Below are 144,179 nucleotides of genomic sequence, written 5' to 3'. Positions count from 1 at the left end.
GCCGCCTCATCACTGCCTATCAATGCCACCTATCAGTGCCCATCAGTGCTGCCTCATCAGTGCCTATCAGTGCCCATCCGTGTCGCCTCATCAGTGCCTATCAGTGCCACCTATCAGTGCCCATCAGTGCTGCCTCATCAGTGCCTCCTGATCAGTGCCCAACAGTGCCGTCTCATCAGTGTCATCTATCAGTGTCCATCAGTGTCACCTATCAGTGCCCATCAGTGCCACCTATCAGTGCTCATCAGTGCTGCCTCATCAGTGCCCATCAGTGCCACCCATAAGTGCCACCTCATCATTGCCCATCAGTAAAAAAAAAAATCAAAATTTTCAGTCTCTTTTTTTGTTTGTTTAGCAAAAAATAAAAAACCCAGCTGTGATTAAATACCAACAAAAGAAAGTTCTATTTATGTGAAAAAAATGATAAAAATTCCATATGGTTACAGAGTTGCATGACCGCGCAATTGTCATTCAAAGTGTGACAGCGCTGAAAGCTAAACATTGTCCTGGGCAGGAAGGGGGTGACAGCGCCGGTAGGTAAGTGGTAATATGTTGATGAGGGGGGAGGAACTAGCGAAGGCAGAATAGAAGCAGATTAAACTTCAGCTAGTGTCATGACAGGTTCTCTTTAATCAGCAAGGAATTCCATGTATCATCTATGGTAGTACATAACCTTTAATAATGGATGATGTTTCTCACCTCACAAGGGTGTTAGAATGGCCAAGGGGGGGGGGCGCTCTCCATTCTCAGAGGCCCTTCCTGTGTCTTCGGGGGGCGGGGGGGGGGGTTGGATTTTTTTCTATCTCTTTAATCATCCTGAGGAGCTAATCAGGGTAAGTGGATCCAAGGCGAGCTTTAAAAATAAAGAGCCCGGGGTCAGCAGAAAGAGCTGAAATTCTGTCAGAGCTGTCAGCCAGAAAACATCTCGCACTTTTTAAAATAACAGCAGCTGAACCGGCCAAACCTGCTGGTGATGATGATAATTATACCGTAATACGGGCCGAGCGACACCGACGGGGGCTCACCGCCCGGGATCCGCAACAGGTTCATGGGGGCTCCAACGAATTCACCATTATACATCATCAAATCAATGAAGAATAACATCAAACATCAAACATTTCATCCACAGAGATACCTTATCATCATTGATATACTGTATACTGATGATTGGTGTGTCATAAATACACTATATTGCCAAAAGTATTGGGACACCTGCCTTTACACACACATGAACTTTAATGGCATCCCAGTCTTATGCCCTGTACACACTATAGGATTTTCTGACAACAAATGTTGGATGTGAGCTTGTTGTCAGAAGGTCCAACCGTGTGTACGCTCCATAGAACATTTGTTGTCGGAAATTCCACCAACAAACGTTTGAGAGCGGGTTCTCAAATTTTCCGACAACAAAACTTGTCGGAAATTCTGAGCATGTGTACATAAGTGCGACGCACAAAAGTCCACGCATGCTCAGAATCAAGCAGAAGAGCCGCAATGGCTATTGTACGTGTTGTGCGTCACTGCGTTCTTGACGTTCGGAATTTCCGACAACATTTGTGTGACCGTGTGTATGCAAGACAAGTTTGAGCCAACATCCTTCGGAAAAAAATCCACAGTTTTGTTGTCGGAAAATCCTATCGTGTGTACAGGGCATAAGTCCGTAGGGTTCAATATTGAGTCGGCCCACCCTTTGCAGCTATACGAGCTTTAACTCTTCTGGGAAGGCCATCCACAAGGTTTAGGAGTGTGTCTATGGGAATGTTTGACCATTCTTCCAGAAGAGCATTCGTGAGGTCAGGCACTCATGTTGGACGAGAAGGTCTGGCTCGCCGTCTCCGCTCTAATTTATCCCAAAGGTGTTCTATCAGGTTGTGCAGGCCAGTCAAGTTCCTCTCCCCCAAACTCGCTCATCCATTTCTTTATGGACCTTGCTTTGTACACTGGTGCGCAGTCACGTTGGAACAGGAAGGGGCCATCCCCAAACTATTCCCACAAAGTTTGGAGCGTGAAGTTGTCCAAAATGTCTCGGTATGCTGACGCCTTAAGCGTTCCCTTCACTGGAACTAAGGGTTCCAAACTCGCTCGTCCATGTCTTTATGGACCTTGCTTTGTACACTGGTGTGCAGTCATGTTGGAACAGGAAGGGGCCATCCCCAAACTGTTCCCACAAAGTTGGGAGCATAAAGTTGTCCAAAATGTCTTGGTATGCTGACGTCTTAAGAGTTCCCTTCACTGGAACTTGGTGGCCACCCGCTCCTGATCACCCAGCTATTTACAGCCTGTATTAAGGATGCTGGCTGCCGCCTGCAGTAAGTTACCGCAGGCTTTAACTACTATAATACCGCATGACTTCATAAAATAACTCATATGGTATTTTAGTTTTTTAGTGAATGTCAAAAAACATTTTGAAAAAATGCTGTGCGGTATCTTTTCACATACTCGGATGCAGTAAAATACCACATTTAATGAATACAAATTTAAGGTGGACCTGTGCTGTTGGCCAAACATCCACTGGATGACATCGAAGGAGGAACAGATAGTATAAAAATGTAGACGCATACCTTCAAGAAAATCTTCAAATCTCCATTGCAACCACGTGACCAAAGTCACGGCACTGGTCACATGCCCTCTCCTGCAGGAGAGCAGCCATCAGGCTGGCTAACTAGTCAGCCCAAATTGCACCTACACATAATTAGAAGAATCCAAAAATGTATGTCATATTGTTGATTCAATCATCGGTGGGCAAGAACTGTAGACCCACCACCACATCCTCTAATGCCCCCTCAGCTGACACCATGTGACCACTGCCTCGGCATGTGACCGTCACTTGAGTAGTTAAAAATTCCCCGACTCTGATATCAGAAAATTGCAAGAATTTTAAATAAGTCTTTGTAGAATGCAAATGTTGTCTCTATATTCATGACAATCCAAAGATGTGTTCTCTTTGTCACTCAATCATTGGTGGACACGGCCACTGTAGACCCATAACACGGTAATACCAAGAGCTGCAAAGACCACAAAGCCGCCAGCCGCACCAACAGATTAGACATTGTTGGAGTAACTGGTGACATTTTTTGTCTTTGTGGCCATCTATACAACCTACAACAGTAGACAGTCAGCAGACATACAACAGGTCTACAACAGTAGTCAGTCAGCGGACGTACAACAGGTCTACAATAGTAGACAGTCAGCGGACATACAACAGGTCTACAACAGTAGACATTCAGCAGACGTACAACAGGTCTAGAACAGTAGACAGTCAGCGGACGTACAACAGGTCTAGAACAGTAGACAGTCAGCGGACATACAACAGGTCTACAACAGTAGACAGTCAGCGGACATACAACAGGTCTACAACAGTAGACATTCAGCGGACGTACAACAGGTCTACAAGGGTGGACCGTCAGCGGACATACAACAGGTCTACAACAATAGACAATCATCAGATGTACAACAGGTCTACAACAGTAGACAGTCAGCAGATGTACAACAGGTCTACAACAATAGACAATCATCAGATGTACAACAGGTCTACAACAGTAGACAGTCAGTAGACATACAGCAGGTCTACAATAGGAGACAGTCAGCAGGCGTACAACAGGTCTACAACAGTAGACAGTCAGTGGACGTACAACAGGTCTACAACAGTAGACAGTCAGTGGACGTACAACAGGTCTACAACGGTAGACAGTCAGCGGACGTACATCGGGTCTACAACAGTAGACAGTCAGTGGACGTACAACAGGTTTACAACGGTAGACAGTCAGCGGACGTACATCGGGTCTACAACAGTAGGCCGTCAGCAGACGTACAACAGGTCTACAACAGTAGACAGTCAGCGGACGTACAACAGGTCTACAACAGTAGACAGTCAGCGAACGTACAACAGGTCTACAATGGTAGACAGTCAGTGGACGTACAACAGGTCTACAAAAGTAGACAGTCAGTGGACGTACAACAGGTCTACAACAGTAGACAGTCAGCGGACGTACTACAGGTCTACAACAGTAGACATTCAGCGGACATACAACAGGTCTACAACAGTAGGCAGTCAGCAGATGTACAACAGGTCTACAACAGTAGACAGTCAGCAGACGTAAAACAGGTCTACAACAGTAGACAGTCAGCAGACGTACAACAGGTCTACAACAGTAGACAGTCAGCAGACGTACAACAGGTCTACAACAGCAGGCAGTCAGCAGACGTACAACAGGTCTACAACAGTAGACAGTCAGCGGATGTACAACAAGTCTACAACAGTAGACAGTCAGCGGACGTACAACAGGTCTACAACAGTAGACAGTCAGCGGACATACAACAGGTCTACAAGAGAAGACAGTCAGTGGACGTACAACAGGTCTACAACAGTAGACAGTCAGCAAACGTACAACAGGTCTACAACGGTAGACAGTCAGCGGACGTACAACAGGTCTACAACAGTAGACAGTCAGCGGACATATAACAGGTCTACAACAGTAGACAGTCAGCGGACGTACAACAGGTCTACAACAGTAGGCAGTCAGCAGACGTACAACAGGTCTACAACAGTAGACAGTCAGTGGATGTACAACAGGTCTACAACGGTAGACAGTCAGGGGACGTACAACAGGTCTACAACAGTAGACATTCAGTGGACGTACAACAACAGGTCTACAACAGTAGACAGTCAGCGGACGTACAACAGGTCTACAACAGTAGACAGTCAGTGGACGTACAACAGGTCTACAAGAGTAGACAGTCAGCGGACGTAAACAGGTCTACAACAGTAGACATTCAGCGGACATACAACAGGTCTACAACAGTAGGCAGTCAGCAGATGTACAACAGGTCTACAACAGTAGACAGTCAGCAGACATACAACAGGTCTACAACAGTAGACAGTCAGCAGACGTACAACAGGTCTACAACAGTAGACAGTCAGCAGACGTACAACAGGTCTACAACAGTAGGCAGTCAGCAGACGTACAACAGGTCTACAACAGTAGGCAGTCAGCAGACGTACAACAGGTCTACAACAGTAGACAGTCAGCGGATGTACAACAGGTCTACAACAGTAGACAGTCAGCGGACGTACAACAGGTCTACAACAGTAGACAGTCAGCGGACATACAACAGGTATACAAGAGTAGACAGTCAGTGGACGTACAACAGGTCTACAACAGTAGACAGTCAGCAAACGTACAACAGGTCTACAACGGTAGACAGTCAGTGGACGTACAACAGGTCTACAACAGTAGACAGTCAGCGGACATATAACAGGTCTACAACCGTAGACAGTCAGTGGACATACAACAGGTCTACAACAGTACACAGTCATTGGACATACAACAGGTCTACAACAGTAGACAGTCAGCAGACGTACAACAGGTCTACAACGGTAGACAGTCAGCAGACGTACAACAGGTCTACAACGGTAGAAAGTCAGCGGACGTACATCGGGTCTACAACAGTAGGCAGTCAGCAGACGTACAACAGGTCTACAACAGTAGACAGTCAGCGGACGTACAACAGGTCTACAACGGTAGAAGTCAGCGGACGTACAACAGGTCTACAACGGTAGACAGTCAGCGGATGTACAACAGGTCTACAACGGTAGACAGTCAGCGGACGTACAACAGGTCTACAATGGTAGACAGTCAGTGGACGTACAACAGGTCTACAACGGTAGACAGTCAGCAGACGTACAACAGGTCTACAATAGTAGACAATCATCAGACCTACAACAGGTCTACAACAGTAGAAAGTCAGTGGACATACAGCAGGTCTACAATAGTAGACACTCAGCAGGCGTACAACAGGTCTACCACAGTAGACAGTCAGTGGACGTACAACAGGTCTACAACGGTAGACAGTTAGCGGACGTACAACAGGTCTACAATAGTAGACAGTCAGAGGACGTACAACAGGTCTACAACAATAGACAGTCAGCGGACATACAACAGGTCTACAACAGTAGACAGTCAGTGGACGTACAACAGGTCTACAACGGTAGACAGTCAGCGGACGTACATTGGGTCTACAACAGTAGACAGTCAGCGGACGTACAACAGATCTACAACAGTAGACAGTCAGCAGACATACAACAGGTCTACAACAGTAGACAGTCAGCGGACATACAACAGGTCTACAATGGTAGACAGTCAGCGGACATACAACAGGTCTACAATGGTAGACAGTCAGCGGAAGTACAACAGGTCTACAACGGTAGACAGTCAGCGGACGTACAACAGGTCTACAACAGTAGACAGTCAGCGGACGTACAACAGGTCTACAACAGTAGACAGTCAGTGGACGTACAACAGGTCTCCAACAGTAGACAGTCAGCAAATGTACAACAGGTCTACAACGGTAGACAGTCAGCGGACGTACAACAGGTCTACAACAGTAGACAGTCAGAGGACATACAATGGGTCTACAATGGTAGACAGTCAGTGGACATACAACAGGTCTACAACAGTAGACAGTCAGTGGACGTACAACAGGTCTACAACAGTAGACAGTCAGCAGACGTACAATGGGTCTACAACGGTAGACAGTCAGCGGACGTACAACAGGTCTACAACAGTAGACAGTCAGCAGACATACAACAGGTCTACAACAGTAGACAGTCAGCGGACATACAACAGGTCTACAATGGTAGACAGTCAGTGGAAGTACAACAGGTCTACAACGGTAGACAGTCAGCGGACGTACAACAGGTCTACAACAGTAGACAGTCAGCGGACATATAACAGGTCTACAACAGTAGACAGTCAGCGGACGTACAACAGGTCTACAACAGTAGGCAGTCAGCAGACGTACAACAGGTCTACAACAGTAGACAGTCAGTGGATGTACAACAGGTCTACAATGGTAGACAGTCAGGGGACGTACAACAGGTCTACAACAGTAGACATTCAGTGGACGTACAACAACAGGTCTACAACAGTAGACAGTCAGCGGACGTACAACAGGTCTACAACAGTAGACAGTCAGTGGACGTACAACAGGTCTACAACAGTAGACAGTCAGCGGACGTACAACAGGTCTACAACAGTAGACATTCAGCGGACATACAACAGGTCTACAACAGTAGGCAGTCAGCAGATGTACAACAGGTCTACAACAGTAGACAGTCAGCAGACGTACAACAGGTCTACAACAGTAGACAGTCAGCAGACGTACAACAGGTCTACAACAGTAGACAGTCAGCAGACGTACAACAGGTCTACAACAGTAGGCAGTCAGCAGACGTACAACAGGTCTACAACAGTAGACAGTCAGCGGATGTACAACAGGTCTACAACAGTAGACAGTCAGCGGACGTACAACAGGTCTACAACAGTAGACAGTCAGCGGACATACAACAGGTATACAAGAGCAGACAGTCAGTGGACGTACAACAGGTCTACAACAGTAGACAGTCAGCAAATGTACAACAGGTCTACAATGGTAGACAGTCAGCGGACGTACAACAGGTCTACAACAGTAGACAGTCAGCGGACATATAACAGGTCTACAACAGTAGACAGTCAGTGGACATACAACAGGTCTACAACAGTACACAGTCATTGGACCTACAACAGGTCTACAACAGTAGACAGTCAGCAGACGTACAACAGGTCTACAACGGTAGACAGTCAGCGGACGTACATCGGGTCTACAACAGTAGGCAGTCAGCAGACGTACAACAGGTCTACAACAGTAGACAGTCAGCGGACGTACAACAGGTCTACAACAGTAGACAGTCAGCGGACGTACAACAGGTCTACAACGGTAGAAGTCAGCAGACGTACAACAGGTCTACAACGGTAGACAGTCAGCGGACGTACAACAGGTCTACAACGGTAGACAGTCAGCGGACGTACAACAGGTCTACAATGGTAGACAGTCAGTGGACGTACAACAGGTCTACAACAGTAGACAGTCAGCAGACGTACAACAGGTCTACAACAATAGACAATCATCAGACCTACAACAGGTCTACAACAGTAGAAAGTCAGTGGACATACAGCAGGTCTACAATAGTAGACACTCAGCAGGCGTACAACAGGTCTACCACAGTAGACAGTCAGTGGACGTACAACAGGTCTACAACGGTAGACAGTCAGCGGACGTACAACAGGTCTACAATAGTAGACAGTCAGAGGACGTACAACAGGTCTACAACAATAGACAGTCAGCGGACGTACAACAGGTCTACAACAGTAGACAGTCAGTGGACGTACAACAGGTCTACAATGGTAGACAGTCAGCGGACGTACATTGGGTCTACAACAGTAGACAGTCAGCGAACGTACAACAGATCTACAACAGTAGACAGTCAGCAGACATACAACAGGTCTACAACAGTAGACAGTCAGCGGACATACAACAGGTCTACAATGGTAGACAGTCAACGGACATACAACAGGTCTACAATGGTAGACAGTCAGCGGAAGTACAACAGGTCTACAACGGTAGACAGTCAGCGGACGTACAACAGGTCTACAACAGTAGACAGTCAGCGGACGTACAACAGGTCTACAACAGTAGACAGTCAGTGGACGTACAACAGGTCTCCAACAGTAGACAGTCAGCAAATGTACAACAGGTCTACAACGGTAGACAGTCAGCGGACGTACAACAGGTCTACAACAGTAGACAGTCAGAGGACATACAATGGGTCTACAATGGTAGACAGTCAGTGGACATACAACAGGTCTACAACAGTAGACAGTCAGTGGACGTACAACAGGTCTACAACAGTAGACAGTCAGCAGACGTACAATGGGTCTACAACGGTAGACAGTCAGCGGACATACAACAGGTCTACAACAGTAGACAGTCAGCAGACATACAACAGGTCTACAACAGTAGACAGTCAGCGGACATACAACAGGTCTACAATGGTAGACAGTCAGCGGAAGTACAACAGGTCTACAACGGTAGACAGTCAGCGGACGTACAACAGGTCTACAACAGTAGACAGTCAGCGGACATATAACAGGTCTACAACAGTAGACAGTCAGCGGACGTACAACAGGTCTACAACAGTAGGCAGTCAGCAGACGTACAACAGGTCTACAACAGTAGACAGTCAGTGGATGTACAACAGGTCTACAACGGTAGACAGTCAGGGGACGTACAACAGGTCTACAACAGTAGACATTCAGTGGACGTACAACAACAGGTCTACAACAGTAGACAGTCAGCGGACGTACAACAGGTCTACAACAGTAGACAGTCAGTGGACGTACAACAGGTCTACAACAGTAGACAGTCAGCGGACGTACAACAGGTCTACAACAGTAGACATTCAGCGGACATACAACAGGTCTACAACAGTAGGCAGTCAGCAGATGTACAACAGGTCTACAACAGTAGACAGTCAGCAGACGTACAACAGGTCTACAACAGTAGACAGTCAGCAGACGTACAACAGGTCTACAACAGTAGACAGTCAGCAGACGTACAACAGGTCTACAACAGTAGGCAGTCAGCAGACGTACAACAGGTCTACAACAGTAGACAGTCAGCGGATGTACAACAGGTCTACAACAGTAGACAGTCAGCGGACGTACAACAGGTCTACAACAGTAGACAGTCAGCGGACATACAACAGGTATACAAGAGCAGACAGTCAGTGGACGTACAACAGGTCTACAACAGTAGACAGTCAGCAAACGTACAACAGGTCTACAACGGTAGACAGTCAGCGGACGTACAACAGGTCTACAACGGTAGACAGTCAGCGGACGTACAACAGGTCTACAACAGTAGACAGTCAGCGGACATATAACAGGTCTACAACAGTAGACAGTCAGCGGACATACAACAGGTCTACAACAGTACACAGTCATTGGACGTACAACAGGTCTACAACAGTAGACAGTCAGCAGACGTACAACAGGTCTACAACGGTAGACAGTCAGCGGACGTACATCGGGTCTACAACAGTAGGCAGTCAGCAGACGTACAACAGGTCTACAACAGTAGACAGTCAGCGGACGTACAACAGGTCTACAACGGTAGAAGTCAGCGGACGTACAACAGGTCTACAACGGTAGACAGTCAGCGGATGTACAACAGGTCTACAACGGTAGACAGTCAGCGGACGTACAACAGGTCTACAATGGTAGACAGTCAGTGGACGTACAACAGGTCTACAACGGTAGACAGTCAGCAGACGTACAACAGGTCTACAATAGTAGACAATCATCAGACCTACAACAGGTCTACAACAGTAGAAAGTCAGTGGACATACAGCAGGTCTACAATAGTAGACACTCAGCAGGCGTACAACAGGTCTACCACAGTAGACAGTCAGTGGACGTACAACAGGTCTACAACGGTAGACAGTTAGCGGACGTACAACAGGTCTACAATAGTAGACAGTCAGAGGACGTACAACAGGTCTACAACAATAGACAGTCAGCGGACATACAACAGGTCTACAACAGTAGACAGTCAGTGGACGTACAACAGGTCTACAACGGTAGACAGTCAGCGGACGTACATTGGGTCTACAACAGTAGACAGTCAGCGGACGTACAACAGATCTACAACAGTAGACAGTCAGCAGACATACAACAGGTCTACAACAGTAGACAGTCAGCGGACATACAACAGGTCTACAATGGTAGACAGTCGGCGGACATACAACAGGTCTACAATGGTAGACAGTCAGCGGAAGTACAACAGGTCTACAACGGTAGACAGTCAGCGGACGTACAACAGGTCTACAACAGTAGACAGTCAGCGGACGTACAACAGGTCTACAACAGTAGACAGTCAGTGGACGTACAACAGGTCTCCAACAGTAGACAGTCAGCAAATGTACAACAGGTCTACAACGGTAGACAGTCAGCGGACGTACAACAGGTCTACAACAGTAGACAGTCAGAGGACATACAATGGGTCTACAATGGTAGACAGTCAGTGGACATACAACAGGTCTACAACAGTAGACAGTCAGTGGACGTACAACAGGTCTACAACAGTAGACAGTCAGCAGACGTACAATGGGTCTACAACGGTAGACAGTCAGCGGACGTACAACAGGTCTACAACAGTAGACAGTCAGCAGACATACAACAGGTCTACAACAGTAGACAGTCAGCGGACATACAACAGGTCTACAATGGTAGACAGTCAGTGGAAGTACAACAGGTCTACAACGGTAGACAGTCAGCGGACGTACAACAGGTCTACAACAGTAGACAGTCAGCGGACATATAACAGGTCTACAACAGTAGACAGTCAGCGGACGTACAACAGGTCTACAACAGTAGGCAGTCAGCAGACGTACAACAGGTCTACAACAGTAGACAGTCAGTGGATGTACAACAGGTCTACAATGGTAGACAGTCAGGGGACGTACAACAGGTCTACAACAGTAGACATTCAGTGGACGTACAACAACAGGTCTACAACAGTAGACAGTCAGCGGACGTACAACAGGTCTACAACAGTAGACAGTCAGTGGACGTACAACAGGTCTACAACAGTAGACAGTCAGCGGACGTACAACAGGTCTACAACAGTAGACATTCAGCGGACATACAACAGGTCTACAACAGTAGGCAGTCAGCAGATGTACAACAGGTCTACAACAGTAGACAGTCAGCAGACGTACAACAGGTCTACAACAGTAGACAGTCAGCAGACGTACAACAGGTCTACAACAGTAGACAGTCAGCAGACGTACAACAGGTCTACAACAGTAGGCAGTCAGCAGACGTACAACAGGTCTACAACAGTAGACAGTCAGCGGATGTACAACAGGTCTACAACAGTAGACAGTCAGCGGACGTACAACAGGTCTACAACAGTAGACAGTCAGCGGACATACAACAGGTATACAAGAGCAGACAGTCAGTGGACGTACAACAGGTCTACAACAGTAGACAGTCAGCAAATGTACAACAGGTCTACAATGGTAGACAGTCAGCGGACGTACAACAGGTCTACAACAGTAGACAGTCAGCGGACATATAACAGGTCTACAACAGTAGACAGTCAGTGGACATACAACAGGTCTACAACAGTACACAGTCATTGGACCTACAACAGGTCTACAACAGTAGACAGTCAGCAGACGTACAACAGGTCTACAACGGTAGACAGTCAGCGGACGTACATCGGGTCTACAACAGTAGGCAGTCAGCAGACGTACAACAGGTCTACAACAGTAGACAGTCAGCGGACGTACAACAGGTCTACAACAGTAGACAGTCAGCGGACGTACAACAGGTCTACAACGGTAGAAGTCAGCAGACGTACAACAGGTCTACAACGGTAGACAGTCAGCGGACGTACAACAGGTCTACAACGGTAGACAGTCAGCGGACGTACAACAGGTCTACAATGGTAGACAGTCAGTGGACGTACAACAGGTCTACAACAGTAGACAGTCAGCAGACGTACAACAGGTCTACAACAATAGACAATCATCAGACCTACAACAGGTCTACAACAGTAGAAAGTCAGTGGACATACAGCAGGTCTACAATAGTAGACACTCAGCAGGCGTACAACAGGTCTACCACAGTAGACAGTCAGTGGACGTACAACAGGTCTACAACGGTAGACAGTCAGCGGACGTACAACAGGTCTACAATAGTAGACAGTCAGAGGACGTACAACAGGTCTACAACAATAGACAGTCAGCGGACGTACAACAGGTCTACAACAGTAGACAGTCAGTGGACGTACAACAGGTCTACAATGGTAGACAGTCAGCGGACGTACATTGGGTCTACAACAGTAGACAGTCAGCGAACGTACAACAGATCTACAACAGTAGACAGTCAGCAGACATACAACAGGTCTACAACAGTAGACAGTCAGCGGACATACAACAGGTCTACAATGGTAGACAGTCAACGGACATACAACAGGTCTACAATGGTAGACAGTCAGCGGAAGTACAACAGGTCTACAACGGTAGACAGTCAGCGGACGTACAACAGGTCTACAACAGTAGACAGTCAGCGGACGTACAACAGGTCTACAACAGTAGACAGTCAGTGGACGTACAACAGGTCTCCAACAGTAGACAGTCAGCAAATGTACAACAGGTCTACAACGGTAGACAGTCAGCGGACGTACAACAGGTCTACAACAGTAGACAGTCAGAGGACATACAATGGGTCTACAATGGTAGACAGTCAGTGGACATACAACAGGTCTACAACAGTAGACAGTCAGTGGACGTACAACAGGTCTACAACAGTAGACAGTCAGCAGACGTACAATGGGTCTACAACGGTAGACAGTCAGCGGACATACAACAGGTCTACAACAGTAGACAGTCAGCAGACATACAACAGGTCTACAACAGTAGACAGTCAGCGGACATACAACAGGTCTACAATGGTAGACAGTCAGCGGAAGTACAACAGGTCTACAACGGTAGACAGTCAGCGGACGTACAACAGGTCTACAACAGTAGACAGTCAGCGGACATATAACAGGTCTACAACAGTAGACAGTCAGCGGACGTACAACAGGTCTACAACAGTAGGCAGTCAGCAGACGTACAACAGGTCTACAACAGTAGACAGTCAGTGGATGTACAACAGGTCTACAACGGTAGACAGTCAGGGGACGTACAACAGGTCTACAACAGTAGACATTCAGTGGACGTACAACAACAGGTCTACAACAGTAGACAGTCAGCGGACGTACAACAGGTCTACAACAGTAGACAGTCAGTGGACGTACAACAGGTCTACAACAGTAGACAGTCAGCGGACGTACAACAGGTCTACAACAGTAGACATTCAGCGGACATACAACAGGTCTACAACAGTAGGCAGTCAGCAGATGTACAACAGGTCTACAACAGTAGACAGTCAGCAGACGTACAACAGGTCTACAACAGTAGACAGTCAGCAGACGTACAACAGGTCTACAACAGTAGACAGTCAGCAGACGTACAACAGGTCTACAACAGTAGGCAGTCAGCAGACGTACAACAGGTCTACAACAGTAGACAGTCAGCGGATGTACAACAGGTCTACAACAGTAGACAGTCAGCGGACGTACAACAGGTCTACAACAGTAGACAGTCAGCGGACATACAACAGGTATACAAGAGCAGACAGTCAGTGGACGTACAACAGGTCTACAACAGTAGACAGTCAGCAAACGTACAACAGGTCTACAACGGTAGACAGTCAGCGGACGTACAACAGGTCTACAACGGTAGACAGTCAGCGGACGTACAACAGGTCTACAACAGTAGACAGTCAGCGGACATATAACAGGTCTACAACAGTAGACAGTCAGCGGACATACAACAGGTCTACAACAGTACACAGTCATTGGACGTACAACAGGTCTACAACAGTAGACAGTCAGCAGACGTACAACAGGTCTACAACGGTAGACAGTCAGCGGACGTACATCGGGTCTACAACAGTAGGCAGTCAGCAGACGTACAACAGGTCTACAACAGTAGACAGTCAGCGGACGTACAACAGGTCTACAACGGTAGAAGTCAGCGGACGTACAACAGGTCTACAACGGTAGACAGTCAGCGGACGTACAACTGGTCTACAACGGTAGACAGTCAGCGGACGTACAACAGGTCTACAATGGTAGACAGTCAGTGGACGTACAACAGGTCTACAACAGTAGACAGTCAGCAGACGTACAACAGGTCTACAACAATAGACAATCATCAGACCTACAACAGGTCTACAACAGTAGAAAGTCAGTGGACATACAGCAGGTCTACAATAGTAGACAGTCAGCAGGCATATAACAGGTCTACAACAGTAGACAGTCAGTGGACGTACAACAGGTCTACAACGGTAGACAGTCAGCGGACGTACAACAGGTCTACAATAGTAGACAGTCAGAGGACGTACAACAGGTCTACAACAATAGACAGTCAGCGGACGTACAACAGGCCTACAACAGTAGACAGTCAGTGGACGTACAACAGGTCTACAACGGTAGACAGTCAGCGGACGTACATTGGGTCTACAACAGTAGACAGTCAGCGGACGTACAACAGATCTACAACAGTAGACAGTCAGCAGACATACAACAGGTCTACAACAGTAGACAGTCAGCGGACATACAACAGGTCTACAATGGTAGACAGTCAGCGGAAGTACAACAGGTCTACAACGGTAGACAGTCAGCGGACGTACAACAGGTCTACAACAGTAGACAGTCAGCGGACGTACAACAGGTCTACAACAGTAGACAGTCAGTGGACGTACAACAGGTCTACAACAGTAGACAGTCAGCAAACGTACAACAGGTCTACAACGGTAGACAGTCAGCGGACGTACAACAGGTCTACAACAGTAGACAGTCAGAAGACATACAATGGGTCTACAATGGTAGACAGTCAGTGGACATACAACAGGTCTACAACAGTAGACAGTCAGTGGACGTACAACAGGTCTACAACAGTAGACAGTCAGCAGACGTACAATGGGTCTACAACGGTAGACAGTCAGCGGACATACAACAGGTCTACAACAGTAGACAGTCAGCGGAAGTACAACGGGTCTACAACGGTAGACAGTCAGTGGAAGTACAACAGGTCTACAACAGTAGACAGTCAGTGGACATACAACAGGTCCACAACAGTAGACAATAAGTGGACGTACAACGGGTCTACAACGGTAGACAGTCAGTGGACGTACAACAGGTCTACAACAGTAGACAGTCAGTGGACGTACATTGGGTCTACAACAGTAGACAATCAGTGGACGTACAACAGGTCTAAAACAGTAGACAGTCAGCGGACGTACAACAGGTCTACAACAGTAGACAGTCAGCGGACATACAACAGGTCTACAAGAGTAGACAGTCAGTGGACTTACAACTGGTCTACAACAGTAGACAGTCAGCAGACGTACAACAAGTCTACAACGGTAGACAGTCAGCGGACGTACAACAGGTCCACAACAGTAGACAGTCAGTGGACGAACAACAGGTCTACAATGGTAGACAGTCAGCGGACATACATCAGGTCTACAACAGTAGACAGTCAGCGGACATACAACAGGTCTACAACAGTAGACAGTCAGCGGACATACATCAGGTCTACAACAGTAGACAGTCAGCGGACGTACAACAGGTCTACAACAGTAGACAGTCAGCGGACGTACAACAGGTCTACAACAGCAGACAGTCAGCGGACATACAACAGGTCTACAAGAGTAGACAGTCAGTGGACGTACAACAGGTGTACAACAGTAGACAGTCAGCAGACGTACAACAGGTCTACAACGGTAGACAGTCAGCGGACGTACAACAGGTCTACAACAGTAGACAGTCAGCGGACGTACAACAGGTCTACAACAGTAGACAGTCAGCGGACGTACAACAGGTCTACAACAGTAGACAGTCAGCAGACGTACAACAGGTCTACAACAGTAGACATTCAGCAGACGTACTACAGGTCTACAACGGTAGACAGTCAGTGGACGTACAACAGGTCTACAACAGTAGACAGTCAGCGGAAGTACAACAGGTCTACAACGGTAGACAGTCAGCGGACGTACAACAGGTCTACAATGGTAGACAGTCAGTGGACGTACAACGGGTCTACAACGGTAGACAGTCAGTGGACGTACATCGGGTCTACAACAGTAGACAGTCAGCGGACGTACAACAGGTCTACAACAGTAGACAGTCAGCGGAAGTACAACAGGTCTACAACAGTAGACAGTCAGCAGACATATAACAGGTCTACAAGAGTAGACAGTCAGACGTACAACAGGTCTACAACAGTAGACAGTCAGCAGACGTACAACAGGTCTACAACGGTAGACAGTCAGCGGACATACAACAGGTCTACAACAGTAGACAGTCAGTGGACGAACGATGGGTCTACAATGGTAGACAGTCAGCGGAAGTACAACAGGTCTACAACGGTAGACAGTCAGCGGACGTACAACAGGTCTACAACAGTAGACAGTCAGCGGACATATAACAGGTCTACAACAGTAGACAGTCAGCGGACGTACAACAGGTCTACAACAGTAGACAGTCAGTGGATGTACAACAGGTCTACAACGGTAGACAGTCAGGGGACGTACAACAGGTCTACAACAGTAGACATTCAGTGGACGTACAACAACAGGTCTACAACAGTAGACAGTCAGCGGACGTACAACAGGTCTACAACAGTAGACAGTCAGTGGACGTGCAACAGGTCTACAAGAGTAGACAGTCAGCGGACGTAAACAGGTCTACAACAGTAGACATTCAGCGGACATACAACAGGTCTACAACAGTAGACAGTCAGCGGTCGTATAACAGGTCTACAACAGTAGACAGTCAGTGGACATACAACAGGTCTACAACGGTAGACAGTCAGGGGACGTACAACAGGTCTACAACAGTAGACAGTCAGTGGACATACAACAGGTCTACAGTGGTAGACAGTCAGTGGATGTACATCGGGTCTACAACAGTAGACAGTCAGCAGACGTACAACAGGTCTACAACAGTAGACATTCAGCGGACGTACAACAGGTCTACAACAGTAGACAGTCAGCAGACGTACAACAGGTCTACAACAGTAGACAGTCAGTGGACGTACAACAGGTCTACAACGGTAGATAGTCAGCAGACGTACAACAGGTCTACAATGGTGGACAGTCAGCGGACGTACAACAGGTCTACAACAGTAGACATTCAGTGGACATACAACAGGTCTACAACAGTAGGCAGTCAGCAGATGTACAACAGGTCTACAACTGTAGACAGTCAGCAGACGTACAACAGGTCTACAACAGTAGGCAGTCAGCAGACGTACAACAGGTCTACAACAGTAGACAGTCAGTGGATGTACAACAGGTCTACAGAAGTAGACAGTCAGCTGACATACAACAGGTCTACAGTAGCCTTATGCGTTGATGATCGCATCACCAATGAGGCACAATTTTTGAGATTTGGATTTGCAGTCTACAAAAAAATCTGATGCATTTCTACAATTTTTCACTTCTAAAGGGATGGTCACATGTCCGATGCCAAGGCAGTGGTCACATAGGGATGGCAGAAGGGGCTTTATAGGGGCCCTTTTTGTGGAGTTCTTGGTTGGTTGCCGTATAGTTAGGATCGATGATCTGGGGTGTAACTCGCTTGGTATTCCGTGTGGGTGAGTATCAATATGTAGAGATTCCTCTCTTACGAAGCTGTGGATTAATGGGACCACTTGAACCTGCCAGGCCCTGTTCTTCAGCAGTGTAATTTGCAGCACGGATGGGAATGGAGGGGTGGGGGAGTGGGGGGGTTGGGGGTTTAGAAGGGTTGGAGGAGGTCTGGCCATTGCTGACTTGAAGGAAAACAAAAATAAACTTTTGGAAGAGGCTGCGGTGAGCTGAGGAGGAGGATTACATTACCCCTCACGGCTTATATCACCCTGCGGTTAAATATAGAGCACCAGTCTCGGCGTGCAGAATTTTGCAGAGATCTGGGAGTCGGCAGGGAAAGAGATCTCACCTAGGCTTGAGAGCGCCAGCGTGGAATCTCAGCACTGCCAGGCATCTGCTTGGCCTGCGATGGAATTTTTAGGTGTATGTGGGTTCTGTTGTTATCCCTTCAGAAGCTCAGCGCCTGATGGGGCCCTGGAAGATGGAAAACAAAATTTCAAGCAGCCCGAACGCAACCGCCAAGGGCGGATATAAAAGCTATGGGAGAAGAGGGAGGGGCCTGGCGCAAAACTTCATTGGGCACTGGGGGAACAAACGTGGACATGCTCCCCCCAAGAAGTCTTTCCATAATCTAAATATATACAAAAAAAAAAATATATATATATATAAAATATAATATACAAAATATATATTTTTTAATAATTATAAATAAATAAAATAATATATAAAAAATAAATATAAAATAATAATATAAACTTGATAGGGTACTGGGGGACAAATGTGGATATGCCCCCTCCAAGAAGTCTTTCCATAATCTAAACATATACAAAAAATATATATATAAATAATAAAATCAATATATAAAAAATATATATAAAATAATATAATTATTATTATTTTAATAATTATACATAACTAAAATAATATATTAAAAAATCTATATAAAATAATATAAATAATATATGATAATAATTATTAATTTAATTATTATGTATAAATAAAACAATATATAAAAATATAAAAAAAAATACTATAAGGCCTTGTATACAGCGGCAGTCTCAGCCGTGCCTCGCTTTTCAGAGGGTGGTAGCGCAGCGAGTTCCAGACGTTCAAAAGTTGATACTGCTGTCAACAAAATGCCTTTTTTGGCTCTTTATTCTTTTTTTTTTTTGCTGAAAATAGATTTTGTGTGTAATTACTATACCGCAAACCATAAGCCAAGTGATTGGCTTATGGTTGTGGCGTGCTCCAGTTTATAGTGCCAAACTCAAAATACTGAGTTAAATTTGGTTCGGGCGAAAAGCAAAAATATTGCATCACGGCATGTGCACAATCCCCTCGGGCTGCATGTTTAAGCTGGCCATACACTAGTAGATTTTTGAACGAACGTTAGAATAAACATTTTCATGAAAATTCTCACAAAAAAAAAAAAAAAAAAGAAGAAAGTTTTCAGTACAGTCGAAGACTTGACGTATGTCATTTGAAAGTACCTTGAAATTTATTTTGCTTTTCACATTACATTTTTTGGAATAAATGGAACAAAAAAGACCACATACACTTTCAGAAATGATTTATTTGAGAAGAATCTTCCATACTGGAATGACAACAAATAAAGTGATAAAAAAAATAAATAAATTAATGCAACAGTGTAAAAAAATGTGTAAAAAATAAAAGAAATTAATAATTAAAAAAAAAAATGAAAGTGCCCCTGAACCCCCCCCCCCGGTCGCGCCCAAAGGCGAACATATGCAGCTCGCACGCAAGCAAACAGTGATTGTCCCACACACGTGAGGTGTCACGGCGACTGTCAGGACATGGCTTTTAAAGTGTTGCCTATGGATAGTAAGATATATGTTGCACTGTTGCAATTTTAAAGTGTGACATGTTTGTCATCTATTTATTTGGCGTAACATCATCATTTATATTGTATATTATATTATTATATTATTATTATTTTATTATATTTTGTATTAAGTTTTTTTTGCATTCAAATTCAAAAAAGTGTATTTTTTCCCATAAAAATTGAGTTTGAAAAACCGCTGACCGTGACATTAAAAATTGCAACACCCACCAATTTATTCTCTAAGGCCTCTGCTTTAAAATATATATAATGTGTGGGGGTTCTAACAAGTTTTCTAGCAAAAAAAAAAATATATATATATATTTTTTTTTTACATGTACACAAACGTGTCAGAAAAAGGGCTGGAGCTGAAGTGTGGCACTCCCATACAATTAGCAAATGTGCCCGCCAAACTGTATATCCCCGGAGCAGCATGCAGTTATGCATTTTTCAAAAAGGTTGGGGACGCATTTCTTGCAGGTAGGGCAGCCCCCCTGAAATGAATGGGCTGCCCTATATGCAACGTGGGGAAGCATGCCATAATATAAACCAAGGCTTAGATGGGCGGTTGGGGGCAGTAAAACCATGTTTTTATTGCCCCCACCCCCACCCCCCTTGAGACACATGAGGCCTATAAAAAAAAATTATTTGAAAAATAAAAAATATAATTATATATATATATATATATATATATATATATATATATATATATATATATATATATATATATAAATTAAAAATAGAATTAAACAGAATATCTATCTATCTATCTATCTATCTATACAGTATCTCACAGAAGTAAGTACACCCCTCACATTTTTGTAAATATTTTATTCTATCTTTTCATGTGACAACACTGAAGAAATGACACTTGTCTACAATGTAAAGTAGTGAGTGTACAGCTTGTATAACAGTGTAAATTTGCTGTCCCCTCAAAATAACTCAACACACAGCCATTAATGTCTAAACCACCTGGCAACAAAAGTGAGTACACCCCTAAGTGAAAATGTCCAAATTGGGCCCAAAGTGTCAATATTTTGTGTGGCCACCATTATTTTCCAGCACTGCCTTAACTCTCTTGGGCTCGGAGTTCACCAGAGCTTCACTGGTTGCCACTGGAGTCCTCTTCTACTCCTCCATGACGACATCACGGAGCTGGTGGATGTTAGAGACCTTGTGCTCCTCCACCTTCCCTTTGAGGATGTCCCACAGATGCTCAATAAGGTTTAGGTCTGGAGACATACTTGGCCAGTCCATCACCTTTACCCTCAGCTTCTTTAGCAAGGCAGTGGTTGTCTTGGAGGTGTGCAATAGAATGGAATTTTTCCAAACAAAGCTGGTATTATGCAGTGGTCTAGAGAGGAGGCCAGTTATTCAAGGTTCTGAAGATGTAAAGGTGTTCAAGACCGACCACACTGATAAAGCACACAATGGTCTATGACCCTTCAGGCACAGTTCCAGAGATAATTGTAATCCATGAACATGATATGAAGAAGTGAAAGTCCTATATCCAAGAAAGTAAATTGTACTTATCAGATCCGATCATTGGTAAATCTCCTATGGTTGGTGGAGAGGACCTGTAACCTGCCCAAAGTTATCACATACATTTAATTTTCACCACTTCAATACCAGGCACTTAGACACCTTCCTGCCCAGGCCAATTTTCAGCTTTCAGCGCTGTCGCAATTTGAATGAAAATTGCGCGGTCATATTATTATAATAATAATAATAATTATTATTATTATTATTATTATTTGCAAGGGGGGGCGGTTTTAAAAAAAATAGCAATTTTTACACGTGTGCGAAAAGTAAAAAAAAATTGCCCTGGTAGACAAGTGGTTAAGCTCCGCCCACCCAATAATTTAGTCATAGGGAACGCGCAGAGACAGAATCATATAAGGATGGAAGTGATAAAAGGCTGACGTTGTTTTAAAAAAGGAACTTGAGTTCTAAATAAAAAGCGTGAACACTTAGGAAGCGTCCATGGCTCTTTTTTTAAAATTCTGGCTTGGGAAGACAGAGCGTCATTCTAAGGGGGATCGGGATTTGGGATGGCGAAGCTCTGACCCGAGGTGAGGCTGCCACCCGATCATCCTGTGGTAGCAGAAGACTCTCTTGACATTACTCTGGGAAAGCTGACTCTTTGCTGGGACTCAAACAGCTGCTCCTCGACTGTCAACTTTCAAGAGCCTGTCCTGAAAAAAAAAAAACAGTTCTGGGTCCGGCGAAAGCAGCGGGCTGCACGCGGACGGCCAGGGCATATGTAGAGGATGCAGAAAATGGAGCTGACACATTGGAAGGGATGTATCAAATTGTGTGGCATCTCTTAATTAATGATGTGTGAGGTGCTGACTTGCAAGCTTCAGCATTTTCCGCAGGTGCTGCAATCTCTGGATGCTGGCGCGGCCGGTTGGGCCGATTCGATTCGCCGCTGGCCTGCGGAGGTGACGAAAGATCAGCGACTCTTCCGTCTTCGTCAGGGGAAGTAAGAAAAAAAAGCCAAAAGGGTTAATTCACCAGGCAAGAGTTATGTTAAAGAGTATCTAAAGCCAAAAACTTGAAGCGTGAAATTCATGCTTGCATCCTGTAGAAATGCCCGCTGAAATGTACACGCCAACACATGCTGCCACAACCAGTACCAGGACAGGCTCGCCCAGGGCAAAGATGCAGAACTGCACCCCCATCCAGTGACGGCTTGTGCTCAAAATTTTTTGGGGGGGGGGTGCAAAAATGTTGTGAAAAAAAGTCATCAATTGCAGCCACTGTGCCATCAAATGCTGCCACTGTGCCATCAAATGCTGCCACTGTGCCATCAAACGCTGCCGCTGTGCCCATCAAATGCTGCCCCTGTGCTATCAATCACTGCCACTGTGCCCTCATACGCTGCCACTGTGCCCTCAAATGCTGCCACCATGCCCTCAAATGCTGCCACTGTGCCCATCAAACGCTGCCACTGTGCCCATCAAATGCTGCCACTGTGCCCGGCACTTACCCTGTCTTGGTGGGGCAGCGGGTGACAGCGACGAGCAGGGTCCTTCATGGGGGTCCTTCGTGCGTCTCCTGCTGTCCTCATCTCCCGTCCCCCCCTCCTGATAGGCGTCCAATAGCGGCGCCTGTCGTTTCAGCCAATCAGGTGACAGGTAACAGACCCCAGAACCTGATTGGCGAAGAGGCGGTTTAGTGTTAGGAAAGCTAATATTCATTCGCTTTTCTAACACAGCTGAGTGACCTGTGAGCGCCCAGCATGGCGTTCGCTTGTCACTTTTTTTATATCTATTAATGCCTACGGCTCTAATCAGGTGCTTCAAAAACACCCCCTGCCACTGTAATTCAGGCGCCCTGCGCCCGAAAAGGGGCCAGGCACCTGAATAGGGGGTGGCAGCGGCAGCCATAGATAGATTTATGCAATGCATGAACCTTTCTATTGGTGCTAGAGGGGGTGGCGCCCGTGCGCCCTTAATGTACGGGCCGCCACTGCCCCCATCCCAAGCTGCTAATGCATGAAGTAGATGGGCATACTGCCCTACATGCTGTGCCCCCACTTGAGGGCGTCGTGCCCAGGGCAGCTTCCCCTCTTGCCCCCTTCCCTTTGTTCCATTCCTGGCCACAATGAATGCATGGAGGTAGCCGTGAACTTGTTACTAGGGATGAGCTTCGAGTTCGAGTCGAACGTAAGTTGGACTCGAAACATCGGCCGTTTGATCGTTTGTCGAATTACAAACATTATGGGCCATTCGCGCCAAATTCGAGTGGCGCGTCACGACCCATAATTCACTGCGGCATGGCAGTGCATTGCTGGCTGATGATTGGCCAAGCATGCACTATGACCCGCATGCTTTGGCCAATTACAGCGAGGTAAGAACGGAGAGCCATAATTGGCCAAAGGCAGGGTGGCTTTGGCCAATTATGCCTCAGGGGATTTAGTACACACCCCACACTATATAAGGCCGCCTGGAAGTTGGCCTTGTGTAGTGTCATTTCATTTGAGTTAGATCAAGAGCAGGCAGACGAGTCAGTTAGCTGCAGTCAGTGTATTGTGTATATATATATGCATCCCAGTATTCAGTTTAGCTAGATCCGTTCCTCTTATTCTCTTCCTAATATACTCTTACAGGCAGGCAGCTGCAGTATTTTCAGTCAGTGTACTGTATCCTGTGCACAGTGTGCAGCTACAGCTAACTGCAGACAATTCCTGTTGTTTTCTTCCTATTAATACTACAGGCAGGCAGGCGATTCAGCTAGCTGCAGTATAATCAGTATATATATACATCCCAGCTTTGTGCAGCTACATCTCACTGCATGCCATTCTTTGTGTACCTATTCCAATATATCAAAGACAGTATGTCTGGAAGGCCAACAAGGAGAGGCAGACAGTCACAGGCCAATAAAAGAGGGCAAGCAGGCTCTGTGTCTAGAGGCAACAGTGCTGGTCGTGGACACAGTGCATCCTCATCAGCACGTGGCCGTGGGGCACATTTGTCCTTTTTCTCGACAGCTGGCCTTGTTGAACCACAACATGCCGAAGAGTTGGTAGAGTGGATGACCAAGCCATCCTCATCCTCTTCATCCTCTGTCACCCAGGCTACCTTGGCTGCCAATGCAGGTGCCAAAGCAGCCTATTCCTTGGACTCAAGGTCATCATCAGTTACTCCTTCCCTAGACCCACCGGATTAGTCCCCCAAAATTGTTCGACCACAGTGTTGGGTACATGCTGCAGGAGGATGCGCAGCGTTTTGAAGGCTCCAATGATGGTACCCAGCTTTAGGAAGGCAGTAACGTGAGCCCAGAGAGAGGGGTTGCCCAATAAGGACAACAAACTGGCAGTCATGTTCCCCTAGCTGCAGCATACTGCCAGGTTTGCTCCAGTGAGGAGGAGGGAGGGGATAATGAGGTCACTGACTCTACGTGGGTGCCTGATAGGAGAGAGGAGGAGGAGGCAGAGCAGGAGGAGGAGGCACATCTCCAACGAGGCAGGATGCCCTCCAGGAGCCAGCTTAAGGGCAGCCAATCGACTGCATCACACTGCAGAGCTCCGCAAGTGCAGGGCGCTGGTGACTCCACGCGTTATTCCAAAAGTTCTTTGGTGTGGGCCTTTTTTGAGACGGTTGCAGCAGATTGCACCGTTGCTATTTGCAACATATGTCTGAAGCATTTCAAGCGTGGACTAGACAACAAGCGCTTGGGCACCACATGCTTAATCAGACATATGTCGAGCTCCCATGCAGCCCGTTGGCAACACTACCTGAAAGACCCACATCAAAGAACAAGGCGGACCTCTCCTTGCTCTTCCTCATCAGCTGGGATCTCCAACCCCACTATACCTTCAGTCCTCTCAGAAACCTGCACTGAGAGGAATGAAGGTGTAGAATTAGGTGTGCCACTGCCAAGTACTTGCGGGCAATCTGCCATTGGTACACCAGCGTCCGATTCTAGCAGGCAGATTTCCCTACCCCAGTTGCTCCATCGGCGAAAGAAGTTTGCTCCCAGCCATCCACATGCCCAGCAGTTGAATGCTAGCTTGGCTAAATTGCTAGCACTACAACTGCTGCCTTTTCAGTTGGTAGACTCTGCCCCCTTCCGTGAGTTTGTGGAACGTGCGGTACCTCAGTGGCAGGTTCCCAAACACCACTTTTTTTTCACGGAAGGCGATTCCGGCTCTCTACCGGCATGTGGAAGGCAATGTCCATGCCTCGCTGGACAGGGTGGTCAGCGGTAAGGTGCATATTACCGCTGACTCATGGTCCAGCAGGCATGGACAGGGACGTTACCTATCTTTCACTGCGCACTGGCTGACTCTGTTGGCAGCTGGGAAGGATACAGGACAAGGTGCAGTAGTGTTGGAGATTGTTCCGCCACCACGCCTCCAAAATTCTACTAGTGGTGATTCTGCCACACCTCTCTCCTCCACCCCCTCCTCTTCTTCTTCCTCCATGGCCTCTTCCTGTGCTGATTTGTCCTCGGAACCAGCGGTGCTCCGTAGGTCGTTCAAGGGCAGGCAAAAAGATGCCAAGCGGTGCTTGAGCTGGTGTGCTTGGGGGACAGGAGCCACACTGGGGCAGATATTATGTCAGATACCTTAGTGAACAAACAGCATCATGAAGGCCAAGGAACACACCAGACAGATCAGGGATGAAATTGTGGAGAAATTTAAAGCAGGGTTAGGTTATAAAAAAATATCCCAAGCTTTGAACATCTCACGGAGCACTGTTCAGTCCATCATCTGAAAATGGAAAGAGTATGGCACAACTGCAAACCTACCAAGACATGGCCGTCCACCTAAACGGACAGGCCGGGCAAGGAGAGCATTCATCAGAGAAGCAGCCAAGAGGCCCATGGTAACTCTGGAGGAGCTGCAGAGATCCACAGCTCAGGTGGGAGAATCTGTCCACAGGACAACTATTAGTCGTGCAATCCATGTCAAAAACCATGAATCAGACAGAGACAGAAGTACAGTTAAATCACACTTGTTTAATAATAATAAAAAAGGTAAACGGTGTAAACGTAGCCAAAACAGACTTTTTCAAGGTTAGTGACTAACCTTGAAAAAGTCACGTGTCGGGTGACGCAACGTGTAGGAGGAGTCAGTAACGTAAAGTATTGAGGCTGGTCAGCAGCTCGTTACGAGTGGTGTGAGGACCCAGTGAAGTGCTGCTATTTTAAAGCAATCGTTTATTGCGCAATGATGTCTCTTCTTTTTATTTTATATATTCGCGATATTCTGAGAACATTCATCTGGAAGCCCCTCATATTATACAGCAATATTGGGGAAATTTGTGAACAGATCTATCTTTGGCACATATGAGATTCTGCTTAATAATATACATTAGTAATTAGATACATTAGTGTAATGCATACTTTCTACAATTAAGAACGGCTATCAACACACAGCTTCAAGTTGGAATTTTTTCATATCATATGAGAGAATTCTTTGTATAGTATTAATATTGGATGATATATATAGCAATTATATTTATTCGATATCACAGGCGGCAGCCTGTGATTTACTTACTCTGTGGAGCATAATAATACAGCTCAGTGGTTATTGTGTTTCTGACCTGACCAGGCTTATATCTATTTTTAATTATCTTATTATCACTTGGAGGGATTGATTTATTCACTAACTGTTTACGGATTGACTGGAAGGTTAATATCAGCGCAACACATTATTTTATTTGTTAAGACATGAAAATTGCTGTTCGCAGACGCTCTCCATCCAATCTGACAGAGCTTGAGATATTCTACAAAGAAGAATGGGCAAAAATGTCCCTCTCTAGATGTTCAAAGCTGGTAGAGACATCCCCAAAAAAGACTTGCAGCTGTAATTGCAGAGAAAGGAGGTTCTACAATTATTGACTCAGGGGGGCGCTACACAAATGCCCCCCACACTTTTCACTTATTTATTTGCAAAAATTTAGAAAATCATTTATCATTTTCCTTCCACTTCACAATGATGTGCCACTTTGTGTTGGTCTATCACAAAAAATCCCAATAAAATACATTTAGGTTTTGGTTGTAACATGACAAAATGTGTAAAATTTCAAGGGGTATGAATACTTTTTCAAGGCACTGTATTATGCAACTCCATTGTTTTATTTATGGGAAAAAATGGGTACAATATTGTGCTCGCCTGCGCTTAAATGCGCAAATATTGTGAGACATAAAAAAAAAAAAAAAAATTACAACTGACGCCATTTTGTTCTACGGGGCCTCTGCTTTTAGAAACAAAAGAAATATGACTGTTTGGAGCATTTTAAGCAATTTCCTAGCAAAAAAATTAAGAAAACCGGAAGGAAATCAATAATAAAAATTGTCCCGAAGTGAACTTTAACATTTGTGCAAAAAAGTTAAAGAAATCGCTGTGGTTGGAAGTGGTTAAATGGCTCCTGAGGGTTATAGAAGCTTTTCCTGGATTGGTCTTATGCCAAAAAAAAGGCAATTTATTAACCTCAATATTTTGTTATCACAGTGAAAACAGATGGTGGAAAAAAAAAAGGAAGCAAAATAAAATAAAAAAAAAAATAAAATAACAATAATTATAATAATAGAAAATAATAATAGAAAAATAAAATGAAAGGCAACAGTAAACAAACAACACATAAAAAGCAACCAAAAAAAAAAATGAAAACGAAAACAAAACACATATACAAAGAACACTACATGAAATAAACAAAAATAATGTAAACTAATGTAAAAAAAAAACGACATGTGATGCGTGGAAACACCCGCATGCTCTGGCGCATGCAGTAGTGAGAAGCAAGACCTAATGGCCCTACCATGTGTTTGCTAAGAAGCCGGGAAAGCACTCGAGTTTGTGTGCGTTCCCAGTGCACTATAGTGTGAACGTTGCCTAAAGAAAGGAGTAGATTTTTTTTTTTTTTAATTTCCAAGGAAAATTCACAGATCAATTGACTTCATTGGATATAATGTATCAATCCCATTTGCTGGTGTAAATTTTCTCAGCGTGTAATATATTTAGGCGTTTGCCGTTGACTCGATTTGTTGCACATTTGCAGGGCAAATCTCTCCCACAAAGAAATTTTACAAAAATATCAGCCGTGAAACACGTCAGCAATAAAAGAGCTCTCGGCATGCAGTGGATTACATGCATGCCATGGCTCTCTAAGTGTCTGGATTTACATTCCTGTACAATAGTAAAGTCACTCCAAGCTCAGCCATTTGGATACATATCATCCACAGCTCCTGACCTCACATAGCGTTGGAGGACTACATCAGCTATCATTTACCACTGCTGATTACTCTGTAATGGATGTACAACTGTAAAATAAAGTGAAATCAACCTCTACATTGTTAATCCTTCCTTGCGATATTGGGACATTTTTGTTATGAGTTGATATTCCACCCCCTCAAAAAAATTGTAATGACTTCCTTTTAAGCAACAGATACCTCTTCTGCTGGGGTTGAAGTTTTAGCTCCTCCCCTGAGGACCTCCCCTGAGGAAGTCACAGCTGTGCAGATCCAGTTGTAATGGATGTACAACTATAAAATAAAGTGAAATCAACCTCTGCATTGTTAATCCTTGCTTGCGATATTGGGACATTTTTGTTAAAAAATGATATTCGACCCCCCAAAAAATTGTAATGACTTCCTTTTAAGCAACAGACAGATACATCTTCTGCAGGGGTTGAAGTTTTAGCTCCTCCCCTGAGGACTCCCCCCAGAGGACTGAGGACTCCCCCTGAGGAAGTCACAGCTGCGCAGATCCAGTTGTAATGGATGTATAACTGTAAAATAAAGTGAAATCAACCTCTGCATTGTTAATCCTTCCTTGCGATATTGGGACATTTTTGTTATGAGCTGATATTCCACCCCCGCAAAAAAATTGTAATGACTTCCTTTTAAGCAACAGATACAGCTTCTGCAGGGGTTGAAGTTTTAGCTCCTCCCCTTAGGACTCCCCCTGAGGACTGAGGACTCCCCCTGAGGAAGTCACAGCTGTTCAGATCCAGTTGTAATGGATGTACAACTGTAAAATAAAGTAAAATCAACCTCTGGATTGTTAATTCTTGCTTGCGATATTGGGACATTTTTGTTAAAAAATGATATTCGACCCCCCAAAAAATTGTAATGACTTCCTTTTAAGCAACAGATACATCTTCTGCAGGGGGTTGAAGTTTTAGCTCCTCCCCTGGGGACTGAGGACTCCCCCTGAGAAAGTCACAGCTGCGCAGATACAGGAAAGAGGCTTATGAGGCTTTGCAGGTTCACCCTGCTCCAGTATGAGCTATCCAACCAACCAGTGTAACATAGGAGGCATGAACACATAGATTGTGAGGGTGTCAGATCCCTGCTGGCTTTGTATATTAGCTTGCCATAAAAGGAGGTCAGATTGGGTGTCATGGATATGTGGTCCCTGGTTTGTCTTTTCTTTTAATTTTGGCGCACACACACCTGCCGGTTAAAACCAGATAGTATAAAACTGTTGTGTTGTAGTTTTATTATATAACCATTTTATATATAATTAAAGGTGTTTAAAAAAAAAAACAGTTTTATTGGGATTACAAAGCTTTGTCATATAAACCAAACACCGTCCCAGCATCACCGATGTGACAAGTGACGCCTCGCAGCCCCGTGCGCTCCCCTGACCCCTCTGAGCTCAGCACAATCTGACTAATAAACAACTCCCACCCTGATACGCTGACCCACCAGAACCTCCCGGGTCACATTACCCACCCACTGATTAAATTCCTGTGCTGGAGACCAATGTGTGCGTTTTAATTTATGGTTTCTCCTGGGAATGAAATCATTAACTGTACGGCGATCGAACGCAGCCAGAACCGGATATGTACAGAGAACACCGAACCATCATTCGCTGTGCCAGAGGAGCTTACACTCTAATGTCCCCCCCACAGTCACACACTATTATTATTATATATTTATATAACTCTGACATATAACGCAGTGCTGTACAGAGAACACTGAGCCAGTCACATCAGTCTCTGTACCAGAGGAGCTTACACTCTAATGTCCCCCCACAGTCACACACTATTATTATTATTATACTATTCTATATCTCTGGCATATACCGCAGTGTATATGCCACAACTAACAGTGTACCAGAGGAGCTTACACTCTGATGTCCCCCCATCGTCACACTAGTATTATTATTATTCATTTACATAGCTCTGACATATACCATAGTGTTGTATAGAGAACACTGAGCCAGTCATATCAATTTCTGTACCAGAAGAGCTTACACTCTAATGTCCCCCCACAGACACACTATTATTATTATACATTTATATAGCCCTGACATACACCACAGCGCTGTACAGGGAGCACTGAGCCAGTCACATCAATCTCTGTACCAGAGGAGCTTACACTCTAATGCCCCCCCACAGTCACACTAGTATTATTATACATTTATATAGCTCTGACATATACCACAGTGCTGTACAGAGAACACTGAGCCAGTCACATCAGTCTCTGCACCAGAGAAGCTTACACTCTAATGTCCCCCCACAGTCACAGTATTATTATTATTATACAATTATATAGCTCTGACATATACCATAGCGCTGTACAGAGAACACTGAGCCAGTCACATCAGTCTCTGTACCAGAGGAGCTTACACTCTAATGTCCTCCCACAGTCACACTAGTATTATTATTATACATTTATATAGCTCTGACATATACCATAGTGTTGTACAGAGAACACTGAGCCAGTCATATCAATGTCTGTACCAGAAGAGCTTACACTCTAATGTCCCCCCACAGTCACACACTATTATTATACATTTATATAGCTCTGACATATACCGCAGTGCTGTACAGAGAACACTGAGCCAGTCACATTAGTCCCTGCACCAGAGGAGCTTCTAATGTCTCCCCGTAGTCTCACACTATTATTATTTTACATTTCTATAACATATACCACAGTGCTGTACAGAGAACACTAATTCATTCGCCAGAGGAGCTTACACTCTAATGCCCCCACCACACAGTCACACACTATTATTATTATTATACTATTATATATCTCTGGCATATACCACAGTGCTTTACAGAGAACACTGACAGTGCACCAGAGGAGCTTACACTCTAATGTCACACCACAGTCACACACTATTATTATTATACATTTATATAGCTCTGACATACACCACAGCGCTGTACAGGGAGCACTATGCCAGTCACATCAGTCTCTGCGCCAGAGGAGCTTACACTCTAATGTCCCCCCACAGTCACACGCTATTATTATTATACATTTCTATAACATATACCGCAGTGCTGTACAGAGAACACTAATTCATTCGCCAGAGGAGCTTACACTCTAATGTCCCCCCACAGTCACACATTATTATTATTATAGCTCTGATTTGGGAGGGTAGTAGATCACATGGATGATGCCCATATAATTAGAGAGGGTAACAAACTCCATGCATGCTTCACAGACCCCATTCTTTTATGGAAGCCCATATGTATCAATATACTCAATCAATTGATCATTTAGTGCTAATAATTGATCAAACTAAATGAATAAAAAAATCACAAATCAAAGACATTTCATTTGACCGATGTAAGTTATTGATTGATTGATTTGATGAGCTCTCAATTGATTTTACTCGCTAGGCTGTGGTGGAACCTCGTTGGCCATCGCGATCGATTGAACGAATAACTGTCAGAGAACTGGTCATAATATTGATTGATCGAATAATGGTTCTTTAATAAATCTATGAGTTGTATTTTCAATCGATCACAAAGTGGGGAGATTTACTAAAACTGGAGAGTGCAGAATCTGGCGGAGTCTCTGCGTGGTAGCCAATCAGCTCCTAACTTCAGCTTGTTCATTGGTTTCTATGGAGGACTGCACCAGATATTGCACTCGCCAGTTTTAGTAAATACCCCCCAAAATCTGGAACAATATAGTGTGTGTTGGGTTGTCTCATTGACGTTAGCCCCAGCACAGACCCCCCCCTCTGATCTCAGCCTGATCTGTTCTGATGCCCCCCCCCCCGGTGGAGTTTAGCTGACGGGGTAACCTAAGCTGGGTGGTTGTGGTGTCCTGCGGGCCTCGCCCACGCCCTGTCCCCACTCTCCTCCCAGAATCTTTCCCTACTCCTCTCCATCAATCTCTAATTACCCAGCATCCGCACAAGTACTTCTTATCTTACTCCAGACTCATCTCAACTTATATTTAGACCCTCCGCGCTGTCTCCCTTCTTAATATGGTGATTGTAAAAAAAAAAAAAAAAAATTGTAATTCAGCAGCTTGACCGGGGAAGTGGCGAGAATTCACTGCGGAGTCGAGAGAGGATTCACCTGTTATAGAGGGAAGAATTCAAATATTCCAAGACAACCATGGAATGGATACAATCCAAGTGTAACATGATATCACTAAACATATACAACCAGAGTGTAATATTATAACACAAAGGATACAATCAATACATAACATTATAACACAACAGATACAATCAATACGTAACATTATAACGCAAAGGATACAATCAATATGTAAATTTATAACACAACAGATACAATCCAAGTTCAACATTATATCACTAAACATATACAATCAGAGTCTAATATTATAACACAACAGATACAATCAATACGTAACATTATAACGCAAAGGATACAATCAATATGTAAAATGATAACACAACAGATACAATCAATACATATTAATCAATATGTAAAATTAAAACACGACAGATACAATCAATACATAACATTATAACGTAAAGGATACAATCAATATGTAAAATTATAACACAACAAATACAATCAATACGTAAAATTAAAACACAAAGGATACAATCAATATGTAACATTATAACACAACAGATACAATCCAAGTGTAACATGATATCACTAAACATATACAATGAGAGTGTAATATTAAAACACAACAGATACAATCAATACATAACATTATAACACAACAGATACAATCAATACATAACATTATAACACAAAGGATACAATCAATATGTAAAATTATAACACAACAGATACAATCAAAGTGTAACATATCACTGAACATATACAATCAGAGTGTAATATAATAACACAACAGATACAATTGATATACACTATATTACCAAAAGTATTGGGACGCCTGCCTTTACACGCACATGAACTTTAATGACATCCCAGTCTTAGTCCATAGGGTTCAATATTGAGTTGGCCCACCCTTTGCAGCCATAACAACTTCATCTCTTCTGGGAAGGCTGTCCACAAGGTTTAGGAGTGTGTCTATGGGAATGTTTGACCATTCTTCCAGAAGCGCATTTGTGAGGTCAGGCACTGATGTTGGACAAGAAGGCCTGGCTTGTAGTCCCAAAGGTGCTCTATCGGGTTGAGGTCAGGACTCTATGCAGGCCAGGCAAGTTCCTCCACCCCAAACTCGCTCATCCATGTCTTTATGGACCTTGATTTGTGCACTGGTCCAAATCATTTGGTGGAGGGGGGATTACGGTGTGGAATTGTTTTTCAGGGGTTGGGCTTGGCCCCTTAGTTCCAGTGAAGGGAACTCTTAAGGCGTCAGTATACCAAGACATTTTGGACAATTTCATGATCCCAACTTTGTAGAAACAGTTTGGGGATGGCCCCTTCCTGTTCCAACATGACTGAGCACCAGTGCAAAAAGCAAGGTCCATAAAGACATGGATGAGCGAGTTTGGGGTGGAGGAACTTGACTGGCTGCACCCCAACCTGATAGAACACCTTTGGGATGAATTAGAGTGCAGACTGCGGGCTGGGCCTTCTTGTCCAACATCAATGCATGACCTCACATATACGCTTCTGGAAGAATGGTCAAACATTTTCATAGACACACTCCTAAACCTTGTGGAAGCCTTCCCAGAAGAGTTGAAGCTGTTATAGCTGCAAAGGTTGGGCCAACTCAATATTGAACCCTACGGACTAAGAGTGGGATGTCATTAAAGTTCATGTGCGTGTAAAGGCAGGTGTCCCAATACTTTTGGTAATATAGTGTATGTAATATTGGAATGCCATGGATACAACCTCAATTTAACATTATACAACAACAGATACAATCAAAATCTAATATTGTAACACAACAGATATAATCAATATATGTGGAGAGCGGTGATGTCACTCCTGTATAATATACAGTGCCTTGAAAAAGTATTCATACCCCTTGAAATTTTCCACATGTTGTCATGTTACAACCAAATACATAAATGTATTTTATTGGGATTGTATGTGATAGACCAACACAAAGTGGCACATAATTGTGAAGTGGAAGGAAAATGATAAATGGTTTTCAACATTTTTTACAAATAAATATGTGAAAAGTGTGGCGTACATTTGTATTCAGCCCCCTTTACTCTGATACCCCCAGCTAAAATCTAGTAGAACCAATTGCCTTCAGAAGTCACCTAATTAGTAAATAGAGTCCACCTGTGTGTCATTTAATCACAGTATAAATACAGCTGTTCTGTGACTCCCTCAGAGGTTTGTTAGAGAACCTTAGTGAACAAACGGCATCATGAAGGCCAAGGAACACACCAGACAGGTCAGGGATAAAGTTGTGGAGAAGTATAAAGCAGGGTTAGGTTATAAAAAAAATATCCCAAGCTTTGAACATCTCACAGAGCACTGTTCAATCCATCATCCGAAAATGGAAAGAGTATGGAACTGCAAACCTACCAAGACATGGCCGTCCACCTAAACTGACCGGCCGGGCAAGGAGAGCATTCATCAGAGAAGAGCCAAGAGGCCCATGGTAACTCTGGAGGAGCTGCAGAGATCCACAGCTCAGGTGGGAGAATCTGTCCACAGGACAACTATTAGTCGTGTTCTCCACAAATCTGACCTTTATGGAAGAGTGACAAGAAGAAAGTCATTGGTGAAAGAAATCCATAAGAAGTCCTGTTTGCAGTTTGTGAGAAGCCATGTGGAGGACACAGCAAACATGTGGAAGAAGGTGCTCTGGTCAGATGAGACCAAAATGGAACTTTTTGGCCTAAAAGCAAAACGCTATGTGTGGTGGAAAACTAACACTGCACATCACCCTGAATACACCATCCCCACCGTGAAACATGGTGGTGGCAGCATCATGTGGTGGGGATACTTTTCTTCAGCAGGGACAGGGAAGCTGGTCAGAGTTGATGGGAAGATGGATGGAGCCAAATACAGGGCAATCTTAGAAGAAAACCTGTTAGAGTCTGCAAAAGACTTGAGACTGGGGAGGAGGTTCACCTTCCAGCAGGACAACGACCCGAAACATACAGCCAGAGCTACAATGGAATGGTTTACATCAAAGCATATTCATGTGTTATAATGGCCCAGTCACAGTCCAGACCTAAATCACATTGAGAATCTGTGGCAAGACTTGAAAATTGCTGTTCACAGACGTTCTCCATCCAATCTGACAGAGCTTGAGATATTCTACAAAGAAGAATGGGCAAAAATGTCCCTCTCTAGATGTGCAAAGCTGGTAGAGACATCCCCAAAAAGACTTGTAGCTGTAATTGCAGTGAAAGGCGGTTCTACAAAGTATTGACTCCGGGGGGCGCCATACAAATGTACCCCACACTTTTCATTTATTTGAAAAAAAAAATGTTGAAAAACATTTATCGTTTTCCTTCCACTTCACAATTATGTGCCACTTTGTGTTGGTCCATCACATAAAATCCCAATAAAATACGTTTACGTTCTTGGTTGTAACATGACAAAACATGGAAAATTTCAAGGGGTATGAATACTTTTTCAAAGCACTGTATCTTATATCTGCAGAGCGGTGATGTCATAGGGGAATCGGGATGGTCACATAAGTCAGTCTTGGCGACACCCAGATTTCCCAGGTAAAGACGTTGGGCGGTGGGATATAAGGACAGACGATGGAGGAAGCAGCTTCCAGCGGATGTGAGGTGGTAAATCTGGAATAGTATGAAAACATTTTTGGAATAAGCAGAACCCGACACCTCAAACTGTTGAGTCAGACAGCATTGAAAGAGATCTGGGCTGCAAAGCTGACCAACTGGTCCGGTTTCAGAATTCTATTTCTAAAGCTAGCCACAGACAATGCAATTATACCTCTGGTGTGCACATTTCTCTGGTTGGAATATACTAAACACATGTCATGCAAAATATCGGTTAGAATAACGGTAATACATTTTTTTTAAATGATTACAACCCAACCTACACACACACAAAAATTCTGATTGGGAAAACCCATCGACTGCCATACAGATTGGTACAATTGCAACACATAGGGTTAGCACTAGAAACAGGGTTAGAACTGGGGGGTATAGTTAGGTCAGTGTTTCCCCCTACCACAAAATCCATACCAACTCCTCTAACACCACGACCACCAGGGAACTTATGCATTGCTTGAGGTCATACTCAGAAGCAAGTATGGGTTGGACTAGGGTTAGGACCAAAGTTAGGCTTAGAGTTAGAACTGGGGGTAGGATTAGAGTTTGGGTTAGGTTGGCTCTAAGGCTGAAGCTAGGACTAAAGATAGGACTAGTGTTAGAACTGGGGGTGGGGTTAGGACTAGAGATAGAACTAGGGTTAGAGAAAGGACTAGGATTTAAGAATACGGTTAGGGTTAAAACTAAGCTTTGAGTTAGAACTAAAAATTAGGACAAGGGTTATAGTTAGGGTCAGGAGGAGGATAAGGTTAGAACTAGGGTTAGAGTTAGGACTGGGGTTAGGACAATGGTTTAGTTAGGGAAGGGATATAACTAGGTTTAGCACTAAGAGTGAAGTTAGGACTACAGCTAGGACTAAGGATAGGGTTAGAATTAGGGGTGGAGTTAGGCCCAGCACTAGAACTAAGGTTAGGGTCAGGATTAGGTATAGGGTTAAAGTTAGGAATAGGGTTAGGACAAGGGTTATAGTTAGGACTAGGGTCAGGAATAGGGTAGGGTTAGAAATAGGTTAGAGTTAAAACTAGGATTGGGACAATGGTTTAGTTAGGACTAGGGTCAGGAGTAGGTTAGGGTTAGAATTAAGTTTAGAGTTAGGGCGAGGGTCAGGAGTAGGGTTGGGTTAGAACTAGGGTTAGAGTTAGGGCTAGAGTTAGGGAAACGGTTATAGTTAGGACTAGGGTCAGAAAGAAGTAGGGTAGGATTAGAAATAGGGTTAGGGTTAGCGCTAGGGTTAGGGCAAGGGTTATAGCTAGCACTAGGGTCAGGAGTAAGTTAGGGTTAAAACTAGGATTAGAGTTAGGGCTAGGGTTAGGGAAAAGTTTAGAGTCAAGGCTAGGGTCAGGTGTAAGTTAGGGTTAAAACTAGGATTAGAGTTAGGGCTAGGGTTAGGGAAACGTTTAGAGTCAAGGCTAGGGTCAGGAGTAAGGTAGGGTTAGAACTAGGGTTAGAGTTAGGGCTAGGGTCAGGAGTAGGGTAGGATTAGAAATAGTGCTAGGGTTAGCACTAGGGTTAGGGCAAGGGTTATAGTTAGCACTAGGGTCAGGAGTAAGTTAGGGTTAGAACTAGGGTTAGAGTTAGGGCTAGGGTTAGGGGAAGGGTTTGAGTCAGGGCTAGGGTCGGGAGTAGGGTAGGGTAAGAACTAGGGTTAGAGTTAGGACTAGAGTCAGGGAAAGGGTTATAGTTAGGACTAGGGTCAGGAGTAGGGTAGGAGTAGAACTAGGGTTAGGGTTAGCGCTAGGGTTAGGACAAGGGTTATATTTAGCACTAGGGTCAGGAGTAGGTTAGAGTTAGAACTAGGAATAGAGTTAGAGTTAGGGTTTGGGAAAGGTTTAGAGTCAAGGCTAGGGTCAGGTGTAGGGTAGGGTTAGAACTAGGGTTAGAGTCAGGGCTAGGGTCAGGAGTAGGGTAGGATTAGAAATAGTGTTAGCGCTAGGGTTAGGGCAAGGGTTATAGTTAGCACTAGGGTCAGGAGTAGGTTAGGGTTAGAACTAGGGTTAGAGTTAGGGCTAGGGTTAGGGGAAGGGTTTGAGTCAGGGCTAGGGTCAGGAGTAGGGTAGGGTAAGAACTAGGGTTAGAGTTAGGACTAGAGTCAGGGAAAGGGTTATAGTTAGGGCTAGGGTCAGGAGTAGGGTAGGAGTAGAACTAGGGTTAGGGTTAGGGTTAGCGCTAGGGTTAGGACAAGGGTTATAATTAGCACTAGGGTCAGGAATAGGTTAGGGTTAGAACTAGGATTAGAGTTAGGGCTAGGGTTAGGGAAAGGTTTAGAGTCAAGGCTAGGGTCAGGAGTAGGGTAGGGTTAGAATTAGGGTTAGAGTTAGGGGTAGGGTCAGGAGTAGCGTAGAATTAGAAATAGTGTTAGGGTTAGCGCTAGGGTTAGGGCAAGGGTTATAGTTAGCACTAGGGTCAGGAGTAGGTTAGGGTTAGAACTAGGGTTAAATTTAGGGTTTGAGTCAGGGCTAGGGTCAGGAGTAGGGTAGGGTAAGAACTAGGGTTAGAGTTAGGGCTAGAGTTAGGGAAAGGGTTATAGTTAGGACTAGGGTCAGGAGTAGGGTAGGATTAGAACTAGGGTTAGTGCTAGGGTTAGGGCAAGGGTTATAGTTAGCACTAGGGTCAGCAGTAGGGTAGGGTTTGAACTAGGATTAGAGACAAGGGTTATACTTAGGCAAGGGATAGGACTAGAGCTAGATTTAGGACTCGGGTTAGCACAAGAGGTGAAATTAGGACTAGGGAAACAACTAGGGATAAAGTTAATCTGGGCACAGATGGATTGAAATTCAGCCACTTCAGCTGGGACCTGCCAAATTTCGATCCATCTATGGCTGTTCCCTGTCATGAGAAGTCAATCAAATGATCGACTTCTCACAAATGAGTTTGTTGGTAAATCTTTTGTCTAATTGGCTGCAGTGCTAATCAGTGTATTCTGACAGTGAAGAAGTCCTGACCTCAGAATACAATAGCTCAGTGGGGATTCCTCTATCCACCTCGAATATGTGGGGGACACACACTGACCCTCTTATTCCCAGCTTAAGAACCCTTCATGTCAGAGGCCTCCCCATCACATGAGAATTCCCCTTTATGTCAGAGTCACCCCTTTCAATTACAGCCCCCGCATGGCATCAGAGTCACCCCTATATATGAAAGGCCCCCTATACATGAGTCCCCCCACAACACCAGAAAGTAACCCCATCACAGACCCCCCAAATCACACAATCTGAACATCATGGTTTTGCTGGCAGCTGGCCCTCTTCATAGCTGACCAAGACAAGCTGGGTCCCATGCTTGCAGCACCCTGGGGGGAACCCAGACGGCACCCTGGTTGAGAAACACTGGTCTATGGAACAGAAGTGATGGATTATCTTTCAGTAGTGACACCCGTTATTGTGAAAACCAAGGGGGGATCTCCTTCACTTCCTGTTGCCCCCCTAGGATAAAAAAGCTGATGACTTAACCATTTTCTATTCCATCTAAAACCAAAATAAAGTTTTTGGCTTAGGATACACTTTAAAATGCATTTCTGACTTTGGATTTTTGTTCAAAAGAGAGAAAATGTAAAGCAAGAATTTTTTCAAGTGAGTATATGAACAAGGTACACCTTGAAAAAAAAATCACAGAAATGGTTGTTTGTATCTTTATGAATAGGCCCATAGATGTCAAGATTTTCTCCTACTGAAACCAACATTTTTGACTCTAATGCCGCGTACACACGATCGGAAGTTCGGCCCGCAAAAGACCGATGAGAGTTCTTCGTTGGAAAATTTGACCATGTGTATGCTCCATTGGACTTTTGCTGGCCGAATTCCAGCCAGCAATAGATTGAGAGCATGTTCTCAATTTTTCGGTCGGGAAAAGTTCCTATCCGAAAATGCGATCGTCTGTGGCAATTCCGACGCGCAAAATCCCTACGCATGCTCGGAAACAATTCTACGCATGCTCGGAAGCATTGAGCTTCATTTTCTCGTCTCATCGTAGTGTTGTACGTCACCGCGTTCTTGACGGTCGTAATTTCAGCGAACTTTTCCATGACCGTGTGTGTATGCAAGGCAAACTTGAGCGGAATCCCCTCGGAAAAGCCATCATATCTTTCTCCGATGAGAAATCCGCTCGTGTGTACGCGGCATTATTCTTTATTTTTAAAGATAGATTCTGGTCATTTCAAACAGATGTTGAAAATAATTGGTAATTTTGATAGAAATTTCGTCAATCCTAAACCTAGAATCGGCCATTAGGAGACCAGTTCACCCAAAGCTGAGAGGTCAGTGTTTCATGGATGTTGGAGGGTTAAACCACCTGAGACTCTCTTCTATCTCCCAGACACACTATCATTGAGATCTCTGTGCTGAGTTCCGAGGTCTGTACACCTGCTGTGTCCATTATGAGGAGTTCCCACCATCCCTGTGCTGAGTTCCCAGGTCTGCACACCTGCTGTGCCCATTATGAGGGGTTCCCACCATTCCTGCACTGAGTTCCTGGGTCTGTACACCTGCTGTGCCCATTGTAAGGGGTTCCCACAATCCCTGTGGTGAGTTTCCAGGTCTGTATACCCGCTGTGCCCATTATGAGGCATTTGCACTATCCCTGCAATGAGTTCTGGGGTCTGTACATGTTGTGCCTATTATGAGAGGCTCTTACCATCCCTGTTCTGAGTTCCCAGGTCTGCACATCTGCTGTGCCCGTTATGATGGGTTTCCACCATATCTGTGCTGAGTTCCTGGGTCTGCACACCTGCTGTGCACATTTTGAGGTGTTTGCATGATCCCTGCAATAAGTTCCCGGGTCTGTACACTTGCTGTGCCCATTATGAGAGGTTCACACCATCCCTTCACTAAGCTCCCTGGTCTGTACACCTGTTGTGTCCATTATGAGGAGTTTCCTCCCTCCTTGTGATGAGTTTCCAGGTCTGTATACCTGCTGTTCCCACTATAAAGGGTTTCCACCATCCCCATATTGAGTTTCCAGGTTTATACACATGCTATGTCCATTATGAGGGGTTCCCACCATTCCAGAACTGAGTTCCTGGGTCTGCACACCTGCTGCGCACATTTTGAGGTATTTGCATGATCCCTGCAATAAGTTCCCGGGTCTGTACACTTGCTGTGCCCATTATGAGAGGTTCACACCATCCCTTCACTAAGCTCCCTGGTCTGTACACCTGCTGTGTCCATTATGAGGAGTTTCCTCCCTCCTTGTGATGAGTTTCCAGGTCTGTATACCTGCTGTTCCCACTATAAAGGGTTTCCACCATCCCCATATTGAGTTTCCAGGTTTATACACATGCTATGTCCATTATGAGGGGTTCCCACCATTCCAGAACTGAGTTCCTGGGTCTGTACACCCGTTGTGTCCATTATGAGGGGTTCCCACCATGCCCGTGCTGAGGTTCTAGGTCTGTACACCTTCTGTGCCCATTACAAGGGCTTCTGACCATCCCTGGTGGATTTTTTAAATTTATATTAGATGGAATGTAACAAAAGGAACAGAAACACACAAAGGTTGGAGAGGACACCCAAAACATCCAGGTGGACAGGACCAGAGTTGGAATTATGGGATAGAGATCTCTCTGTTGGAGTTCCTGAGACATATAATGCCCCATACACACGTTTAGAAATTCCGTCAGAAACAACTTGGATGGTTTTCCGCTCAAGCTTGCCTTGCATACATACGGTCACACAAAAGTTCTCTGAACTTTCCTCCATCAAGAACGTGGTGACGTACAGCACTACGACAAGCCGAGAAAATGAAGTTCAATGCTTCCGAGTATGCGTCTAATTGTTTCCGAGTATGCGTTATTTTTTGTGCGTCCGAATTGCATACACACAATCGCATTTTCGGATAGGAACGAAAAATAGAGAACCTGCCCTAAATCTTTGGCTGGCTGGAATTCTGCCAGCAAAAGTCCGATGGAGTGTACACACGGTCGGAATTTCTGACCAAAAGCTCACATCCGACTTTTGCTGGCGGAATTTCTGATCGTGTGTACGGGGCATAAGACGCCAGGGACTGATTCAGCCCATCAGTGACCTAAACATTTTGGGTGGGATGAAATAATATAGGACATAAAATTAGTCATTTTTGGTTAAAAATCTGCAACAGCTAATCCGAGTTTGGTTTACTGAAGTCAGATTAGGGATATCCTCACTGGTAGGTTGCTAAAAGCTACTGTAGTTTGCACCTCGGTCTTTTGCCTTATTGAAGGAGCTTACAGACACCTGTGGACGCAGCAAGTGCTCAAGCTGCTGGTCTCTGTGTGGTTGCATTGCCAACAGGATACTTGAGGACTTGAAGAGTATATTAGGAGCAAGATCTCATGTAGACATATATAGACAGGGCAATAGAAGGAGGGAGGGCAGGGGATGAGGGTCCAAGCTGTCAGGATAGGGTGTCCCTCCCACCTCACTGACCTCCTCCTATCCAGCCCCCTCATCTTCTTTTATGGCCTGGGTTTCAAGTTCTCTCTTTGCTTTTCAGTCTGAGCGCCCTGGAAAGGTGACCACCAGTCGTCCCCAGACTCTCGCCTCCGTCTCCATCAGCTCAGGGAGACCGTCGCCTGATCCCCCCTCTGAGTAGAAGTGGAGCTGCCTCCCCAGAAGGACAGCTGAAGGAGCTACCTGTCCACCCAACGCCAAGCCTTTACCTGTAGGGGCGGAGAGGGGATTTTGTTTTTATCCTCCCACATTCCTCCCCCACGTTGACTTTAAATTGGGACCGGAATTGGTGACCTGTCGACTCGTTGGAGCGTAGCGAGAGGATGAAGGGGCCATGGCTGGTTCTGGCAGCTCTGTGCCTCTCCCTGGCCAACTTGGGCGCCAGGGGTGAGGACGGGCTTGACTTTCCAGAGTATGATGGAGAGGACAGGGTCATCCACATTAGCCTGAAGAACTACAAGGCTGCCCTGAAGAAGTTCGATGTCTTGGCGTTGCTCTACCATGAACCTATTGAGGATGACAAAGCCTCACAAAGGCAGTTCGAAATGGAAGAGCTCATTCTGGAGGTACAAGGAGGCATGAGAAGACATTTTTTTTCTACCTTGTAGATAGATTGCCGCAAAAACACGGGTTTGGGTACATTTTAGTGGGTCACAAAGAAAGTCCACATTCTCAAAATTTTCTTCTACACTGCTCCACTGAAAGGCATCACAACTTACTATACTGTATCCCGGACGGACCCCCAATTAAAGGGATTGTCCACCTACTACAGATAAGTTTAACTAAATGGATTGTGCACGCCCTCCTGTAACTTTTACTAGAGATCCAGCTTTATCCATAGCTTCCTTCTGTCGTTGTTTTAGTTACGTAATAATACAATGTTGCTTGTCTTTCTTTTGACTCCGTTACAATGCAGCTGTCCATTCTATGTTGGGTACAGTCGTATCAAATGAGCTGCTTTGTGTCCCCTCCCACTGCAATGTTGTCGGTATACAGCTAAAAAGAAAAGAACAAAGTATATATATATATATAGATATATATATCTATATCTATCTATCTATCTATCTATCTATCTATCTATCTATCTATCTATCTATCTATCTATCTATCTATCTATCTATCTATCTATCTATCTCTATAGATATATAGATCTATATATCTATATATATATATATATATATGTATATATATATATATTTTTTTCATATATATATATATATATATATATATATATATATATATATATATATATATATATATTAGATATATATTTATTTATTTTTTCACAAAAAAGTTACAAGAGGATGTGTACAAACTAATAAAATAAAGCCAAATTTTCTGGTGTGGACCACTTTCACACTATTACCTAAAATTATGTAAATACAATGAAATAATTGTCAGATATGGCAATCATAGCAATTATGTTAACAAGACATTTCAAAAGTTACATATAAAAAATACTGTATATGGCATATAATTTATCTGGGGTTTGGGTCCTGATATTGCATAAAAGTATTTCAGTATGAGCACAAGTTGTCAGATGATATATTTAATGACCGGTATTGTATTGCATTGTATTATATTATTATGTTATAGTGTATAGCATTCCTTTACAATATATAACTTGTTGTAACAATTTGCATCTATTGGCCTTTTCCTGTCTGCCTGCTTTTTATAAGGCCCTCCCATTGCACCTCCGCTTTGCTCTAGGAGCTCTGTCAGTATAACTTCTCCATTGCTTATGCTAACATCTTGTTTTCCTGAGGCCCCTCCTCCCCATATGTTTTTGCAATTTGGAACATTCCAACAGGCTAGGTAGGGATTGGATGGAAGTGCTCTCACCAATCACAGCTCGGCTCTCTGCAAAAATCTGAGATTTGTGCTGAGTCAACACAGCAGATTGGTTAATGTTACAGCTGCTGTTCAAAGGGCTACATGGGCACATTTTTTTTAGTATATCCTTAAATTAGTTCAGACATTAACCCTTCTGTGTTCAAATGGTAACTGCAACACCACGTAGATTCATTGCTCTAAATATATTCTAGCAAAAGTAGAATTGGATTTTTAAAGGGTTTGTCTACTCAAAGCTGATCTTCAATGTTTGGTAGATACTAGAGGGTTAAATTGCCCGATCGCCTCTTCTATCTCTGAAGGACTCTATAAGTGAGATCTCTGTGCTGAGTTCCTGGATCTGTACACCTGGTGTGCAAATAATGAGGGATTCCATCCATCCCTGTACTGAGTTTCCGGGTCTGTACACCTGCTGTGCCCATTATGAGAAGCTCCCAACACCCCTGTGCTGAGTTCCTGGGTCTTAACACCTGCTGTGCCCATTATGAGGAGCTCTCACCATCCCTGTACGGAGTTCCTGGGTCTGTACACCTGCTGTGCCCATTATGAGGGGCACCCATCATCCCTGTGCTGAGTTCCCAGGTCGTAACACCTGCTGTGCCAATTATGAGGAGCTCCCACAATCCCTATGCTGAGCTCCCTGGTCTTTACACCTGCTGTGCCCATTATGATGGGTTCACACCATCCCTGTGCTGAGTTCCCAAGTCTGTACACCTGTTGTGCCCATTATGAGAGATTCCCATCATCCCTTTGCTGAGTTCCTGGGTCTGCACACCTGCTGTGACCATTATGAGCAGTTCCCACCATCCCTGTGCTGAGTTCCCAGGTCTGTACACCTGCTGTGCCCATTATGAGTGGTTCCCACCATCCCTGTGCTGAGTCCCTGGGTCTGTACACCTGCTGTGCCAATTATGAGGGGTTCCCATCATTCTTGTGCTGAAATCCCAGGTCTGTACATCTGCTGTGGCCATTATGAGGGGTTCCGATCATCCTTGTGCTAAGTTCCTGGGTCTGTACACATGATATGCCTATTATATTACGGAGAATAAAACAGGAGAACAACAAGATGGGTGGGAACAACCAAAACTCCAAAATGGACAGGAGCAGAGCTAGGAATTGTGGCAGGGAGTTCTTGCTGTTGAAGTATTTTTAAGGCATACATGAAGCCAGGAGCCCTCTCAGCTCGCCAGACTCAAAGTATAAAAAAATATCACTTTAGGGTGGACTAGCCCCTTTAAAACAAACTTCCTTAAAACAAACTTGTCTTCTTGTAAAAAAAAAAAACATGGCGTTGATGATCCACTGCCTGAAATAATGCCAAATCTTTTTTGAACCTTTTATCCATCCTTAAGTGGTTAGTCCACACCAAGCTGATGAGTTTTGGATGGTAGATGGACCTCACCTCTATTTGTAATGGGCTTCAGAGGTGAGATATTTGCTCCAGAGTTCCCAGTAAGCAAGAAGGGGATGGAACTGTTGATGGGGAGCTTGACGTTATAGTCTCTGAAATAAATAATGTATATAGGGCATCTCAGTCCAGGAAGGGACTGGTGACCCTGGATTAGGCCTGAACAAAGACATATATATATATGAGGACAGATCCACTTTAGGTCTAATACCCACTGATGGTTAAAATCTCACAGTAGTTGAACATGTCTTCAATAGTTGACTTAGTGGTTTCACTCAGGGAATTATCCTATGTGTGTAGCAAGGGAATAACAAGTTTCCTGTCCCAAGTTCTTTTGAAGGCCCTGGGTGAACTTCTAAGTTGACGTTGGAGGTTTGATTCTCATTTTTCATTGGATGTTTATACGTTTTGCTGGAATTGTCTGCTGTTTGGGTGGCTCTGTTAAAATAGGAGTTGACAACTATGGGGACACCAGCCAACTGTATTGTGCTGGGGGAGGGGTTTACTGGATCAGTACACTACTAAACTATATCCTTGCAGATAATTGGACAGTAAGTCAATCGTGTATTGCAAATATCTTCCCACAATATGGCCTTTGCTTTAGCCATCTCCCAATCTTGTCAAATTTTCATAGTCTCCATGGATGTAATTTAAACATCTTCTGTGTTGTAATTTAGCTATACTGGTCCTTTAAAACACCAAACAACGGATTTCCTTTATTATATTCTAGATTAATTGTTTATACCTTGGAATTATTGCAGGGTCTACCTTGGACTAGTGGAATCTCCAAGCTTTTGTTTCTTATCTTTTATCTAACTAACCCCAACAATGAACCTTTTGCCCTAGATCAGTGGTCTCCAAACTGTGGCCCACGGGCAACGATGGAACACTCTTCCTCCAACTGACACCAACAATGGAGCATGATTCCTTCCACTGACATCAATGATGAAACATTATTACTCCCTCTGACACCAAAGATGGGGCACTATTCTTCCCACTAATACTAACAATGCGCCACTGTTCCTCCCACTGATACCAATGATGAGGCACTATTCCTTCCACTGATTCCAATGATGGGGCACAATTTCTTCCACTGACACGAATGATGGGGCACTATTCCTCCCATTGTTACCAATGATGTGGCACTATTCCTCCCACTGATAGCAATGATGGGGCACTATTCCTCCCAGTGATAGCAATGATGGGGCACTATTCCTTCCACTGACACCAATGATGGGGCACTATTCCTCCTCCCACTGAACACCAAGCCTGAGGCATTGTTTGCTCTCAATGACACCGGGATCCTTTCTACTCCTAGTGGCCACAGTCGCCCCCCCCCAAAAAAATGTTAAGGACATTAAACTGGCCCTTCGTTTAGAAAGTTTGGAGACCCCTTTTCTAGATAATATCTGTCTTCTCCACAAGCTGAATTTCTTGAACCATATTTTGGAGAATATTCACTTTTAATTGGCATAAACTGTTACGGGTTAGAACAAGATCCCATATAATGGTTCTCACAGGGCTGTCCTTAAGTACTGCCATATAGTAGATGCACCAGAAGCAGAAGTTTGACTAATAGACATAATAGGTAGGACTGTGGGTTGCATGCTGGGTAGGTGGCTATCTCTTTACCTATGTTATCATGGGAGTATTGAGTCCAATTTTCGCTAGGGACCCCATTGATGTATGTTCCATGTATAGGATTCTTCTCACAACCCAAAAAAGTACTAGTTGGTTATATGTCATCTTACTAAACTGGTCCCAGTTTAAATTTCATGAGTGTAGGAGACATGAAAGTCGGGTCATCCATTGCATTTTGCTGATAGTCCAAATAGGAGAGCTATTCAAGGTTTATCATGAATTGTCATTTACTCATTGGCACTAAACATACATAATTAGGATGCCAATATGGTCGCCTGACCCAGTAAAAGTGTCTCCAGGGATTTACTTGTCCCCAGTCAGTATTTGGGATGGTAGTGGTAGAAGTTATTGTCTGTCTTCCAGATCTTTCACAGAATTTGAAATGTTTGACCTTAGCTCCAAGGGCTGGCTCATCATTAAATCTCTGTAAGACATTTTAATTCTCCTGCAGTTGCCAGATGCAAGCTTGGTTATTCTACCATGGCGAGAAGTCTTATGTTCTATACTGATGTTTCCAATTTTTTTTAACTCAACTTGTTTTCATGTCTTCAAACCTATAGACCAGGCTTTCTCAACTAGGGTTCGTCTAGCGATTGCTCAGGTTATCCTAGACTGTAGACGATTGACCACCTATTGCAAGTAAAACCTAAGTAGTGGGGAAGAAAATCTGTAGCTGATTGACCACCTATCGCAGATTTCTCAACCAGGGTTCCTCAAGAGGTTGCTAGGGGTATCTTAGACTGTAGCGGATTGACAGCCTATCGCAGATTTCTCAATTAAGGTTCCTCCTAAAGTTTCTAGGGTTACCTTAGACCATAGCTGATTGAACACCTATTGCAGCGTTTCTCAACAAGGGTTCCTCCAGAGGTTGCTAGAGGTTCCTTGATCAATGAGCACTTTCCGCCTCTCAGATAAGTTCCCACTGACACCATTGATCTTTTTAGCTATCTGTAAGGGGGTAATTCTTCCCAATGACCACAGGTGTAAGGAGCATTCTTCCCACTGACCATCATACTAATGTATCATGAGTCGTACATATAGTAAGTTTTAGCAGAGGTTCCCTGAGACCAGAAAGTTATTTCAAGGGTTCCTCCAAGGGTTGAGAAGGGCCGCTAGAGACCATACATAGTGTATTCTATATGTATGAGGGGGTTTAGCTTCCAGCTCTTTGAAGCTTCCCATTGGTACTCCTTATACGTGCATGAATTTGTCATGGTTTCCACCTTTGCCAAAGTTAGGACCCTTCAGGAACCCAATGCCCAACTTTTAAAAAATTATTTGGATAGCGTGGTGAATGGTAAGAACCTTGATCAACTCTTTCCTGCCATCTGTGATCTGTGTCCAAACATGGGATATGCTAAGCAGAACGTGGTGCTCTCCAGTCGGATTTGGCCTTGTCTGTGGTGTCAGAACAGGAAGTAAAGGAAAATCTCTCCACTTCCTGTCTATGGTGTCAGAGCAGGAAGTGAAGGGAAATCTCTCCCTTTCCTGTCTATGGTGTCAGAACAGGAAGTGAAGGAAAATCTCTCCACTTCTTGCTATGGTATCAGGGGAGGAAGTGAAGGGGAATCTCTCAACTTCCTGTCTATGGTGTCAGAACAGGGAGTGAAGAAAAATCTCTGGTGTCAGAACAGGAAGTTAAGGGAAATCTCTCCACTTCCTGTCTGTGGTGTTAGAACAGGAAGTGAAGGAAAATCTCTCCACTTCCTGTTAGTGTCAGAGCAGGAAGTGAAGGAAAATCTCTCCACTTTCTGTCTATGGTGTCAGAACAGAAAGTAGTGAAGGTGGATTCCCCAATGGGGACACACGCAGTAAGACATAGTAAAAAAAAAAAAAAAAGGAAGGCCACAGTTTCACTTTAATCACAACATAAAATGAGGAAGGATCTCCCCGTTTCTTGTCTATTTGATGGGTTGTCAGACAGAACAGGAAGTGAAGGAAAATGGCTCCACTTCCTGTCTTTGGTGTCAGAGCAGAAAGTGAAGGGAAATCTGTCCACTTCCTCTCTATGGTGTCAGAACAAAAAGTGAAGGATGATCTCTCCACTTCCTGTCTATGGTGTCAGAACAGGAAGTGACGGGAAATCCCTCCACTTCCTGTCTATGGTGTCAAGAGCAGGAAGTGAAGGGGAATTCTCTGATGGGGACACAGGCAGTAAGGCAGATTTAAAAAAAGCAAGGCCAGAGTTCCACTTTCATTCAGAACATAAAGTGAGGAAGGATCTCCCGGCCCATTTGTTGTCTATTTGATGGGTTGTGAGTGAGACAGAACAGGAAGTGAAGGAAAATCTCTCCACTTCCTGTCTATGGTGTCAGAACAGTAAGATAAGGAAAATCTCTCCACTTCCTGTCTATGGTGTCAGAACAGGAGGTGAAGGACAATCTCTCCACTTCCTTTCTGTGGTGTCAAAACAGGAAGTGAAGGAAAATCTCTCCACTTCCTGCCTATGCTGTCAGAGCAGGAAGTAAAGGGAAATCTCTCCACTTGCTGTCTATGGTGTCAGAACAAGAAGTGAAGGTGAATTTTCTGATAGGGACACAGGCAGTAAGACAGATTTTAAAAAAAAGCTAAGGCACAGTTCTACACTTACTTAAGAACATAAAGTGAGGAAGGATATCCCCATTTCTTGTCTATTTGATGGGTTGTGAGACAGAACAAGAAGTGAAGGAAAATCTCTCCACTTCCTGTCTATGGTGTCAGAGCAGGAAAAAAAGGATAGGCTCTCCACTTCCTGTCTATGGTGTCAAAACAGGACGTGAAGGAAAATCTCTCCACTTCCTGTCTATGGTGTCAGAACAGGAAGTGAAGGAAAATCTCTCCACTTCCTGTCTATGGTGTCGGAGCAGGAAATGAAGGGAAATCTCTCTACTTTCTGTCTATGGTGTCAGAACAGGAAGTGAAGGTGAATTCTCTGATGGGGACACAGGCAGTAAGGCAGATAAAAAAAAAGCTAGGGCATAGTTCTACATTTAATTCAGAACATAAAATGAGGAAGGATCTCCCCATTTCTTGTCTATTTGATGGGTTGTGAGACAGAACAGGAAATGAAGGGAAATCTTTCCACTTCCTCTCTATGGTGTCAGAACAGGAAGTGAGACGCAATCTCTGCACTTCCTGTCTATGGTATTAGAACAGGAAGTATAATCTCTCCACTTCCTGTCTACGGTGTCAGAACAGGAAGTGAAGGTAAATTCTCTGATGGGGACACGGGCAGTAAGGAGGCAGCTAAGATTGATTTGCTCTTTGTGACTTTGTGAGGGAGATTTGCCCTCACACCCTGTCCAGGTGACAAACAGAACAGGAAGATGAATCTTCTCTATGGGGACACAGTTGGCAAGGTATTCTAACCCTCCCATGTTATGTCCAAGGTGTAAAAAAAAAAGGTTTTGGCTAGAGTTGGGCTTTGGGTGTCTTCTACCGATAAGAGGCAGAACTCCGGGTAAAGCGAAACTCTTTTTTTTTTTTTTTTGTCAGATTCATTAAATAAATTAAGCCAATTTTTTTTCGTCGAGTAGATATATTGACATGTCTGTATCTGGTGGGAGGGGCTTGCCGATCTCTCGTAGCTTACATTATGTAAGTCTATATCCATGCAATCAGAGCACGATGATACGGTTGATATATATATAGAGAGAGAGAGATTATATAGCATGATGAAATTGGCGCTCCACCGATATTTGGCATTCAAGAGGGGCGGTAAAAATAGCACAGGCTCTAAGGTTACAAAATCGAATTCCCAGCGCTGGCAGGAGACAGGTTCGCGGCGTGTCACATTTCAGTACAGTATGTGCCGCTCAATAAGCTTCCTGAGCCTCTTCCACTGGACGGGGCGCACTGTAATCCTCCGAACGTCCCCACCTTGTACGAATCCAGATTACTGGTGGATTTGCTGATACGTTGAAAATGGGTACATGGAAAAGATGGCAATACACCATGCAATCTGATTGTACGATTATCTGTAAATATAGCTAAACTGTTTAATGTGTATGACTTCGGGCAGGCCCTTCGCGCTACATAATTGCCGACTTTAAAACAAAGTTGTAACATTCATCTTCATTCATCCTCATAAACCACCCCAAGAACCCCCAAACCCCCTCCACCTGAACCCCCAAACCCCCTCACCTGAACCCCCAAACCTTCTCACCTAAACCCCCTCCACCTGAACACCCAAACCCTCTCACCTGAACCCCCAAACCCCCTCCACCTGAACTCCCAAACCCCCTCCACCTGAACCCCCAAACCCCCTCCACCTGAACCCCCAAACCACCTTCACCTGAACCCTCAAACCCCATCCACCTGAACTCCAAAACCCCCTCCACCTGAACCCCCAAATACCCTCACCTGAACCCCCAAACACCCTCCACCTGAACCCCCAAACCCCCTCCACCTGAACCCCCAAATACCCTCACCTGAACCCCCAAACACCCTCCACCTGAACCCCCAAACCCCCTCCACCTGAACCCCCAAATACCCTCAACTGAACCCCCAAACACCCTCCACCTGAACTCCCAAATCCCCTCCACCTGAACCCCCAAACCACCTCCACCTGAACCCTCAAACCCCATCCACCTGAACCCCCAAACACCCTCCACCTGAACTCCCAAACCCCCTCCACCTGAACCCTCAAACCCCATCCACCTGAACCCCCAAACCCCCTCCACCTGAACTCCCAAACCCCCTCCACCTGAACCCCCAAACCCCCTCCACCTGAACCCCCAACCCCCCTCCACCTGAACTCCCAAACCCCCTCCACCTGAACTCCCAAACCCCCTCCACCTGAACTCCCAAACCACCTTCACCTGAACCCCCAACCCCCCTCCACCTGAACTCCCAAACCCCCTCCACCTGAACTCCCAAACCCCCTCCACCTGAACCCCCAAACCACCTTCACCTGAACCCTCAAACCCCATCCACCTGAACTCCAAAACCCCCTTCACCTGAACCCCCAAATACCCTCACCTGAACCCCCAAACACCCTCCACCTGAACCCCCAAACCCCCTCCACCTGAACCCCCAAATACCCTCACCTGAACCCCCAAACACCCTCCACCTGAACCCCCAAACCCCCTCCACCTGAACCCCCAAATACCCTCAACTGAACCCCCAAACACCCTCCACCTGAACTCCCAAATCCCCTCCACCTGAACCCCCAAACCACCTCCACCTGAACCCTCAAACCCCATCCACCTGAACCCTCAAACCCCATCCACCTGAACCCCCAAACACCCTCCACCTGAACTCCCAAACCCCCTCCACCTGAACCCTCAAACCCCATCCACCTGAACCCCAAACCCCCTCCACCTGAACTCCCAAACCCCCTCCACCTGAACCCCCAAACCCCCTCCACCTGAACTCCCAAACCCCCTCCACCTGAACTCCCAAACCCCCTCCGCCTGAACCCCCAAACACCCTCCACCTGAACCCCCAAACACCCTCCACCTGAACTCCCAAATCCCCTCCACCTGAACTCCCAAACCCCCTCCGCCTGAACCCCCAAACACCCTCCACATGAACCCCCAAACACCCTCCACCTGAACTCCCAAATCCCCTCCACCTGAACCCCCATCCCACATCACTCCCTTTGTTCAAGCTGCCAGTTGGTTCTTGGCTCCTCTTCATAGACGGTGGGCTGGGGTAGCAATTCTGGGAAACCTGGGCCTCTATAGCAGTGGTCTCCAAACTGCGGCCCAGGGGGGGCCAGATGTTCCTTTGCTTACCTGTATCCAGCCCTTGAGGCTCTTTCTACTGACACCAACAATGAGGCATAAATCCTCCCACTGACACCAACATTGGGGCATAAATCCTTCCATTGACACCAACAATGGGGCATAATTCCTTCCACTGACAAAAATTGGATATAAATCCTGCCACTGACACCAACAATGGGGCATGAATCCTCCCACTGACACCAACAATGGGGCATAATTCCTTCCACTGACACCAACAATGGGGCATAATTCCTTCCACTGACACCAACAATGGGGCATAAATCCTCCCACTGACACCAACAATGGGGCATAATTCCTTCCATTGACACCAACAATTGGACATAAATCCTCCCACTGACACCAACAATGGGGCATAATTCCTTCCACTGACACCAACAATGGAGCATAAATCTTCCCACTCACACTAACAATGGGGCATAACTCCTCCCACTGACACCAACAATGGGGCACTATTCCTCTAACGGACACCAACTATTTCTCCCCCTAATACCAAAGATGGGACATTGTTTTCTTCTACTGGGCACAGTCCGGCCCCCCTAAAGTCTGAAGGACAGTGAACTTTGCTAAGAAAGTTTGGAGACCCCTGCTCTATAGGCTCCTCTTCCTGATAATGGGATCTCAGAGTGTCCCTGACTGATGGCTCCACTCAGCGGACATTTTGGGTAAGCCTGTGTCTCAGTGATACCCCATGCTTTCCTCAATCCTTCCATCAGTATAGAGCTCTGAAGTGGACTGAGAAGAAGTCCAAAGGACCCCTAAACTAACTCACCTCGCTTCTTTCCACAAAACTTTTGAGGGTCCAGGAAGAGGACCTACATATGGCCTGATGGGAAGCTGACAAAGAGCATCGCCATGCTGTGGGAGGATTCGGGGTTCTGACTTTGCAGGGGGAAGTCCATATTTGCCAAAACATTAAGTAATCATCAGGGAAAAATCAGAGGCTTTGTTGCTTTCTGCTTAAACCTATTATTATTATTATTATTATTATTAATAATAATAATAATAATAATAATATTAATAATAATAATAAGTTATTGTGTGCCTTTATTATTATTATTATTATTAGTGCTATTATTATTATTATATTTTGTATTTTATATGTACTATTAATATAAAATTGTGTGTTTTTTATTATAATTATTATTACTCCTTTCTGTTAAAGTGAACCTGTCATTGTAACCACTATAAGGAAAGTACAATTTAATCTAGGGACCTAATCCTAATAAAGTTTATAAACAACAACAAAACTTGATAAACAACATTAATATTGAATTGATATATAATATTTAAAAAAAACTTTAAAAATGAATTAATGGTGTTCAGGTATAAGAAAATGGGGAGTCGGAGGGTAATTTCCAAGCAGTCAGATATATGCGTCGGAGTATGCAGTACTGTAAAATAGCTGGAGGCATTGTAGCAAATGATCTTACTTTTAAGGCCACTTGGCTGTTGCTGAGTGATCAGCAGTGGAAAAAACTGGGGGTTTGAGATATATATATATATATATATATATATATATATATATATATATATATATATATATGAGGAAAAAGAAAAAGAGAACACTACACCACATTAATAATAATATTATCATTAGTATTAATAAGAATAAATTATAATAAATAAAAATCTACTACTACTACTAATAATAATAATAACAATAATAATAGTAATAATAATTGTTATTATTATTATTTATAGAAAATTCTATATATATATTCAATATTTCTTTCTATTTTTTTTTTTATCCTTTTCGATAATCCTTATAAAAAGAGATTTCAGATAACAATAATTCTGCAACCAGAATCCAGAGAACACCTCACATGGTCACTGGAAGTGTACTTCCTGATCCTGTGCTGAGCAGTGCCCTCTCACTGTCTGTTCCATGTGAGTAAAGAAAAAGAGACCCTAAATAATAATAACTTATTATTATAAATCTTTTTTTTTCCCTATTTTTTATATTACATTTTTATTAAATAAATATTAAATAAATACATATATTTATATATATTTATATTGATATATCAATATATTTACACTTCCTGATCCTGTGCTGAGCAGTGCCCTCTCACTCTCTGCTCCCCGTATCACCAATCACACTGAAAATTCCAAATCAGGTTTAATTCTGATTGGTGGTTATACAAAATGTCTTAGTAGATTGTCCAGCAGACGATGTCCCCTTGCTTTGTAGAGAATTTCTCTCACTTCCTGTGGTGTTTCCAGGACAGGAAGTGAAGTGAAATCTGCCCAAAAAAGACACAAAGAAAAAAACGGAGCAGTTTTGGCCGTCATGTGGACCCCTGTGGCTCTGATTCATGAAGTTGTGACAGCATTTCAGGAATGCTAAAGTGGGACTCAATAAATATTTGGGCATGCTTTATGTGTGCCTCTAGAGGCAGAAAGGAATAACTGCAGGAGACAGCACTGGAGAGGAGGTGAGGATTGCAGCCAGACCCGCTTTTTTTTGTATCCCTTTTTGAGACTATTACATCTTGATGCAACATGGAGCGTTGTGTGAGCTGGAGTGACAACGAGTGATACCAGAATGTGTTTTATTCATTGGTGGATGAATATCCAAATCTCAGATATCCCAAACTCCTGGCACAGGGACCGGGAGAGGACAGAATTTTAATCCGCGGTACTGACAGTTCGGTGATGTCCAATTCCTTGGCACCGAGTTCTCCGCATTGAGAACCCATCGAAATCCTAGAGCTCCTCTAAGTGTCCCGATGTTACAAAGTGTTCCTAACACTAAACCTGACCCCTAAAATAACACCTTTACTCCTAACCCCGCCCCCAACACTTAACCCTTAACCCCCCCCCAAGACTTACCTAACCTAAAAAACCTAACCCCCTAATACCTGACACTAAGCCTTAACCCAAAAACCTAACTCCCTAATACCTGACAATAAGCCTTAACCCAAAAACCTAACCCCCTGATACCTGACACTAAGCCCTAACCCCCCAATACCTGACACTAAGCCCTAACCCAAAAACCTAACTCCCTAATACCTGACACTAAGCCTTAACCCAAAACCAAACCCTCTAATACCTGACACTAAGCCTTAACCCAAAACCAAACCCTCTAATACCTGACACTAAGCCTTAACTCAAAAACCTAACCCCCTAATACCTGACACTAAGCCCTAACCCCCTAATACCTGACACTAAGCCTTAACCCAAAAACCTAACCTCCTAATACCTGACACTAAGTCTTAACCCAAAAACCTAACCCCCTAATACCTGACACTAAGCCCTAACCCCCCAATACCTGACACTAAGCCCTAACCCAAAAACCTAACCCCCTAACACCTGACACTAAGCCCTAACCCCCCAATACCTGACACTAAGCCTTAACCCAAAAACCTAACCCCCCAATACCTGACACTAAGCCTTAACCCAAAACCAAACCCCCTAATACCTGACATTAAGCCTTAACCCAAAAACCTAACCCCCTAATACCTGACACTAAGCCTTAACTCAAATCCTAACCCCCTGATACCTGACACTAAGCCCTAACCCCCTAATACCTGACACTAAGCCTTAACCCAAAACCAAACCCCCTAATACCTGACATTAAGCCTTAACCCAAAAACCAAACCCCCTAATACCTGACACTAAGCCTTAACCCAAAAACCAAACCCCCTAATACCTGACACTAAGTCTTAACCCAAAAACCTAACCTCCTAATACCTGACACTAAGCCCAAACCCAAAAACCTAACCTCCTAATTCCTGACACTAAGCCCAAACCCCCTAATACCTGACACTAAGCCCTAACCCCCTAATACCTGACACTAAGCCTTAACCCAAAACCAAACCCCCTAATACCTGACATTAAGCCTTAACCCAAAAACCTAACCCCCTAATACCTGACACTAAGCCTTAACTCAAATCCTAACCCCCTGATACCTGACACTAAGCCCTAACCCCCTAATACCTGACACTAAGCCTTAACCCAAAACCAAACCCCCTAATACCTGACATTAAGCCTTAACCCAAAAACCAAACCCCCTAATACCTGACACTAAGCCTTAACCCAAAAACCAAACCCCCTAATACCTGACACTAAGTCTTAACCCAAAAACCTAACCTCCTAATACCTGACACTAAGCCCAAACCCAAAAACCTAACCTCCTAATTCCTGACACTAAGCCCAAACCCCCTAATACCTGACACTAAGCCTTAACCCAAAAACCTATATACTGAATATTATGGGGTCTACTTATACTCTACTTTTATAATTTCATTTCCTATGATCCTCAGCGCCATCTAATGGTCATATTGTGGTATTTTTCATGATTGAGATATTTCAAGAAAAATACTTCATTATGGCCACTAGATGGCGCTGACTTCTATAGGAATTTCTTAGGAAATGAACGTATGTAGTAAAGTATGCTGAGAATTGGTCACAGCTGGCTGAGCACTCGTTACATTCATCCAATGAATTTGATATAAATTGATGGCCCCGGGGGATGTCAGGGGTCACACTTCTGGCCTCCTATATCTCATAGGTCGACCTCCACTGCTTTATTGGGAACACCCACCTCATCCAGCATTAGAATGAGCCAAGTCCGCACAGTTCTGTGACTTAACATAGCGCCGCCCTGCTGTCAGAGCCAAGAAATACTGATTTGGGGGGAGAGATGCGGCAGAATGACAGGTGTCATTGTGACAGGAAGTGAGGGGAAAGCTCCCCAATGGTGTCACTGTGACAGGAAGTGAGGGGAAAGCTCTCCAATGGTGTCACTGACAGCAATAAAAACCTGGCAGAGATTCTTAACCCTCCCCATTTAGTTCAAAGGTAAAAGAGTTTTGACCCCCTGCGTTGTTTCCTCCCAATATGTTCATTTTGTCCATGCCCTCTTTTGTCTGCAAAAATTCCTCATCTTCACCCGGGAGTCTGTCTCCAGCCCCTCCTGGACTGAAACGGCTTACTCTGATTTCACCGCACACTGTGAGCGTCTTACCATGTGCATTAGAAGCTGCAGTGAGTCAGATAAGAGCCCCGCCCCATTTCCTGGCTGGAGGACGTCCAGCATCATCTAGTATTTTTCTCTCCAGCATGACGGTCCCTGGCCCCTCCCCTTCCCATTTATTGGATTTCAGTTCTGTCAATCATGAAGGCTCAGCATCACATGTGGGCGGTCCTCGTCCAAATATAATGCCCACCTCTCCAGACTGACACCCACCCAATCAAGGCATTTTGATGTTTGCATAACTCCTCCCACCATATCTCCCAACTTTTTGAGATGGGAATGAGGGACACCTATTAGCGAAAGTATGTAGGCAAAGGACACACCCCCTGCCACGCCCCCTTAAAGGAGAATTATATAGAAAAAGGATTAGTTAAATCCACACATGATTTTTTTTTTTTTTAACCCCTTCTCTTCTTTTATACTGTCTTTTTAAATTTACAAATGCAGCAATCTAGATTTTGGATGAATTTAGGGACAGAGCTTGGATCAGGGCTGAGGGCTCTTCAAAGGAGTACTGAGGCGGGGCACTGTGATGTTTTCAGGAAGCCATGTACAGCCCCTCCCACCAGCCATGATCTGCCTACATTTCATAGATAAGCACAGAGACCCAGTGAGGACATCACTGGGTCTAAAATAACATATGTCATGGAAACGGAAAGATTTTTATTAAAAAAAAAAAAAAAAACATAAAAAAAAAACTTGATGAGAGGAGGAGGGAGGAAGCTGGGGAAACAAAGTGAGATGGATTAAATGGCAGCTTTCAGGAAATGCAACTGATACTTTGTAACTATTTTCTTATTATTTGAATATTATTATTATTATTATTAATAATAATAATAATAATAATAATAATAATAATAACATTATTATTTTTATTATTACTATTATTTGATTATTAGTATTATTTGATTATTATTATTATTATTATTATTATTATTATTATTATTATTAATAATATTAATATTATAAATAATATTATTATTTGATTATAAATATTATTAATAATATCATTATTCAGGATTTATATGATGCCAACAGCTTGGGCAGAGCTTTAAAATATAAAGGGAGACAGTACAGCTACAATATAATACAAGAAGCACAGAGAACCAGAGATGACATCACTTGGTCTAAAAATGTAATGAAAATGGGAAGATTTCTATTAAAAAAAAAAAAAATTAATGAGGAGAAGGGAGGAAGCAGAGGAAACAAAATGAGGATGATTAAACTTTAGCTTGCAGGAAATGCAACTGATACTTTGTAACTATTTTCTAATTATTTGAATATTATTATTATGAATATTATGATGATGATGATTATTACTATTATTGTTATTATTATTATTATTATTATTAATAACAATATTATTCAGGATTTATATGATGCCATCAGATTGAGCAGAGCTTTAAAATATAAAGGGAGACAGTGGAGCTACAATACAATACAAGAAGCACAGAGAACCAGAGATGACATCACTGGGTCTAAAATAAGATATGTCATGAAAAGTGGAAGATTTAAAAAAAAAAAAAAATTAATGAGAGGAGAAGGGAGGAAGCAGAGGAAACAAAATGAGGATGATTAAACTCCAGCTTGCAGGAAATGCAACTGATACTTTGTAACTATTTTCTAATTATTTGATTATTATTATTATTATTATTATTATTATGATTTTTATTATTATTATTATTATTATTATTATTATTATTATTATTATTATTACTATTATTATTATTATTTTTATTTTTATTATTATTATTAATATTGTTATTATTAATATTATTATTATTCAGGATTTATATAATGCCAACAGCTTGGGCAGCGCTTTAAAATATAAAGGGAGACAGTACAGCTACAATACAGTACAAGAAGCACAGAGAACCAGAGATGACATCACTGGGTCTAAAATAAGATATGTCATGAAAACTGGAAGATTTTTTTTTTTTTTTTTAATAAGTAATGAGAGGAGGAAGGAGGAAGCAGAGGAAACAATATGAGGATGATTAAACTTCAGTTTGCAGGAAATGTGACTGAAACTTTGTAACTATTTTCTAATTATTTGAATATTATTATTATTATTATGAATATTATTATTATTGTTATTATGAATATTATTATTATTATTATGAATATTATTATGATTATTATTCATAATAATAATATTGTTGTTATTAATATTATTATTCAGGATTTATATAATGCCAACAGCTTGGGCAGCGCTTTAAAATATAAAGGGAGACAGTAAAGCTACAATACAGTACAAGAAGCACAGAGAACCAGAGATGACATCACTGGGTCTAAAATAAGATATGTCATGAAAACAGGAAGATTATTATTTAAAAAAAAAAAAATTAATGAGAGGGGGGAGGGAGGAAGCAGAGGAAACAAAATGAGGATGTTTAAACTCCAGCTTGCAGGAAATGCAACTGATACTTTGTAACTATTTTCTAATTATTTGAATATTATTATTATTATGAATATTATTATTATTATATTATTATTATTATTATTATTATTATTATTATTAATAATAATAATATTCAGGATTTATATGATGCCAACAGATTGGGCAGAGCTTTAAAATATAAAGGGAGACAGTGGAGCTACAATATAATACAAGAAGCACGGAGAACCAGAGATGACATCACTGGGTCTAAAATAAGATATGTCATGAAAACTGGAAGATTATTATTTAAAAAAAAAAAAAATTAATGAGAGGGGGGAGGGAGGAAGAAGAGGAAACAAAATGAGGATGATTAAACTCCAGCTTGCAGGAAATGCAACTGATACTTTGTAACTTTTTTCTAATTATTTGAATATTATTATTATTATTATTATTATTATTATGATTATTATTGCTATGATTAGTATTATTATTATTAATAATATTAATAATAATAATAATAATATTAATGTTATTAATATTATTATTCAGGATTTATATAATGCCAACAGATTGGGCAGAGCTTTAAAATATAAAGGGAGACAGTACAGCTACAATACAATAGAAGAGGCTTAGGAGGGCGCTGGTCATAAGAGCTTACAATCTAATCCTAATTAGTCTCTCTTTTAGACAAGTGAAGGAGACAGGGAAGTGAAAAATGGTGAAGGGGAGGGGCGCTGTCTAAATATAAACCAAGAAAATGAAAAAAATTCACAGCAGCAGCACCAGGTAAAAACCATTCCGAAGTTGCACTTTAAATAAAGCTGGTGGCCCTCGGCGTACCTTTATAAGGCGTGCTGGGGCAGGCCGGGCAAGTGTCTCCGCTGACTCCAGTAAAAAAATGTTGCCCTGCCCTCCCTTGCTCTCAGGCCAAACGACGAGCCTGTGGCCAAGAAAGGCCTTTTTTTTTCGGCTGGCAGATGGGAGATGTGTTGAGTGGAGCTGGCGTGCATACCACCGCCTGTGCACTGCTTAGGTTACAGGCTGAAATGCACCATCAGGGAAAAAGGGCTCCTCACTGCATGGCTACACATGGTCTGAGCTCCGGAAAAAGAACCCTCCGGCTTAGAGGGAGCTGAAATCTCCTCTCCCCGAGCCGAACTGGCCGTACCTTCCAGGGGACGGACAAAAATAGACCCTTTTATAAGGTCCCTGACTGTAACCTGGCCTCTCCCTAGAGTCCTGATGCTGCTTTTTCTAAAAGACCAAGACTAAGTCATTCTATGGACCGGATGAAAATGCCTTTTAAAGGCTTAGTCCACCCAAAACTAATATTTCAGAGCTGGGGGTTTCTGCAATGTTGCATCTGTCTCTGATTAGGGGTTTCCGCCTTTCCTGTGCTAAGTTCCCGGGTCTGTAGACTTGCTGGGTCCATTATGAGGGGTTTCCCACCATCCCCGTGCTGAGTTCCTGGGTCTGTAGAACTGCTGGGCCCATTATAAGGGATTTCCACCTTACTGTGCTGAGTTCCTGGGTCTGTACACCTGCTGTGCCCCATATGAGGGGTTCCCCCCATTCCTGTGCTGAGTTCCTAGGTCTGTAGACCTGCTGGTCCCATTATGAGGGGTTCCCACCTTACTGTGCTGAGTTTCTGGGTCTGTACACCCGCTGTGCCCATTATGAGGGGTTCCCACCATTCCTGTGTTGACTTCACGGGTCTGTACAGCTGCTGAGCCCATTATGAGGGGTTCCCACCATCCCTGTGCTGAGTTTCCAAGTCTGTAGACCCGCTGTGCCCAATATGAGGGGTTCCCACCATCCCTGTGCTGAGTTCCTGGGTCTGTAGACCTGCTGGGCCCATTATGGGGGGTTCCCATCAACCCTGTACTGAGTTCCTAGGTCTGTAGACCTGCTAGTCCCATTATGAGGGGTTCCCACCATCCCTGTGCTGAGTTCCCAAGTCTGTAGACCCGCTGTGCCCAATATGAGGGGTTCCCACCATCCCTGTGCTGAGTTCCCGGGTCTGTACACCTGCTGTGCCCATTAAGGGGGGTTTCCAGCATACTGTACTGAGTTCCTGGGCCTGTAGACCTGCTGGGCCCATTATGTGGGGTTCCCACCATCCCTGTGCTGAGTTCCCGGGTCTGTACACCTGCTGTGCCCATTATGGGGGGTTTCCAGCATACTGTACTGAGTTCCTGGGCCTGTAGACCTGCTGGGCCCATTATGTGGGGTTCCCACCATCCCTGTGCTGAGTTCCCAGGTCTGTACACCTGTTGCAAACAACCTTATCCATGTGTGTGTTTAACATTTTAAAAACCTACTGTATGTACATGTGGGAAGTCATATTGTACATGTGGGAAAACGCTGCTCTGTGCTCCTTCCAGTGCTGACTACACAGATAAGGCTTGGCACTTGGCCATGTGATCTCTGCCGACGAATAGGAAGAGCCAGTGTGAACCTGTTCCTCCCCAATACCACATAACCGAAATTTCAATTGATTATGTAAGCAGCACTGGAGAGAGTCTGCCGCAGCCTTTTCTCCTCCAAAAGAGTAATTATCTCATACCTGCTTTTGCTCGAAGTTTATCTATCACAGCAGGATCGTTTCGCATCACTGGAAGATGTATTCTTATGCTTTGTATGCTTTTCTTCTTTACGTCCTTATCAATGCACTAAAACAATACTCTTTGCTCTCCCCCTCCTCCCTTCTTTTTCCCCTTTTTTATCTTTTTCCCTAGTTAGCTGCCCAAGTCCTGGAAGATAAAGGTGTCGGCTTTGGGTTGGTGGACTCCGAACATGACGCTGCCGTAGCCAAGAAGCTAGGTAAGAAAACAATCAATTCGCCTACCAATATTAGATGCAATTTTTTGGCGAGCCAGCCGGCCATTCTACTTCCTCTGTTAAACACAATGAATCAGCCTATAGACATCAGACGCATTATTGGCGAGCCAGCCAGCCAGCCACTAGACTCCTTCTAGCCACATGAATATGAGAGGAAAAAAGCGCTCACATTGCCTCATCCGTAAATAATTTGGAAATACAAAAAAGAGGGGCTCCAAAAGGTAACTCAAGGTCGGACTTTAAAGGCACAGTAAACAATAAAGATATGAAAAAAAATTAATATTTATTGAAACATAGATGTAAATATATACTTAGTATAAGAAGGGACATATAAAGGTTGTATAAATATGAGAGAAGATAGTCCTTCAATAAAAAGTGCTTAATAACGATCCAAGCCAAATTGTTGTCATTCAAAGAGTTTATATTATGACACTGTAAAGATAATCCCCTGGGAGAGAGCGAGATACATCTCACTCTCTCCCAGGGGATTATCTTTACAGTGTCATAATATGAACTCTTTGAATGACAACAATCTGGCTTGGATCGTTTTTGAGCACTTTACTTGGGTATAGCTGAGCCTCCATATTGGTCACTCTGGATTGAAGGACTATCTTCTCTCATATTTATATAACCTTTATATGGCTGCTTTTTGTTCCCCATTCTATATATTATCCCCTTTCTGAGGTTAATAAATTAGGATACCCATCTCTTTAAACCAGCAGTCGGCTCCTAAGAATCCTCGTGTTGCGACTTGCTCTTGTTGTGAGCCAACCCTTTCTTTATTGGAAACTTTTCCCTCTTTGACCACTTGTTGAACAAGGCTGACTCTCCTGCAAGATAGTGAGACCATTTTCCTTTTCTTGCAACCAACGAATCCCGAATGTGTCCTGAAGAAGCTTAACAGCGAAACGCGTTGACGCACTAGGGCTCACATCATATATCATGCATCTTTATGTATATGATTTTTAACTTTTTTTCCTATGTCCCTTCTTATACCATATATATATTTATATCTATGTTTCAATAAATATTAATGTTTTTTCATATCTTTATTGTTTACTGTGCCTTTAAAGTCCGACCTTGAGTTACCTTTTGGAACCCCTCTTTTTTGTATTTCCTTTTAGCCACAGTCAAGGTGGACCTGTAGAATGTTCTCTGAAATAGATGTTCTATTGTGTATGCAGATGAGAATCAAAAGGTATTGAAGCTAGATGTATAGATGTATATGTATATTAGGGGGCTGGTTGTATGGATTGGGGGGGGGGGCGGATTACGGGCCGTCACTGGTTGTGGTAATAGCCAGTAAAGTCATTTTTTTTAGAAGAAGGTAAGTATTAGAGTATTGCACCATGGTATCCACTAATGCAGAACGTTTGAAGTTTAAATGATATCCTTAATTGGCTAATTTGAAGATGAAAAATCTCAGGATGCCTTAGATCCCCGAAGAAAGGCTCTAAGGTAGAAGTGTCAAACTCAATTTAATTGTGGGCTGCATCAGCATTATGGTTGGTGGTATCTGTAAGACTAGATGTCAACAGCCCCCCCCCCCCCAGGGCAAAGATGTTTGGCATCTTTGCCCTAGATGCTAGATGACCATGTCCTGGGACTGCTTATAGTGTAGTCCTATGACCTAGAGACCTAACCATACTGGATGACATCACCACCCTTTGCTAATCAGACCGCTGACAGGCTTTTTTTGTAGGCTTTTTCGAACCCACCGATCTGTTCCAGTTGACAACTGTCTAAAAAGTTCACTTGCTTCAGTGTTTTGCCTGATAGTCAGATAAATGCTTGCTGACTAAACCTGGTTCCCCTTCCTGACTATTGTTTTTACCTGATGCTGGCTGCTGGGAGGGTATTTAGTCCCTCTACAATTTCTTCTTGCTTCAGTGTTTCGCCTGATAGGTTTAGTCAGCAAGCGTTTATCTGGTTATCAGGCAAAACACTGAAGCAAGAGGGAATTGTAGAGGGACTAAATACCCTCCCAGCAGCCAGCATCAGGTGAAAACAATAGTCAGGAAGGGGAACCAGGGGAACCAGGACTGGGATCAGGAACAAGGGGAGCAGGTCAGAGGCAGCAGGTTACTGGATACAGGGCAGGATTTAGACTCAGCCAGATAAACGCTTGCTGACTAAACCTGAGTCTAAATCCTGCCCTGTATCTAGTACCGTGCTGCCTCTTACCTGCTCCCCTTGTTCCTTGAGGAGTTTTGCCCTTTAGGAAGTTAAGGGGAGTCTCCACAGCTAACTCAGTCCAAAAAACCCTACTGGGTTTATACCCATGCCTACTCTGTCCAAAACACAAAACATTTTTTCGCTATAGATATAGAGGCAGACATACAATTTTGTACAGACTGTGCACAGTAGCCATTAGGGACTTAGGAGACCCTTTAAATACTAGATGTGGGTCTGATGGGTTCTGGACCACCCCCCCCCCACCCCACCCCATTGTCACATAGACCTAGAGATGGCTCATTTCTATATGTCTATAGTTACATGGTAAATGGATGTATACTTAGCCTGTAATTAACTAGGGGGCCAAAAGCTCATCTTGCAGAGGGACCCTTTAATAACTCTGTCTACCACCTAGCTACATTTTAAATATTAGCAGGCATTCTCTGAAGTCACCACTGGGGGGCAGGCAAGCTTTAAGCTGCAAAGCTATTAGGAGCTTTAGACTCACTTTGTACACAAACTAATTATCAATAATCATCAGTTTTACAAGTGGGATTCCAGACACGCCCCATGTAGACACCCTCGCTGTCAATTCCAAGCAAACATATATATGGCTGTATCAGTGTTCCGTAACGCAGAATGTTTGGAGTTTGTATTAAACCTTTTATTGGCTAACTTAAGTTATTAAAGATGCAAGCTTACATCTTGAATAATATAAGTCAGCCAATAAAAGCTTTCACCTAAACTCTATATTTTCTACATCAATCAATGGCTAACACGGTACAAGTCTCTGCTACTGTTAAAGTTGCGTACCTAAAACGTCAACTCATTGCTATAAGTACTTTATATTCAAAAAAATAAGTCACTATTCTGAGTGTCTCAGAACATTGTTTTTTTTGCAAAGATTTATTATTGTTGATGTGTAGAATAAAAGAGATTGGTTGAAAAGTCATTCATTTTGAAATAACTCATTACTGTAGTGTCAATAATTCTGAATAAATGTATATAAGATGTAGTTAGCATGTGTACCATTAGGGGGCACTGCTGCACCACACTCTAATGAGATTGCTAGGTGTGAGGATTTAGTGTGAACCTTTGTAACTCTAACAATATTGTGCTATTAAATTCTAGCTGTTATGTAGCAAAGTCATTTATTTTTTAAACAGGTTTTTAAATAAATAAAGAGCCCTGGCAGGATCACTGTTCAAGCTCTGCACCTGCTAGATGACATTTCGCTTGCTAAAGTATTGTTTTCACTTTTTTTTTTTTTCATGATTTGCTGCTGATCTCCTGCAGCTTCTTCCACTCACTCCCTGCTAGATGCACCATCTCCAGTGTCAGCTGCCCATCATTGGTCAGGACTGTCTTCCTGATAGGGACAATGGTGAACCATGTCTGCTCAATGTGTGTTGGCAAGGCCACTTGTACTAGGAGGTGAAGTAGGGCCTTCGTTGCAAAGCTTAGGAATCCATTTCACATTAGGAGCCATAACAAAACAAATCTCACAAATTGTTAATTATCATTAAGCTGCGTTCTCAGCTAGGTACCGTCACCTTGATGCCACAATGTGTAGTCACTGTGTGGGTGACGCCCACTTAATGAGCGAGGAGGTTCTGAGTCAGCGAGAAGTGTGATCAATGATGACAAAGGCTGTGATAGGGGAGAGGGGCACATCACCTGGAAAACACTTCTAACTCTGGCTGATAATGGATGATGAAGGGGCATGCTGGGAGATGTCATTCCTCAAAAGGTGTAATCTTCCTGGTCTTTGCATCAAGTGTATGTCTGCTACATTGCGTCATCCTGGTACAGAAAGAAAGAAAGAGGAAGGGAGGAAAAAGAGAGGAGGAAAAGAATTTAAAAAAATGAAGAGGTGGAAAGAAGGAAAAGGGGAGGAGGAAATAAGGAAAAAGCGAGGAGGAAAGAAGAAAAAAAGAGGAGGAAAGAAGGAAAAAGAGTGGAGGAAAGAAGGAAAAAGAGTGGAGAAAAGAAGGAAAAAAAGTGGAGGAAAGAAGGAAAAGGAGAGGAGGAAAGAAGGAAAAAGAGAGGAGGAAAGAAGGAAAAAGAGAGAAGGAAGGAAAGAAAAGGAGAGGAGGAAAGAAAGAAAAAGAGAGAAGGAAGGAAAGAAAAGGAGAGGAGGAAAGAAGGAAAAAGAGAGGTGGAAAGAAAGAAAGGGAGAGGAGGAAGGATGGAAAAGGGGTGGAGGAAGGAAGGAAAAAGAGAGGAGGAAAGAACGAAAAAGAGATTGGAAGAGAAAAAAAGGGAGGAGGAAAGAAGGAAAAAAGGAAAAAGAGGAGGAAAGAAGGAAAAAAGAAAGGCGGAAGGAAAGAAAGAGGAGGAAAGAAGGAAAAATAGAGTGGGAAAGATGGAAAAAGAGAGCAGGAAGGAAAGAAAGAGGTGGAAAGAAGAAAAAAGAGAAGAGAAAAGAAGGAAAAAGAGAGGTGGAAGGAAGGAAAAGGAGAAGGAATGAAAGAAAAAGAGAGGAGGAAAGAAGGTATAAGAGAGGAAGAAAGACAGAAAGAAAGGAGGAGGAAAGAAGGAAAAAGAAAGGAGAAAGGAAGGAAAAAGAGAGGAGGAAAGAAAGAAAGAAAGAAAGAAAGAAAGAAAGAAAGAAAGAAAGAAAGAAAGAAAGAAAGAAAGAAAGAAAGAAAGAAAGAAAGAAAGAAAGAAAGAAAGAAAGAAAGAAAGAAAGAAAGAAAGAAAGAAAGAAAGAAAGAAAGAAAGGGAGGAAGGAAGAAGGCAAAAGAGAGGAGGAAAGAAAGATGAAGAAACAAAAAAGATAGGAGGAAAGACAGACAGCAGGGATGGAAGGGATAGGAGAAAGGAATGGAAATAAGAAAGAAAAGGAGGGACTAAAGAAAAAGAAAGGAAAGGGGAAGAGGAGGAAAAAAGTAAGGAATAAAAGAAAGGAGGAAGGAAAAAGGGAGGAATGAAGAGAGGGAAGAAAAGAAGGGGAGTAAAGAATAAAGAAGGAAAAGAGGGAAGGAAGGAAAAGGAAGGAATAAAGGAAAAGAGAGGAGGAAAGTAGAAAAGAATGGAAGAAATAGAGGGATGTGAGGAAGGAATGGAGAGAAGGAAGGAAGAAGGATAGAGAGGAGGGAAGGAAGAAAGGAAATGGAGGTAGGAAAGAAATGGAGGGAAGAAGAAACCAGGTAAGAGGGGGAGGATAGAAGGAAGGAAAAGAAAGAAAGGAAATAAGAAAAAAGAGAGGGAAAGGAAGAAAGGCTGGAAGAAAAGAAACAAAGGGAAAAGGGCTTTGGATGAAAAGAAGTATGCAAAGAACTGAAAGAAGGAAAGCGAGGAGGAAATAGAGTGGGGAAATAAAGGAAAGTATGAAATAAGTGAGCAAATGATGGAAACACAGGAGGGAATAAAGACAGAAATTGAGGGAAGGAAGGAAAAAATAAGTAGAAAAAAAAAAGAAAGTTAGGAAAAGAAGGAATGTAGAACTAACGATTGCACTTCTTTAACCTTTCCGTCCATCTCCTTTCTCTGTCCATACTCGGCTCCTGAGGATGCTAAATCTAATTTCCTCTTTATTGATGCCCAGGAGGAATGCTGTTATTTTCCTTATTCATAAACAATCTCACAGAAGGAGCAGGTTACAGACATTAAAGGCTAGGTCCAATTAACTTTAAAAGTGAAGCGGCTGGTTTCCATAGAGACCCCTATTCGGCTAAAGGAGAGGTGGGGGGGCTCCAGGCGCTGAGGCTTTGCGGAGAACACAATGTTTTAGTGGAATGAATCACAAACAAACCCGGTTGCGTTAAACTCGCTGATAAACGACTTGCTCATTAGCGGTAGATTGGCGTAATGCTCAGCGAGATGGGCCTGGCACGCACTCTAAAAGCCTCTATATTGGAAGAGTCGACAGAAGGACTAGTGGGCCCGCTCCTCAGGGGGCTCCTCATCAGAAGGGTGGAAGTTAATCTCGAGTGGCTATCATCTAATGGGAGATGGTGGCAGATTAAGGAAATCAATACACTGCACCGCAGTCAGAGTGCACCCTTTTGTTGTTGCCGTTTTCACCCCATCAACTGACAATCTGCTGCAGTTGGAAGAAAAACAAGAAATGGGTCATGGTACTTCTTCTCAGTTGCCACTTTCATAAAGGTCTGCCATCAGTCTCTGTCCAAAGTGCCGTAAACAGGACCCACCAGGATAAAAATATAGGGGTTGCCACTTTTTAGTTTGAAGGTGTGGAACCTTTAAAAGAAATCTGGTGCTGTCCTGTGTCCTCTGCACTCAGGATTATCCGAAGCACACTTATCTTTTTGCTCACATTTTGAAACTACAGAGCACCTGCCTATATTATGGAGATCAGGAGGTGTTGGGTCATCCTGTTCTAGGGGGACAAACACTGCTCCTCCATACATACAGTACAGTGAATGTTGTCAACTTAGGACAGGAAGTGCGTTACTGGGGGGGTAAGTTAATGGAAAAGGGCTTTTGCAGAATTCCCAGCTCAGGCCAACTGCCGTGGCTGGTAAAAAGCCAAATGAGGATGTCACAAAGACTGCACTGGTACTCCTCACACCAGGACTGTAAACAGTGCGGCCTACATGTCGAGGGGTGCGTTCCTTCCAGTGGACTGTCAGTCTACATGACTGAGGTACAGGCATACTGGTAGCCTCTAAACAGTGCAGGATAGGGTACATGCCTGAGGTACAATCATACTGATTAACTGCTAACAGTGCGGCCTATGTGCCTCAGGTATGGTCAAAATGATTGACTGTAAACAGTGTGGCCTACATGTCTGAGGTACAGTCATACTGATTAACTGTAAACAGTGCGGCCTAGATGCCTCAAGCATGGTCATATTAATTGACTGTAAACAGTGCGTCCTACGTGCCTGAGGTATGGTCATACTGGTGGACTGTAAACAAGGTGGCCTCTGTGCCAGAGGAACGGTCATACTGATTAATTGTTAACAGTGAGGCCTACGTGCCTGAGGTATGGTCATACTGGTGGACTGTAAACAAGGTGGCCTACGTGCCTGAGGAATGGTCATACTGATTAATTGTTAACAGTGAGGCCTACGTGCCTGAGGTATGGTCATACTGGTGGACTGTAAACAAGGTGGCCTACGTGCCTGAGGAATGGTCATACTGATTAATTGTTAACAGTGAGGCCTATGTGCCTGAGGTATGGTCATACTGGTGGACTGTAAACAAGGTGGCCTACGTGCCTGAGGAACGGTCATACTGATTAATTGTTAACAATGAGGCCTACTTGCCTGAGGTATGGTCATACTGGTGGACTGTAAACAAGGTGGCCTACGTGCTAGAGGAACGGTCATACTGATTAATTGTTAACAGTGAAGCCTACGTGCCTGAGGTATGGTCATTCTGGTGGACTGTAAACAAGGTGGCCTACGTGCTAGAGGAACGGTCATACTGATTAATTGTTAACAGTGAAGCCTACGTGCCTGAGGTATGGTCATTCTGGTGGACTGTAAACAAGGTGGCCTACGTGCCAGAGGAACGGTCATACTGATTCATTGTTAACAGTGAGGCCTACGTGCCTGAGGTATGGTCATACTGGTGGACTGTAAACAAGGTGGCCTACGTGCCTGAAGAACGGTCATACTGATTCATTGTTAACAGTGAGGCCTACATGCCTGAGGTCTGGTCATACTGGTGGACTGTAAACAAGGTGGCCTACGTGCTAGAGGAACGGTCATACTGATTAACTGTTAAAAGTGAGGCCTACATGCCTGAGGTATGGCATACCTCCCAACATTTTGAGATGGAAATGAGGGACACCTACTAGCTAACATATGTAGGCATAGGACACACCCCTTGCCACACCCCCTTAAAGGAGAATTAACCAAAAAAAAAGGTTAATTACCACTACTATTCCTTTATATTGGCTTTAAAAATTTACAAATGCAGCAATTTAGAATTTGGGTGAAAGGTTTAACACTAGGAAACCCCTTTTGAAAGAAGGGCATTTCATGTACAACTGTATGGATCAGACCAAAATAAGGGACAAATGAGGGGGAAAGAGGGACAGAGGGACATTGCTCCAAATCAGGGACAGTCCCTTAAATCAGGGACAATAGGGATCTATGGTCTGCTGCAGGCAAGAGGAAGCATTTCCTCAGTCTCCACTGTCTCTAACCACTTGGCGCCGAGCCCATGCAAATATGTGGCCTCTCAGGGGCCAGGCCTTGGTGCTGAGCGGCCGCCTTGCCTTGCGCTCCCGACACAGTGACCGGCAGCTCACGGAAAGTTCCCAATCGCTGTTTGCGATCGGAACTTTTCCGCCCTGCCTCTTGCAAACCCCTTAAAGGGGTTAAGAGGGGGGAAACCAGGGAAGGCAATATAGTATATGTCAGCTTAATTTTTTTTCTGCCTGTAATCCCATTGGGGAGATTTTCCCTCACTTCCTGTCTTTGTGACACTGATACAGGAAGTGTGTGTGTGTGTGTGTGTGTGTGTGTGTGGGGGGGGGGGGCGAGTCTCACAAGCACAGGAAACCACATGCCCCACTCTACTAAAACTGTTATTGTCTTCTGTATTCATTTTGGAAAGATTTCAATATTTTAATAAACTCTAACACAGGTTCTAACCCGCTTCTGCTCTATCCATATTAAAAAAAAAAAAAAAAAAATCAAATGTTTTTAAAGTGTATTACAAGGCCAATCTTTTTTTTTTTTTTTGGATGGAGTACGAAAAGGATTAGATCTTTACTTTAAGGGCAATGAGTGTGAGAATTTGCCATTGCCTTGGCCCCCCAGCCGCCATTTCCGCATTAATGTCAGACGGAGACAAATCGAGCATGTGAGTGACAATGATCCCCGGGGGTGGGCGCCGCGCACTTAGTCTAATGACCCGGGCCCCGTCTTCCCCCTGTTATTACCAGCCAGGAAGTTAATGTAGTGGCAATGTTGCTGCCTTTTAATTACGGGAGAGATTACCATCCATTGTGGGCGAGGGAATTGTCGCAGCCGGAGCGCCGATGGAGCACCGGGGAGCGCTTTTGTGCTGGCGTACAAAGACTGATCCTGGACCAATTGTCCATTTCCAAGTCTTCAGGAACAGCCAGTGCCGGCCTAGACATAGAGCCAGGCTTGTCAAGCAGACAATGCAACTGTGCTAAATTCACAAGAGCTCATTCAGCCTGCTTTAATCTGAGATCTGGAGTCGCAACGGGGTCGGGAGGAGGGCAGTAGCATGGGAGTTTTTGGAACCTGGGCTGAACCTGTGGTTGGATCCAATTGGTGGCTGTCACTGCTTTTTTTTTTTTTTACAGCACTGCTTCTGCCATAAGGAGCCTGCAGTGGGTGTTCCAGCACCTCAAACAGGCGCTTTCCAGGAGCGCCAGATTACATACAATTGGTGTCTGTGCTGCTCCTTTTTCTTTTCATTTTTGTTTTTTACATCATTGCTTCTGCAGTAAGGAGCTTACAGTGGGTGTTCTAGCATCTCAAACAGGCACTTTTGGGGAGCACCAAATTACATACAATTGGTGTCTGTGCCTCATTCCTTTTTCTATTTATTGTATTTTTTTACATCAGTGCTTCTGCAGTAACAAGCCTGCAGTGGATGTTTCAGCATTCCCAACATGTACTTTCCAGAAGCACCAAATTACATACAATTTGTGGCTGTCTCATTTCTTTTTCTTTTTTTTTTTACATTGTTGCTTCTTCAATAAGGAGCCTGCAGTGGGTGTTCCAGCATCCCAAACAGGCGCTTTCTAGAAACGCCAGATTACATACAATTGGTGGCTGTGGCACTTCTTTTTCTTTTTTTTTTACATCATTGCTTCTGCAGTAAGGAGCCTGCAGTGGGTGTTCCAGCATCCCAAACAGGCACTTTCCAGGAGCACCAAATTACATACAATTGGTAGATGTGTCACTCATTTTTCTTTCTACATCATTTCTTCTGCAATAAGGAGCCTGCAGTGGGTGTTCCAGCACTCCAAACAGGCACTTTCTAGGAGATTACATACAATTGGTGGCTGTGTCCCTCCTTTTTGTTTTTTTACATCATTGCTTCTGCAGTAATGAGCCTGCAGTGGATGTTCCAGCATCCCAAACAGGCGCTTTCGAATGCCCCGTACACACGGTCGGATTTTCCGACGGAAAATGTGTGATAGGACCTTATTGTCGGAAATTCCGACCGTGTGTGGGCTCCATCACACATTTTCCATCAGATTTTCCAACACACAAAGTTTGAGAGCAGGATATAACATTTTCCGACAACAAAATCCGTTGTCGGAAATTCCGATCGTGTGTACACAAATCCGAGGGATAAAGAGATGAAAGCTATTGGCCACTGCCCCGTTTATAGTCCCGACGTACGTGTTTTACGTCACCGCGTAAAGAATGATCGGAATTTCCGACAACTTTGTGTGACCGTGTGTTTGCAAGACAAGTTTGAGCCAACATCCGTCGGAAAAAATCAGAGAATTTTGTTGTCGGAATGTCCGAACAAAGTCTGACCGTGTGTACGGGGCATAAGAGCTCCAGATTACATACAATTGGTGTCACTAATTTTTCTTTTTTTTTTACATCATTGCTTCTGCATTTAGGAGCCTGCAGTGGGTATTCCGGCATCCCAAACAGGCACTTTCCAGGAGCGCCAAATTACATACAATTGGTAGCTGTGTCACTCCTTTTTCTTTTTTTTTACATTGTTGGTTCTTCAATAAAGAGCCTGCGGTGGGTGTTCCAGCACTCCAAACAGGCACTTTCTAGGAGATTACATATAATTGGTGGCTGTGTTTTTTACATCATTGCTTCTGCAGTAATGAGCCTGCAGTGGATGTTCCAGCATCCCAAATAGGCGCTTTCTAAGAGCCCCAGATTACATACAATTGGTGGCTGTGTCACTAATTTTTCTTTTTTTTTTACATGCTTGCTTCTGCATTAAGAAGCCTGCAGTGGGTATTCCAGCATCCCAAACAGGCACTTTCCAGGAGCGCCAAATTACATACAATTGGTAGCTGTGTCACTCCTTTTTCTTTTTTTTACATTGTTGGTTCTTCAATAAGGAGCCTCCAGTGGGTGTTCCAGCACTCCAAACAGGCACTTTCTAGGAGATTACATACAATTGGTGGCTGTGTCACTCCTTTTTCTTTTTTTTTACATCATTGCTTCTGCAGTAATGAGCCTGCAGTAGATGTTCCAGCATCCCAAACAGGCGCTTTCTAAGAGCCCCAGATTACATACAATTGGTGGCTGTGTCACTAATTTTTCTTTTTTTTTACATCATTGCTTCTGCATTAAGGAGCCTGCAGTGGGTGTTCCAGCATCCCAAACAGGCACTTTCCAGGGGCGCCAAATTACATACACTTGGTAGCTGTGTCACTCCTTTTTCTTTTTTTTTTACATTGTTGGTTCTTCAATAAGGAGCCTCCAGTGGGTGTTCCAGCATCCCAAAAAGGCGCTTTCTAGGAGCGGCAGATTACATACAATTGGTGGCTGTGTCACTCATTTTTCTTTTTACATCATTGCTTCTGCACTATGGAGCCTGCAGTGGGTGTTCCAGCATCCCAAACAGGTGCTTTCTAGGAGCACCAGATAATATACAAGCAAGGTGGAGTTTTGGCTTCCGATATAGCTAAGGCGGGTTGTAATGTGTATGTGTTTATCGCAATACTGTACTACACAATCCTAAAACATGATGACAGTGCCAGCTATTATCAGAGGCAGTGAGCGTGCTCTCAGCACAGAAACCTCAGGAGGCCATTGATGCATACATGTGCCGTTAAAGCCCACCCTCTTTGCCACTGCTCATATGTGTTTTGTGAGCAGTAAGAGATTAAGATGGGTGACAGCTGGATGCAGCCTGTATGTATTAAAATTGCTGGCTGATATTTACCTGGTGTCCTGGGAACAACTTATTCTGAGCCTCTGGTTCTGCAGGCCAGATGTTCCCGACTCCGCCTTCTTAAAGCTGAACCCCAGTGAGATATTAAATAATACGCTTAAAGCAGAACAACACTGCATCTGAGCACCACAAACCAAAAACTCTGTTTAATTAATTTTTAACGCACAAAGCAAACTCCCCCACCCATCAATGTCTTCTTGCTTTTTGATGAGAAATCCTAGCAGCCACCTAGCTTTTCTAACTGCAGCCATCTTAAGTAAGGGCAGATGATTCATGTAGCATTTACTTCTTGGAATTCATCTGCCTTTAGCTTAGGCATGCAGACAGGAGGGTGTGCTTAGCTGAGAAAGCCCCTCCTTCCCTCCTGTGGACTCCTGGAATGTATGACATCATTTTGGCCTAGGCGAGTAACCAGGAAGTAACTGAAAAAAATGTAAGAAAAAAGTTTAAAACAGGTAAATATAATACACTTTCCTATCTATTTACTAATTCTGGCACCATAAGGATTAAAAAATAGTCCATGTTGATTGAGAGATTGAGGTTCTGCTTTGAATGCAAATATGTATTCTTGAAAAAAAAAAAGGATTTATTTTAAAAAGTGGCAAGTGTAAGTACCAGTATTTATATTGGCTTCCTGTAATGCCCTGCACACTGGGGCCGGGTGAAGAAGGGCAGTGTTGGGAGCCTCTAACAGCCACATATTTCAGAAGCACTTATGATTGCATCATCAACACAAAGAAACGGTGCTTCTGTCTCGTCTATTAATAAGAGCCCCCAGCCTCTTCTATTCCGAGAAATGGCGAAGGGTCGATGCTTGCTGCCCACTTTCTTGGAACGCAGTCCGTGTAATGGCATAGGCGCTCTCGTCCCCGCTCTCCTAACGTGCAGTTATCACAACGTCTCCAGCAATAAGACTAATTAATATTGAGCCTAAACTTCATGTTTTTTTTTCTAATAAAGGTGTACCACTTGGGATATCAAATTGCCATTAATACCGCAATGATGAGACTATACAAGGAATCAGATCGATGGGGACTCGATAAAAACGATCGTTCCCCATCCCCTATTTCTAACATTCCTTGAAGATAACAATCTGTTTCTGATGATGCGGTGAGAATGTGCACCCAACGTACTTGGTGGCAGGGCTGCCGATAAGGCAGTACAAGCAGCCCTCCTGTACTGGGCCCGGGCCCCATCAGTTTAAATGGGGGGACCTGGGCACCTGTGGAGAAGGAGGTCCGGCTGTACTGTCTTATTGCAAACATCGATCCTCTTCTGCCTCCCCCCGCAGCGCTGCCAGCTTCTGGTGTTCTTTACCCCCTCCGGCTGCACTGCAGGGGGATTGGTTCTAGCACATGCGCCCCTTCCATCTGCGGTCTGGTCCCCCCTATGTGCCCCTTTCCCCCGCAGCGCTGCCAGCTTCCCTCCTCTCCCACCGGGCACACAGGGGGATGTTTCAAGATGGGGGGCGGGGGAAGGGATATGTCATTTACTGGCCCCTTTCTTTCCTGAATGAACACAGTGAGCGATCATTACCAATAGCTCCTGTGTCAATTCATCACTGAATCATAGTAAATTGTGTTACTATGCTTCAGTCTTGCATTGCCTCATGGGACATGTAGGTCCACAACAGCTGGAGGGCCGTAGTTACCCACCCCTGGTATAAAGGCAAAGTGGGACAAGCAGAAACCTCAGATGACTGGTCTTGTCTCCGACCCCCCCCCTGTGGTTTTCTGTAGTGGGTGGAGCCTGCTGGGCCCTTCCTACAGCTCTGCTGTCTGCTTAGGCTATGTACAGCACATTGATGATGTCACTGCTACTTTTAGAAGGTTTTGGTGTCTGGGGTTCAGCTTTTAAATGCATGCCAACCATTTTTGACAGGTTTTTGCTGCAGCCTCTTCCTGTCTACATGTACTCCAGCGGTGGCTGAATGGCATTCCCCGGCCCAGTTTGATGATGGTGACAACAGTGGACCATCTGAGCATAATCATAGATGCCAATTGTCCCGGATTTGCCGGGACAGTCCCACATCTAGTCTGTCCCACTGATGACCTGTCCCGGACCGTGTCCGTGTCACAGCATCAACCTTATTTGATTTACTGCACATGTGCAGTAACTCAAGAAGGTATTATTTATGACAATCGGGGGCCACAAGTGGAAGATCTCATCATGTTTAGAGGTGGGGTCTGGGTGGCATCCACCTGTAAAGTGGGAAGTCTCTACATATTTACCCACCCAACCCATAAAGTAGGTGTGGTTTGGGCACACACACCTGGAAAGTGGGTGGGCAAAATGTGGACTGTGGGGCGGGGTTAACAGAATCCTGGGATCCTGGACAATATTGCTAGTAAGCAGATTTTTCTGATGGTGACAACAATGGACCATGCCAGCATAATCATAGATGCCAACTGTCCCGGATTTTCCGGGACTGTCCCACATTTTCCGGGACTGTCCCATATTTTCCGGGACTGACCTACATTTTGTCCATCTGTCCTGCCGATGATGTGTCCCGGGCCATGTCCTGGGATCACAGCATCAACCTTATTTGATTTACTGCACATGCGCAGTAACTCAAGAAGGTATTATTTATGACAATCAGGGGCCACAAGTGGACAATCCCATTATGTTTAGAGGTGGGGTCTGGGTGGCATCCACCTGTAAAGTGGGCAGTCCCTACATATTTACCCACCCAACCCATAAAGTGGGTGTGGTTTGGGCACGCACAACTGGAAAGTGGGCGGGCAAAATGTGGACTGTGGGGCGGGGTTAACAGTATCCTGAGATCCTGGACAATATTGTTAGTAAGTAGGTTTTTCTGATGGTGACAACAATGGACCATGCCAGCATAATCATAGATGCCAACTGTCCTGGATTTTCCGGGACTGTCCCACATTTTCCTGGACTGACCCACATTTTGTCCATCTGTCCCGCCGATGATGTGTCCCGGGCCATTTCCTGGGATCACAGAATCAATCTTATTGCACGTGCACAATATCACAAAAAGACAATAACTGCAGAGATTTGGGCTACAAGTATATTTAGAGGCAGGATCTGGGCAGGACCACCATCCCAAAAAAATCGCCGAATGAAATGCATGGGGTTAACAGTGTTCCAGGATCCGGGACCATATTGTTGGTAAGTACGGTTTCCTAAAGGTGACAAGTTAAAAAAAATAAAAATCAACTTCAGCTAATAAAAATCCCGCAAAGCAAACGTTGTGGACGACCTTCGGCTGAACGCTTTAGTTAGCTGGAGTCATCATGTGGCTGGTAGCGATATTATGAGGCTTGAGGTGGAGTTACCTAGGAGACCTTGCCATCAAACAAGCCATTTTGTGCCGCCCTGAATAGATATGGGGTTTACACGACAAGGTCGCCCGTGCTCTATTAGGATACAGTATATGTTGTAGAAATGTTTGCAGGTTACACATCACCATAGAAGCCGTTTCCATGGTGAGGTTCAAACCATCCCCCAACTTCGAGGCTCCACATGGTCCTTTGTTGGGAAGAAAAACAGACGCATGCGTAAAGGATGGTCACACGTTCTGCCACCTCTGAGTGATACGAGTTTGGTATTATACGGAGTAGATGGCTGTGTTGTCAGATATGGCATGGATATGATTAGGGCTGCCACCTTTTCTTCAAGTCAAACCCGAACACTTTAGCGGAGCACAGCAATTGCTTTTTTATAGTATAAACTATACATATATTTTGCTATTAAATAACATTTCTAATCATATGAAGTGAATAACAAGAGTCCCCCTTTACATCAGAGTCCACAGAGTTCCCCTTTTACATCTGAATCTGCAGAGTTCCCTTATACTGTAAGGGGGGACTCTGCAGACTCTGATATAAGGGTGAACTCTGGGGACTCTGATATAAGTGTGAACTCTGGGGACTCTGAGATAAGGGAGAACTCTGGGGACTCTGAGATAAGGGAGAACTCTGGGGACTCTGAGATAAGGGAGAACTCTGGGGACTCTGAGATAAGGGAGAACTCTGGGGACTCTGAGATAAGGGATGCTCTGGGAACCTTGATTTAAGGGGGAACACTGAGAACTCTGAGGTGTGGAGAGGACTCTGATGCAGAAATCTCAAGTCTCCCGCGAGGTGCGGGAGACTCCCGCATTTCTGCGGCGGGTCCCGCACACCCGCATGCGCCTCCCGATCTCCCAGGAATGATCAGTGCGGGGAACAGCTGTGAAGACCGACTCTGTCCCCGCAGACGCCTCTGCAAACAGCTTCGGCTCCTAGCATCCCGGTCAACACTAAACAATCTGTCCTTGTAATTAGGGCTCCGGCTGGCGGCCATTTTGTGGTGGACCAAATTGCATTGATTTTAATGGGAGAATTCTCAAACGCTAGAGAACAAACGTTATTCTTGCGTTGAGTCTCCGTTTTCCTAAGAAAAACACCTCTTTACAGCATGGGACGAAATTAGTTTTTGCAGGTTGGGATGTCTGCTGATGTAAGGGGGAACACTGTGGCATCTGGTGTAAAGGGGAACTCTGATGTAAAGGGTACTCAGGAGAGGGAGAGATCAAAGGGGCAGGAGAGAGAAGGGGGAGACTTCAGTCACAGACAGGGATGGATGGTGAGCTCACTCACCCCTTGGAAGTCAGCACCACTCATCCAGATGTATCTGAGGCTGCTGAACTTCAAACTTTCCTTTTCTGAGATCAGCGATTTTTATCGTGACTGCGACATTATGGCGGACACATCGGACACTTTTGGCGTTATTTTGGGACCATTCACATTTATACAGCGATCAGTGCGATTAAAAATGCATGGATTACTGTTTAAATGTGACTTGCAGTGAAGGTGTTAACCACTAGGTGGCGCTATAGGGGTTAAGTGTGTCCTAGGGAGTGATTCTAACTGTGGGGGGGGGGGGGGGCGTGGCTACGTGTGACACATCACTGATCACCGCTCCCGATCACAGGGAGCTGTGATCAGTGTCCTGTCACTAGGTAGAACGGGGAAATGCTTATTTACATCAGCATTTCCCCGTCCTCCCTCTCCGTGAGACGATCGCGGGTATCCCCGCGGACATGGAGTCCGCGGGACCCGCGATCACACTCACGGAGCTCGCGGCGGGCAGATGCGCGCCCACAAGCCGCGTCTTATAGGGCAACGTACAGGTACGTTAATCTGCCTGTCCGTGCCCTTCCACCGACGTAAATCGGCGCGAGCCGGTCGGCAAGCGCTCAAGGAGTTGAAACCTCAAGGGGGTCAGCTGTCAAAAGTTTAGAAAAAAGAAAAAAGTTCCCGAGCCGGAGGGGGGCCTTCGAGAAAAGCGGGTACGGAGTTATTTTTCCGAAGGCGCCTGCGATTAGGCGGACGGCGTCTGGCGTGACGGTGAAGTAATTATTTCTTAAGGTGGCTGGTAATTAGAGACAAGAGGGTGAGTGGCTGCGATCAGCCGTGCGTAGGAGTGGGCGGCTCCCGGGGTACCATTATTTGTAACCAGTTACCCGGGTGACCGACGCCATACCTTCCTGCTTTCCTGAGATGATGTTCGGTAATTAATAAGGACGACCTGCGCAGATTCTTCCTTCCCTGGTCCCACCCTCCCCTCCCCCATCCACGTGAGAATAATAAAACCTTTACCTTTTTATTACATACAGCGCTTTGAAAAAGTATTCATACCCCTTGAAATTTTCCACATTTTGTCATGTCACAACCAAAAAACCTAAATGTATTTTATTGGGATTTTATGTGATAGACCAACACAAAGTGACACATAATTGTGAAGTGGAAGGAAAATGATACATGGTTTAAAATATTTTTTACAAATAAATATGTGGGGTACAGGGGTACTCTGGGGTACTCTGATGGAGAACACTAATGTAGGGGTACTCTGATAGAGACTCTCATGTAAGGGGAGACTCTGATAGGGACTTTGATGTAATGGGAAATTCTGATGGGGACCCTGATATAAGGGGTACTCTGATAGGGACTCTGATGGGGAACACTGATGTATTGGGGGATTCTGATGGGCACCCTGATCTACAGGGGACTCTGATGGGCACCCTGATCTACAGGGGACTCTGATGGGCACCCTGATCTACAGGGGACTCTGATGGGCACCCTGATCTACAGGGGACTCTGATGGGCACCCTGATCTACAGGGGACTCTGATGGGCACCCTGATCTACAGGGGACTCTGATGGGCACCCTGATCTACAGGGGACTCTGATGGGGGACACTGATATAAGGAGGGACTCTAATCAAGACCCCTATGTAAGGGAGACTTTGATGGGGATCCCAATGTAAAGGGGGACTCTGATCAGGACGCTGATATAAGGGGGGACACTGATATAATGGGGGGAATCTGACAGGGACCATAATGTAGGGAGTGGGACTCTAGTGGGGACCCTGATGTAAGGGAGACTTTGATGGGGAACCCGATGTAAAGGGGGACTCTGATCAGGACGCTGATATAAGGGGGGACACTGATATAATGGGGGGAATCTGACAGGGACCCTAATGTAGGGAGTGGGACTCTAGTGGGGGGCTCCGATGTAATGGGGATCCTAAGGTAAGGGGGACTCTGATTAGGCCTCTAATGTAAGGGGGGGGGACTCATTTATTTATGAAACTGATTTTTTTGTCTGCCCACAAAAATTTATAAAAGACACTATGTGGCCTTCGTACTGAAAAGTTTGGGGATCCCTGGGCTAGATGATGCTGGGCGTCCTCCAGCCAGGAAAGGAGGCGGGGCCTCTGTCTGACACTGTGAGGCGCTCCGCTGTAAACAGCCCCCAGGCAATGATTGTGGAAGGAAAGAAGTGACTCCGCAGGATTGGTTGAAGTCAAAGAAATGAATGAATCCCAGCGGATTTCATTGGCTTTATGATGGAAAGGTGATCGGTTTGCAGTGAACAATGTAACCAATCAGTACTAATGTTTTAAAAACCTCACATTAATAAGTGTATGTGTCCATGGGGGGGCAGATATCTGCTGATTCCATACACAGGCTGTGAAATACAGATGGCCACTAGAGGGAGCAGTCACACATTTTTGCGCCTGAAAGACAGCCATGGAAATATGGAACAGCAAAGACCATCCATGGACACACTTGTGTGGAAAAAAAAACATCACAGCACGAGCTCCACATTTGGAGGAACACACCGAAATCTCCCTCTGAAAAAAAGCACAGATTTGCAAACAGCTTGAGCGATTCCCGGTAGCCCGGCCTGCGCTGTCTCCGGGACATCTGCCGGCGATTTACTGCGAAGGAAAATATTTTCGTCAGATTGGGCGATTCGTATTTCACATAAATACAAGCAGACGGCGGTGTGAAAGATGCGCCAGGGAAAGAAAGGTGTACGTGAGCCGCCTTAACTTTAACTCCAGCCAAAGAGAGAGAGAGAGAAGATTTGGAACCTCTACTGGGTTTTTTTATCCCCCCCCCCCCCTTTTCATGGAGATTGAACCTCACTTCCTGTCCTGGTGACCACACAGGAAGTCCCTCCCAACAACGGGGACAGAGATACATTTTCACACACATATTTTTTGCAAGCGTTTTCCGGCAAGAAAAGGGCTTAGAAGCCCTCCCAACATTATATATTTTCTGAAAAGCAGAGGCCCCAGAGAATAAAATATTGGCTGTTGCAATTTTCTGTGCCGCATAATATTCACGCAGCCGTTTATCAAACACATATTTTCCAGGGAAAACAAATACACTAAAATGAATTTTAATGCAAAAAAACACAACATATTACCCAATTTTTGGTAAAATATAAAACATGAGGTTGCGTCGAGTAAATAGATACCAAACATGCCAAGACTCAAAATTGCATGCAACTGTGTGGTCCAATCTCCGTTTACCTACACATGCAGGCAGTGCCAGGACAAGATCATCCATTGCCCAGGGCAAAGATGCTAAATCCATTGGTGTGCAAGTTTATGAGGAGGAGAGAGAGCACAGCTCGCGCCTCCTCCCGGCTCTCTCCTCCTCTCCTTGCCACTCCATCGCTTGGCTGACAGACATGGTGATGCCGCTGTCACTACTCCTATCAGCATTATATTAGAAGGAACTGGAGGTGCCCCTCCATCCTTACCATACATGCTGCACCCAGGGGCACCTTTTGCCCCCCCCCACACTCCCGGCTCAATCCTCCTCTCCTTGCCACTCCATCCATTGGCTGACAGACATAGTGATGCCGCTGTCACTACTCCTATCAGCATTATATTAGAAGGAACTGGAGGTGCCCCTCCATCCTTACCATACATGCTGCACCCAGGGGCACCCCCCCGACCCTCCTGGCTCTCTCCTCCTCTCCTTGCCACTCCATCGCTTGGCTGACAGACATGGTGATGCCGCTGTCACTACTCCTATCAGCATTATATTAGAAGGAACTGGAGGAGCCCCTCCATCCTTACCATACATGCTGCACCCAGGGGCACCTTCTGCCCCCCCCGACCCTCCTGGCTCTCTCCTCCTCTCCTTGCCACTCCATCGCTTGGCTGACAGACGTAGTGATGCCGCTGTCACTACTCCTATCAGCATTATATTAAAAGGAACTGGAGGTGCCCCTTCATCCTTACCATACACGCTGCACCCAGGGGCACCTTCTGCCCCCCCAACCCTCCTGGCTCTCTCCTCCTCTCCTTGCCGCTCCATCCATTGGCTGACAGACATAGTGATGCCGCTGTCACTACTCCTATCAGCATTATTTTAGAAGGAACTTGCGGCGCCCCCAATCCTTACCATACACCCAGGGACACCTTCTGCCCCCCCCCCCCCCTTGACCCACCCCTGCGTGCAGAACCTAAGCTCGCATTTGGATTTTCACAGGAGGACTGAAGTGGTTTTATTTTTTAATTTTTTAATTTTTATCTATTGTATTTTTTTTTTTGTTTATTTAACTTTATTGCTATCTGTCAAACCATAAACCAGACGGAGACAGAAAATGCAGTTAAAACCACATCTTAAGCCCCCGGAAGGATTTGCCCCCCTTAATGCCCAGGCCATTTTTTGCGATTCGGCACTGCCTCGCTTTAACTGACAATTGTGCAGTCGTGCGACGTTGTACCCAAACAAAATTGACGTCCTTTTTTTCCCCACAAATAAGAGCTTTCTTTTGGTGGTATTTGATCGCCTCTGCGGTCTTTATTTTTTGTGCTATAAACAAAAAAAAAGACCATCAGTTTTGAAAAAAAGCATTATTTTTTTACTATAATAAATATCCCCCCCTAAAAAATATTAAAAAATATTGTCTTCCTCATTTTAGGCCGATATGTATTCTTCTACATATTTTTGGTAAAGTAGGGGACAAAGTAGGGGATAGATTTATGGCATTTTTTTTTTTACTATTAATGGCGGTGATCTGCAATTTTTATTGGGACGGCGACATTGCTGCGGACACATCGGACACTTTTGACACTTTTTTGGGACCATTGACATTTATACAGTGATCAGAGCTAAAAATAGCCACTGATTACCCTATAAAGGTCATTGGCAGGGAAGGGGTTAACACTAGGGGGCGATCAAGGGGTTAAATGTGTGTGCTAGGGAGTGATTCTAACTGCCTGGAGGAGGAGACCGATCGCTGTTCATACTTAGTAGGAACAACAGGTCTGTCTCCTCTCCCCTGACAGAATGAAGATCTGTCTGTTTACATTGACAGACCTCCATTCTGTCTCTTTCAGGAGCGATCGCGGGAGCCTGACCGGACATCGCGGCCGCCAGGCATGCGCATCAGCCCCGTCGCTGCGTTGCAGGCTTGCGCACGTGCCCCCCCTAGTGGTCTTGAAGCGTCCGACGTATATAGCTATGGCGATTTGCCCAGGAGAGCCAGTATAAATGCGGGAGATCATAGACCACACAAGGGCAAGGAGGAAATGAGCTAAACTGCCTCAATAGCAAAAAGGGTCTGGTTGTAGGCTGGACTAATGCAGATCGTGCTTGATTAGTCCCATCCTCAGCTACCATAGCCAAAGAATGTCAGTTTTAAAATAGGAAATTACGAAATCATTGTTGCTTCCAGGTTCAATAGCCACAGAGGAGATCAGGGAATGGATCAGTGGTGGCCTCTCTATTAGGGGTGCCGGACGCATGGATTTCAATGGAATTTATTTTTATTTTTTGAAGCTGAGGCTCTAATTGGCTTAAATAAGGGTGGGTTCAGGGGTGCAGAGCACTGCGCCCCAAGCCCACCCAGTCGCTATTGGCTTCCATCTTCTCCACCAGGCCAATCAGGAAGCGGGTCTTAAGACCCGATTGGCCGAGAGGAGAAGCGACCGTATTTGCCGGGAGCAGAAGCAGGGAGAAAACCGCCGTGGAAGAGGATGCAGGGGGAAGCCGCCAAAGCTGCCCGCGACCTGGATAGTTTAAGTGCGGGGCTGGTGGGCGGGTGGGCGAGCGATGGATGGGGGGGGGGGCTGTTCACCGAGGGGAGGTTTGATCGAATGGGGGGGGTTGGATGGTTTGTTTGCCTCCCCAAAAAATGGAGCACCAGCCGCCACTGGAGTGGACGTTCCTTGATTTCCTGTGTATCGAACTATTCTGGCCATTTACTGTGACCCCGAGCTCCCCAGAGGAGCAGGAGAGCTGGGAACAACCATGGGCAGAGGCTTGGAGGGGAGGAGGCAGGGGGAAGTGGTGGGTCACCCCCTTCTTCCTACCTTTGGAGTGATCAGGTGGCTATAGAGCCATCCAGATCCCTTTTACTGATCAGCCAATCACCAGATATAAAAAAAAATTATACCAAGCTTGTTTTAACCACTTATCAGCTTTTTAACCAAGTCTAGTGTGCTTTAAAATGTCCTAAGGACATGAAGTGGTTAAAAAAGAAAACGATTACTGTCTTTGCCCTCCATGTGAAAGATTTTTGCTCACTTCCTGTTTCAGTGACCGCCAGCTGATCACCAGCTGTAAAAACTGACATCAAGCATGATATGAGCTTGTTTTCACCACTTCAAGTCCAGGATGCTTTAAAATGTCCTGTGGATGTGAAGTGGTGAAAAGAAAAAAAAAAGTTTTATTACTGTCTGTGCCGCCCATCAGAGAGATTTGTGTGCACTTCCTGTTTCAGTGACCACCGGCTGAAAACCAAGCATGATATGAGTTTTAACCATTTCCAGGACTAAAGATTAAAGACCAAGTCCAGGACTAAAAAATGTTTCATTACTGTCTGTGCCTCTGTCGGAGAGTGATTTTTGCTCACTTCCTGTTACGGTGACCGCCGGCCGATCACCAGCTGTAAAAAAATGAAACCAAGCATAATATGAGCTTGTTCCTTTAAAACACCTGAAGGACATGAAGTGGTGAAAGGGGAAAAAATGTTTTATTACTGTCTGTGCCCCCTGTCAGAGAGATATTTGCTCACTTCCTGTTTCGGTGACCTCACAGGAAGTCAGGGGAAGTCTCCTTTACTGTGCAATTAATAAAAACTCGATGGCGACGTGATCCAAAATTATTTTTTTTTTTTTAATTTATTGATATTTTTGTAACTTAAAATAGTAATGCGATTCCGCCAATGCTGACCTTCATTGGTAATTCCTGTTATCCATTTGATCGCTCTAAAGGTCATTCTTAATTCTCGGTGTGAGCAGAAGTGTGTATATTACATTTGGCTGGACTATCACAAAGGTTACATTACCATAGGAGGTCCAGATGCTGCGACGTCCATGGCGGTTTCAGGTGTTCATGTAGATGAGGTGGGGGGTATACTGTATATATGTAATATAGACATCTTAACTTGCATTAACATACGTTTACCACCAGATGATGAGCACATCAACATTTTGAAGGTTCTAAACAGCTGGGGTGATCAGATTACACAGAAAGCTGGATGACTTTGTGGAAGGACGCAGTCACTTCCTCTCTCCTAGCAGAGTCAGAACCATCTAACTTGGACGTTTTATGCACAGGGTACCTTCAGCAAAGTTGGTGTCTCCGAAGTTTTTTTTCTAAAAAAAAAATAATGATTCTACACCCAAAAATAACCCCCTCCCCAAAAAAAAAAAAAAAAAAAAAGAATTCAACTTAATTTATAATCAGAAGGAAAAATAATCTGAGGAGCCGAAGAAGAAAGGGAAAGATGTGAAGAATATTTATGCATACTTGCTTTATTGATCTGGATATTTTAAAGCATCTACATGGATTTGTCCTCCAAGATAAGCTGTGTGTCAATGTTGGATGTTCAGTAGATGTTTCAATATTTTGTAGTTCCAAAATCATTTTGGCAATACTGGAGTATAACCTTCTTCCATTTTATGTGTTGCTTTTTCCAGGACTGGATGAAGAAGACAGTATCTACGTGTTTAAGGATGATGAAATGATTGAGTATGATGGAGAGTTCTCAGCAGACACCTTGGTGGAATTCTTACTTGACGTAAGTTGTGGATTCAGCCTCACTTGACATAAGTCACAGATTTCTCCATTACTTGATTTGATGTACACTGTACGGCTAAAGATATGCACACCCCTGACCATCATACCTATATGAGCTTGTTGGGTGTCTTATTCCAAAGCCATGGCCAATATTATGGAGTTGTCTCCTCCTGGGCAGCTATAACAGCCTTCACCCTCCTGAGAAGACTTTCCACAAGATTTTAGAGTCTATCTCTGGGAATTTGTGTTCATTCAGCCAAAACAGCTTTTGTGAGGTCAGGTATATAGCTTTTGTGAGGTCACATTAGATGAGAGGACTTGGCTCACCACCAGCATTCCCATTATTGCTATGGTGTTTAATAGGCATGAGGTCAGGTACTGAACTTGGACGAGAAGACCTGCCTCGCAATTGGCAATCCAGTTCATCCCAAAGATGTCCAATAGGTGTGATTTCAGGTACTGATGTTGGAGGAGAAAACCTTCTTTTCTAATTTATCCCAAAGGTGTTCAGTAGGGTTGAGGTCAGGGCACTGTGCAGACCACTTGAGTTCCTCCACACCAAATTGGTCAAAGGTGTTCAGTAGAGTTGAGGTCAGGGCTCTGTGCAGACCATTTAAGTTCCTCCACACCAAATTGGTCAAAGGTGTTCAGTAGAGTTGAGGTCAGGGCTCTGTGCAGACCATTTGAGTTGTTCAACGCCAAATATGTCAAAAATGTCAAGTAGGGTTGAGGACAGGGCATTGTGCAGGTCACTCCAGTTTCTCCACACCAAACTAGTCGAAGGTGTTCAGTAGGGTTGAGGTCGGGGATCTATACAGACCAGTCGGGTTCCTCCACACCAAACTGGTCAAAAATGTTCAGTAGGGTTGAGGTCAGGGCTCTATACAGACCAATCAAGTTCCACCACACCAAACTGGTCAAAAATGTTCAGTAGGGTTGAGGTCAGGGCTCTATGCAGACCAGTCGAGTTCTTCCACACCAAACAGATCAAAGATGTTCAGTGGGATTGAGGTCAGGGAATTGAGCAGGCCACTCGAGTTCCTCCACACTGAACTGGTCAAAAATGTTCAGTAGGTTTGAGGTCAGGGCTTTATGCAGACCAGTTGAGTTCCTCCACACCATACATTGTCAAAGATGTGGGGTAGGGTTGAGGTCAGGTATCACGTACCTGGTGAAGACTGGAACGGTGTGGAGACCTCTCTTGCACCTCCCACCCAACACTTCTGAAGGTGGAGACAGAGAATTCTAGTGCAAGGAGTAGCACGAGTGCCGTAGTAGCTAGCTGGTGAAGTCCTCTACTTTGGTAGGTAGAGCTGGTAGTCGCAGTCCTTGGAACAGGATGCGGGAACAGCTTTGGCACCAGAGCAGGATACAGAAATAGGACCAGGAGACGAGCAGCAGTCAGCAACAACTAGGCAAGGAGGAACCAAGTCAGCAGACAAAACAAGTCCAGAAGGCAGGCCATGGTTAGCAACAGCTGGGCAAAGCAGTACAAAGTCAGCAGGCAGGACAAGTCCATTAAACAGGCCGAGGTCAGCGTACTTAGGTAAACAGAGCTAAAGCAAGAGCAGAAGCAAAGTCCAAAGGCAAGCTGGGCCATACACGGGTAAGCAGGTACAGTGGATCAGGTCTCAGGAAAACAAGAACAAGCTGAAGACCATTCAGCAACTGCTCATAGTGATAGACCAGTTTAAATAGGCCACAGGACGCCAAGTGCTAATTGGTATGTGCACATGCATGTGTGCTTGCATGCACACAAATATGCGTTTACCGAACTGGCACAGTATATCTAACATTGCCCACTCAAAAAAATTAGTACGTGTGCAATGTGCATGAGCATGATCACATGTCTGCATTGGCTTTCTGGTGCTAGGAATCCGATTTAACTTACATCTATGCAGACCAGTTGGGTTCCTCCACACCAAACAGGTCAAAGATGTTCAGTAGGGTTCAGGTCAGGGCTCTATGCAGACCAGTTTTGTTCCTCCCCACCAAACAGGTTTAAAAAGGTTCAATAGAGTTGAGTTCAGGGTACTGTGCAGGCTACATGAGTTCCTCCACACCAAACTGGTCAAAGACGTTGAGTAACGTTGAGGTCTGGGCACTGTGCAGGCCATTCGAGTACCTCCTCACCAAACTGGACAAATCATGTCTTTGTGGAGCTGGCTTTGTACACAGGGGCACAGTCATGCTGGAACAGAAAAGGGCCTTCCCCAAACTGGTACCTCAAGGTTAGAAGAGGACAATTGTAAAAAATGTCTTTCCATGGTGTGCCCTCAACAGGACCCTTCACAGTAAACACCTGAGCTCAATCATTTGGAGGGAGTCATCATACTTTTGGCTCTATAGCTATGTGTAACGGTCAGCTAACTACAATATTTTGGCCATAGAGTGTACATCAATGGTTCCTCCTAGTTGACAGAACTCTTTAGATTTCCCTTACTAATATGAACATCAGCTTCCTCGTACTTGATGTAAGTTGTTAGGTTTCCCCGGGCTTCACAACAGCCCTCGATTTACTTTTACTCAATGTACAGTACATCATTGCTTCACCTTTTTAATGCAAACTGTGTGTCTCTGCTTACTCAAAATAAGTCACTGGCTTCTCTTTATATGATGCAGGTTTTTAGTTCCCGTAACATGATATAAACTTAAAATAAATAATTGTCTTATAAGTCTTTGGTTACTGTAACTTAACATAAATCATTGTTTTACTGGAAGACATTGGTTTCCTCTTACTTCTTACTTGACATGGGTCACTGCTCCAGTGATGCTTAAAGATCCTACATGTGTAGGAAAATACCTGTTGATCTGCCAGAAATGCCCTCAACTCCCAATTCCCTGTTATAGGTTGACAACACATGCCTTTTCTGAACTGAAATGGCAAAAAATGGTGTCAGCCCTGCCCAGGTGCCTTTTGTTAAACAACTGAATCCCCTTCTCCCCTCCTAATCTCCACAATGTGAGGGATAGTATTTCAGCAGTAAATGGTAAGAACCGGGAGAACTCATTGAGATAACAAAGGAAGTGTTCACAGGACGATTCTGAATTTCTGACACTCTAACCTCTTTCTAGATGGAGCCCAAATATGGTCAACTGCCAGTTTTCCATTGTTTTGAGACCCCCCCCCCCCCCCCCCTAAAAAAAAGCCCCTTTACACTAAACCGTATTAGACTAAAAAGCTGAGTTGATAATTTGGGACCTTTTAAATATACCTCTGGTTGGGCACACTTTTGGTGTATAAAATAAAATGTGTACAAAACCAAATGAAGAAGATAAAAGATACATAGAAGAGAGGTGGATGAAAGATAGAACAGATGTAGAAAAAAGTGAGTCAAGGGAGAAATATTACAAAATAAAATAGTAAAAAAAAAAAGGCAGAGAAGTGACAGGAGAGAAAGAAAAGGAAAGACAAAGAAGAGAGACATAGAGGAGAGACAGAGGAGAGTCAGAGGAGAGAGATAGACAAGAGACAGAGGAAAAATAGAGAAGAAACAGATAGAGAGAAGAGACAAAAAAAAGTAGAGAGAGGAGACAGAGAGGAGAGAGATTGACAAGAGACAGAGGGGACAAAGGGTCAAGACAGAAAGAGAGGAGAGACAAAACAGATAATACAGGTAATAAATAGAGGAGAGAGAGGGGAGACAGAGGAGAAAGAGAGAAATGACAGAGAAGAGAGATGAATCAGAGGAGAGACAGAGGAGAGAGGGAACAGAGAGAGAGAGGAAAGACAGAGGAGAGAGAGAGAGAGATAGGAGAGAGACAGAGGAGAGAGGGAAGACAGAGGGGATACAGAGGAGAGAGGGAAGACAGAGGGGGATACAGAGGAGAGAGGGAAGACAGAGGGGATACAGAGGAGAGAGGGAAGACAGAGGGGGATACAGAGGAGAGAGGGTAGACAGAGGGGATACAGAGGAGAGAGGGAAGACACAGGGGATACAGAGGAGAGAGGGAAGACAGAGGGGATACAGAGGAGAGAGGGAAGACACAGGGGATACAGAGGAGAGAGGGAAGACAGAGGGGATACAGAGGAGAGAGGGAAGACAGAGGGGGATACAGAGGAGAGAGGGAAGACAGAGGGGGATACAGAGGAGAGAGGGAAGACACAGGGGATACAGAGGAGAGAGGGAAGACAGAGGGGATACAGAGGAGAGAGGGAAGACAGAGGGGATACAGAGGAGAGAGGGAAGACAGAGGGGATACAGAGGAGAGAGGGAAGACAGAGGGGATACAGAGGAGAGAGGGAAGACAGAGGGGGATACAGAGGAGAGAGGGAAGACACAGGGGATACAGAGGAGAGAGGGAAGACAGAGGGGATACAGAGGAGAGAGGGAAGACAGAGGGGGATACAGAGGAGAGAGGGAAGACAGAGGGGATACAGAGGAGAGAGGGAATACAGAGGGGATACAGAGGAGAGAGGGAAGACAGAGGGGATACAGAGGAGAGAGGGAAGACAGAGGGGATACAGAGGAGAGAGGGAAGACAGAGGGGATACAGAGGAGAGAGGGAAGACAGAGGGGATACAGAGGAGAGAGGGAAGACAGAGGGGATACAGAGGAGAGAGGGAAGACAGAGGGGATACAGAGGAGAGAGGGAAGACAGAGGGGATACAGAGGAGAGAGGGAAGACAGAGGGGATACAGAGGAGAGAGGGAAGACAGAGGGGATACAGAGGGGAGAGGGAAGACTGAGGGGATGCAGAGGAGAGAAAGGGAAGACAGAGGGGAGAGTGGAGGTAGAGGAGAGATGGAGAAACAGAGGAGAAAGAGATGAAGAGATAGAAAAGAGGGAGAGAGAGATGAAGAGACGAGGAGAGAAAAAAAACAGAGAGAGAGGAGGGACAGAGCAGAGAAAAAAAGGAGAGACAGAGGAGAGAGCGAGGAAAGGCAGAGGAAAGAGGGAAAGAGGATAGACAGAAGAGAGAAAGAGAGGAGAGACAGAGAAGAGAGAGAGAAAGAGGAGAGAGAGAGAGGAGAGAGACAGAGGAGAGATAGAAGAGAGAGAGGAGAGACAGAGGAAGGATAGAAGACAGAGAGGAGAGACAGAGGAAAGATAGAAGAGAGAGAGGAGAGATAGAAGAGAGAGAGAGAGGAGAGAGAGAGAGAGGAGGAAAGACGTAGGAGCGAGAGAAAGAGGCGAGGCATAGGAGAGAGAGGGGTGCGGGAGACAGAGGAGAAAGAAAGGAGAGAGAGAAGAGCCAGAGAAGAGATTGGTGAGAGAGATTGAGAGACAGAGGAGGGAGATAGGGGGAGAGACAGAGAAGAGAGAGAGAAAGAGGAGAGAGAGAGAGGAGAGAGACAGAGGAGAGATAGAAGAGAGAGAGGAGAGACAGAGGAAGGATAGAAGAGAGAGAGGAGAGACAGAGGAACGAGAGACAGAGGAAAGATAGAAAAGAGAGAGAGGAGAGACAGAGCAAAGATAGAAGAGAGAGAGGAGAGATAGAAGAGAGAGAGAGGAGAGAGAGAGAGAGGAGGAGAGACGTAGGAGCGAGAGAAAGAGGCGAGGCATAGGAGAGAGAGAGGTGCGGGAGACAGAGGAGAAAGAAAGGAGAGAGAGAAGAGCCAGAGAAGAGATTGGTGAGAGAGATGGAGAGACAGAGGAGGGAGATAGGGGGAGAGACAGAGAAGAGAGAGGAGAAAGAGTGGAGAGATAGAGGAGAGACAGAGGAGAGGGAGATGTAGAGACAGAGGAGAGGGGGATGGAGAGATAGAGGAGAGGGAGGAGAGATAGAGGAGAGACAGAGGAGAGGGAGATGGTGAGACAGAGGAGAGGGAGGAGAGATAGAGGAGAAACAGAGGAGAGGGAGGAGAGACAGAGGAGAGACAGGAGCAATAGAGGAGAGACAGAGGAGAGAGAGAAGAGCCAAAGGGGAGATTGGTGAGAGAGATGGAGAGAGGAGAGAGAACAGAGAGACAGAGGAGAGAGATATCAACAGAGAAAAAAGAAAGTCAGAGGAGACAGAAAAAAAGAGAATTGAGATGGAGACATGGAGGGGGAAGAAAAAGGAAAAAAAGAGACAGAGAAGAGAAAGGAGTGAAAGAAGAGTGACATATATGATAGGGGTAAACAAGCTAGAAAAGAGACAGATTAAAGAGAGAGAAGAGACAGAATGAGGAGGGAGATGAATCAGAAGGATGCAGAGATATGCGACATTCTCGGGGTTGGCAGGAGACAGCAGTACCAGGCTGGCACTGAGCGCACAGATCCTGGATGGAGGGGGGGGGGTGGTCTGGCAGAGTAAACATTAGTTTAGTGGCAGTGGGTGGGGGGCTCTCCCTCCTGCGGGGGAGCACAGACTCTTCATCCTCAGGTATAAGACAACAAATTACACATTTTCAGCCAAACACCCGGGCCGTGGCAGCTCTAATATCTCTCTTTTGATAATTAGGATTCCTCCCGCCGCTCATTATCAGCAGAATTATTTTAATAAGGACACACTTCGCCTGGCAGAGACTGTAAATCTGCCCGTGTTTACTGAATTAAGTCCCATCTGACCCCAATTACACCTCCCGAATGCAGGCTAAATCTGTAAAGATTGTGCGGGGGACATGAGTGACTGAAATCTCTTTCCAGAGGATGCAGACATGTTTTCCAAAAACAACTCCAACCAACTCCAAATTATTATTATTATTATTAATTTATCAGATTTATTTAGCGCCAACAGTTTGTGCAGAGCATTCCAATATAAGCACTAAAACACACACAAAAAGAAGAAAGGAAGAACAAATTTTCTTCTTTCTTATCTCAGATTTTCTAAGGGTCACCAAAAATTGTCACTGGGCACACTGGCTTTAGTTCAGCAGCACTCCACGAGACTGGGACTCCTCTTAGGAACAGTGTATGTACCCAGAGTTGAGAATTGACATTCATACAATCCAGAGCCGAACAAACGTCCAAGTGTCCAAGGTTTTTAATGATGATGATTTGCTATAAATCAATTTTACCATTTAAAAACTTTAGACTCTTGGACGTTTGTTTGATGACCTCATTGGATTGTATGTTAGTGGACATTACTCTGTTAGAGACCAATCCTTTATGGACAAGGCCATCTTGGGCCATTTACAAGTTATCAATTCAGAAGAGGAACTTTGTGCCTTACACATTACCTTATTCTCAATACTGATGGGGGAAACCAAGTAGCTTCAAGGCCAGCCCAGAATGGAATGTGCATCAATGGGTTGAGTCTCCCATCAACTTCTTATAGGCCTTTTAGAGATTTCCTAACAGCAGTTTGTGTCACTGCCCCTCCCACAATTTAATAATAAAGTGTTATTCTCTTACCTGTTGTGTCCCCGGGACAGGAAGATAAGTGAAAGCTTCTAAAAGGGTAAAACAATAGTTTTGGTGTAGAGTTGGCCTTCAACAAGCCTTCAGTCTCTACTTGGCATGGTGCTATGTGCACTAAACCAAAGTAAACTACTGACCATTCCAATTGCAAAGAAGCAGTATGGGGCATGCCCTTTTACAAATATGGCTGTTTGTCTGTAGCTACTACAACAATAAAGATGGACTTCTTTCTGTGCAGGTACTTGAGGATCCAGTAGAGTTTATCGATGGAAGCCATGAACTTGCTGCCTTTGAGAACCTTGACGACGAGCCCAAACTCATTGGATACTTCAAAAATGAAGATTCTGAACGTAAGTGCCATGTTCTAAAGTGTGCCTAGACAAATTAATTACTACCTTATATAAGATTCATGGTGTGCTATTTCAGGTGTGGCATTAACAAAACAAAAATCAAACCGCAAATGTTGTACAGTTGTATGGTGTCATGCAGGGAAATATACATTTTTGTGAGAGCATAGCAAAGAAGGATTAAACACTTTGCTCATTATTTGTACTGCTGTTAAAAAATATGAAAAAAAATATTTTCTTTGCTATTCAGAGATTGTACTGCCTGCAGATCCCTTCTGAGTTCACTCTCTGTTTGATGTTCCTTCTCTATAGACCACATATAGGTTTGATTGCAAACAGTAAATCATTTCACCGTACAATACAGTGTTTTATCTGCTGAAAAAGCAGCACAAACATTTTGCTGTGAGTAATTTGTACTTGCACATTTTTGTCATTGGTATGGACTTGGCTCTGAGAGTTATGACACATCAAAAGCTTAGGAAGGGCAAATATTCCATCCACTAACTTTACCCCCTCACACCTCAATCCCTAAACTTAAACCTCAACCACTAAACCTAACTCTAGACCTCATCTTTCAGCCCTAAACATCTCGCCCTATTTTTCAAACCTCAACATCTACAGCTAAACCTAACCCTATACCTCAACCCTAGACATTGACCGCTAACCCTCTACCTCGACCATAAACATCAACAGCTAACGCTATATCTCAAGCTCCAATCCTAAAATCTAAAGCTAAACCTGGTCCTATACCTCAACGTTAAACATCAATCACTAGCCTTAAACACAAACCCTAAATATCTAGAGATAACCCTATACCTCAACACTAAAGATCAACCACTATATCTCAACCCTAATGATCAACAACTAACCCTATACCTCAACCCTAAACATCAACCACTAACCCTATACCTCAACCCTAAACATCAACCACTAACCTTAACCCCCAACCTTAAATATCTACAAATAACCCTATACCTCAACACTAAAGATCAACCACTAACCCTATATTTCAAACCCTAAATATCAAGAACTAACCCTATACCTCAACCCTAGACATCAACAGCTAACGCTAAACCTGGCCCTTTACCTCAACCCTAAACCTCAACCACTAACCTTAAAACTTAACCCCTAACCCTAAACATCTACAAATAACCTTATACCTCAAGCTCAACCCTAAACATCTACAACTAAACCTGACCCTATACCTCAACCCCTTAATATCAACTACTAACCTTATACCTCAACCCTAAACATCATCTACTAACTCTATACCTCAAACCCTAGTCCTAAACATCTACAGCTAACCATATGCTTTAACAACAACCTCTAAACATCTACAGCTAAACCTAACTTGAACCCTAAACATCAATCACTAAACCTATACGTCAACCCCCAACCCTAAATATCTGCAATTAACCATATACCTCAACCCCTAACCTTAAGCATCTACAGCTAAACCTAACACTATACCTCAATTCTAAACCTCAACTCCTAACTCTAAACCCTTTAATTTAGACCTTACCCTAAGGCCTAATATCAACCCAAACCTTAACCACAAACCTTACGCCCAATTTTTACCTTCAAATGATAACTCTAAATCTTGACTTATCATAACTCTAAAACTCAACTCAAATTTTTCATAATACTAAACCTCATCCGGGGGTAGTTTTCTGTCACCTGGCCCTCAATTCCTAACCCTCACCCTAACCATACGCATTACTCTCAAGGTCAAATCCTAAACCTCACCCCTAAGTAGTTTTTCCTTATACTTCCTTCAAACCCTAATCCAACCCCTAACCATCAACTTCATCTGTACCTCTAACATTAAACTTAAATCCTTAATACTCACCCTAATGCTTATCCTTAAACCGAACCATAAACCTCAACCCCCAACTGTAACCTGACTAACCTTTAATCCTAAACCTCAAATTCTAAACTTAACCCAACACTTCATCCTTCCACCCTAATTATCAATGATTAATCCTAACCCTATAACTCAACGCCCAAATCCTAATCCCCTAAATCTAGACAATGCTTAAAACCCAACTAAACCCAATCTTAAAATGTAATTCCTAACATAAATACTTTGACTTAAACCATCAATCATTATGTTTTATAATCATTAAATCTCAGTCCTAAGTATGTATTCTTTCCTCAGTTCCTAAACCTCACCCTAACAACTAAACATACGCATATCCCCTAAACTTAACCTTTAACTCAACCTAAACTCAACCCCACTAATAACTCTAAATCCTCACCCTAACAACTAAACATACGCATATCCCCTAAACTTAACCTTTAACTCAACCTAAACTCAACCTCACTAATAACTCTAAACCTAACTCCCTAATCCTCACCCTAATGGCAAACTCTACACCTAACTATAGACTTCAGCTCCGAATCATTACTATAAGCCTCAACTCTGAACTTTCAAGCTGATCCCTAACTCTAAACCTCAACCCCCAAACTTTTTTTTTTTAACCAACAAAAGGTATTTATTTTGCAGAATTGGTATACATACATTGTGATCATTGCAATATAGGTTTGTCATCATTGCAATACAGGTCTCAACCCCTAAACTTAACCCAACATTTCAACCTCCAACCCTAAACATCCACTGTTATTCACAGTCCCAAACTTCAAACCCAAATACTAAACCCCTAACTCCAGACAATACCTGAAACCTCAACAATTAAACCCAATCCTTAAACTTGAAATCCTAACCCAAAAACTTGCCTTTAATTTGACGTATCTCTAATCCTCAACCGTTCTTTTTTATAATACTAAATCTCGACCCTAAGTATTTTAACCGTACCCTTACCTCAGTTCCTAAACCTCACCTAACCACTAACTGTATGCCTATCCCTTAAACGCAATGCCTAACTCTAAACCTCACCCATAACACCAAACTTCAATCCCTAATCCTTACCCTAACTCCACACCTAACCATATACTTTAGCCCCAAACCCTTACTTGACCCAGAACCATAAGCCTCAACTCTGAACATTCAACTTGGCCCCTCACTCTACTCTAGAGTTACCACCTCATCCCTTTAAACCCGAACACATATGAATTACACAGGTTCTGAGGCTAATTTAATACAGATAAGACACCAAGTGAGTTCAATTGCCACCTTAATCAGCCTCAGAACCTGTGTAATTAATATGTGTTCGGGTTTAAAGGGATGAGGTGGTAACTCTAGAGTAGAGTGAGGGGCCAAGTTGAAAGTTCAGAGTTGAAGCTTATGGTTCTGGGTCAAGTAAGGGTTTCCTTACCTACTGACAAGGTTATCCTAAAACAAGTCTTTCCATTCACAAAATACAGTGAATTAACTTCAGGTGCCTGCGTGCAACTTCCTCAGGAGTGTCCCAGAACTTCCTAACCTGATATGCAAGTTATGACTTTGCTTCCTAAAGTCAAGACCTGGTCTGCTACCTCCCATCTTCCACATCTAGCTACCAGTCCTTGCACATGAGGAACAGGCTCAATAACCAAATGCTTGCCATGCAAGGAAGTAGACAGCAGGACAGACCAAACGTTTGGGAGGCAACTCATTTGCATATCAGACAACTCTGGAACCCGGAGCACTTCGAAAGGCTATAGGGTTGATATACTAAAGGCAAATAGGCTGTTCATTTTGCAGGGGAATTTGCATTTTGCAAGAGAATGATCCCCTTTGGTGAGTCAACCCCAATGGCACTTGTGTGCAGGGACACTTTAACCTAACTACTCCATTGCAGTTATATTATGTAGTAGCTAAGTTCAATACAAACAGTTCTTCTTTAAAATCTCTATAATCAGTGTCAGAATAAAGGGTTACAAATGGAGACACGCAAAAAAAAAAAAAAAAAGCTGACAAAGTTCTTTTTGTCTGGCCTGTCAAATGAATTCTCTATCAGGGGATGAATGTAGATTATATCAGGATTCACAGCAGATCCCCCGTACAATGGAGACTGAGCTGGAGGATAGAGCACGTCGGCCGGGCAAACACAACCATGGGCAATGCTAATGTTAGGTTTAAATGGTCACTCCGCCCAAAACTGATATTTCACAGTTTAGTGGGTCCTCCTGGGCTGTTAAACCACCTTCTCAGTTTCGCACGGGTACATCTGTGACATGAAGGTGACAAAAAAATTATTGAAATTGACCAGCAAAAGCATTTAGGGTTTGATAGTAAGAATGAAATTTTAGGCGCCAAATTGAAAATTTGAAGGCTAAATTTGGAAATGAAGATTTGATTAATTCTAGGGACTCACAATTTGCATTTTCCTGCATCAAGGTGTCCTGCTCACATAATATGTTATGCACATATCTTGGGAGTGTGTCCATTTATTTATAATGGTCCCTCAAGGACCATCCATTTATATATATATATAATGGTCCCTCAATAAGTGTCCATTTGTTTATAAAGGTCCCTTGATGAGAATCTATTTATTTATAATGGTCCCTCAATGAGCATCCATTTATTTAAAATGGTCCCTCAATGAGCGTCCTTTTATTTATAACGGTCCCACGATGAGCTGCGATTTATTTATAATGGTCCCTCGATGAGCGGCCATTTATTTATGAAAGTCCCTCAATGAGCAGCCATTTATTTATAATGGTCCCTCTATGAGCATCCATTTATTTAAAATGGTACCTCAATGAGCGTCCTTTTATTTATAACGGTCCCACGATGAGCAGCCACTTATTTATAATGGTCCTTCGATGAGCGGCCATTTATTTATGAAAGTCCCTCGATGAGCGGCCACTTATTTATAAAAGTCCCTTGTGCATTCATTTATTATTAAAGGTCCCTCAATGAGTGTCCATCTATTTATAATGGTCCCTCGATGAGCGGCCATTTATTTATAAAGGTCCCTCGATGAGCGGCCATTTATTTATAAAGGTCCCTTGATGAGTGGCCATCTATTTATGAAATTATTAATAAAGGTCCCTCAGTGAGCGTCCATTTATTTATAATGGTCCCTCAATGAGTGGACATTTATTTATAATCATCCCTCGGTGAGCGCCCATTTATTTATATTTGTCCCTCAATGAGCGTCCATTTATTAATAAAGGTCCCTCAATGAGCGTCCATTTATTTATAAAAATCCCTTGATGAGCGTCCATTTATTTATAATGGTCCCTCAATGAGCGTCCATTTATTTATAAAGGTCCCTTGATGATATGCCATTTATTAATAAAGGTCCCTCAATGAGCGTCCATTTATTTATAATGGTCCCTCAATGAGTGAACATTTATTTATAATCATCCCTCAGTGAGCGCCCATTTATTTATAATGGTCCCTCAATGAGTGTCCATTTATTTATAATGGTCCCTCAATGAGTGAACATTTATTTATAATGGTCCCTCAATGAGCGTCCATTTATTTATAAAAATCCCTTGATCATTCATTTATTATTAAAGGTCCCTTAAGGAGCATCCATTTATTAATAAAGGTCCCTCAGTAAACATCCATTTTTTTTGTAACGGTCCCTCAATTTGCCTCTATTTATTTATAATGGTCCCTCAGTGAGCGCCCATTTATTTATAATGGCCCTTTGATGAGCGTCCATTTATTTATAAGAGTTCCTTGATGAGCGTCCATTTATTTATAAAAGTTCCTTGATGAGCGTCCATTTATTTATAAAAGTTTTGTGATGAGCGTCCGTTTATTTAAAAAAGCCCTTGATCATCCATTTAATAATAAGGGTCCCTCAGTGAGCGTCCATTTTTATTTTTTTACAATGGTCCCTCAGTGAGCGTCCATTTTTTTTTTTTTACAATGGTCCCTCAGTGAGCGTCCATTTATCAATAATGGTCTCTCAACAAGCATCCATTTATTTATAATGGTCCCTTAAGGACATTTCATTTATTTATGTCCCTTTTTTTTTTTTTATAATGGTCCCTCTAGGGGTGTTCATTTTTTTTTTTAAAGTCTCTTGATAAACGTCCATTTATTGATAATGGTCCCTCAATGAGCGTCCATTTATTTATAATTGTCCCTATAATGGGCGCCATGCGTTTTTGTGCATTTCGGAGCGTTGTTGACATGCGTTGGCGCGCACCAATGCACAAAGATCCTAAATGTGAAGGGGCCCCCGAACACACTGCAGTGCATACACCTGTAGACATCAGGGAAGGGCTACACTTTTCGAGAATTTTCCAGTACTTTAGGTTGACATAAAAACTGACCAAGCAATGCAATTACATATTACTTAAAACATATACAATGTGCTTTTAAAATGCAGATAGTATAAGTATCTAAATCTATCTTCTGACAAAAGGAGCATGCTCACAGAGGGAGAGAGCAGAGAGATGATTTCACCAGCATTCTGTCCAATCACAGGTCACCAGGCTGTCTGTGCGGTCTGGCAGGAGGGTGTCAATCTCAGGATTGGCTGGGCACAGTGACAAAGCCTTTAGATACCTGGGCATATCCATGGAGGTAACTGGCACAGCGGGGCTTACATGGCCCCCTGTATGGTCCAAGGGCGCACCTATAGCCATCATAGACCTCATGCCACTGCTATGGGGCCCCGAAACAAAAGGGGGCCTGGTATTGTCTTAACTAAATGAAACAGAAGCCTACACACTCTGAGATTGGGATCTGTATCGCCGGGCCATCATAAGGGTTAATGACATTTTTTGTGTCGCCCGTGATAAAGGGGGTATTAAGGGATTTATGGAGTCAGCAAATACCCCCCTTCCATTCTTTTCAGATGGCACACAAAACATGCTTCCGCAGCACGAGCGGCTGGGTGTCACCGCCAACCCCCCCCCCCCCATCCCCGCTGCAGCCTTTTGTTTACTCTGCCTGTTAATAAAGATTGTCTCTTGGCTGTGCTGGGAATCGATCTGGTGAGATCATTTGCTAAAGGGCGACTCCTCCCCAATGGAGACACAGAGACAGGAGGCGCTTTACCTTCCAATGCAAAACACCTACGCAGGTGCCCCCCTGTCCTGCTGTCCTATGCCATGGAGGAGTCACTTTGCCCCACCTCCTGCTGTCCTATGCCATGAAGGGGTCACTGTGCCCCCCATCCCTGCTGTCCTATGCCATGGAGGGGTCACTGTGCCCCCCGTCCTGTTCTTCTATGCCATGGAGGGGTCACTGTGCCCCCATCCCTGCTGTCCTATGCCATGGAGGGGTCACTGTGCCCCCCCGTCCTGCTGTCCTATGCCATGGAGGGGTCACTGTGCCCCCTGTCCTGTTCTTCTATGCCATGGAAGGGTCACTGTGCCCCCCCGTCCTGCTGTCCTATGCCATGGAGGGGTCACTGTGCCCCCATGCCTGCTGTCCTATGCCATGGAGGGGTCACTGTGCCCCCATCCCTGCTGTCCTATGCCATGGAGGGGTCACTGTGCCCCCATCCCTGCTGTCCTATGCCATGGAAGGGTCACTGTGCCCCCCATCCCTGCTGTCCTATGCCATAGAGGGGTCACTGTGCCCCCCGTCCTGTTCTTCTATGCCATGGAGGGGTCACTGTGCCCCCCGTCCTGCTGTCCTATGCCATGGAGGGGTCACTGTGCCCCCTGTCCTGTTCTTCTATGCCATGGAAGGGTCACTGTGCCCCCCCGTCCTGCTGTCCTATGCCATGGAGGGGTCACTGTGCCCCCATGCCTGCTGTCCTATGCCATGGAGGGGTCACTGTGCCCCCATGCCTGCTGTTCTATGCCATGGAGGGGTCACTGTGCCGCCATCCCTGCTGTCCTATGCCATGGAGGGGTCACTGTGCCCCCCGTCCTGTTCTTCTATCGCATGGAAGGGTCACTGTGCCCCCCATCCCTGCTGTCCTATGTCATGGAGGGGTCACTGTGCCCCCCGTACTGCTGCCCTATGTGATGGAGGGGTTAGATGTGCCCCCCATCCCTGCTGTCCTATGGCATGGAGGGGTCACTGTGCCCCCCATCCCTGCTCTCCTATGTCATGGAGGGGTCACTGTGCCCCCCATCCCTGCTGTCCTATACCTATGCCTGTTAATAAAGATTGTCTCTTGGCTGTGCTGGGAATCGATCTGGTGAGATCATTTGCTAAAGGGCGACTCTTCCCCAATGGAGACACAGAGACAGGAGGCGCTTTACCTTCCAATGCAAAACACCTACGCAGGTGCCCCCCTGTCCTGCTGTCCTATGCCATGTAGGGGCCACTGTGCCCCCCCTCCTGCTGTCCTATGCCATGGAGGGGTCACTGTGCCCCCCATCCCTGCTGTCCTATGCCATGGAGGGGTCACTGTGCCCCCTGTCCTGCTGTCCTATGCCATGGAGGGGTCACTGTGCCCCCCATCCCTGCTGTCCTATGTCATGGAGGGGTCACTGTGCCCCCCATCCCTGCTGTCCTATGCCATAGAGGGGTCACTGTGCCCCCGTCCTGTTCTTCTATGCCATGGAGGGGTCACTGTGCCCCCATCCCTGCTGTCCTATGCCATGGAGGGGTCACTGTGCCCCCCCCCGTCCTGCTGTCCTATGCCAAGGAGGGGTCACTGTGCCCCCCATCCCTGCTGTCCTATGTCATGGAGGGGTCACTGTGCCCCCCGTACTGCTGCCCTATGTGATGGAGGGGTCACTGTGCCCCCTGTACTGCTGTCCTATGCCATGGAGGGGTCACTGTGCCCCCCATCCTGCTGTCCTATGCCATGGAGGGGTCACTGTGCCCCCCATCCCTGCTGTCCTATGCCATGGAGGGGTCACTGTGCCCCCTCTCCTGCTGTCCTTTGCCATGGAGGGGTCACTGTGCCCCCCCTCCTGCTGTCTTATACCATGGAAGGGTCACTGTGCCCCCCATCCCTGCTGTCCTATGCCATAGAGGGGTCACTGTGCCCCCCGTCCTGTTCTTCTATGCCATGGAGGGGTCACTGTGCCCCCATCCCTGCTGTCCTATGCCATGGAGGGGTCACTGTGCCCCCCCGTCCTGCTGTTCTATGCCATGGAGGGGTCACTGTGCCCCCTGTCCTGTTCTTCTATGCCATGGAAGGGTCACTGTGCCCCCCCCGTCCTGCTGTCCTATGCCATGGAGGGGTCACTGTGCCCCCATGCCTGCTGTCCTATGCCATGGAGGGGTCACTGTGCCCCCCGTCCTGTTCTTCTATCGCATGGAAGGGTCACTGTGCCCCCCCGTCCCGCTGTCCTATGCCAAGGAGGGGTCACTGTGTCCCCCATCCCTGCTGTCCTATGTCATGGAGGGGTCACTGTGCCCCCCGTACTGCTACCCTATGTGATGGAGGGGTTAGATGTGCCCCCCATCCCTGCTGTCCTATGGCATGGAGGGGTCACTGTGCCCCCCATCCCTGCTCTCCTATGTCATGGAGGGGTCACTGTGCCCCCCATCCCTGCTGTCCTATACCTATGCCTGTTAATAAAGATTGTCTCTTGGCTGTGCTGGGAATCGATCTGGTGAGATCATTTGCTAAAGGGCGACTCCTCCCCAATGGAGACACAGAGACAGGAGGCGCTTTACCTTCCAATGCAAAACACCTACGCAGGTGCCCCCCTGTCCTGCTGTCCTATGCCATGTAGGGGTCACTGTGCCCCCCCTCCTGCTGTCCTATGCCATGGAGGGGTCACTGTGCCCCCCATCCCTGCTGTCCTATGCCATGGAGGGGTCACTGTGCCCCCCCTCCTGCTGTCCTATGCCATGGAGGGGTCACTGTGCCCCCATCCCTGCTGTCCTATGCCATGGAAGGGTCACTGTGCCCCCCATCCCTGCTGTCCTATGCCATAGAGGGGTCACTGTGCCCCCATGCCTGCTGTTCTATGCCATGGAGGGGTCACTGTGCCGCCATCCCTGCTGTCCTATGCCATGGAGGGGTCACTGTGCCCCCCGTCCTGTTCTTCTATCGCATGGAAGGGTCACTGTGCCCCCCATCCCTGCTGTCCTATGTCATGGAGGGGTCACTGTGCCCCCCGTACTGCTGCCCTATGTGATGGAGGGGTTAGATGTGCCCCCCATCCCTGCTGTCCTATGGCATGGAGGGGTCACTGTGCCCCCCATCCCTGCTCTCCTATGTCATGGAGGGGTCACTGTGCCCCCCATCCCTGCTGTCCTATACCTATGCCTGTTAATAAAGATTGTCTCTTGGCTGTGCTGGGAATCGATCTGGTGAGATCATTTGCTAAAGGGCGACTCTTCCCCAATGGAGACACAGAGACAGGAGGCGCTTTACCTTCCAATGCAAAACACCTACGCAGGTGCCCCCCTGTCCTGCTGTCCTATGCCATGTAGGGGCCACTGTGCCCCCCCTCCTGCTGTCCTATGCCATGGAGGGGTCACTGTGCCCCCCATCCCTGCTGTCCTATGCCATGGAGGGGTCACTGTGCCCCCTGTCCTGCTGTCCTATGCCATGGAGGGGTCACTGTGCCCCCCATCCCTGCTGTCCTATGTCATGGAGGGGTCACTGTGCCCCCCATCCCTGCTGTCCTATGCCATAGAGGGGTCACTGTGCCCCCGTCCTGTTCTTCTATGCCATGGAGGGGTCACTGTGCCCCCATCCCTGCTGTCCTATGCCATGGAGGGGTCACTGTGCCCCCCCCGTCCTGCTGTCCTATGCCAAGGAGGGGTCACTGTGCCCCCCATCCCTGCTGTCCTATGTCATGGAGGGGTCACTGTGCCCCCCGTACTGCTGCCCTATGTGATGGAGGGGTCACTGTGCCCCCTGTACTGCTGTCCTATGCCATGGAGGGGTCACTGTGCCCCCCATCCTGCTGTCCTATGCCATGGAGGGGTCACTGTGCCCCCCATCCCTGCTGTCCTATGCCATGGAGGGGTCACTGTGCCCCCTCTCCTGCTGTCCTTTGCCATGGAGGGGTCACTGTGCCCCCCCTCCTGCTGTCCTATACCATGGAAGGGTCACTGTGCCCCCCATCCCTGCTGTCCTATGCCATAGAGGGGTCACTGTGCCCCCCGTCCTGTTCTTCTATGCCATGGAGGGGTCACTGTGCCCCCATCCCTGCTGTCCTATGCCATGGAGGGGTCACTGTGCCCCCCCGTCCTGCTGTTCTATGCCATGGAGGGGTCACTGTGCCCCCTGTCCTGTTCTTCTATGCCATGGAAGGGTCACTGTGCCCCCCCCGTCCTGCTGTCCTATGCCATGGAGGGGTCACTGTGCCCCCATGCCTGCTGTCCTATGCCATGGAGGGGTCACTGTGCCCCCATCCCTGCTGTCCTATGCCATGGAGGGGTCACTGTGCCCCCCGTCCTGTTCTTCTATCGCATGGAAGGGTCACTGTGCCCCCCCGTCCCGCTGTCCTATGCCAAGGAGGGGTCACTGTGTCCCCCATCCCTGCTGTCCTATGTCATGGAGGGGTCACTGTGCCCCCCGTACTGCTACCCTATGTGATGGAGGGGTTAGATGTGCCCCCCATCCCTGCTGTCCTATGGCATGGAGGGGTCACTGTGCCCCCCATCCCTGCTCTCCTATGTCATGGAGGGGTCACTGTGCCCCCCATCCCTGCTGTCCTATACCTATGCCTGTTAATAAAGATTGTCTCTTGGCTGTGCTGGGAATCGATCTGGTGAGATCATTTGCTAAAGGGCGACTCCTCCCCAATGGAGACACAGAGACAGGAGGCGCTTTACCTTCCAATGCAAAACACCTACGCAGGTGCCCCCCTGTCCTGCTGTCCTATGCCATGTAGGGGTCACTGTGACCCCCCTCCTGCTGTCCTATGCCATGGAGGGGTCACTGTGCCCCCCATCCCTGCTGTCCTATGCCATGGAGGGGTCACTGTGCCCCCCCTCCTGCTGTCCTATGCCATGGAGGGGTCACTGTGCCCCCCATCCCTGCTGTCCTATGCCATGGAGGGGTCACTGTGCCCCCCGTCCTGCTGTCCTATGCCATGGAGGGGTCACTGTGCCCCCCATCCCTGCTGTCCTATGTCATGGAGGGGTCACTGTGCCCCCCATCCCTTCCCTACTGTCCTATACCATGGAAGGGTCACTGTGCCCCCCATCCCTGCTGTCCTATGCCATAGAGGGGTCACTGTGCCCCCGTCCTGTTCTTCTATGCCATGGAGGGGTCACTGTGCCCCCATCCCTGCTGTCCTATGCCATGGAGGGGTCACTGTGCCCCCATCCCTGCTGTCCTATGCCATGGAGGGGTCACTGTGCCCCCCGTCCTGTTCTTCTATGCCATGAAGGGGTCACTGTGCCCCCATCCCTGCTGTCCTATGCCATGGAGGGGTCACTGTGCCCCCCCCGTCCTGCTGTCCTATGCCAAGGAGGGGTCACTGTGCCCCCCATCCCTGCTGTCCTATGTCATGGAGGGGTCACTGTGCCCCCCGTCCTGTTCTTCTATGCCATGGAGGGGTCACTGTGCCCCCATCCCTGCTGTCCTATGCCATGGAGGGGTCACTGTGCCCCCATCCTGCTGTCCTATGCCATGGAGGGGTCACTGTGCCCCCCATCCCTGCTGTCCTATGCCATGGAGGGGTCACTGTGCCCCCTCTCCTGCTGTCCTTTGCCATGGAGGGGTCACTGTGCCCCCCCTCCTGCTGTCCTATACCATGGAAGGGTCACTGTGCCCCCCATCCCTGCTGTCCTATGCCATAGAGGGGTCACTGTGCCCCCCGTCCTGTTCTTCTATGCCATGGAGGGGTCACTGTGCCCCCATCCCTGCTGTCCTATGCCATGGAGGGGTCACTGTGCCCCCCCGTCCTGCTGTCCTATGCCATGGAGGGGTCACTGTGCCCCCTGTCCTGTTCTTCTATGCCATGGAGGGGTCACTGTGCCCCCATGCCTGCTGTCCTATTCCATGGAGGGGTCACTGTGCCCCCCGTCCTGTTCTTCTATCGCATGGAAGGGTCACTGTGCCCCCCCCGTCCCGCTGTCCTATGCCAAGGAGGGGTCACTGTGCCCCCCATCCCTGCTGTCCTATGTCATGGAGGGGTCACTGTGCCCCCCGTACTGCTGCCCTATGTGATGGAGGGGTTAGATGTGCCCCCCATCCCTGCTGTTCTATGCCATGGAGGGGTCACTGTGCCCCCCTGTCCTGTTCTTCTATGCCATGGAGGGATCACTGTAGCCCCCCCCCCCCCCTCCCACCCCACTGTACCGTTGGCCTTTTTAGAAATATGGTGAATGTTACAAAAATATTTTTTTTTTACTATCAGAGTTACATTTTATTTTAGATCGATGTTTGCGAATGTTAATCAGTCGGGCAAACGTGCAGTTAGCCCGAAAAAACGCGCTTTATATATACAGCAAAGCTTTAGGCAGCGGAAAAAGCAGCGAATGACCAGCGAGTCCATTTTTGTTTTAAATAGAGTGGGGGAAAGGATTAGAACCTCTGTTGGGTTTTTATTGCTGTCTGTGTTGCAACATTTTTAAGCCTTCCTTTCAGTCTTGCATAGTTGTAGCGGCTCCTCTCCTGGACTGAAATGGCTTCCTCTGATTTCACCGCACACTGTGAGCTTCTCACCATGTGCATTAGAAGCCGCAGCAAGTCAGATAAGAGCCCCGCCCCATTTCCTGGCTTCATCTAGTCTTTTCCTCCCCACCGGACTGTCCCTGGCCCCGCCCCTCTCATTCATTGGATTCCAGTTCTTTCAATCATGGACAGTCAGCATCACATGTGGGCGTTTATATATGCAAATGCAGTCTGTCTAGGAACGCCCACTTTTCCAGACTGACATCCACCCGTCATGACATTGTAATATTTGCATAACCCCTCCCACTGCTTGCACCAGGGCTGAGTAATAAGAAAGGGCTCCTCCCACCAACCATCATCTGCAGATAATCATCCCTACTAACACAAATACACCCCCCCCCAAAAAAAAAAATCACTCCTCCTAGCACAGATCTTATACTTCTCAAATTTCATGTCCTCTCCACTCCAAATCCCCCCCTAGCACAAATCCCCCCCAAATTCCCCCACCCAGCACAAAAAAGCAATCATCCCTACTAACACAAATACCCCCCCAAAAAAAACTCCTCCTAGCACAACCCCCCCACTCCCCCAATCCTCTCCCCTCCCTCCACTCCAAATCCCCCCCCCCCACACAAATTCCCCCACCTAGCACAAGAAAAAACTCCAATCATCCCTACTAACACAAATACCCCCCCCCCAAAAAAAAACTCCTCCAAGCACAATTCTTATGCTCCTCAAATTTCATGTCCTCTCCACTCCAAATCCCCCCGCCCAGTACAAATACCCCCTCTTTGCTCATATTCCCCCCCCATTTCCCCCACCTAGCACAAAAAAACAATCATCTCCACTAACACAAATACCCCCCCCCCCCAAAAAAAAATAAAAAACTCCTCCTTTCACATCCTCTCCCCTCCCCCCACTCCAAAATCCCCCCCAGCACAAATCCCCCCTCCTAGCACAAATTCCCCCCCCCCACAAATTCCGCCACCTAGCACAAGAAAAAAACTCCAATCATCCCTACTAACACAATTACCCCCCCCCCCCCAAAAAAAAAAAAAAAAAATCACTCCTCCTAGCACAAATCCTATACTCCTCAAACTGCACATCCCCCCCACTCCAAATCCCCCCAGCGCAAATTCTACCTCCTAGCACAAAAAACACCAATCATCCCTTCTAGCACATGTACACCACCCCCCCCCCCCCCACCACCAAAATTATCACTCCTCCTAGCACAAATCCTATACTCCTCAAATTTCACCCCCCACTTCAAATCCCCCTCCTAGCACAAATCCCCTCCCCCCAATTCCCCATTTAGCACAGAAAACCCCAATTATCCCTACTGCCACCCCCCCCCCCCCCCCCCCCACACACACACACACAAAAACTCCCTTCCTAGCAAATCCCCTCTTCCATATCACCTCTTCTAGCACAAACCTCCCAAATCCCCACTCCTAGCATAAATCCTCTCCCCCCTTCCCAACACAAATCCCCCCGAATCACCTTTTTTAGCACCCCCCCCCCCCAAATTCCCCCTCCTAGAACAATACATACCCCCTGCTGCCCCCCCCCCCCAAATTCCCCCCCCCAACACAAATCCCCCCCCAATCTCCTTCTGGTGCTCCTGCATCTCACATGATACTACAGTGCCCAGGGCAGCCGCCCCTCCTGCCCCTCCCTTGTCTCCGCCCGGTCTGCCCGCATTGCATAAAGAAGCGCACAAACCCAGTGATGACATCATTGGGTCTAAAATAAGGTAATGTAATGAAAGTAGAAAAAAAATATGTAAAAATGTCATTCGCATGTGGATGAGGGGGGGAGGGGGGGGGGAGGAGCAAAATAGAAGCACATTAGACTTCAGCTTTGCATGCAGCAAAAAGTGCATCACTGTCTGTGTGGTCACATAGACCTAAAGGGATCGTAAACGATCGCCTTGTAAAGCAACCTATTCAGTTTAAAATACAAATGAAAGGCAAAACATTTTTTTGTAAAGATATAAATATAATATAGATAATATATATAAATATAATATAAATATAATATAGATAATATATATAAATATAATATAGATATAATATAGATAATATATATAAATATAATATAAATATAATATAGATAATATATATAAATATAATATAAATATAATATAGATAATATATATAAATATAATATAGATATAATATAGATAGTAGACATAAATATAGATGTAGATATAATAGATATAAATATAGATAAAATATAGACAATAGATATAAATACAGATATAATATAGATAATAGACATAAATATAGATGTAGATATAATAGATATAAATAAATATATATATATATATATATATATATATATATAGATTATAGATAATAGATATAGATAAAAGAACATTAAAAATACATTTTTTCCCTTTTTTTTTAATAAGTGATCACATTCCCTCTGTTCTCATCTGCATAAGAGTTGGGGGGGGGGACACAGCAGCACACTGAGCTTCCCAGTGAACGTGTGTCAGCACAAGTCTGATCATTGGAGGAGAGCAGGCTGAGTTCCCAGCATAGCTAGAGAACTGAACACGCTGTGCTCTCATGCTTAGTGTGGTCAGTTATTAATAGGAAAGCCCAACAGATGATGAGCCAGCCCAAAGGCATCATCTTTTTGGAAGGTTTTTGAACAGTTGCTGTGCTGAGACAGACCCGAATAGCAGGGAAGATCAGATTACGCAGAAAGCTGGATGACTTAGTGGAAGGATACGGTGGGAACAGGAAGGGAGTAGAAATCTACCTATTGGGGATATCTGTTAGGGTGACAACAGAGACTTTCACTTCCTGTCGTGTCTCCAGGGCAGGAAGTGGCAATAAACAAAAAAAAAGTGATGGAGTTTTAACCCTTTATACTCTTATCCAAAAGAACGAAAATGTAATTTGAAGGTGTTCTTTACAGATCCCATGTCTGGTTTCTGTGTGCTGGCCCTTTAAGCCCGTGCTCGGTGTTATGCAGCCCACCCACTGGAAAATATCAGTTTTCTTCCTGCATACATCAAGCTGTGGCATTCGCTGTTGCGCTAGATTAATCCTCGCATATTTGCATATGTTTACCGCTCCCCGAACCACACATTTATGACAAGTGCGCATCTAAAGCTGACTAATGAGCAAGCTGCAGCGTGACTGCTGCCTTCTCCATTAAAGAAGAAGGGGGCCAGCGCTACAATGTATCACACTGTACTGATTTTACTGGATGTGGCCCCCTCAGCTAGAACACAGGACTGGGGACCCATGAAATAGAAGATGGAGTACCAGGGACCGCCATGCGAAGATTTCCTAGAACCTTTTAAGTGCAAAACATTCAGTCCGTCCGGAAACATATATTTCAGAGTTGGTGGAGTCTAAAGGCGAACCTCCTTAAAGTGACCAAAAACATCAATTAGATCTCCAGCCAAAAATAGGATTAAAAAATGAATAATCCATTACAGTATACAATAATGAAACCAGAGTTTCCGCTTCAGTCCAGCACTACTATTCTGCCACCAGATGTCCTCAGCCTGATGTCCAGCAATATTCAGCTTCAATCCAGAGATGTCCCCGGCAGTACTTTTTTCTCCCACTAGATGTCCTCAGTCTGATGGCCAGAAATATTCACCTTCAATCCAGAGATGTCCCCTGCAGTACTTGTATTCTGCAATTAGGTGTCATCGGCCTGATGGCCAGCAACATTCACCTTCAATCCAGAGATGTCCCCATGCAGAACTTTTATTCGGCTAGATGTCCTCAGTCTGATGGCCAGAAATATTCACCTTCAATCCAGAGATGCCCCATGCAATACACTTATTCTGCCACTAGGTGTCCTCAGACTGATGTACAGCAATATTCACCTTCAATCCAGAGATTTCCACTGTAGTAGATTTATTCTGCCACTAGATGTCTGTCTAATGGCCAGAAATATTCACCTTCAATCCAGAGATGTCCCCTGCAATACTTTTTTCTCCCACTACATGTCCTCAGTCTGATAGCCATTGATATTCATCTTCAATAAAGAGATGTCCCCTGCAATACTTTTTTCTCCCACTAGATGTCCTCAGTCTGCCGGCCAGAAATATTCACTTCAATCCAGAGATGTCCCCTGCAGTACTGGTATTCTGCAACTAGATGTCCTCAGTCTGATGACCAGCAATATTCACCTTCAATCCAGAGATGTCCCCTGCAGTACTTGTATTCTGCAACTAGATGTCCTCAGTCTGATGGCCAGCAATATTCACCTTCAATCCAGAGATGTCCCCTGCAGTACTTGTATTCTGCAACTAGATGTCCTCAGTCTGATGACCAGCAATATTCACCTTCAATCCAGAGATGCCCCCTGCAATACATTTATTCTGCCATTAGGTGTCCTCAAACTGATGTACAGCAATATTCACCTTCAATCCAGAGATTTCCATTGTAGTAGATTTATTCTGCCACTAGATGTCTGTCTGATGGCCTTCAATCCAGAGATGTCCCCTGCAGTGCTTTTATTCTGCCACTAGATGTCCTCAGCCTGATGTCCAGCAATATTCGCCTTCAAGCCAAAGATTTTCCCTTCAGTACTTTTATTCTGCCACTAGGTGTCCTCGGTCTGATAGCCAGCAATAGTCACCTTCCATCCAGAGATGTCCCCTGCAGTACTTTTATTCTGCCACTAGATGTCCCGAGTCTGATGGCCAGCAATATTCACCTTCTGTTTCAATTGTTTTTTTTATTCAGTTTTAAGTGGTTAAAATGCAAAAGTTCTGCCCACACAGGGGCTAGCATTGAAGTTGGAACAGGTAAAGGCAAGAATAAAGCAACAGAAGCAGAAAAAAAAATGCAACAGTAGTAAATTTAAGGGAATGTTACCGTCAGGATCCAGGGGTCCCAGAGAGGCTCCACATAACTACGGGGGAACCCCCTAGGCCCCCCTGAAACTCAAAAGGTGGTGCAATGTATTCACCTTCAATCCAGAGATGTCCCCTGCAGTACTTTTATTCTGCCAGTAGATGTCCTCGGTCTGATGGCCAGCAACATTCAGCCTCAATCCAGACATGTCCCCTGCAGTACTTTTATTCTGCCACTAGATGTCCTCAGTCTGATGTCCATAAATATTCACCTTCAAGACAAATATTTTTCTCTGCACTACATTTATTCTGCCACTAGATGTCCTCGTTCTGATGTACAGCAAGATCCACCTTCAATCCAGAGATGTCCCCTGCAGTACTGTTATAATGTAGATGTCATCATCATAATGGCCAACATTATTCAGCCAACAATGGGCTAACCTTGGTGCGAGATATCACACAAATTTGATTCTGAAGAGTGTAATAAAGGGGGAGGGGTTACTAACTGCGAACAATGGTGGCTCCCCCATTCACTTTATCTCTTTCTTTTTATTGGTTGCCAGCATCGGACGCGGGGGGGGGGGGGGGGGGGGGGGGTTGGGTCTCACCAGCCACCACCAGGCGCTCTGAGTCTTTTTCAAATAAGTTAATTTGTATTACTGGCCGAACATGTGTACCGCTCCGATAAGGCGGTGAGGCGCTGACGCGGATCCCCCTCACCCCCCCCCCCCAGTGCCCAGCGCACTTAATAATTCAGGAGTCTCACAGAGATGTTACTAAATTTATAGCTTGAATCAACATGGATGACGGGTCTCAGCCTGGACCTTGGTGAATGGGATGATGACGGCGGGTTTAGTCACCGCAATCAGCGCAGGAGCTGTCCTTGTCACTCGGCTCTCTCCGGCTAGAATGTCTGACTCACGGCTTAAAGGGCGACTCCGGCCTGTCAGAAACCACCTTTCTCTGCAATTACAGCTGCAAGTCTTTTTGGGGATGTCTCTACCAGCTTTGCACATCTAGAGAGGGACATTTTTGCCCATTCTTCTTTGTAGAATATCTCAAGCTCTGTCAGATTGGATGGAGAACGTCTGTGAACAGCAATTCAAAGTCTCGCCACAGATTCTCAATGGGATTTATGTCTGGACTGTGACTGGACCATTCTAACACATGAATATGCTTTGATCTAAACCATTCCATTGTAGCTCTGGCTGTATGTTTCGGGTCGTTGTCCTGCTGGAAGGTGAACCTCCGCCCCAGTCTCAAGTCTTTTGCAGACTCTAACAGGTTTTCTTCTAAGATTGTCCTGTATTTGTCTCCATCCATCTTCCCATCAACTCTGACTGACCAGCTTCCCTGTCCCTGCTGAAGAAAAGCATCCCCACCACATGATGCTGCCACCACCATGTTTCACAGTGGGGATGGTGTGTTCAGGGTAATGTGCAGTGTTAGTTTTCCACCACACATAGTGTTTTGTTTTTAGGCTAAAACGTTAAATGTTGGTCTCATCTGACCAGATCACCTTCTTCCACATGTTTGCTGTGTCCTCCACATGGCTTCTCACAAACTGCAGACAGGACTTCTTATGGCTTTCTTTCACCAATGTCTTTCTTCTTGTCACTCTTCCATAAAGGTCAGATTTGTGGAGAACACGACTAATAGTTGTCCTGTGGACAGATTCTCCCACCTGAGCTGTGGATCTCTGCAGCTCCTCCAGAGTTACCATGGACCTCTTGGCTCTTCTCTGATGAATGCTCTCCTTGCCCGGCCGGTCAGTTTAGGTGGACGGCCATGTCTTGGTAGGTTGGCAGTTCCATACTTTCCATTTTCAGATGATGGATTGAACAGAGCTCCGGGAGATGTTCAAAGCTTGGGAGATTTTTTTATAACCTAACCCTGCTTTATACTTCTCCACAACTTTATCCCTGACCTGTCTGGTGTGTTCCTTGGCCTTCATGATGCTGTTTGTTTACTAAGGTTCTCTAACAAACCTCTGAGGGCTTCACAGAACAGCTGTATCTATACTGAGATTAAATGACACACAGGTGGACTCTATTTACTAATTAGGTGACTTCTGAAGGCAATTGGTTCTTCTAGATTTTAGTTAGGGGTATCAGAGTAAAGGGGGCTGAATACAAATACCCCCCACACTTTTCACAGATTTATTTGTAAATATATATATTTATTATTATTATTATTATTATTATTATTATATATTTATATATATATTTTCACATATTTATTTGTAAAAAAAATGATGAAAACCATTTATAATTTTCCTTCCACTTCACAATTATGTGCCACTTTGTGTTGGTCTATCACATAAAATCCCAATAAAATACATTTACATTTTTGGTTGTAACATGAGAAAATGTGGAAAATTTCAAGGGGTATGAATACTTTTTCAAGGCACTGTACAGGTTGGAACAAGCCACAGAGTGTAAAGTACAGCACAGCATGCGGGGTGCAGCATTTCAAAGTATGTAATGTACAGCACAGCATACAGGTTTGAAGCGAACCACAGTACGTGACTTATAGCACAATATGCAGAGCGCGTCGGTCCTGATATTGTAATGTATACTGTGCTCTACAGACTGTAGAGGTCTGGTGTATGTAATGTACAGCACAGCATGCAGAGGGCACCGGTCCAGAGAATGTATTATACAGCACAAAATACAGGTTGGATTAGGCCATAGCGTGTAAAGTAAAGCACAGCATACAGGGTGTTGCGGTTCAAAGTATGTAATGTACAGCAGAGGATACAAGGTGCAAGAGTCCATAGTAAGTATTATACAGCACAGCATACAGATTGCAACAGGCCAGAGCGTGTAGTGTACTGCACAGCATACAGGTTGGAACAGGCCATCGAGAGTAAAGTACAGCACAGCATATGGGGTGCAGCGGTTCAAAGTATGTAATGTACAGCAGAGGATACAAGGTGCAGGAGTCCAGAGTATGTATTATACAGCACAGCATACAGATTGCAACAGGCCAGAGCGTGTAGTGTACTGCACAGCATACAGGTTGGAACAGGCCAAAGAGAGTAAAGTACAGCACAGCATACGGAGTGCAGCAGTTCAAAGTATGTAATGTACAGCAGAGGATACAGGGTGCAACAGTCCAGCGTATGTAATATACAGCAAGACATACAGGTTGGAACAGGCCATAGAGTGTAAAGTACAGCACAGCTTACAGGGTGCAGCGTTTCAAAGTATGTAATGTACAGCAGAGGATACAAGGTGCAAGAGTCCATAGTAAGTATTATACAGCACAGCATACAGATTGCAACAGGCCATAGCTTGTAGTGTACTGCACAGCATACAGGTTGAAACAGGCCAGAGAGAGTAAAGTACAGCACAGCACATGGGGTGCAGCAGTTCAAAGTATGTAATGTACAACAGAGGATACAGGGTGCAACAGTCCAGAGTATGTAATATATAGCACAACTTACAGGTTGGAACAAGCCACAGAGTGTAAACTACAGCACAGCATACGGGATGCAGCGGTTCAACGTATGTAATACACAGCAGAGGATACAGGGTGCAGGAGCCCAGAGTATGTATTATACAGCACAGTGTACAGATTGCAACAGGCTGCAGTGTTTGTAATATACAGCACAGCGTGTACTGCACAGCATACAGGTTGCAGCGATTCAAAGTATGTGACGTACAACAGAGGACACAGGGTGCAGAAGTCCAGAGTATGTAAGATACAGAACAGCAAACAGATTGCAACAGGGCAGTGTTTGTAATATACAGCACAGTGTGTAGGGTTTAGCAGCCCAGGGTATGTAATGAGCAGCACAGCATACAGATTGCAACAGTCCAGAGTATGTAATGTGCAGCACAGAATAAGAGGTGTAGCGGTCCAAAGTATGTAATGTACAGCACAATGTGCCACAGTATGATGTTAAAGGTTTCCGTGTCTCTTTGGTTTGCAGATTACAAGGCCTATGAAGATGCTGCCGAGGAGTTCCACCCATACATCCCATTCTTTGCCACATTTGATGCAAAGGTAAGAGAGATTCGTCAGTTTACAACACAGCATTTGATTGTAAAAGTCTGGAGAATGTGATGTACAGCACAGCATAAAGAGTGCAGCAGTTTGGGGTATGTAAAGTGTGACACTTTACATACCCCAATGTAATCATCCAGACTATGTAGCATACAGCACAGTGTACAGAACATACCTGTCTAGAATATGTAACATAAAGAAAAATACAGAGCACAAAGGTCCACTGCGCAGTGTGCAATATGTGATGTGGTACGGGGTAGGTAACATACAGCACAGCATACAGAGTTCAGCAACCCAGAGTATGCAACATACAGCACAGCATAGAGAGTGCAGCGGTCCAGAGTATGTAACATACAGCACAGCATAGAGAGTGCAGCAGTCCAGAGTATTAATATACAGCACAGCATGCAGAGTTCAGCAACCCAGAGTATGTAACATACAGCACAGCATAGAGAGTGCAGCAGTCCAGAGTATGTAACATACAGCATAGCATAGAGAGTGCAGCAATCCACAGTATGTAACATACAGCACAGCATACAGAGTACAGCAGTTTGGTCTATGTACAATACAGTACAGCACACAGAGTGCTGAAGTCCAGAGTATGTAACATACATTCACAGTATAAAGTGTGCAGCAGTCCAGAGTATGTAACATACAGCACAGCATACAAAGTGAAGCAGCCCAGAATATGCAACATACATGCATGCAGGGGGCAGCAGTTCAGAGTATGTAACATACAGTGCAGCATACAGAGTGCAGTAGCCTAGTGTATGTAACATGGAGCACTGCATAGAGGCTGCAGCGGTCCAGAGTATGTAATACACAGCACAGCATACAGAGTGAAACAGTTCAGAGTATGTAGCATACAGCACAACATACAGAGTGCAGTAGTCCAGTTTGTTTAACATACAGCTCGGCATACAGGGTGCAATAGTGCAGAGTATGTAACATACAGCATAGTATACAGAGTGCAGCAGTCCAGAGTCAAGAACATATAGTGTAGCAGCCTAGCATATGTAACATACAGCACAGCACACAGGGTACAGTGGTCAACAATATAAGGGGGTATATAAGCCAAGGGGTGTCCGAATAGATTTCCGCCTTGGGTGTATTCGAGGCAGGAGCTGCTGATATTGAAGGAGATGTGACTTTTACGCTTGTTGTGCGCGGCGTAGTATCAGGCATTGTGCGTCTGGACTGTTAACCTTTTGTAGAGCTCAGTCTAAGCAGTTCACCTGGTAAAATACAGGCTTTAGACGTGCCAGTGAATGACTCCAGTCTTCAGTTAGGGAGAATGGAACCTCCAGGGCAGGGCCAAGCCAGGTGGGCGGATCTGAGAATTCATCCAGACTTCCCCTGAGGGACCCTTAGATGGAATATCATTTCTGATTGGAGGAACACTCTGAAACCTTCACTAACTGCTTCTCACTGTTTATCTTTTGCTGTCAGGTTGCCAAGAAGTTGACTTTGAAGCTGAACGAGGTTGACTACTACGAGCCGTTCCATGATAAGCCCATCACTATCCCCAACAAACCCAACAGCGAGAAAGAGATCGTGGAGTTTCTGCATGAGCACAAGAGGTCAGTAGATATTCCCGACCTCACCAACACCAGTGCCAGGGTGGCGAAAGTTTGTAAGCGGTAATAGGTGGAGCATGGTGGGCTTAGTCAACTTCTGACCTCCTTTGTATCTTGGATAAGCCAACAGCAAGATCTCCATTCTTTCTATAATTCCCGACTCTTTTCCTGTCCATCTTATCGTTTTGGGTAGTCCGTCCTAATCACCTTTGAGGGCTCCAGCTCCTACACTGGGCGGTGACAACCCCTCATAATGGGCACAGCAGGTATACAGACCCAGGAACTCAGCACAGGGATGGTGGGAACCCCTCATAATGGGCACAGCAGGTATACAGACCCGGGAACTCAGCACAGGGATGGAGGGAACCCCTCATAATGGGCACAGCAGGTGTACAGACCTGGGAACTCAGCTCAGGGATGGTGGGAACCTCTCATAATGGGCACAGAAGGTGTACAGACCTGGGAACTCAGCTCAGGGATGGTGGGAACCCCTCATAAATGGCACAGAAGGTGTACAGACCTGGGAACTCAGCTCAGGGATGGTGGGAACCCCTCATAATGGGCACAGCAGGTGTACAGACCCCGGAACTCAGCACAGGGATGGTGGGAACCCCTCATAATGGGCACAGTAGGTGTACAGACCCGGGAACTCAGCACAGGGATGGTGGGAACCCCTCATAATGGGCACAGTAGGTGTACAGACCTGGGAACGCAGCACAGGGATGGTGTGAACCCCTCATAATGGGCACAGCAGGTGTACAGACCCGGGAACTCAGCACAAGGATGGTGGGAACCCCTCATAATGGGCACAGCAGGTGTACAGACCCGGGAACTCAGCACAGGGCACAGCAGGTGTACATGTAACAGCCACATGATAGCATGCAAAATGAAAGGTACAACATTATCTATCTATCTATCTATCTATCTATCTATCTATCTATCTATCTATCTATCTATCTATCTATCTATCTATCTATCTATCTATCTATCTATCTATCTATCTATCTATCTATCGGAGCGCCCCTTCAGGTTCCTTTGCTGACAGTCGAGCCTCATTCATTCTCGGCGTCTTGCAGACGTTGCGCGTCTCTCTGGCGGTGTAACGGTTAATTCCCACATTTCTCCAAGCGGCGTGTTGTTCTGGCTAGCTGGCGATGTTGGAAGCCACACAACATCATCTGCCCATCTCCGACAAGGGGTCGAGCGGCAGTTGTGATGGCTGGTGCAGTTGCCATGGCGCCTGTTAAAAACAATTTAGCTGCCATAGAAACGTTTGAAATAATGTGTTTTTCTGTCTCGTGCTGATTTAACCCGTGAGGTGCCCGCGAGCCGCCCCTGCTGCGTTCGACGACCGAAGACGAAATCACAAAGTCCGTGTCGCCTTTAGAAGTATTTTTTCCATTACTTATAAAGTTGTTGCACAAATTAAACAGAGTTGCCGATTTTACTTTTTTTTTTTTCTGGGATTCTTCACTATTCTGCACGTTCTTGGCCCCGTCCATTTTTAAAATTAAATTTTACTGAAAAGGACCCCATAAAACCAATGCAGGGGAAAGCGACAGGTTGAGTGTAACGGCATCCCACCAGTTGCACGCACTCTACTTTCCAATCTCTCCTCTCCCCTTCAAAACTTCAGCGACTACATAGTGAAGGAACCTCAAAGTGGACCTTCACCCAAAAAGGTCCCGGAGGCCACCGAATTGCATGCATGTGCATATATGCCGCAGGGCTTCAGGATCTTCAGAGTCCTTCAGCATGTCTATGCACGTGCAGGTATTTCCTTACTCATGCGCAAAGATGCTGCAGTTGTGGAGATCTCGGATCTCTGGTTATCTACTCATACACATGAATACTTGGCACATGTGCAAATGTTTTTGCTGGTCTCTCTTAGGTCTAGAAGGCCACCAGATTGCACGAATGCACAGATGTGCCACATGGCTTCAGGCTCTGCAGAGCTCTTCAGCACATCTATGCACGTGCAGGGCTTTCCCTACTCATGCGGAAAGATGCTGAACATTATTACTTGGCAGTTGGCACATGTGCAGATAAGTTGCAGGTCTATCTCAGGTCCTGAAAGCCAACGGATTGCTGCAGTTATGGAGGTCTTAGATCTCAGGTTGTCTGCTCATGTGCAAGAATACTTGGTACATATGCAAATGTGTTGCAGGTCTCTCTCAGGTGCTGAATGCCACGGAATAGCATGCATGCGCAGATTTGCTGCTGGGCTTCAGGCCTTTCTGAGTCTTTCAGCACATCTTTGCACGTGCAGCGGTTTCCCTACTCGTGCGTAAAGATGCTGCAGTTATGGAGGTCTCAGATCTCAGGTTGTCTTCTCATGCACAAAGAAACTTGCCACATGTGCAGGCGTGTTGCAGGTCTACCTCAGGTCCTGAAGGCCACCAGACTGCATGTATGAGCAGATGTGCCACAGGGCTTCAAGCTCTACAGAGTTCTACAGCACATCTATGCAAGGGCAGGGGTTTCTCTACTTATGTGCAAAGACGCTGCAGTTATGGAGATCTCAGATCTCAGGTTGTCTGCTCATGCGTTGCAGGTCTATTTCAGGTCCTGAATGTCACTAGATGCCACATGTGCAGGAGTGTTGCAGGTCTACCTCAAGTCCTGAAGGCCACCAGACTGCATGCATGAGCAGATGTGCCACAGGGCTTCAAGCTCTACAGAGTTCTACAGCACATCTGCAAGGGCAGGGGTTTCCCTAATCACGTGTAAAGATGCTGCAGTTATGGAGGTCTCAGATCTCAGGTTGTCTGCTCATGCGCAGGAATACTTGACACATGTGCAGATGCATTGCAGATCTATCTCAGGTCCTGAAGGCCACCAGATTACATGGACGTGCAGGGGTTTCCCAAAGACGATGCAGTTATGGAGATCTCCGATCCCAGGTTGTCTGCTCATGCGTTGCAGGTCTATCTCAGGTCTTGAATGCCACTAGATTGCGTGCACGTGCAGGGGTTTCCCTACTCGTGCATAAAGATCTGCAGTTATGGAGATGTCGGATCTCAGGTCACCTGCTCATGCGCAGGAATACTTGACACATGTGCAGATGCATTGCAGATCTATCTCAGGTCCTGAAGGCCACCAGATTGCATGCACGTGCAGGGGTTTCCCTACTTATGTGCAAAGACGATGCAGTTATGGAGATCTCGGATCTCAGGTTCTCTGCTCATGCATTGCAGGTCTATCTCAGGTCCTGAATGCCACTAGATTGCGTGCACGTTCAGGGGTTTCCCTACTTGTGCATAAAGATCTGCAGATCTGCGCACGTGCATGATTTTCCCTGCACGTGCGCAAAGAGTTTTGGAGGTCCCGTATTAAATCTCAGGTCTCTGCCAGGTCCTAAAGGCTGGATTTTTTAATGACGGTAGCACCATTGGGAGGGGGATGGGCACCATTACAGGGACTGAAGTTGCTTTTCAAGGATCACAGCTCTGGAGCATGCACCATTAGAAATATATTTTTTTCCATGGCATGTCTTCTTTAATTTTTTTTTGCACGGTCTTGTTTTAAAATGTCCAGGATGTGTCTGAAATGAAAAGTAATAGTCTATTATCCTGATTTGCCGGAGTGAGGTCGACTTGCCATTTTATGTCACCGCGGTCCGCCGAGCCGCAGCGTTCGCGCACATGGCTGCAAAGAAAATAGCCAATCCCTTAGCTGCATTTCAGCCTCCATCCACAGTCATTGCGCAGCCCCGTTGTTATTAGGACCTCCTTGCCGCCTCTGCCTTTGGACTTTCTGGTGTAACGCGTATCTAAAACCCAAGAAATTTAATATATTACGGCAGAGAAAATAAAAGTAATCTCCACCGCTCCTAAGGGAAGCGAGTATTAAATTCCTGCAGCGTGCAACAACAAGTTACTTAATTGCATTAATCAAAAATCACCAGATGGATTTGTAACCGTTCAGGGAATCGCTACTCATGAATTAACATCGCTGCATTGTGTTAGTTCTTTATTCAGATAGATTCAGGTATTAGCCAGGTTCTTAAAGCTGCCCCCCCCCCCAACCCTTAAAAAAAGGACAATACAATGAAAAGGCTTTTTCACACTTGCTTTGGTCTCTGAAGAGCGATCCGTGTTTAGATTGCTCTTCAGAGAGCATTTCTTAGGTGGTAAGGATGCATTGTATTGACTCCTCACCACTTACTTGAACCCCTTGAACCGCATGCTAGCAGTTCCAGGGTGCTTGCAGAGCATCGCCTCATTCACTTAAATCGGTTGTGCTCAGTGGGTGCTACACACATCCAAAGAGACAGAGGGGTATTATTCCTGCAAAATATCTTCTCCATGGCATGTGTACACCCCTGACCACTGCCTCTGCAGCATTTGGGGGGCTTTTTAAAGGCGCATTTTGACACTGATACCAAAGATGGGGCACTATTCCTCCCACTGATATCACTGATGGGGGCACTATTCCCCCCACTGATACCAATGATGGGGCACTATTCCTCCCAGTGATACCAATGAGGGGGCACTATTCTTCCCACTGATACCAATGATGGGGCACTATTCCTCCCAGTGATACCAATGAGGGGGCACTATTCTTCCCACTGATACCAATGATGGGGCACTATTCTGCCCACTGATACTAATGATGGGACACTATTCCTCCCACTGACACCAATTATGGGGCACTATTCCTCCCACTGACCAATGATGGGGCACCATTCCTCTCACTGACACCGATGATGGGGCACTATTCCTCCCACTGATACCAATGATGGGGCACTATTCCTCCCACTGATACTAATGATGGGACACTATTCCTCCCACTGATACTAATGATGGGGCACTATTCCTCCCACTGATACTAATGATGGGACACTATTCCTCCCACTGATACTAATGATGGGACACTATTCCTCCCACCGATACTAATGATGGGACACTATTCCTCCCACTGATACCAATGAAGGGACACTATTCCTCCCACTGACACCAATGATGGGGCACCATTCCTCTCACTGACACCAATGATGGGGCACTATTCCTCCCACTGACACCAATGAAGGGACACTATTCCTCCCACTGACACTAATGATGGGACACCATTCCTCTCACTGACACCAATGATGGGGCACTATTCCTCCCACTGATACCAATAATGGGGCAGTATTCTTCCCACTGATACCAATAATGGGACACTATTCCTCCCACTGATACCACTGATGGGGCACTATTCCTCCCACTGATACCAATAATGGGGCACTATTCCTACCACTGATACTAATGATGGGACACTATTCCTCCCACTGACACCAATGATGGGGCAATATTCCCCCCACTGACACCAATGATGGGGCACTAATCCCCCTATTGACACCAATGATGGGGCACTGTTCCTAGTACTGATACCAATGATGGGGCACTATTCCTCCCACTGATACTAATGATGGGACACTATTCCTCCCACTGACACCAACAGTGGGGGACTATTCTTTCAACTGAAGCATTGCTTACTCCCATTGATTCCAGGGCATTAGTACTCCCACTCCCCTAACGCCTGAGGGACAGTAAACGGGCCCTATGATTATTAAGTTTAGTGACCCCTGATCTAGGGTGTAGAAGGAGTCTTGACCATTAGTTGCCCTCCTATGTTGTGCTGTTCTTGGATATTCTGTTCCTGACAATTAGTAGAGATGAAGGAGTGGCTCAGACAAGCTGTATACCATCTTTACTATTACAGATCATGTCCATTGACTAACCACTCTGGGGCTGGATTCAGGACATCGCAAGGAAACCAAATATATAATAATGACATGCTCACCTAGTCTCTAAGACAAAGGAATAATGAAAAAAAAAATCTATTGTAGTTTATATTCTCTTTTCTAGATGAAAAAAAATTTAAAAAAATAAATAAAAATCGCGCTTGAAGCGCCGTCTTTCAGAAGTCACCGTCTCGTCTCCTTCAGGTTCCTCTCCCTTGAGGGTTAAACGTAGATAAGAGGCCTGCTGTAGCATCTTCTTCTTTTGAGGATTGGCGATGAAAGTGCAGCTATACAGATACACTTAAGAATTGTCAGTTCGGAGACCGCGGTTGCCATGACAGCAAGGCCCTTAAACTGCACGCCGAGCAAATACTTTTTTTTTCTCTCCCCCCTTCTGTAATATATGTATTGTTTTCTTCTGCATCATATTAGTCTACTTTAGAGCTCTCAACACCTTTAAAAGACAAGGGCCACTCAAAAAATGGCTGCCTGTTGACCCGAAACCATGCTGATAAAGCTTTTCCTACATGAATATTAAAGTTAAATGTGTGAATTCCCCCTTAAAACATTTTTTTTTTTAAATTCCGAAAACAAATTTATCGGAATTTTCAATTTAAATCACATTTAAACATGTGCAGAATTTAAAAAATTTGTTTCGTTTCATATCGATTCGTTGTTTGCATAAATTTGTTTGGTTAAGTTTGTTTAATTTGTTTAATTCGTTTTTGGAATTTGTTTTGATTATTCGAATTCGAATCAAATTTCCATTTCAATTGCATTTGAATCAAATGCCATTTGAAATGAAATTCATTCTATTCGAAATTCGAATTTTTGAAGATGGTTATATTCTTTCTATTCCATTCTATTCTATTGTTTTTTCTATTCTATTCTTTTCTATTCTACTCTTTTCCTTTCTGTTCTATTCTATTATTTTCTATACTATTCGAATTAAAATTTATTCTAGACGAAATTTGAATTTCAGAAAACGGTTATATTATTATATTTTTATATTCTATTATATTAATTTCTATTGTTTATTCTATTCTATTATTTTCTGTTCTGTTCTATCATTTTATTTTTTATTCTATTCTCTTCTATTCAATTCAAATTCAAATGTATTTTATTTGAAATTTGAATTTCAGATGATGGTTATATTCTTTCTAATTTTTATTTTATTCTGTTCTTTTATTTTCTATTCTATTTTGTTCTGTTTTTCTCTATTTTTTTATTTTCTATTTTATCCCTTTTTTCTATTCTTTTATTTTGTATTCTGTTCTGTTTTACACTATTATATCACATTCTATTCTTTTATTTTCTATTGTATCCCTTTTTTTTCTATTCTATTTTTTTTCTATTCTTTTATTTTGTATTCTGTTTTGTTTTACTCTATTCTATTCTATTCTTTTATTTTCTATTTTATCCTTTTTTTCTATAACATTTTTTCTATTCTTTTATTTTGTATTCTGTTCTGTTTTAGTCTATTCTATTCTTTTATTTTCTATTTTATCCTTTTTTTTCTATTCCTTTTTTTTCTATTCTTTTATTTTGTATTCTGTTTTGTTTTACACTATTATATTCCACTCTATTCTTTTATTTTCTATTTTATCCCTTTTTTTCTATTCTATTTTTTCTATTCTTTTATTTTGTATTCTGTTCTGTTTTACTCTATTATAATCTATTCTTTTATTTTCTATGTTATCCTTTTTTTTCTATTCTATTTTTTTCTATTCTTTTATTTTGTATTCTGTTCTGTTTTACTCTACTATATTCTATTCTATTCTTTCATTTTCTATTCTATTCTAATATATTTTTTATATTCTTTTTCTTCATTTTCTATTTAATTTTTTTTTTCGGAAATTCAAATTTGATTAGAAAACTACTGGAATTTGATTTGAAAACCATTTGAATTCGAATTTCGACCAAAATTTTGATTAGTTATTTCAGATTTGTTTTATATTTGTTAGTATTGTAATCCGGAGATTCGGATACTTCAGTTAGGAATGAAACAAACCACACGTATATAATTACATTCCAGGTGAATCAAAATAAAAAGTGTGCCAAGTCTTACAGTTCATTTCCATTAGAAAGCTTGAGTAGTTAAAGCCTGTCCCCCACCAGCATGCTGTAGAGAAGAATGTGGAAGCAGTGGTCTCTCTGCGGTGGTCCCTGCTGTGTCAGAGCTAGAGCTCTCCAAACATTAGGGCATTTGCTAATTGCTAAAGTTGGCCATGCACGGATAGAAGAGCGATCAGGGACCGGCCGAATTTCAATCCATGTATGGCCAGGGTGGTTGCACAGAGGATAAACTACCAACCAACTTCTGTATCACCGCCCTGCTGGAAAATTTCTGCTCGATCAGTGACTGTATGGCATTGCATCAATCGGCACCACAGTGCGGGTGCGAATCACAACTGTGTTCTCACTAGTGTGAACCTGAGCTTAAACTGAAAGTTAATTTGGGCGTTAAAAGTGAAACAGTGAAAGCTTCACAAGTTCAAAAGTCCAGTAAAGATTTATTAATCTTGATATAAGAACAGTAGGTACCAACACATTTCAGGAGCTCACAACTCCCCCAACAAGAGACAATAGATAGATCTAAACGAAGCAGATCTGCAACTGGCTAATGGTTCATTAGTTTTAGATCTATCTGTTTATATGGCTTTACGTTGTTTACTTTATAGTCCTGATGAAGGGATAGTTGGGCCCACAAAACGCGTTGGATTTACCTACAAGGATTAATAAACCTTTACTGGACTTATGATCAACCTGTGGCACCCTCATCCTTTACATTTTCTTTAAAGTGCTTACATCTTAAACTCTTTTGGGGCCTGTGAGGATCCAAGGATCCTGATGAAGGGGGAATTGAGCCCTTGAAACACGTTGGATTTACCTAGCAAGATGAATAAACCTTTACTGGACTTATGATAAACTTTTGGCACCCTCATCCTTTACATTTTCTTTAAAGTACTTACATCTTAAATTCTTTTGGGGCCCGTGAGGATCCAAGGATCCTGATGAAGGGGGAATTGAGCCCTTGAAACACGTTGGATTTACCTAGCAAGATGAATAAACTTTTACTGGACTTATGATAAACTTTTGGCACCCTCATCCTTTACATTTTCTTTAAAATGCTTACATCTTAAACGCTTTTGGGGCCTGTGAGGATCCGAGGAACCTGATGAAGGGGGAGTTGAGCCCTTGAAACACGTTGGATTTACCTAGCAAGATTAATAAACCTTTACTGGACTTATGAAAAACTTGTGGCACCCTCATCCTTTATATTTTCTTTAAAGTACTTACATCTTAAACTCTTTTGGAGCCTGTGAGGATCCAAGGGCTCTGATGAAGGGGGAGTTGAGCCCTCGAAACATGTTAGATTTACCAAGATTATTAAACCTCTACTGGACTGATGATACACTTGTGGCACCCTCATCTTTTACATGTTCTTTAGAGTACATTTAGTTAATTCTTGAACTTTTTGGGGCCTGTGAGGATCCAAGGGTGTCTTAAACCAACCAATTCAGCCGAAAGATACTTTATGTGTTGAATATTTTGTAAATCCCTCCATTTTTTTTTGTATTTTTCAGACCAACACTGAGGAAACTGAGGCCAGACAGCATGTATGAGACCTGGGTAAATATATTTGCATTCTTACTTCTAGATCGGTCCTTCTTAATCTTTTCAACACAGAGGAACCCTTGAAAAAGTATTCAGGTCTCAGGGAAGTTCCTGCTTAGTATTAGTGCTCATGGTACAGCGTAATTAATGAAATTGTAGATATAATCATTCATTAATGAATATAGAATCTGGTGTACCCAAAATATTTGAAACCCAAAGTAGATTGTTTCTACAATCCCAGGAACAAAAAGAAAAATGTAATGTCCTCTTATATTAGTGGTCAATGGTGAAAGACCCCTTTACATTGGTAGTTAGTAGTAAACTGCCTCTCACATTGGTGGTCATTACAAAGTGCCCCTCTATATTGATGGTCGGTGGGGAGGGCTTCTTATATTTATGGTCAATAGGACAAGAGCCCACTTACTTTGTTGGGCAGTTGAAGGAAAAATACCTTTACATGAGTGATTATCTTTGTGGTTAGTCAAGGAACCCAGCACAACTTCTGGAGAAGCCATTTTCAGCTGGGGTTCCTTCAGAGGTTGTTGGGTGTTCCTTGAGCTATGGTTGAGTGTCCTCCAATTTCATGGTGCCTGCATAGTTCCAGGGCCAACGCCACTTGGGAAAGCCAACAGCATGACCCAAAGGATCTTTTTTGAAGGGGGCAATTTTTCCCATTGACCTGCAATGAACTGGTTTTGGTATGAGTTCCCTAAGACCTGAGAATTATTTTAGGGGTTCCTCTGGGGTAAAAGGCTGCTTTGGAGAAACCCCAGTTTAAAAAGACTGCTCTAAATCGGGGGTCTCCAAACTTTATAAACAAAGGTCCAGTTTTCTGTCCTCCAAGCTTTAGGGGGGTTGGACTGGAAGTGGGAGATGAAAATTTCCTGGTGTCAATGGGATTAAACAATGCCCCATCATTGGTATTAGGGGGAGTAATTGTGCCCCATCATTGGTGTCAATGGGAGGAATAGTGTCCCATCATTTCTGTCAGTGGAAGGAAAAGTACTCCATCATTGATGTCAGTGGAAGGAATAGTGTCCCATCATTGGCGTCAGTGGAAGGAATAATGCCCCATCATTGGCGTCAGTGGGAGGAATAGTGTCCCATCATTGGCGTCAGTGGGAGAAATAGTGTCCCATCATTGGTTTCAGTGGGCGGAATAGTGCCCCATCATTGGTATCAGTGGGAGGAATAGTGTCCCATCATTGGTATCAGTGGGAGGAATAGTGTCCCATCATTGGTATCAGTAGGAGGAATAGTGCCCCATCATTGGTATCGGTGGGAGGAATAGTGTCCCATCAGTGGCGTCAGTGGGAGGAATAGTATCCCATAATTGGCATCAGTGGGAGGAATAGTGTCCCATCATTACTATAAGTGGGAGAAATAGTGCCCCATCATTGGTGTCAGTGGGAGGAATAATGTCCCATCATTGGTGTCAGTAATAGTGCCCATTCATTGGTGTCAGTGGGAGGAATAGTGCCCCATCACTGGTACCAGTGGGAAGAATAGTGCCTCATTGTCGGTGTCAGTGGCAGGAACTATACCCCACTGTTTCTAATGGTGGGGGGAATAATGCCCCAAGAGCCAGATGAGAGCGAGCAAAGGGCTGCATCCAGCCCCCAGGCCGCAGTTTGAAGACCACTGTTCTGGATTAAAGTACCGTATATTGAAAACCAAAACATTTTGTGTAGTTTTGGATGGTGTAGGGAAGGATTACATTTTATTGCTGTTCATGTTCTCCCTGGGGATATTTACCCTATTTGTCCTGGTAGCCATTATTTCTGGGACACTGGGACAGAAGAGGAAGTCTTCCAAGGTGGACACCAGTTTTGTTGACATTTGTCCAAGTTGGAATGTCCCTCAACTTGAAGAGATTCCTCTCATTTCCTGTTGTGTTTTATGTGATAGGAAGTGAAGGGAAATATCCCCAATGGGATATGTTGTGTCATTCTCTTAAAGCAAGAAATTTAGCGAACATGTTTTATTATCCCTTGTAGGAAGATGACTTGAATGGAATCCACATTGTTGCTTTTGCAGAGGAGGATGATCCTGGTAATGTATTAAAGTTTAACAGTTTTTACAACTAAATGAAACATTCTGAGCATGCAGATTGTGTTCATTCCCTTATAATCTGTTTGTGTTCTGATGCTCCACTGTCTCCCTACTTGACATTCATTGTACGATCATAAGTGAAAATCACCAGATAGAAACGCTTTCGAAATGTTACACATAAAAGATTGCTGTAAAAGCTTCTGATTGTAAACCACCCACGGATTCTCATTAACACCATTCTACAGTGTTGTAAAATTACAAATCACAATTTAAGTGATGGTATAGATGAGCATGTACAGAACACTTTTCAGTGTATTTAGATTTTTTCTTTATATTATTTTGAAATGTTTGTTTCCTTCTGGCCTGTTTCTGACATCCTTCCAAGCTTCTTCTGCATTGCTTCTTACCTCATTCTTTCTGACCCATGACCCTTTTATAACTACTTACTGACCTGCTTCTGACAGCACCTTGAGCTCCTTATGATGTACTTCATCCTAGATCTTTTTAACCTATGACCTTCTTCTATCTTCTGACCTTCTTTTGAAAGCCCCTTCAGTTCCTTCTGACCTGAAACCTTCCTCTAACTACCTTCTGATTTGCTTCTGACATCCTTTTAAGCTTCTTCTCACCTGCTTCTTACTTCCTTCTTTCTGACCCATGACCTTCTTCTAACTACCTTCTTACCTGCTTCTGACAGCACCTTGAGTTCCTTCTGACCTGCTTCACACTTTCTTCTGACCTGAAGCCTTCTTCTGATTACCTTCTGACCTGCTTCTGACATCCTCCCAAATTTCTACTGACCTGCTTCTTAGCTCCTTTTTTCTGAACCATGATCTTCTTTTAACTACCTTCTGATATTTTCCTAGCTCCTTCTGACATTCAATCTTCTCCTATCTACCTTTTGACCTGCTTATGACAGCCCCTTGATTTCCTTCTGACATGCTTCTTACCTCCTTCTGACCTGCAACCTTCTTCTGACTATCTTCTGATCTGCTTCTGGCATCCTCCCAAGCTTCTTCTGACCTGCTTTTTACCTTCTTCTTTCTTACCCATGAAATTCTTCTAACTACCTTCTTACCTGCTTCTGAAAGCCCTTTGAGTTCCTTCTGTCCTGCTTCTTACCTCCTTCTTTCTGACCCATGACTGTCTTCTAACTACCTTCTTACCTGCTTCTTACATCTTCTTGAGCTGCTTCTGACCTTCAACCTTCTTCTGACTACTTTCTGATCTGCTTCTGACATCCTCCTAAGCTTCCGATTCGCTTGTGACTTGCTTCAGACCACCTGCCAACCTGCTGATGATCTGGTTCTGAGTTCCTTGTGACCTGATCCTGACTTGGTTCTGAGCTCTTTCTGACTTCCTTCACACCTACTTCTAAACTCCTTTTGATCTGTTTTGGATTTGCTTCCCCTCACTTAGGAGACATTTTACACTCTTTTCTGTTGTTCCTCCAGAAGGGAAGTCTTCACAACCAGGGCACATACTCAAAACTATAGAAAATCTTAAAGATTTTCTAAGGCTTCCCTACCCTTTTAAAAACAAAAAAAATGTCTTGAAATACAATTTAAGTTTCATGTATTTTAAAGCTTTAAAGGATGTTGTTGTCTAACTGATGTTTTTTTTTTTTAAACAGATGGTTATGAGTTTTTGGAGATCATTAAGGATGTTGCAGAGGACAATACCGATAACCCTGACCTTAGCATTATCTGGATTGACCCCGAGGACTTCCCACTGGTAAAAATATAGAATAAATATTGCCATAGAGTGGACACCCACATAATTACATTTTGTGCTTTGTTGAACTGTTCACCTGAATGCGTATTACCAGTCCCCAAAGGGCTAATGTTAGTAGTGAAATAAAAAAGGTAACGTGCAAATGTACTGTATAGCAATTTAAATTTGACCCAATATAGGATCTAGGAAAACAGGCTATATAATTTCTATATTTTCTTTGACGATAGTAAGTTTAGCATTTAAACATTAATTATCTGTTCCGAATAGTTTGTATTTAAGAACTACTTATTGTCATTCAACATTTAGGATCCAACTGGACCATTGTTTATGAGGCTATTCGGGAAAAGAGTTAATTCATTAGGCCAATGACTAGAGATAATTGGAATTGGGAGTTTTTATCTTCCCAACATTTTGGCAAAATTGGGAGAGTGCTTCAGAATTAATAAAAAAGGCAGAATTATGGTTTGTGGTGGTCTTTTAAGGGTGCATTGGTTTTTAATGGCTCCATAATATTAAAGTCCAGCTCACAGCTTGCAGCTCTAGGAACCAGTGCATACAATATACCAGCCCTGAGGAAGCTTTTGCAACCCCTCTCGAAATTGGCCACACACATTAGGGCAGGGGTAGGTAACCTCGGCACTCCAGCAGTGGTAAAAACTACAAATCCCATCATCCCTCTGTCTCTGGGAGTCATGCCTGTGATTGTCAGGGTCTTCAATGTCTCATGGGACTTGTAGCTTCACCACAGCTGGAGGGCCGAGGTTGCCTACCCCTGCATTAGTGGATCTTTTTTAAACTTAGAGCTGATTTTTTTTTTCTGTGCATAGTTACATTGGTCCAGCTTGGATCAGTTCAAGTATACTTCACCCAAACCATTAGGCCAGTGACAACTTATAACTGAAATTAAAAGTTCTTATTTTCCCCAAATTTTGGTAAAATTGGGAGAGTGCTTCAGAGTTAATTAAGAAGACAGAATTATGGTTTGTGGTGGTCTTTAAAGGGTGCAATGGGATTTAAATGGCTCAACATTATTAGGGTCCAGTCCATAGTTTGCAGCTCTAGGAACCAGTCCATACAATATACCAGCTCTGAGGAAGCTTTTGTGATCCCTCAAAATTGGCCACACACATTAGGGCAGGAGTAGGTAACCTCGGCACTCCAGCTGTGGTAAAAACTACAAATCCCATCTTCCCTCTGCCTCTGGGAGTCATGCCTGTGATTGTCAGGGTCTTGCAATGTCTCATGGGACTTGTAGTTTCACCACAGCTGGAGGGCCAAGGTTGCCTACCCCTGCATTACAGGATCTTTTTTCAACTTAGAGATGATTTTTTTTTTTTTGCATAGTTACATTGGTCCAGCTTGGACCAATTCAAGCACAGTATACATATTCCAGACCTGCTGGATCCTTGTAGAAGCAGATTATCGCAGTAGTAGCCGCCGCTACTACACTGATCCTCACCGTCTTCCAGATCCTGTGGTGAGCAGCAGACCTGCCGTATAGTGAACTCATTTGCATGGGCACCATTCAGAGAACTTCTTGTTTTTTTTCTCAATGAATACAAGCCATTCCCTGATTAAACAAGGTGGAGATTGTGACGTCTCTGCCCCCACCTCTCCATCTCATCCAACCAGAGAGTGGGTTGCATTCTTTGAGTAAAATCCATGGTGTTCTCTGAATGGCACCCAAACCAAGCACGAGACCTGGTAGACACCACTTCCACAGGAGTCCCACAGGTATGGAAAATGTATACTTAGATAAGTCCGAGGAAACAAATAAACCCATACATGGAATTCAGCTTTAAGTTGCTAAAAACGTAAGTCTTTGGGTTGCACCATTACAGCGCATATCTGGACCTTTGTCTATGATGATACAAAAACAGCTCCCAGAGGTTTGGATGGGCAGCACTAGGACATATGGCTATTTTTTTAAGCTTCCTTTCCCACCACAGGTTATAAAATGCGATGCGCTTAAAAATCCATTCCAATAAAAAAAAAAAAAAAAAAAAAAAGCGAATTCCCTTCAAAGTAATTTCATCCGTGTCAGCACAGTTCATTATCGCTTCGTACTGCGGACGGCATCGTTATGAATGCACACAATTAGCACCCTGAAAATGACAGCAGTGCGTCTTCCTTGCTGTTGAGTCACAATCTCTTTTTCCAGGGGACTGGCGAAGGCTCCGAGGTGTGGGGGCAACAAAGGCTCCATTCTAGCTAAACCACAGGCGGGGCAACAGAACTGTGGCAGTCGGTTGACAATAGCCGGACGACATGTCCTCGGCGGGGTTTTTTGGCAGGCTTTGCATGCTCTGGGAGTGTGGGAATGCCAACTGAGGGAGACGTGAGTGAAATTTGTGCACCCTTTAATAAACTCCCCTTGTCTTTTTCTCTCCTTTTTCAGCTGATCCCCTACTGGGAAGAAAAATTTGGCATCGACCTGTCTCGCCCTCATATCGGCGTGGTGAATGTGACTGATGTAAGTAGAGAATGGATTTCAATTATGACTAGTGCACAACTGCCATTTTTTTATTTTAATAAATGACAGTGCCATATTACAGGCTAACAGCACCCAGTTTTGTGGTCCTTGATGTACTATAGTCCGTAGCATCAAACCATTCCTCTGATATAATGACTTAATTATTTTCTTATACATTTTTATATCTTTGTTTGGTTCTCTGATTCCCCTCTTTGTCCTCTTCTGTCTTCCCAAAACATTAAAGCAGAGGTGCAGGTCTGGAAGATACGAAGGAATGGGTCACACTGGAGACATGTGACACGTAGGACATGCCCCAGCGGTGATCATGAAAGATCAGGATAGGGGTGCCACATCTCTCTGGTTTGGGGTCAATGAAGATCAGCATGTTAAAGCCCAACTCTGGGAATTACGAAAACCATACCCCCCCCCAATATGCAAGCGCTAAAATATTGTTAACTCTAGGGGTTGAGGAATAAGGTGTAATATTTACCCTTCTCTTCTGCCGGCTTTCCCCTATCTAAGCAACCAGTCCCCTGAAGCCTCTTCTATAAGGTGCTTCAGGCTACGGTCCCATGATGACGTCATCAGGTACAAGGCAGGGCCAATAGCCTCCATCTGCACATGAGAATGGCAAAGGACACCCCTCACAAGCGGGAGCGGAGAACAGCACTGAAGCCTGCCTGAGCATGGAGTAAGGTAAGTATTATCACATACAGTTCAAGGCTATTGGCCCTAAATTGTACTTGATGATGTCATCATGGGACCGTGGCCTGGAGCACCTTATGGAAGAGGCTTCAGGAGACTGGTTGCTTAGATGGCCGGTAGAAATTAAGGGAAGGGTAAATATTACACATTATTACTTAACCTTTAGAGCTGTGGTCTCCAAGCTGCGGCCCGAGGCCGGATCCACCCCTTTGCAGGCTTTTATCTGGCCCTTGGGGCAATATTTCATCCTCTGATACCAGCAATGGAGCATAATTCTTCCCATTAACACCAACAAAGGGGTGCAATCCCTCCCAAAGACACCAACTATGGGGCACAGTTCCTCTTACTGACACCAAAGATTGGGCATTGTTTATTCCCACTTTTTACTTCCAGTGGTCACAGTTCGGCCCCCCTGACCTTTGTTTGGAGACCCCTGCCTCAGAGTTTACAAACATTTAATGCTTGCATTTTGTGGGGGGGTATTTTCTTGTAATTCCCAGAGTTGGGCTTTACCGTAAAGGAACATATCTGATGACAGGTCTACCTGAAGAAGACATTCCAACATTGTTGAATCATTCTTTTCATCATCTACTCAAAGAGGTCCCCATGACCAATCTTCATTGACTTCAACCAGAGTGATGTGGCACCCCTATCCTGATCTTTTCATGATCACTGCTGGGGCATGTCCTAGGCGTCACATTTCTCCAGTGTGACCCATCCGTTCTTATCCTCCAGACCCGGACCTCTGTTTTAATCAACCAGATGTCTCATGATGAATCACGGATGTAATCATGTGGCCTAGACATGTGCCCCAATATGACAATCAGCCCACCATCTCACAAGCCCTACTATCTGGCCTTTTATTCAGTCTTTCATTCTCGTCCCTCATCTGCTTGGAGACAGAAATTTTTTTTGCGTTTTTGCGCTTTTTTTCCCTCTACATGTGCCTGATGAAAGCTTCCTCAATGTTCCTTTGTTGTACCTGCCATTATCCTTTTCCATTCGGTGCCCTTTCATCCCAGAGCTCCATTGTGTCCTTTCACCGGAGAATAATTACAGCTCTCGCTCCCGCTGCCTCGTGTCTTCCTTGTTACGTGGCGCGACTCTGCGCCGTGCTGGGGACCGGCCATAATCTGAAGAAGAGACAGCTGTGCCATTTAGCAGTAAAGCCTCAGCTGTGTGCGCATATCCTTTGTTGTGACAGCTCGGCCTGTCTAGATCAGGAAATGCTCTAAGTGGACCTAGCGTCATATATGTGATTCATGTTAATCATAAAAATTCAGGCTTACATTTCCCTCTCCCTAGCAGTTAACATATATGTTGCTTTTGTTTAAATAAGGAGTAGAAGGCTCAATAAAGGCACCGTTGATCCCGTCAGACACTTTGTATAGGAAGCCTTTCCTGTTTGCTCCTGACCACGCTAACCATGGAAGCAGATCCTTGCATGTGATGTCATAGGCTGGCACGCCCCTGCCCAGCCCTGCCCTATTTGATTGACAGAAGCTCCTCACAGGGGGTACGCTAAAAAGAGTAATCACCGCCCCCACAGAACAGAGCTCAGGGTCAGTCAAGGCAACTATGTCCCCTGTACTTGGAAAGAAAGATGGGAAGAAGGTCTGCATGGTTGCATGACTGCTGACTAAAACTAGTAGGAGAAGGCCTAGTAAAGACCTGATGATCTTGCCATTTCTCTTGTATAGGAACCCCATCCTGTTCCTAACTACGCTAGGCACTGAAGCAGCTCCATGCTAGCATGGCCATTTTGCATGTGATGTCACAAGCTGGCATTCCCCTGTCCAGTCCTGCCCTGTTTGATTGACAGCAGCTCCTCACAGGCGGCACACTCAAAAGAGTAGTCTCCGCCCCCGCAGATTGGAGCTTACGGTCAGTCAGTGCAACTATGTCCCCTGCACCTGGGAAGAAGGATGGGAAGAGCAGCCATGTGGCTGCATGACCGCTGAATAAAACTAGTAGTGGAAGGCTCAGTAAAGACCCTTTGATCCTGCCAGTCCCCTTATATTGGAAGCCCTTCTGTTGTTCCTAATCACGCTGAGCATGTGATAGCACAAGCTGGCAAGCCCCAGTCCAGCCCTGCTTTGCTTGATTGACAACATCTCCTCACCCAAAAGGGGGTAGTGTATGGACAGGTCTCCTGACAGGGACAGTGATTATCAGCAAGGAGAGGTTCCAGTAGGGAAAGGATAGGGACACGCTATCCTTCTAGAGATCTCCCCATTTGGGCTCGGACCAGCCAGGCCGCATTCCACCCCTCCAGACAGATGCTGTTGGCACACCTAGACTTGCTCTGCTGCACATTGCTGATATTGCCATGAGTGTCCTCAGTGCCTTTGAGCTTAACTTTAAAATAGAGGTAAGAAAACCACTCGACACTTTGAAATCTAACAAGATCTGTTGTTCCTTCTGCAGGCTGATAGTGTTTGGATGGACATGGATGATGAAGAGGACCTGCCTACCGTGGACGAGCTGGAAGACTGGATTGAAGATGTTCTGGAGGGTGAGATCAACACTGAAGATGATGACGACGATGATGACGACGACGATGATGATGACGATGATGATGATGATGATGATGATGACGATGATGACGATGATGATGATGATGATGATGACGATGACGATGATGATGATGATGATGACGATGATGATGATGATGACGATGACTAAACAGTCATCAAAAAAGTCGTTAGCATCTAACTAGTTTATATATTAAAATGTCAAAACCTGACTTTAGTAACAACATATTTTTATATGAATTCTTGATTATTAATTTAAATCTTTAAACCTATCCGATTAGCTCGACACCGATCTTCAACACCCTCAAAAATCCACTGAAAAAGTTTTGGACCCTGGGGCTATAGACAAAGGGAATCCAATGAGATTCCTTTCACCAACAGCCCAGGAGGATTACAGAAGCTCTTTCTGGTCTCTAGAAGCCATTTTTTTTTTAATCTTCATAAAGTCTTAAGATAATCAGAATAGACTTTTATCCAAAAATTGCTTGGTTCACGCAAGCCTAAAAGAATTTTTTTTTTTCCAAAAACTTGTTTTTCAAGACCAAAAAAAAAACCAAAAAACTTTTTCTGGTCACCCATTAAGAATAGCTTAGATAATCTAAGAGTTCCTACTGACCTGCAGCTCTTGTCCAAACGCTCAATAGTCACCAAGTGCAGGTTGAGGACTTGATTTCACAAGTCCATCATTTCAAAAAGCCAATCAAATCTGCCATGATATGGCCAACACAAGACGTGCAATAAACAACACAAGAATCCCATCATATGCCAGTCTTGGCTTTTAGTTGGCATTGTGGTATAACAGATGACAGAAAGGTTGCCTATCACAGTAGCATTTCAACAGTTTTTTTGGCCAAGTACCATACATAAAAAAAAAAGAAGATCTTTTACATGTTCGAGAAGTGATGTCTCCTCATCGATCTCACGTCCAATCATCTCATAAGTGGGCAAAAATTTGGACTTTATGCTCTTTCACATGATTTTATTCTTGGACATTTTGATGTTTTCCCGACATTTTATGTCATATGAAAAAAATATTGTTGCCCACTTGTCAAAGAACCTAAGGCAAAATCTCAAGCATCACTCGTAAGGTCTTAAATGTTTATCTACTGTGATCTTCTTCCCACAATTTGCAACTGATAAGAAAACCAAAAATCAGTAACATCCAAACTGTGTACGTGTGGTTTTTTTTCAGTTTTTGAGGATTTCCTTCATAGTTTCTAGCAGTGGTCTCCAAACTGCTGCCCTTTGCTTGCCTTCATCTGGCCTTTGGGGTACTATTGCTTCCACTGCTACCATAAGTAGACGATAATTCCTCACACTGACACCAACAATGGGGGATTATTCCTCCCGATGAGATCAACAATGTGGCACTATTCCTCCCATTGACACCAACAATGAGGCATTAAAACTCCCACTGACACAAGCGATGGGGCACTATTCCTCCCACTGAAAGCAATAGTGGGGCACTAATACCAACGAGAGGGTACTATTTCTTCCACTGACACCAACAATGGGGCATTATTCCTTCAACTAATGCCAATGATGGACACTATTCCTCCCACTGACACTAACAATGGGGTGCTATTCCTTAAATTAATAACAATCATGGGCCACTATTCTTCCCACTGACACCAATGATGGGACACTATTTCTCCCACTGACACCAGTGATGGGGCACTATTCCTCCCACTGATACCAATGATGGGGCACTATTCCTCCCACTGATACCAATGATGGGACACTATTCATTCCACTGATACCAATGATGGGACACTATTCCTTCCACTGATACCAATGATGGGGCACTATTCCTTCCACTGATACCAATGATGGGGCACTATTCCTTCCACTGATACCAATGATGGGACACTATTCATTCCACTGATACCAATGATGGGACACTATTCCTCCCACTGATACCAATGATGGGACACTATTCCTTCCACTGATACCAATGATGGGGCACTATTCCTTCCACTGATACCAATGATGGGGCACTATTCCTTCCACTGATACCAATGATGGGACACTATTCATTCCACTGATACCAATGATGGGACACTATTCCTCCCACTGATACCAATGATGGGACACTATTCCTTCCACTGATACCAATGATGGGGCACTATTCTTCCCACTGATACCAATGATGGGACACTATTCCTCCCACTGATACCAATGATGGGACACTATTAATTCCACTGATACCAATGATGGGACACTATTCCTTCCACTGATACCAATGATGGGACACTATTCCTCCCACTGATACCAATGATGGGGCACTATTCCTCCCACTGATACCAATGATGGGGCACTATTCCTCCCACTGATACCAATGATGGGGCACCATTCCTCCCACTGATACCAATGATGGGGCACTATTCCTCCCATTGACACCAATGGTGGGGCACTATTTTTTCCACTTGTACCAATGATGGGGCACTATTCATCCCACTGACACCAATGATGGGGCACTATTTCTCCCACTGACACCAATGATGGGGCACTATTCCTCCCACTGATACCAATGATGGGGTACTATTCCTCCCATTGACACCAATGGTGGGGCACTATTTTTTCCACTCATACCAACAATGGGGCACTATTCCTCCCACTGACACCAATGATGGGGCACTATTCTTCCCACTGACACCAGTGATGAGGCACTATTCCTTCCACTGATACCAATGAATGGACACTATTCCTCCCACTGATTCCAATGATGGGGCACTATTCCTCCCAATGACACCAATGGTGGGTTACTATTTCTTCCACTAATACCAATGATGGGACACTATTCCTCCCACAGATACCAATGATGGGGCACTATTCCTCCCACTGACACCAATGATGAGGCACTATTCCTTCCACTGATACCAATGATGGGACACTATTCCCGCCCACAGATACCAATGATGGGGCACTATTCCTCCCACTGATACCAATGATGGGGCACTATTCCTCCCACCGATACTAACAATGGAGAACTATTCCTCTTACTTGTCATGCTTACCCCTTACGTAGGTGGACAGACACTAGAGCTGGCTTCTGTGTTCTTCACCTATAGCAGCTCCCTTTCCCATAAGGTAAGCAGGCCTACTGGTACTTGGTTGCCCCCAGGTTCCATTGACACCAAGGGTGGGGCACTATTTCTTCCACTGGTACCAACAATGGGACACTATTTCTCCCACTGATACCAATGATGGGACACTATTCATCCCACTGACACCAATGATGGGGCACTATTCCTCCCACTGACACCAATGATGGGGCACTATTCCTCCCACTGGTACCAATGATCGGACACTACCTCCAACTGATACCAATGATGGGGCACTTCCACTGATACCAATAATGGGGCACTATTCCTCCCACTGACACCAATGATGGGGCACTAGTCCTCCAACTGACGCCAATGGTGGGGCACTATTTCTTCCACTGGTACCAATCATGGGGCACTATTCTTCCCATTGACGCCAATGATGGGACACTATTTCTCCTACTGATACCAATGATGGGGCACTATTCCTTCCACTGATACCAATGATGGGGCACTATTCCTCCCACTGATACCAATGATGGGACACTATTCCTCCCACTGATACCAATGATGGGGCACTATTCCTCCCACTGATACCAATGATGGGACACTATTCCTCCCACTGATACCAATGATGGGGCACTATTCCTTCCACTGATACCAATGATGGGACACTATTCCTTCCACTGATACCAATGATGGGGCACTATTCCTTCCACTGATACCAATGATGGGACACTATTCCTCCTAATACTGACCACACGTTTGTCTTTTTTTTTTTACTCCCACTGGCCACCAAGCCTGAGGCATTGTGTACTTCCACTGAGGACAGAACAGTTTCTACTTCCACTGGCTACTGTCTGCCCCCCCCTGAAGTCCAAAGAACAGCAAATTGGACCTTTGTTTAGAAAGTTCGGAGACTTCTGGTTTATAGAAACAAAAAAAAAACAAAAAACAAGGCAAGGCTCATTAAATGGCTCTTTACATTGACCTCTGATGGAACAAAATATTTAAAAACGGGTACAGTACCCAAATGGGGATATAAAGCCATAACGGCCTAGCTGGAATGAATAAATAAGGAGTGATTAAAGTGTGAAAAACAATAACCTTTCCAGGAGAAAATGCTGCCCCAAGCTCCCATCAGTGCTAGCCCTAAGAATGCAGACTTTTAGTACTTGGTTCTTGTGATTTCGGCTCAAAAAAAAGAAAAGAAAAAAAGAACAGCCATTCCAAACACCCATCAAAGAGCCCCCCCACCCCACCCCGAATTTTGAGGCTTTGGACGTGTGGTCAGCACTGGAGGGAGCCTAGAGCAGTGTTTTCTCCAGCAAATGTGAGATAATATTGCGCAAAGTGTTATCAAATAAATATCCAAAAGAAGTAAAAAGTGAATAGAGCAGCTACATAAGAATGTGACTATAGTACTAATAGTAATAGTACTATAATACTAGAGTATTCAAATAATAAGGTAGATGGAATGTAGCGCTGAAACTTGTTATACAGTGAAAGTGTACACAAAAAAAAAAAATTGCATTCTAGTAAACATTCAATTAAAAAATGAAAAAAAAAAAGAGTCCAACATAGTGAAATGGGTGAGAGCAAAATAAGTCCAATAGCACAAATCAGATCCTGAAAAGGAAAACTCAATACAAGTCCACAACCATAAGGTGATAATCCTCAGATAAATGGGTATAAAAGTATGTGGGACATCCAAGATGGTGAATCTTCTCTAGATTGATAAGAATATATTCTCTTACTGAGACCGGTGGACCTGGATGTCAACCATTAGAGCATAGATATCCAGATCGATGAGTTTCCCAAACGATTGAAGGAACCAGGAATCTCAGGTTGTGTCTCCAAAGGACCTCATGGGAATCAATCCGAACTGGAATAGCAGGAAGCCCAACTGGAACGCCACAGCAACTCACATCCGAGCGCGGTATGTAGAGAAAAGAAGGGGGGCTCCAATAGTGCAGGTCAAAAAAAGTAGGTCTATTTAAAAAAAAAAAAAACGACATGCATGGAACAAAAAGTGATCACGATTAATAAAACAATGTGGGGAGTGATGAACCTTTGCCGACGCGTTTCGTCCAACTAGGACATCTACAGGAGCATCTAACTGCTCCCCCCACATTGCACATATATAAATAGATAACATAAAAATATCACTTTCTCTAGCAAAGCTTTTTTTTTCAGCTCTTTAGTTATTCTTTATTTATCCGTTGCAGCGAGACTGTTATTTTAGCTTCATGTTAACATTTGAAAGCAGGGTCCACCTTAATTAGATGTCCTCTAAGATGCCTTTCTTTCTCTGGTATAAAAATACGCACACAGCCTTATCTCTCGGATTGCATTCGGTTCTTGGAGCTGGGGGCATACATGACAAGTGCGAGTATGTAGGCTCAGCGAGAGGAAGCAAGATATTAGATTCATTGATTAGCTCGCCAGCACAGATGGTAGCGAGTAACATAATAATCAGATGGAATTTGCTGTATATAAGAATACCGGAGGCAAGCAAAAACATGATTGTCAGTAGAATATGAAGAAGAGCTTAAATGAGCATTATTTACATCTGGTGAGCTAAAATAGTATGCAATTACATGATTTCACAAACAAAATAATCTCTTCTTGCAAAAAATATGAGGTTCCCTTGCTTATCCCTATGTGAAAGAATTGCAAAAATTATTAAAGTGGTTGTAAACCTCAGACATGAAATATGAACAAAGCATATCCCTCTATAGTGTGTACTTATCTCAGTTCAGAGCACTGAGTGTCATTTCTGTCAGCTGTCTTGTTCCCCTGCTACAAGTCCTCCTGTACTGGGCCCGGGCCTCATCAGTTCAAAAGGGGGGCCCTAGGCACCTGCTGAGTGGAGGCAGCATAGCTAGTCCTCCTGTACCGGGCCCGGGCCTCATCAGTTCAAAAGGGGGGGCCGGGCTGTACTGTCTTATTGCAGACACCGTTCCTCTTCTATCTCCCACCGCAGTGCT

At 44.6% G+C, this 144,179-nt stretch overlaps 1 protein-coding gene across 1 annotated transcript; it reads left to right on the top strand.

Annotated features, from left to right (window-relative positions):
- Positions 1 to 42,737: 42,737 nt before the first annotated feature.
- On the top strand, positions 42,738 to 139,313 carry CASQ1 (calsequestrin 1). The gene is made up of 11 exons (XM_073609552.1): positions 42,738 to 43,286; positions 63,446 to 63,530; positions 87,805 to 87,905; positions 95,429 to 95,540; positions 117,652 to 117,725; positions 119,175 to 119,305; positions 128,618 to 128,663; positions 130,646 to 130,700; positions 132,334 to 132,434; positions 134,833 to 134,907; positions 138,040 to 139,313. Exons 1-11 carry the CDS (start codon positions 43,044 to 43,046, stop codon positions 138,295 to 138,297), a joined length of 1,281 nt encoding a protein of 426 aa, XP_073465653.1. The 5' UTR covers positions 42,738 to 43,043; the 3' UTR covers positions 138,298 to 139,313.
- Positions 139,314 to 144,179: the final 4,866 nt, after the last annotated feature.

Source organism: Aquarana catesbeiana, linkage group LG13 (genome assembly GCF_042186555.1).
Source record: "Aquarana catesbeiana isolate 2022-GZ linkage group LG13, ASM4218655v1, whole genome shotgun sequence".
Classification (NCBI taxonomy): domain Eukaryota; kingdom Metazoa; phylum Chordata; class Amphibia; order Anura; family Ranidae; genus Aquarana; species Aquarana catesbeiana.
This window is presented reverse-complemented; position numbering and strand designations above follow the sequence as displayed.

What these genes read in the sequence shown, in the direction of transcription:
- CASQ1 (XM_073609552.1), top strand. Translation starts at nt 43,044, where the DNA reads ATGAAGGGGCCATGGCTGGTTCTGGCAGCTCTGTGCCTCTCCCTGGCC. An exon ending in TTGCCACATTTGATGCAAAG is followed by an intron (nt 117,726 to 119,174) that starts GTAAGAGAGATT and finishes TTTTGCTGTCAG; the next exon opens with GTTGCCAAGAAGTTGACTTT. An exon ending in TGCAGAGGAGGATGATCCTG is followed by an intron (nt 130,701 to 132,333) that starts GTAATGTATTAA and finishes TTTTTTAAACAG; the next exon opens with ATGGTTATGAGTTTTTGGAG.